Source organism: Lampetra fluviatilis, chromosome 76, assembly GCF_964198595.1.
Source record: "Lampetra fluviatilis chromosome 76, kcLamFluv1.1, whole genome shotgun sequence".
Lineage (NCBI taxonomy): Eukaryota > Metazoa > Chordata > Hyperoartia > Petromyzontiformes > Petromyzontidae > Lampetra > Lampetra fluviatilis.
This window is the reverse complement of record NC_136350.1, coordinates 3,437,517-3,581,695: the sequence shown is the minus strand read 5'-3', so window position 1 is coordinate 3,581,695 and position 144,179 is coordinate 3,437,517. Positions and strand designations below refer to the sequence as shown.

Genomic DNA, 144,179 nt, shown 5'->3' with positions numbered 1-144,179 from the left:
GACCCACAGACTCACCACGCAGAGACCCACAGACTCACCACACAGAGACCCACAGACTCGCCACACAGGACCCACAGACTCACCACACAGAGACCCACAGACTCGCCACACAGAGACCCACAGACTCACCACACAGAGACCCACAGACTCACCACGCAGAGACCCACAGACTCACCACACAGAGACCCACAGACTCACCATACAGAGACCCACAGACTCACCCACACAGAGACCCACAGACTCACCACACAGAGACCCACAGACTCACTCATAGAGACCCACAGACTCACCACGCAGAGACCCACAGACTCACCACGCAGAGACCCACAGACTCACCATACAGAGACCCACAGACTCACTCATAGAGACCCACAGACTCACCACACAGAGACCCACAGACTCACCACACAGAGACCCACAGACTCACCACGCAGAGACCCACAGACTCACCACGCAGAGACCCACAGACTCACCACGCAGAGACCCACAGACTCACCACACAGAGACCCACAGACTCACCACACAGAGACCCACAGACTCACCACACAGAGACCCACAGACTCACCACACAGAGACCCACAGACTCGCCACACAGAGACCCACAGACTCACCACACAGAGACCCACAGACTCACCACACAGAGACCCACAGACTCACCACACAGAGACCCACAGACTCACCACGCAGAGACCCACAGACTCACCACACAGAGACCCACAGACTCACCACACAGAGACCCACAGACTCACCACACAGAGACCCACAGACTCACCACACAGAGACCCACAGACTCACCACACAGAGACCCACAGACTCGCCACACAGAGACCCACAGACTCGCCACACAGAGACCCAGAGACTCACCACACAGAGACCCACAGACTCACCACGCAGAGACCCACAGACTCACCACGCAGAGACCCACAGACTCACCACGCAGAGACCCACAGACTCACCACACAGAGACCCACAGACTCACCACACAGAGACCCACAGACTCACCACACAGAGACCCACAGACTCACCACGCAGAGACCCACAGACTCACCACGCAGAGACCCACAGACTCACCACGCAGAGACCCACAGACTCACCACACAGAGACCCACAGACTCACCACACAGAGACCCACAGACTCGCCACACAGAGACCCACAGACTCACCACACAGAGACCCACAGACTCACCACGCAAAGACCCACAGACTCACCACACAGAGACCCACAGACTCACCATACAGAGACCCACAGACTCACCACACAGAGACCCACAGACTCACCACACAGAGACCCACAGACTCACCACGCAGAGACCCACAGACTCACCACGCAGAGACCCACAGACTCACCATACAGAGACCCACAGACTCACAGAGACCCACAGACTCACCACACAGAGACCCACAGACTCACCACACAGAGACCCACAGACTCACCACGCAGAGACCCACAGACTCACCACACAGAGACCCACAGACTCGCCACACAGAGACCCACAGACTCGCCACACAGAGACCCAGAGACTCACCACACAGAGACCCACAGACTCACCACGCAGAGACCCACAGACTCACCACGCAGAGACCCACAGACTCACCACGCAGAGACCCACAGACTCACCATACAGAGACCCACAGACTCACCACACAGAGACCCACAGACTCACCACACAGAGACCCACAGACTCACCACACAGAGACCCACAGACTCACCACGCAGAGACCCACAGACTCACCACGCAGAGACCCACAGACTCACCACACAGAGACCCACAGACTCACCACACAGAGACCCACAGACTCGCCACACAGAGACCCACAGACTCACCACACAGAGACCCACAGACTCACCACGCAAAGACCCACAGACTCACCACACAGAGACCCACAGACTCACCATACAGAGACCCACAGACTCACCACACAGAGACCCACAGACTCACCACACAGAGACCCACAGACTCACTCATAGAGACCCACAGACTCACCACGCAGAGACCCACAGACTCACCACGCAGAGACCCACAGACTCACCACGCAGAGACCCACAGACTCACCATACAGAGACCCACAGACTCACTCATAGAGACCCACAGACTCACCACACAGAGACCCACAGACTCACCACACAGAGACCCACAGACTCACCACGCAGAGACCCACAGACTCACCACACAGAGACCCACAGACTCGCCACACAGAGACCCACAGACTCGCCACACAGAGACCCAGAGACTCACCACACAGAGACCCACAGACTCACCACGCAGAGACCCACAGACTCACCACGCAGAGACCCACAGACTCACCACGCAGAGACCCACAGACTCACCATACAGAGACCCACAGACTCACTCATAGAGACCCACAGACTCACCACACAGAGACCCACAGACTCACCACACAGAGACCCACAGACTCACCACGCAGAGACCCACAGACTCACCACACAGAGACCCACAGACTCGCCACACAGAGACCCACAGACTCGCCACACAGAGACCCAGAGACTCACCACACAGAGACCCACAGACTCACCACGCAGAGACCCACAGACTCACCACGCAGAGACCCACAGACTCACCACGCAGAGACCCACAGACTCACCATACAGAGACCCACAGACTCACCACACAGAGACCCACAGACTCACCACGCAGAGACCCACAGACTCACCATACAGAGACCCACAGACTCACCACACAGAGACCCACAGACTCACCACACAGAGACCCACAGACTCACCACACAGAGACCCACAGACTCACCACGCAGAGACCCACAGACTCACCACGCAGAGACCCACAGACTCACCACGCAGAGACCCACAGACTCACCACACAGAGACCCACAGACTCACCACACAGAGACCCACAGACTCGCCACACAGAGACCCACAGACTCACCACACAGAGACCCACAGACTCACCACGCAAAGACCCACAGACTCACCACACAGAGACCCACAGACTCACCATACAGAGACCCACAGACTCACCACACAGAGACCCACAGACTCACCACACAGAGACCCACAGACTCACTCATAGAGACCCACAGACTCACCACGCAGAGACCCACAGACTCACCACGCAGAGACCCACAGACTCACCATACAGAGACCCACAGACTCACTCATAGAGACCCACAGACTCACCACACAGAGACCCACAGACTCACCACACAGAGACCCACAGACTCACCACGCAGAGACCCACAGACTCACCACACAGAGACCCACAGACTCGCCACACAGAGACCCACAGACTCGCCACACAGAGACCCAGAGACTCACCACACAGAGACCCACAGACTCACCACGCAGAGACCCACAGACTCACCACGCAGAGACCCACAGACTCACCATACAGAGACCCACAGACTCACCACACAGAGACCCACAGACTCACCACACAGAGACCCACAGACTCACCACACAGAGACCCACAGACTCACCACGCAGAGACCCACAGACTCACCACGCAGAGACCCACAGACTCACCCTGTGAGATGTTGACTACCTCGCCGGGTCTACAGGAGGTCGTGGGTTCGATCCCAGACCCTGATCGGTTCGCTGCTGCTGTGCATTTGAAGCGGGGGTGGGCGGCTCAAAGCTTCGCGTTCTCAAAACGCCCCGGGGGCAACCCTCCCATAGTCACCCGCCGCGGTCACCAACGCAACCGGCGCCCCCGGGGCGTTTGGCGAATCCGAATCTGTCCCCGTATAAAAGGCGGCTCTCGCCCGCTCGCCCGGCTCAGTCGGTCGGGGCAAGGTCAGAGGCGGCTGGCGACTCCGCCGTCTTCCATTACTCGCGAATATTTATACATCTTTATATATAAACACGCGCGCGCGCGTTGTGTGTGCGTGCGTGTGTGTATGTATATGTATACATAACAAGGCAACGAGACGTTTCAATTTTAATGTTTATTTTTAAGATGTTTTTGATTTTTTTTGTTGACGGGTGAACGGACTTCGATGGAGATCGGTAACGGGCGCGATCGTGACGCGTCGTGAGGTAAAAAAATTGTTTAAAAATATTAAAATTTTATATTTTTAAAATAAATTCACGAAGTGGACGCTCACGTCCCTCTCGCCTGCGGTCGGATCGGGCCGCGAAACGTCGAAATTCATTAAGATTCCGCGTTTACTGCGCGAAATCTACGCGGTTCGATTGCGATAAAAATATATAATAATGATGTTTATTATAGTTTATAAGCTATGAGCTCGGTGTGGGGGAGCCTGGTGAGGTGACATAATCAATAATACTTCTCGGTGTTTGTATTTAAAGTGATTCGGCTGACCTCTAGCGCGCAGCTGATTGGCTGCTCAGCCAGCAGTGGATAGACCATGTGGGGGGGGGGGGGGGGGGTGCCTATCCAGACTACGAATTGTGAACGCGACTTTAATTGGAAATCGCACAATGGATAAGCGCCGATTCCTGGAGATTGTGGGTTCGATCTCGACCCCTGTGAGATGTTGACTACCTCGCCTGGTCTACAGGAGGTCGTGGGTTCGATCCCGGACCCTGTGAGATGTTGACTACCTCGCCTGGTCTACAGGAGGTCGTGGGTTCGATCCCAGACCCTGTGAGATGTTGACCACCTCGCCTGGTCTACAGGAGGTCGTGGGTTCGATCCCAGACCCTGTGAGATGTTGACTACCTCGCCTGGTCTACAGGAGGTCGTGGGTTCGATCCCGGACCCTGTGAGATGTTGACTACCTCGCCTGGTCTACAGGAGGTCGTGGGTTCGATCCCGGACCCTGTGAGATGTTGACCACCTCGCCTGGTCTACAGGAGGTCGTGGGTTCGATCCCAGACCCTGTGAGATGTTGACCACCTCGCCTGGTCTACAGGAGGTCGTGGGTTCGATCCCAGACCCTGTGAGATGTTGACTACCTCGCCTGGTCTACAGGAGGTCGTGGGTTCGATCCCGGACCCTGTGAGATGTTGACTACCTCGCCTGGTCTACAGGAGGTCGTGGGTTCGATCCCGGACCCTGTGAGATGTTGACTACCTCGCCTGGTCTACAGGAGGTCGTGGGTTCGATCCCGGACCCTGTGAGATGTTGACTACCTCGCCTGGTCTACAGGAGGTCGTGGGTTCGATCCCAGACCCTGTGAGATGTTGACTACCTCGCCTGGTCTACAGGAGGTCGTGGGTTCGATCCGGACCCTGTGAGATGTTGACTACCTCGCCTGGTCTACAGGAGGTCGTGGGTTCGATCCCAGACCCTGTGAGATGTTGACTACCTCGCCTGGTCTACAGGAGGTCGTGGGTTCGATCCCAGACCCTGTGAGATGTTGACTACCTCGCCTGGTCTACAGGAGGTCGTGGGTTCGATCCCAGACCCTGAGTGTACTGGCAGTCTATAATGCAGACTGTAGCTTGGTTATTAAGCTGAGTGAGTGTACTACACTATACACTGCACACTACACTATCCACTACACTATACACTACACTATACACTACTACACTATACACTACTACACTACACTACTACACTATACACTACACACTACACTATCCACTACACACTACACTATACACTACACTATACACTACTACACTAAACACTACTACACTATACACTACACACTACACTTCTCCCCGCGGGTGTCTCTGTGGGTCTGAAGCTGACCCGCTTGTTGTGCTGCCCCCTCCCGCCCTCCGGCCCTCGAGGGGCGATGTTTGCGAGGAGGAGGCAAGTCCTGCAGATCACGGCGGAGGAGCCGTGCTTCCCCGTGGCCTACCTGGGCAGCGCGCCCACCCACGCCGGCAAGGGCAGCCCGGCTACGGCACACGCAGTGGCACGCGTGTGGGCACGCAGTCAGCACGGTGCGTGGTGGTAGTGGTGGTGTAGGTGGTGGTGGTGTGTGGTGGTGGTGGTGCTGGTGGTGGTGGTGGTGGTGCTGGTGGTGGTGGTGTGGTAGTGGTGGTGGTGAGTGGTAGTGGTGGTGTAGGTGGTGTAGGTGGTGGTGGTGGTGCTGGTGGTGGCGGTGGCGGTGGTGCTGGTGGTGGTGGTGTGGTAGTGGTGGTGGTGGTAGTGAGTGGTAGTGGTGGTGTAGGTGGTGGTGGTGGTGGTGGTGTGTGGTGGTGGTGGTGCTGGTGGTGGTGATGGTGATGGTGGTGGTGTGTGGTGGTGGTGGTGGTGGTGATGGTGGTGGTGATGGTGGTGGTGATGGTGATGGTGGTGCTGGTGCTGGTGGTGGCGGTGGTGCTGGTGGTGGTGGTGTGGTAGTGGTGGTGGTGGTAGTGAGTGGTAGTGGTAGTGAGTGGTAGTGGTGGTGTAGGTGGTGGTGGTGGTGGTGTGTGATGGTGGTGGTGGTGGTGGTGGTGCTAGTGGGCACGCAGCCAGCACGGTGCGTGGTGGTAGTGAGTCGTGGTGGTGGTGGTGTGTGATTGTGGTGGTGGTAATGGTGGTGAGTGGTGGTGGTAGTGGTGGTAGAGTGGGGATTGGCAGAACTTTTGTGCACCACCATCACCACCACCACTCACCACCATTACCACCATTACCACCACCACCACCATCATCATCACCACCACCATCACCACCATTACCATCACCACCATCACAGCCACTACTCACCACCATTACCACCACCATCACCACCACAGCCACCACTCACCACCATTACCACCATCACCATCATCACCACCACCATCACCACCACCATTACCACCACCATCACCACCATCACCACCATCACCATCATCACCACCACCACCATCACCACCATCACCACCACCATCATCACCACCATCATCACCATCACCACCACCATCATCACCACCACCATCACCAACATCACCACCATCACCACCACCACCATCACCACCATCATCACCACCATCACCACCACCATCATCATCACCATCATCACCACCACCACCATCACCACCATCATCACCACCATCACCACCACCACCATCACCACCACAGCCACCACTCACCACCATTACCACCACCACCATCATCACCACCACCATTACCACCATTATCACCATCACCATTACCATCACCACCATCACCATCATCACCACCATCTCCACCATTACCACCATCACCATCATCACCACCACCATCACCACCACCATTACCACCACCATCACCACCACCATCACCACCATCACCACCATCACCATCATCACCACCACCACCATCACCACCATCACCACCACCATCATCACCACCATCATCACCATCACCACCACCATCATCACCACCACCATCACCAACATCACCACCATCACCACCACCACCATCACCACCACCACCATCACCACCATCATCACCACCATCACCACCACCATCATCATCACCATCATCACCACCACCACCATCACCACCATCATCACCACCATCACCACCACCACCATCACCACCACAGCCACCACTCACCACCATTACCACCACCACCATCATCACCACCACCATTACCACCATTATCACCATCACCATTACCATCACCACCATCACCATCATCACCACCATCTCCACCATTACCACCATCACCACCATCACCACCATCATCACCACCACCATCACCACCACCATCACCACCATCATCACCATCACCACCACCATCACCACCATCATCACCATCACCACCATCACCACCATCACCACCATCACCACCATCACCACCATCATCACCATCACCACCATCACCATCACCACCATCATCACCACCATCACCACCATCATCACCATCACCACCATCACCACCATCACCACCATCATCACCATCACCACCATCATCACCATCACCACCACCATCACCACCATCACCACCATCACCACCATCATCACCATCACCACCATCATCACCATCACCACCATCACCACCATCATCACCACCATCATCACCATCACCACCACCATCACCACCATCATCACCATCACCACCATCACCACCATCACCACCATCACCACCATCATCACCATCACCACCATCACCATCACCACCATCATCACCATCACCACCATCACCACCATCATCACCATCACCACCATCACCACCATCACCACCATCACCACCATCATCACCATCACCACCATCATCACCATCACCACCACCATCACCACCATCACCACCATCACCACCATCATCACCATCACCACCACAATAACCCTCCCGCTCTCCACTCCGTCTCCTCCTCGGCGGTGCACACACAGGCACCATCGGCACGCGGATGATCCTCACCGTGAGCGCCCAAGGTCTCCGCTTGTGCCCGGTGACCACCACCACCACCGCCACCACCGCCTCAACCACCACCACCGGCACCACCCAACAACAACCGCCCTCCCACCTCTACCAGGTAACTCACGCGATTGGCTCTGATGATGATGATGCTGCTGCTGCTGCTACATTCCTGGTCCCCGACTCTGGGATGCTGATGGGAACTTGTTGAGATACGAACAAACCTGTTCCGTATGTCCAGTGACAGCTGTCCGGACCGAGCGTCATAAGTTCAATAGATGGCGGTCTGTGGTGATGGTAGTGGTGGTGGTGGTGTCTGTGGTGGTGGCTGTTGTAGTGGGTAGTGGTGGTGGTGTCTGTGGTGATGGTAGTGGTGGTGGTGGTGTCTGTGGTGGTGGCTGTTGTAGTGGGTAGTGGTGGTGGTGTCTGTGGTGATGGTAGTGGTGGTGGTGGTGTCTGTGGTGGTGGCTGTTGTAGTGGGTAGTGGTGGTGGTGTCTGTGGTGATGGTAGTGGTGGTGGTGGTGTCTGTGGTGGTGGCTGTTGTAGTGGGTAGTGGTGGTGGTGTCTGTGGTGGTGGTGGTGTCTGTGGTGGTGGTGGTGATGGCGGTGGTGGTGGTGACGGTGGTGGTAACGGTGGTGGTGACGGTGGTGGTGGTGACGGTGGTGGTGGTGGTGGTGGTGGTGACGGTGGTGGTGACGGTGGTGGTGGTGGTGGTGGTGGTGACGGTGGTGACGGTGACGGTGGTGGTGACGGTAGTGGGTGGTGGTGACGGTGGTGGTGACGGTGGTGGTGACGGTGGGTGGTGGTAACGGTAGTGGGTGACGGTGACGGTGGTGGTGACGGTGACGGTGGTGGTGACACGGCTGGTGCCCGGCAGGTGTCGCGGGGTGACGTGGTGCGCCGCCCCGGACCCGGCGTGCCCGCGCCTGCTGCTGTGGGTGTACCGGCACGAGGGGCGCCACAAGGCGGTGGCGCTGCGCTGCCACGCGGCTCTGGCCAGCGCCCCGGCACAGGCGCGCCGGGCCGCGGCGCTGGCGCGGCAGGCGGCGCAGGACGGACTCGCCGAGTTCCGCCGGATTAAGAGGCTCAGCGACGCTCGCAGCGGGAGGCAGGTGAGGGGGGGGAGAGCACACAGCACACAGAGACACACACAGAGAGACACACAGAGAGACACACAGACACAGACAGAGAGACTCACACAGACACACAGAGAGACACACAGAGAGAGACACACACTCACACACATACACAGACACACAGACTCACAGACTCACACAGACTCACACACACACACAGAGACACACACAGACTCACACACTCACACACACAGACTCACACACACACAGACTCACTCACACACACAGACTCACACACACTCACCACACACACACACACACAGACTCACACACACTCACCACACACACACACACACAGACTCACACACACTCACCACACACACACACTCACCACACACACACACAGCCTCACGCGTTGTGTCTGTGCGTCTGCAAGCTGCGGCTGCAGCAGCTGCTGCTGCCGCACACACACAGACTCACTACACACACAGACACACTCGCCACACACAGACTCACACACCACACACACTCACCACACACAGACTCACACACCACACACACACACAGCCTCACGCGTTGTGTCTGTGCGTCTGCAAGCTGCGGCTGCAGCAGCTGCTGCTGCCGCACACACACAGACTCACCACACACACAGACACACTCGCCACACACAGACTCACACACCACACACACTCACCACACACAGACTCACACACCACACACACACACAGCCTCACGCGTTGTGTCTGTGCGTCTGCAAGCTGCGGCTGCAGCAGCTGCTGCTGCAGCACACTCACAGACTCACCACACACACAGACACACTCGCCACACACAGACTCACACACCACACACACTCACCACACACAGACTCACACACCACACACACACACAGACTCACCACACACACAGACACACTCGCCACACACAGACTCACACACCACACACACTCACCACACACAGACTCACACACCACACACACACAGACTCACCACACACACAGACACACTCGCCACACACAGACTCACACACCACACACACTCACCACACACAGACTCACACACCACACACACACACAGACTCACCACACACACTCACCACACCACACACACACAGACACACACACACCACACACACTCACCACACACAAACACACACACACCACACACACACACACCACACACACACACCACACACACACTCACACACACACTCACACACTCACCACACACAGACTCACCACACACACACAGACTCACACACACACTCACACACACACTCACACACACCACACTCACCATACACACACCACACACACCACACACACACACAGACTCACACACTCACCGCACACACACACACTCACACACACACTCACACACACCACACTCACCACACACACACCACACACACCACACACACACTCACCACACACACTCACACACACACACTCACACACACACCACACACGCACAGACTCACGCGCTGTGTCTGTGCGTCTGCAAGCTGCGGCTGCAGCAGCTGCTGCTGCTGAGCTGGAGACCTCTGCAGCAGCAGCAGCAGCAGGGGGGGGGCGCTGCTGGTGGTGGTGGTGGTGAGGGTGGTGAGCACGAGGGTGAGGAGGGGGGTGGTGGTGGTGAGGAGCGTGGTGAGGAGGAGGAGAGGCTGGGGGTGTCCGTGCTGCTGCCCGCCCCACCGCTGCGGAGGGTGATGAAGCGATGCAGCGTCTACCACCAGCCCCGCGGTGGGCTACTACAGGCCCTCGTGGAGGTGAGTGGTGAGGGGGGTGGTGAGGGTGGTGGTGAGGGTGGTGAGGGTGGTGGTGAGGGTGGTGGTGAGGGTGGTGAGGGTGGTGAGGCAGCGTCTACCACCAGCCCCGCGGTGGGCTACTACAGGCCCTCGTGGAGGTGAGTGGTGAGGGGGGTGGTGAGGGTGGTGGTGAGGGTGGTGAGGGTGGTGGTGAGGGTGGTGGTGAGGGTGGTGGTGAGGGTGGTGAGGGTGGTGAGGCAGCGTCTACCACCAGCCCCGCGGTGGGCTACTACAGGCCCTCGTGGAGGTGAGTGGTGAGGGGGGTGGTGAGGGGGGTGGTGAGGGTGGTGAGGGGGGTGGTGAGGGTGGTGAGGGTGGTGGTGAGGATGAGGGTGAGGAGGGTGGTGGTGAGGGTGGTGAGGGGGGTGGTGAGGGTGGTGAGGGGGGTGGTGGTGGTGAGGGTGGTGAGGGCGGTGAGGGTGGAGGTGAGTGGTGGTGAGGGTGGTGGTGAGGGTGGTGAGGGTGGTGGTGAGGGTGGTGGTGAGGCAGCGTCTACCACCAGCCCCGCCGTGGGCTACTACAGGCCCTCGTGGAGGTGAGTGGTGGTGAGGGTGAGGGTGGTGAGGGTGATGGTGAGGGTGATGGTGAGGGTGGTGAGGGTAGTGAGGGTGGTGGTGAGGGTGGTGAGGGTGGTGGTGAGGGTGGTGAGGGTGGTGGTGAGGGTGGTGAGGGTGGTGGTGAGGGTGGTGAGGGTGGTGAGGGTGGTGGTGAGGGTGGTGAGGGTGGTGGTGAGGGTGGTGAGGGTGGTGAGGGTGGTGAGGGTGGTGAGGGTGGTGGTGAGGGTGGTGAGGGTGGTGGTGAGGGTGGTGAGGGTGGTGAGGGTGGTGGTGAGGGTGGTGAGGGTAGTGAGGGTGGTGGTGAGGGTGGTGAGGGTGGTGGTGAGGGTGGTGAGGGTGGTGAAGGTGGTGAGGGTGGTGAGGGTGGTGAGGGTGGTGGTGAGGGTGGTGAGGGTGGTGGTGGAGGTGGTGAGGGTGGTGAGGGTGGTGAGGGTGGTGAGGGTGGTGAGGGTGGTGAGGGTGGTGGTGGAGGTGGTGAGGGTGGTGAGGGTGGTGATGAGTGTGGTGGTGAGGGTGGAGGTGAGGGGGGTGGTGAGGGTGGTGGTGGGGGTGGTGAAGGGGGGTGGTGAGGGTGGTGGTGAGGGTGGTGGTGAGGGTGGTGAGGGTGGTGGTGAAGGTGGTGAGGATGGTGGTGAGGGTGGTGAGGGTGGTGGTGAGGAGGGTGGTAGTGGTGGTGAGGAGGGTGGTAGTGGTGGGTGGTAGTGGTGGTGGGTGGGGGTGGTGGTGATGATGATGGTGATGATGATGGTGGTGATGATGATGATGGTGGCAATGATGATGATGGTGATGATGATGGTGATGATGATGATGATGGTGGCAATGATGATGATGATGGTGGTGATGATGATGGTGATGATGATGATGATGGTGATGATGATGGTGATGATGATGATGGTGATGATGATGATGGTGGCAATGATGATGATGATGGTGGTGATGATAATGGTGATGATGATGATGGTGATGATGATGGTGATGATGATGATGGTGATGATGATGGTGATGATGATGATGATGGTGGTGATGATGATGATGGTGATGATTATGATGATGGTGATGATTATGATGATGGTGATGATGATGGTGGTGATGATGATGGTGATGATGATGGTGATGATGATGGTGATGATGATGGTGATGATTATGATGATGGTGACACTGAGATGCAGCGTATAGACCACGTCTCTCATGGCTCATGCTTCTCACGACGCGTCTTGTTGTTGTTATTGTTGTAGTTGTTGTTGTTATTGTTGTAGTTGTAGTTGTTGTTGTTGTTGTGCTGTACCTCTATGTGCCTGCAGGACTGGGTCGCTGAAAGGCAGGAGGAGCGCCTCTTAAAGGATCGCCGTGATGGTGGTGATGGCGGTGATGGCGTTGATGGCGTTGATGGTGGTGATGGTGGTGATGGCGTTGATGGCGTTGATGGTGGTGATGGTGGTGATGGTGGTGATGGTGGTGATGGTGGTGATGGTGGTGATGGTGGTGATGGTGGTGATGGTGGTGGTGTTGGTGGTGGTGGTGGTGATGGCGTTGATGGTGGTGATGGTGATGGTGGTGATGGTGGTGATGGCGTTGATGGTGGTGATGGTGGTGATGGTGATGGTGGTGATGGTGGTGATGGTGGTGATGATGGTGTTGGTGGTGGTGGTGGTGATGGCGTTGATGGTGGTGATGGTGATGGTGGTGATGGTGGTGTTGGTGGTGATGTTGGTGGTGCATTGGCTGCTGATGTGTCCCGTATGAGTCTGTGTGAAAGGCCAGCCACACGGTTACCACAATCATCATCATCATCAGCAGCAGCAGCATCAGCAGCAGCATCATCATCAGCAGCACGGTTATCACAATCATCATCAGCAGCAGCATCATCAGCAGCAGCGGCAAGATCAACAGCACGTTGTCCAGTACGAACAACATCATCAGCAGCATCATCATCATCATCAGCAGCACGGTTACCACTATCATCATCACTATCAGCACCATCATCACTATCAGCAGCAGCAGCAGCATCAGCAGCGCTCTCTCCGGTACGGTTACCAGCGCTATCATCATCAGCACCGTCACTGCCATCATCATCATCATCAGCAGCAGCAGTGCGGGTGACTTCATCAGCACTATCATCATCATCATCATCAGCACTATCATCATCATCATCAGCACTGTCATCATCATCAGCACTGTCATCAGGATCATCATCACCGTCATCAGTAATTTCATCGACACTATCATCATCATCAGCAGCAGCAGCAGCAGCACAATCAGCATCATCATCAGCATCATCACTAGCAAGACCGTCACTATCATCAGCACCATCACCATCATTACCACTATCCTCAGCAGCATCATCATCAGCACTCCCACCATCATCGCTGTTCACACCGCATCACTCCAGACAATACTGCACATTGTGAACCCACTCTGTGGTGAGTCTGTGGGTCTCTGTGTGGTGAGTCTGTGGGTCTCTGTGGTGAGTCTATGGGTCTCTGTGTGGTGAGTCTGTGGGTCTCTGTGTGGTGAGTCTGTGGGTCTCTGCGTGGTGAGTCTGTGGGTCTCTGTGTGGTGAGTCTGTGGGTCTCTGCGTGGTGAGTCTGTGGGTCTCTGCGTGGTGAGTCTGTGGGTCTCTGTGTGGTGAGTCTGTGGGTCTCTGTGTGGTGAGTCTGTGGGTCTCTGCGTGGTGAGTCTATGGGTCTCTGTGTGGTGAGTCTGTGGGTCTCTGTGTGGTGAGTCTGTGGGTCTCTGTGTGGTGAGTCTGTGGGTCTCTGTGTGGTGAGTCTGTGGGTCTCTGTGTGGTGAGTCTGTGGGTCTCTGTGTGGTGAGTCTGTGGGTCTCTGTGTGGTGAGTCTGTGGGTCTCTGTGTGGTGAGTCTGTGGGTCTCTGTGTGGTGAGTCTGTGGGTCTCTGTGTGGTGAGTGTGTGGGTCTCTGTGTGGTGAGTGTGTGGGTCTCTGTGTGGTGAGTGTGTGGGTCTCTGTGTGATGAGTCTGTGGGTCTCTGTGTGGTGAGTCTGTGGGTCTCTGTGTGGTGAGTCTGTGGGTCTCTGTGTGGTGAGTGTGTGGGTCTCTGTGTGGTGAGTGTGTGGGTCTCTGTGTGGTGAGTGTGTGGGTCTCTGTGTGGTGAGTCTGTGGGTCTCTGTGTGGTGAGTGTGTGGGTCTCTGTGTGATGAGTCTGTGGGTCTCTGTGTGGTGAGTGTGTGGGTCTCTGTGTGGTGAGTCTGTGGGTCTCTGTGTGGTGAGTCTGTGGGTCTCTGTGTGATGAGTCTGTGGGTCTCTGTGATGAGTCTGTGGGTCTCTGTGTGGTGAGTCTGTGGGTCTCTGTGTGATGAGTCTGTGGGTCTCTGTGTGGTGAGTCTGTGGGTCTCTGTGTGATGAGTCTGTGGGTCTCTGTGTGGTGAGTCTGTGGGTCTCTGTGATGAGTCTGTGGGTCTCTGTGTGGTGAGTCTGTGGGTCTCTGTGTGGTGAGTCTGTGGGTCTCTGTGTGGTGAGTCTGTGGGTCTCTGTGTGGTGAGTCTATAGGTCTCTGTGTGGTGAGTCTGTGGGTCTCTGTGTGGTGAGTCTGTGGGTCTCTGTGTGGTGAGTCTGTGGGTCTCTGTGTGGTGAGTCTGTGGGTCTCTGTGATGAGTCTGTGGGTCTCTGTGTGGTGAGTGTGTGGGTCTCTGTGTGGTGAGTCTGTGGGTCTGTGTGTGGTGAGTGTGTGGGTCTCTGTGTGATGAGTCTGTGGGTCTCTGTGTGGTGAGTGTGTGGGTCTCTGTGTGGTGAGTCTGTGGGTCTCTGTGTGGTGAGTCTGTGGGTCTCTGTGTGATGAGTCTGTGGGTCTCTGTGATGAGTCTGTGGGTCTCTGTGTGGTGAGTCTGTGGGTCTCTGTGTGGTGAGTCTGTGGGTCTCTGTGTGGTGAGTCTGTGGGTCTCTGTGTGATGAGTCTGTGGGTCTCTGTGTGGTGAGTCTGTGGGTCTCTGTGTGATGAGTCTGTGGGTCTCTGTGTGGTGAGTCTGTTGGTCTCTGTGTGGTGAGTCTGTGGGTCTCTGTGTGGTGAGTCTGTTGGTCTCTGTGTGGTGAGTCTGTGGGTCTCTGTGTGATGAGTCTATGGGTCTCTGTGTGGTGAGTCTGTGGGTCTCTGTGTGATGAGTCTATGGGTCTCTGTGTGGTGAGTCTGTTGGTCTCTGTGTGGTGAGTCTGTGGGTCTCTGTATGGTGAGTCTGTGGGTCTCTGTGTGGTGAGTCTGTGGATCTCTGTGTGGTGAGTCTGTGGGTCTCTGTGTGGTGAGTCTGTGGGTCTCTGTGTGGTGAGTCTGTGAGTCTCTGTGTGGTGAGTCTGTGGGTCTCTGTGTGGTGAGTCTGTGGGTCTCTGTGTGATGAGTCTGTGGGTCTCTGTGTGGTGAGTCTGTGGGTCTCTGTGTGGTGAGTCTGTGGGTCTCTGTGTGGTGAGTCTGTGGGTCTCTGTGTGGTGAGTCTGTGGGTCTCTGTGTGGTGAGTCTGTGGGTCTCTGTGTGGTGAGTCTGTGGGTCTGTGTGGTGAGTCTGTGGGTCTCTGTGTGGTGAGTCTGTGAGTCTCTGTATGGTGAGTCTGTGGGTCTCTGTGTGGTGAGTCTGTGGGTCTCTGTGATGAGTCTGTGGGTCTCTGCGTGGTGAGTCTGTGGGTCTCTGTGTGGTGAGTCTGTGGGTCTCTGTGTGGTGAGTGTGGGTCTCTGTGTTGTGAGTCTGTGGGTCTCTGTGTGGTGAGTCTGTGGGTCTCTGTGTGGTGAGTCTGTGGGTCTCTGTGTGGTGAGTCTGTGGGTCTCTGTGGTGAGTCTGTGGGTCTCTGTGTGGTGAGTCTGTGGTGAGTCTGTAGTGAGTCTGTGGGTCTCTGTGTGGTGAGTCTGTGGGTCTCTGTGGTGAGTCTGTGGATCTCTGTGTGGTGAGTCTGTGGGTCTCTGTGATGAGTCTGTGGGTCTCTGTGTGGTGAGTCTGTGGGTCTCTGTGGTGAGTCTGTGGGTCTCTGTGTGGTGAGTCTGTGGGTCTCTGTGTGGTGAGTCTGTGGTGAGTCTGTGGGTCTCTGTGTGGTGAGTCTGTGGGTCTCTGTGTGGTGAGTCTGTGGGTCTCTGTGTGGTGAGTCTGTGGGTCTCTGTGTGATGAGTCTGTGGGTCTCTGTGTGATGAGTCTGTGGGTCTCTGTGTGGTGAGTCTGTGGGTCTCTGTGTGGTGAGTCTGTGGGTCTCTGTGTGGTGAGTCTGTGGGTCTCTGTGTGGTGAGTCTGTGGGTCTCTGTGTGGTGAGTCTGTGGGTCTCTGTGTGGTGAGTCTGTGGGTCTCTGTGTGGTGAGTCTGTGGCTCTCTGTGTGGTGAGTCTGTGGCTCTATGTGTGGTGAGTATGTGGCTCTCTGTGTGGTGAGTCTGTGGCTCTCTGTGTGGTGAGTCTATGGCTCTCTGTGTGGTGAGTCTGTGGGTCTCTGTGTGGTGAGTCTGTGGCTCTCTGTGTGATGAGTCTGTGGGTCTCTGTGTGGTGAGTCTGTGGCTCTCTGTGTGGTGAGTCTGTGGGTCTCTGTGTGATGAGTCTATGGCTCTCTGTGTGATGAGTCTGTGGCTCTCTGTGTGATGAGTCTATGGCTCTCTGTGTGGTGAGTCTGTGGGTCTCTGTGTGATGAGTCTATGGCTCTCTGTGTGGTGAGTCTATGGCTCTCTGTGTGGTGAGTCTATGGCTCTCTGTGTGGTGAGTCTGTGGCTCTCTGTGTAATGAGTCTATGGCTCTCTGTGTGGTGAGTCTATGGCTCTCTGTGTGATGAGTCTATGGCTCTCTGTGTGGTGAGTCTATGGCTCTCTGTGTGGTGAGTCTATGGCTCTCTGTGTGGTGAGTCTGTGGCTCTCTGTGTGATGAGTCTATGGCTCTCTGTGTGGTGAGTCTATGGCTCTCTGTGTGATGAGTCTATGGCTCTCTGTGTGGTGAGTCTATGGCTCTCTGTGTGATGAGTCTATGGCTCTCTGTGTGATGAGTCTGTGGCTCTCTGTGTGATGAGTCTGTGGCTCTCTGTGTGGTGAGTCTGTGGCTCTCTGTGTATATACTGGCCGTGTGTTCGCGTTCCCGCTCACTGTTGTGGCTGTCGATCAAACGGGGTCCTGGCTGTTAATAAAACTATAAACCGGTAAGCAGTTGTGTGTTTTACACTCACCCACTCAGCCACCCACTCACTCACCCACTCAGCCACCCACTCACTCACCCACTCAGCCACCCACTCAGCCAGCCACTCAGCCACCCACTCACCCACTCAGCCACCCACTCACTCACCCACTCAGCCACCCACTTAGCCACCTACTCACCCACTCACTCACCCACCCACCCACTCACCCACCCACTCACTCACCAACTCAGCCACCCAACACCCACTCAGCCACCCACTCAGCCAGCCACTCACCCACTCAGCTACTCACTCAGCAACCAACTCAGCCACTCACTCAGCCACCCACTCAGCCACTCACTCAGCCACTCCCTCACCCACCCACTTAGCCACCTACTCACCCACCCACTCACCCACCCACTCACTTACCAACTCAGCCACCCACCCACTCAGCCACCCACTCAGCTACTCACTCAGCCACCCACTCAGCTACTCAGCAACCAACTCACCCACCCACTCAGCTACCCACTCAGCCTCTCACCCACCCATTCACCCACCCACTCAGCCACCCACTCACCTACTCAGCTACTGGATTGTGTGAGGAGCTCACAACTCCTTGAAAGATCTGGACAAAGTCCCATCGGTGAGCTCCTCCGGCAGGCAAGGCTGCGTTGGCTGGGTCATGTAGCCCGCATGCCCAGCCACCGCATGCCCAAACAGCTTTTGTTCGGCCGGATCGAGGGGGCTAAACGGGCGCGGCACGGGCTAGAGAAGAGATGGAGTGATGTGGTACAGGAGGACGTGGAGCTGAGTGGACTTGCCGATGACTGGTACCAGCGGTGTCAAGATCGGCCTCTGTGGAGGAGGCTCACCTGCTGGGTCTGTCCCGTGACCTCCTGTCAGCGAGCCTTTGACACTTCACGTGGCCTCAAGGTGCACCTAGCCTGGCACGGGCGCTGTGGTGACGTCACTGCCACCTAGTGGCGAATGGCGGTTGTTGTTGCGAGTGTGGGGAGCGGTGGTGCAGCGGTTAGCGCCACGCTGCGCTACGAACCTGGCGACATAGGCGTAGCTAAGGGGGGGCAGGGGGTACACGTGTCCCCGGGCGCCAAGGTAAAGGGGCGCCAAAATGAGGCTTACAACGTCACATTATAACGTATTGCGGTGGGCGCGGGAGCCTGAAACTACTGCACAAATCTACACCTCAACCTAAAAGTTTATATATCCCGCCACGCACAGCCTACATGTCATGTAATTACATTTTGGTACGCGCGCCTATTAGGAACTTACATGGAAGAACGTCACAAACAACAGACAGGCGCAGTCTTTCAGCCTTAGTCACTGGCCTGTTTTTTGGTGGCGGAAACTACGACGGCCTATTTTGAGTTCTTATTAGTGACACCACCACGCTCCAGGCGGCTGCAGCAGCCGGAGCAGCCCACGCACATTAACATAACGTGGCCTTCATTTAGCAGCATTGACTACAAGGCTCACTTATACTGGTAGGAACGAAGTGGACCAGACCACCAATAGATTATATCGTCCGTCCGTCCGTCCGTGTATCAACATCGCCCCCTACTGCAAACACTTGGCAGGACCCTACAAAAACCTTTACACTCAGTGGGGCTTTCCTGGCTAAACAAGTGTAATAATACATGATGTTTATATTATTTGGTTATTCGTTCCTACCAGCCCACCCCGCAGGGTCCTGTTACGTGTTCGTCGCTCGTACCTCATATTTGAACTGACCTAAGAGCTGAACCATGCTGGCTGGCGGACACTAAGTGAGAGTGTTACTGTGTCAGCTAGACCACCGTGCCACGACTACAAGCCACCGGACGAGCGTCAACCTCGACGGGTAAGTCTATGTCGTTACATGGCCGCGTACGACCGACAGTATAAGCTTATAGGCGGTGGCGTCCAAAGCGGCCACCTATTTTGGTTACTTGAACAACAAGAGGTATGTTTTAATCATTTTTTGTTAAATATAGAATACAATTATATCGATATTTTTAAATATCTGCAGCATAATCTGCCTTTAAGCGTATAAATTATGTACTTTTAATCTGCATGTATAGCCTAATTAGTATAATTATTAATTATTGTAGTAGCGCTATGCCAGTGCCACTATGCTATTGTCTAGGCCTACACGTATTTTTTTTCACTTCAGTGTACCCAGTAATATAATAATATATTTATAAATTTTGTCAGCCATGTCAGGAAGAAAATGAAGTGGAGCTCAATGTCGTAAAAGAAGAAAAGAAGCTGAAATGGCATCAAAAAAGTCAAGTTCATTACTGGCTAGCTTTTTAAAGAAAGCCAAGAAGAAAGAAGCTAAAGATGCAAACTCCAACTCTTCACAATTAGAAGATGACGGCTATCAACCACCTATTTCAGAGAAGGTTGGAGACATTGAGGACTCGGAGAAAAACATGGTTCAGACAGATGTTACTGTCTATGCTGAGGAAGACTCCGAAAACACTGAAGACCAGGGCGTCGTCGTTGAACAGGTTCAACATGATGGTGAACTTGTTGACAGTAACGGGGAAGATGAGATAGAAGAATCTTCTGATAGAGAAGCTGAAAATACTCATTATGATGCTGTTCCTGCTGTACTAAGGTTTCACGATGTTGGCTACTTAGAATTTGATAAAACGACAAAGCTATCGAAAATATCACAGCCTCTTCGCAATGAAATGATTACTCTCGGATCCTTGCCTTTTCAGCACAGAGGCAATCTATCATCAGTATCCAGAGAACGTGCAATTACATCGGCATGGTTTAAACGCCGACTAGCGAACGGAGAGGAAGTGAATCGTTCGTGGCTATTATATTCACCAATCAATAAAGCTGCTTACTGTTTCTGTTGTCTATTATTTACATAATCGAGTTCAAACTCACGAGCTTCGTTTGAATTAACAAACGGTTTCAACAAGTGGAGGAAGCCAGAAAAACGAAATTCTCATGAAAACAATCCTAGCCACCGCACCACAGCTTTTACTACATGGAAGGAAGCCGGACGAAGGATAATTGATGGAACTGGAATTGACGCAGTGGTTCAAGCTCAGATTCATTTGGAAAAACAACGTTGGCGAGATATACTGCAAAGGATACTCACCTGTATTAAGTTTCTGCTTTCACAAAATGTGGCACTACGTGGCCATGAGGAAAATTTGAATGCGGATGAGGATAAAAATGTTGGAAACTTTCTCGCGCTGATCAAACTCGTTGCTCAGTATGACCCATTGTTAGCAAAACACGCACAGCACGCAGGAGAAAATCCGGGATCAGTTTCTTATTTGTCACCGGAAATCCGGAATGAATGTATCCACATACTTGCGTCGACTGTAAAGAACCAATTGTTGAGTGATGTCAGGAAAAACAAGTACTACGGTATCTTACTTGACTCAACTCCTGATCTAGGACATCGGGAACAGCTTTCTCAGGTCATAAGATTTGTGGATGTGGATTTTCAAACTAAAAAAGTAACTATCAAAGAATCAGTTTTAGGTTATATCGAGATACATGCAAAAGATGCATCAAGCCTAGAAAGAGTCATCGTCGAGAGACTGAAATCTGACAAACATACCTCTAGCCGACTGTCGGGCACAATGTTATGACAATGCTGCTGTGATGACTGGGCATATATCCGGCCTTCAACAACGAGCATGTGACAAAAATCACAGAGCATTGTTTGTCAACTGTGACAACCACAGCTTAAACTTAGCAGGAATACACTCAGCTAAACACGATCCACTTGTCGCCACATTTTTTGGAACAGTTGAAAGTATATATTTGTTTTTCTCTCGTTCAACAATTCGTAGGGAAGAGTTAAAAAAGCTGTGCCCATCACAGTAAAGCGGGAGTCTGAAACACGCTGGAGTGCACGATCAGAAGCTGTTAAAGCTATCTATGAAGGACTGGATGAACTAGTAGGGCTGCTAGACAAATTATCGGAGGACGTAACTATGACACCTGAAACCAGAAGTGATGCAGAACAGTTACAGGCATGCGTATTACATTTTAACTTCATAGTTTTATTACATTTCTGGAATGTCATTCTTGGAAAAATTGATCGTGTTCAGAAGCACTTACAGGATCCTACTATGAATTTCAAGGAATCAGCAACTGATCTTGAATCTTTGGAGCATGAATTTGTCAAGCTTCGTGATGATTTGAGCCACGTTGCTGTAGAAAACGCCTAAACAAGATGCACAGCCTGGGGGACCGATGTGGACAGAAGAATTAGGCGACGTCGGAAGATGCCAGGAGAACTGGCAAGAGATGCAGGACTTTCAGCAGAAGAAATTGTGCGCGCTATGAAGAACGTATTTTATCGACTTCAACAGATGTCAACACGGTTTTTACGACTAAAAGACCTGAACACAAATTTTGGATTTCTGCTGGAAATTGCACAGATTTTGGAAATTTCTATGACACCGACATCAATGGCCACGAACTTTTCACAGAAATTGGAGATTGCAAAATGCTGCTCAGTAACCAGAATGAAGTTCTACCAGAAGCTCCTTTGGATCTTCTTGGTTTTATTGTGTTTTATGGAGACGACATTTCCGAATTTGCGAATTTCACTGCAAATGTTATTAACAATAGCAGTTTCAATTGCAAGCTGTGAGCGGTCGTTAAGCAAATTGAAACTTATTTTGTCGTATTTGCGGCTTCAATAGGACAAGATCGTCTCGGCAATCTTGCTCTTCTTAGCGTTGAAAGAAAAACATTGGAAAAACTGATTTTGATTATGTGATTGACCAGTTTGCGACAGTGAAATCAAGAAAAATGTATCTTTCGTAGACTATGTCAACCAGTCTACGACAGTGACTGAGTGAGCCGTGTAATATAGTTTCTATAAATTTGCTTCTTTAAATACAATGTTTCATTAAATTTTAAATTGTTATTCCTTATTCGATGTAATAGGAAAATGTGATTAAACGGGAGGGGCGCCAATTTTATAGTTCGTCCCCGGGCGCAAAATATGCTAGCTACGCCTCTGCCTGGCGACCCGGGTTCGATTCCCGCTCACGGCCAACACCAACAGTGACGATTATCTAAACCGGTCCAGGGCCTCCCCTAGGTGGACTCAGCCTGAAATGAGTACCTGGTGCGGTGTGGAAATATCGCCACTGGGGAGACAAAGGCGGCCGGGCGTGGTGCTGGCCACTCATCCCCTCGTGTGCCACAGTGCCGGTAGCCTTCACAGGTGCTACTCGCTAACAGCACTTGCCCCTACAGTCTGTTAAGGCTACACGGGGGATCTTTGTGTGTTAGTGCACTGTACCGTATCTACATTACAGTAGACGCTATAGAACATGACGTCACCCGCCTTTGGTGACGTCACGGCATTAGTCATCGTCACCACTGAAGACAAAAATACCCACGACGCGATGACGTCGCGGCGCGTGCACGCGCCCCTACGTCACGGCGTGCGTAGGACAGGGTTAAACATCAGTGACGTCATGTATACCCCACGTGATGCTCAGCAATGAATTACACAGTTTAGTGGTCATTTATAGCCGCAGCTAAACACGCACAGAGACACACAGACACCCACAGAGACCCATAGACACCCATAGACACCCATAGAGACGCATAGAGACACATAGACACCCATAGAGACCCATAGAGACACACAGACACCCACAGAGACCCATAGACACCCATAGAGACCCACAGAGACACACAGAGACCCACAGAGATTCATAGAGACCCACAGAGACCCATAGACACCCACAGAGACGCATAGAGACACACAGAGACCCACAGAGATTCATAGAGACCCACAGAGACCCATAGAGACGCATAGAGACCCATAGACACCCATAGACACCCATAGACATCCACAGAGACGCATAGAGACACACAGAGACCCACAGAGATTCATAGAGACCCACAGAGACCCATAGACACCCATAGACACCCACAGAGACCCATAGACACCCATAGACACCCATAGACATCCACAGAGACGCATAGAGACACACAGAGACCCACAGAGATTCATAGAGACCCACAGAGACCCATAGACACCCATAGAGACGCATAGAGACCCATAGACACCCATAGACACCCATAGACATCCACAGAGACGCATAGAGACACACAGAGACCCACAGAGATTCATAGAGACCCACAGAGACCCATAGACTCCGAGACCCACAGAGACCCATAGACACCCACAGAGACCCATAGACACCCACAGAGACCCATAGACACCCATAGACACCCATAGACACCCATAGACACCCATAGAGACACACAGAGACCCACAGAGATTCATAGAGACCCACAGAGACCCATAGACACCCATAGACACCCAAAGAGATTCATAGAGACCCACATAGACCCATAGACTCCGAGACCCACAGAGACCCATAGACTCCGAGACCCACAGAGACCCATAGACACCCACAGAGACCCATAGACACCCACAGAGACCCATAGACACCCATAGACACCCATAGAGACCCACAGACACCCATATACACCCATAGACACCCGCAGAGACCCACAGAGACCCATAGACTCCGAGACCCACAGAGACCCATAGACACCCACAGAGACCCATAGACACCCACAGAGACCCATAGACACCCATAGACACCCATAGACACCCATAGAGACACACAGAGACCCACAGAGATTCATAGAGACCCACAGAGACCCATAGACACCCATAGACACCCACAGAGATTCATAGAGACCCACATAGACCCATAGACTCCGAGACCCACAGAGACCCATAGACTCCGAGACCCACAGAGGCCCATAGACACCCACAGAGACCCATAGACACCCACAGAGACCCATAGACACCCATAGACACCCATAGAGACCCACAGACACCCATATACACCCATAGACACCCGCAGAGACCCACAGAGACCCATAGACTCCGAGACCCACAGAGACCCATAGACACCCACAGAGACCCATAGACACCCACAGAGACCCATAGACACCCACAGAGACGCATAGACACCCACAGAGACGCATAGAGACACAGAGACCCACAGAGATGCATAGAGACCCACAGAGACCCATAGACTCCGAGACCCACAGAGACCCATAGACACCCACAGAGACCCATAGACACCCATAGACACCCATAGACACCCACAGAGACGCATAGAGACACACAGAGACCCACAGAGATGCATAGAGACCCACAGAGACCCATAGACTCCGAGACCCACAGAGACCCATAGACACCCACAGAGACCCATAGACACCCATAGACACCCATAGACATCCACAGAGACGCATAGAGACACACAGAGACCCACAGAGATTCATAGAGACCCACAGAGACCCATAGACTCCGAGACCCACAGAGACCCATAGACACCCACAGAGACCCATAGACACCCACAGAGACCCATAGACACCCATAGACACCCATAGACACCCACAGAGACGCATAGAGACACACAGAGACCCACAGAGATTCATAGAGACCCACAGAGACCCATAGACTCCGAGACCCACAGAGACCCATAGACACCCATAGACACCCATAGACACCCACAGAGACCCATAGAGACCCATAGACACCCATAGGCACCCATAGACACCCATAGACACCCATAGAGACACACAGAGACCCACAGAGATTCATAGAGACCCACAGAGACCCATAGACACCCATAGACACCCACAGAGATTCATAGAGACCCACATAGACCCATAGACTCCGAGACCCACAGAGACCCATAGACTCCGAGACCCACAGAGACCCATAGACACCCACAGAGACCCATAGACACCCACAGAGACCCATAGACACCCATAGACACCCATAGAGACCCACAGACACCCATATACACCCATAGACACCCGCAGAGACCCACAGAGACCCATAGACTCCAAGACCCACAGAGACCCATAGACACCCACAGAGACCCATAGACACCCACAGAGACCCATAGACACCCACAGAGACCCATAGACACCCACAGAGACCCATAGACACCCACATAGACCCATAGACACCCATAGACACCCATACACATCCACAGAGACGCATAGAGACACACAGAGACCCACAGAGATTCATAGAGACCCACAGAGACCCATAGACTCCGAGACCCACAGAGACCCATAGACACCCACAGAGACCCATAGACACCCACAGAGACCCATAGACACCCATAGACACCCATAGACACCCACAGAGACGCATAGAGACACACAGAGACCCACAGAGATTCATAGAGACCCACAGAGACCCATAGACTCCGAGACCCACAGAGACCCATAGACACCCATAGACACCCATAGACACCCACAGAGACCCATAGACACCCATAGACACCCATAGACACCCATAGAGACACACAGAGACCCACAGAGATTCATAGAGACCCACAGAGACCCATAGACACCCATAGACACCCACAGAGATTCATAGAGACCCACATAGACCCATAGACTCCGAGACCCACAGAGACCCATAGACTCCGAGACCCACAGAGACCCATAGACACCCACAGAGACCCATAGACACCCACAGAGACCCATAGACACCCATAGACACCCATAGAGACCCACAGACACCCATATACACCCATAGACACCCGCAGAGACCCACAGAGACCCATAGACTCCGAGACCCACAGAGACCCATAGACACCCACAGAGACCCATAGACACCCACAGAGACCCATAGACACCCATAGACACCCATAGACACCCACAGAGACGCATAGAGACACAGAGACCCACAGAGATGCATAGAGACCCACAGAGACCCATAGACTCCGAGACCCACAGAGACCCATAGACACCCACAGAGACCCATAGACACCCACAGAGACCCATAGACACCCATAGACACCCATAGACATCCACAGAGACGCATAGAGACACACAGAGACCCACAGAGATTCATAGAGACCCACAGAGACCCATAGACTCCGAGACCCACAGAGACCCATAGACACCCACAGAGACCCATAGACACCCACAGAGACCCATAGACACCCATAGACACCCATAGACACCCACAGAGACGCATAGAGACACACAGAGACCCACAGAGATTCATAGAGACCCACAGAGACCCATAGACTCCGAGACCCACAGAGACCCATAAACACCCATAGAGACCCATAGACACCCATAGACACCCACAGAGACCCATAGAGACCCATAGACACCCATAGACACCCACAGAGACCCATAGACACCCACAGACACCCGCAGAGATTCATAGAGACCCATAGACTCCGAGACCCACAGAGACCCATAAACACCCATAGACACCCATAGACACCCATAGACACCCATAGACACCCACAGACACCCACAGAGATTCATAGAGACCCGCAGAGACCCATAGACTCCGAGACCCACAGAGACCCATAGACACCCATAGAGACCCATAGACACCCATAGAGACCCATAGACTCCGAGACCCACAGAGACTCATAGACACCCACAGAGACCCATAGACACCGAGACCCACAGAGACCCATAGACACCCATAGAGACCCATAGACACCCATAGACACCCATAGACACCCACAGAGAAGCATAGAGACACACAGAGACCCACAGAGATTCATAGAGACCCACAGAGACCCATAGACTCCGAGACCCACAGAGACCCATAGAGACCCATAGACACCCATAGAGACCCATAGACACCCATAGAGACCCACAGAGACCCATAGACACCCATAGACACCCATAGAGACCCATAGAGACCCATAGACTCCGAGACCCACAGAGACCCATAGACACCCATAGACTCCGAGACCCACAGAGACCCATAGACACCCACAGAGACCCATAGAGACCCATAGACACCCACAGAGACCCACAGAGACCCATAGACACCCATAGAGACCCATAGAGACCCATAGACACCCACAGAGACCCACAGAGACCCATAGACACCCATAGAGACCCATAGACACCCACAGAGACCCATAGACACCCATAGACACCCATAGAGACCCATAGACACCCATAGAGACCCATAGACTCCGAGACCCACAGAGACTCATAGACACCCACAGAGACCCATAGACACCCATAGACACCCACAGAGACCCACAGAGACCCATAGACACCCATAGAGACCCATAGAGACCCATAGACACCCACAGAGACCCATAGACACCCATAGACACCCATAGACATCCACAGAGACGCATAGAGACACACAGAGACCCACAGAGATTCATAGAGACCCACAGAGACCCATAGACTCCGAGACCCACAGAGACCCATAGACACCCACAGAGACCCATAGACACCCACAGAGACCCATAGACACCCATAGACACCCATAGACACCCACAGAGACGCATAGAGACACACAGAGACCCACAGAGATTCATAGAGACCCACAGAGACCCATAGACTCCGAGACCCACAGAGACCCATAAACACCCATAGAGACCCATAGACACCCATAGACACCCACAGAGACCCATAGAGACCCATAGACACCCATAGACACCCACAGAGACCCATAGACACCCACAGACACCCGCAGAGATTCATAGAGACCCATAGACTCCGAGACCCACAGAGACCCATAAACACCCATAGACACCCATAGACACCCATAGACACCCATAGACACCCACAGACACCCACAGAGATTCATAGAGACCCGCAGAGACCCATAGACTCCGAGACCCACAGAGACCCATAGACACCCATAGAGACCCATAGACACCCATAGAGACCCATAGACTCCGAGACCCACAGAGACTCATAGACACCCACAGAGACCCATAGACACCGAGACCCACAGAGACCCATAGACACCCATAGAGACCCATAGACACCCATAGACACCCATAGACACCCACAGAGAAGCATAGAGACACACAGAGACCCACAGAGATTCATAGAGACCCACAGAGACCCATAGACTCCGAGACCCACAGAGACCCATAGAGACCCATAGACACCCATAGAGACCCATAGACACCCATAGAGACCCACAGAGACCCATAGACACCCATAGACACCCATAGAGACCCATAGAGACCCATAGACTCCGAGACCCACAGAGACCCATAGACACCCATAGACTCCGAGACCCACAGAGACCCATAGACACCCACAGAGACCCATAGAGACCCATAGACACCCACAGAGACCCACAGAGACCCATAGACACCCATAGAGACCCATAGAGACCCATAGACACCCACAGAGACCCACAGAGACCCATAGACACCCATAGAGACCCATAGACACCCACAGAGACCCATAGACACCCATAGACACCCATAGAGACCCATAGACACCCATAGAGACCCATAGACTCCGAGACCCACAGAGACTCATAGACACCCACAGAGACCCATAGACACCCATAGACACCCACAGAGACCCATAGACACCCATAGACACCCATAGACACCGACAGAGACGCATAGAGACACACAGAGACCCACCGAGATTCCTAGAGACCCACAGAGACCCATAGACTCCGAGACCCACAGAGACCCATAGACACCCACAGAGACCCATAGACACCCATAGACACCCATAGACACCCACAGAGACGCATAGAGACACACAGAGACCCACAGAGATTCATAGAGACCCACAGAGACCCATAGACTCCGAGACCCACAGAGACCCATAGACACCCATAGAGACCCATAGACACCCATAGAGACCCATAGACACCCATAGACACCCACAGAGACCCACAGAGACACACACACAGAGCCGATGACGTCACCCATCGCCCCGTGACGTGTACGTTCCGTGACGTCACGGCGCAAAGATGGTGGCGTTGTGGAGTTTCGCCATCGCCGCTGCGCTGTGAGGAGAGGTGGTGGAGTGAGGAGGTGGTGGCGAGGTGGTGTTGTTGTGGTGGTGGTGGTGTTGTTGTTGTGGTGGTGTTGTTGTTGTGGTGGCGAGGTGGTGTTGTTGACGCTCTCCTCACGATGTCAGCCCCCGCCCTGTTGGTGAGTGCTGAACGCGGTGCACTGTACACTACTGTACACCACTGTACACTACTGTACCATACTACACTACTGTACACTACTGTACCGTGCGTAGCCAAATAACCTGTGTATGTGTGTGTCTGTGTATATCTGTGTCTCTGTGTGTCACTGTGTGTCTCTATGTCTGTGTGTCTCTGTGTATGTGTGTGTGTCTCTGTGTGTGTGTCTCTGTGTCTGTGTGTGTCTGTGTCTGTGTCTGTGTGTGTGTGTGTCTGTGTGTGTCTGTGTGTGTCTGTGTGTGTGTCTGTGTGTGTGTCTGTGTGTGTGTGTGTGTCTGTGTGTGTGTGTCTGTGTGTGTGTGTCTCTGTGCGTGTGTGTCTGTGTGTGTGTGTCTGTGTGTGTGTCTGTGTGTGTCTGTGTGTGTGTGTGTCTGTGTGTGTCTGTGTGTGTCTGTGTGTGTGTCTCTGTGTGTGTGTCTCTGTGTCTGTGTGTGTCTGTGTCTGTGTGTGTGTGTGTCTGTGTGTGTCTGTGTGTGTCTGTGTGTGTGTCTGTGTGTGTGTCTGTGTGTGTGTGTGTGTCTGTGTGTGTGTGTCTGTGTGTGTGTGTCTCTGTGCGTGTGTGTCTGTGTGTGTGTGTCTGTGTGTGTGTCTGTGTGTGTCTGTGTGTGTGTGTGTCTGTGTGTGTCTGTGTGTGTCTGTGTGTGTGTGTCTGTGTGTGTGTCTCTGTGTGTGTGTCTCTGTGTCTGTGTGTGTGTGTCTGTGTGTGTGTGACTGTGTGTGTGTGTGTCTGTGTGTGTGTGTGTCTGTGTGTGTGTGTGTGTCTGTGTGTGTCTGTGTGTGTGTGTGTGTCTGTGTGTGTCTGTGTGTGTGTGTGTGTGTCTGTGTGTGTCTGTGTGTGTGTGTGTGTCTGTGTGTGTCTGTGTGTGTGTCTGTGTGTGTGTGTGTCTGTGTGTGTGTGTCTGTGTGTGTGTGTCTGTGTGTGTGTGTCTCTGTGTGTGTGTCTCTGTGTCTGTGTGTGTGTCTGTGTGTGTGTCTCTGTGTGTGTGTCTCTGTGTCTGTGTGTGTGTGTCTGTGTGTGTGTGACTGTGTGTGTGTGTGTCTGTGTGTGTGTGTGTCTGTGTGTGTGTGTGTGTCTGTGTGTGTCTGTGTGTGTGTGTGTGTCTGTGTGTGTCTGTGTGTGTGTGTGTGTGTCTGTGTGTGTCTGTGTGTGTGTGTGTGTCTGTGTGTGTCTGTGTGTGTGTCTGTGTGTGTGTGTGTCTGTGTGTGTGTGTCTGTGTGTGTGTGTCTGTGTGTGTGTGTCTCTGTGTGTGTGTCTCTGTGTCTGTGTGTGTGTCTGTGTGTGTGTGACTGTGTGTGTGTGTGTCTGTGTGTGACTGTGTGTGTATGTGACTGTGTGTGTGTCACTGTGTGTGTGTGTGTGTCTGTGTGTCACTGTGTATGTGACTGTGTGTGTGGTGCAGGTGGTGCTGGTTGCTATTGTCTCCGTGGTCGGGGCTCAGAGCTGCAAACCAACAGAGTTCATCAGCGGGCAGCACTGCTGCAACAAGTGTCATGCCGGTAGCCACAACAACAACCACAACCACCACAACCACAACCACCACAACAACCACCACAACAACAACCACCACTACCACCATAACAACAACAACAACCACCACAACCACCACTACCACCACTACCACCATCACAACAACGGAGTTCATCAGCGGGCAGCACTGCTGCAACAAGTGTCATGCCGGTAGCCACAACAACAACCACCACAACAACAACCACAACAACCACCACAACAACAACCACAACCACCACAACCACCACAACAACAACTACCTTAACAAGTGTCATGTGGTTAGACACAACAACAACCACGACAACAAACACCACAACAACCATAACACAACCACTCTAACTTCAACTACATCCACACACTGAGTGATTGGTGAGCAATTGGTGAGTGTGTGAGTGGTGGGTGAGCGGGTGAGTGAGCGAGTGAGCGAGTCAGTGAATGGGTGAGTGAGTGGGTGAATGGTTGACTGGGTGAGTGGTTGGGTGAGTGATTGTGTGAGTGATTGGGTGAGTGAGTGAATGATTGGGTGGGTGAGTGTGTGGGTGGGTGAGTGAGTGAGTGAATGGGTGAGTGGGTGAGTGAGTGAATGGGTGAGTGGGTGAGTGAGTGAATGGGTGAGTGAGTGAGTGAGGGGGTGAGTGGGTGAGTGAGTGAGTGAGGGGGTGAGTGAGTGAGTGGGTGAGTGAGTGAGTGAGTGAGGGGGTGAGTGAGTGAGTGGGTGAGTATGTGAGTGAGGGGGTGAGTGAGTGAGTGAGTGGGTGACTGGGTGAGTGAGTGAGTGTGTGGATGGGTGTGTGAGTGCGTGTGTCCGTGTGTGTGTGTGTCCGTGCGTGTGTGTATGTGTCGGTGTGTGTGTGTGTACGTGTGTGTGCACTGCAGGTGAGTTCATGGTCTCGGCGTGCACGGACAACGCCACTCGCACCGCCTGCGCCGCCTGTCCCCCCGGCACCTTCACGGCGATCTCCAACTTCGGCAAGAGCTGCCGGCCCTGCAGCCGCTGCTCCGCAGGTGACGCTGCACTTGCCCCGCAGGCGGCTGGGGCTACACGGGAGACCTTTGTCTGTGCCTTTCAGAGGCGCTGCACTTGCCCCGGTAGTCTGGTGGGGCTACACGGGGGAGCTTTGTCTGTGCCTTTCAGAGGCGCTGCACTTGCCCCGCAGGCTGGTGGGGCTACACGGGGCACCTTTGTCTGTGCCTTTCAGAGGCGCTGCACTTGACTCGGTAGTCTGGTGGGGCTACACGGGGGACCTTTGTCTGTGCCTTTCAGAGGCGCTGCACTTGACTTGGGAGTCTACTGGGGCTACACGGGGGAGGTTTGTTTGTGCCTTTCAGAGGCGCTGCACTTGACTTGGGAGTCTACTGGGGCTACACGGGGGAGGTTTGTCTGTGCCTTTCAGAGGCGCTGCACTTGACTCGGTAGTCTGGTGGGGCTACACGGGGGACCTTTGTCTGTGCCTTTCAGAGGCGCTGCACTTGACTTGGGAGTCTACTGGGGCTACACGGGGGAGGTTTGTCTGTGCCTTTCAGAGGCGCTGCACTTGACTCGGTAGTCTGGTGGGGCTACACGGGGCACCTTTGTCTGTGCCTTTCAGAGGCGCTGCACTTGCCCCGGCAGTCTGCTGGGGCTACACGGGGGAGCTTTGTCTGTGGCTTTCAGAGGCGCTGCACTTGACTCGGTAGTCTGGTGGGGCTACACGGGGCACCTTTGTCTGTGCCTTTCAGAGGCGCTGCACTTGCCCCGGCAGTCTGCTGGGGCTACACGGGTGACCTTTGTCTGTGGCTTTCAGAGGCGCTGCACTTGACTCTGCAGGCTGCTGGGGCTACACGGGGGAGCTTTGTCTGTGCCTTTCAGAGGCGCTGCACTTGACTCAGTAGTGTCTGTGTGTGTGTGTGTCTGTGTGTGTGTGTGACTGTGTGTCTGTCTGTGTGTGTGTGTGTCTGTGTGTGTGTCTGTGTGTGTTTGTGTGTGACTGTGTGTGTGTCTGTGTGTGTGTGTGTCCGTGTGTGTGTCTGTGTGTGTCTGTGTGTGTGTGACTGTGTGTGTGTGTGTCTGTGTGTGACTGTGTGTGTGTGTGACTGTGTGTGTGTGACTGTGTGTGTGTCACACAGGTATGGGTCAGGTGACGCTTCAGGTGTGCACAGCGACCCAGGACACTGTGTGTGTGTGTGACTGTGTGTGTGTGTGTGTGACTCTGTGTGTCTGTGTGTGTGCCTGTGTGTGTGTGTGTCTGTGACTGTGTGTGTGTGTGTCTGTGTGTGACTGTGTGTGTGTGACTGTGTGTGTGTGACTGTGTGTGTGTGACTGTGTGTGTGTCTGTGTGTGACTGTGTGTGTGTGACTGTGTGTGTGTGACTGTGTGTGTGTGTGTGTGTCTGTGACTGTGTGTGACTGTGTGTGTGTCTGTGTGTGTGTGACTGTGTGTGTGTGTCTGTGTGTGTGTGACTGTGTGTGTGACTGTGTGTGTGTCACACAGGTATGCGTCAGGTGACGCTTCAGGTGTGCACAGCTACCCAGGACACGGTGTGTGGGTGTCCCGAGGGCTCCTACCGCCACTGCCTGCTGCTGTCCGACTGCTCCACCTTCACCTGTGATGCCTGCAGCTCCTGCCCAGCCGCATGGGAGGAGAAAACGCCTTGTGAGTGAGACACGGGGAGACGCGGGGAGACACGGGAGATACGGGGAGACGCGGGGAGACACGGGGAGACGCGGGGAGACGCGGGGAGATGCGGGGAGACGCGGGGAGACACTGGGAGACACGGGGAGACGCGGGGAGACGCGGGGAGACGCGGGGAGACGCGGGGAGACGCGGGGAGACTCGGGGAGACTCGGGGAGACACGGGGAGACGCGGGGAGACACGGGGAGAAGCGGGGAGACGCGGGGAGATGCGGGGAGACGCGGGGAGACACTGGGAGACACGGGGAGACGCGGGGAGACGCGGGGAGATGCGGGGAGACGCGGGGAGACGCGGGGAGACTCGGGGAGACACGGGGAGACGCGGGGAGACGCGGGGAGACGCGGGGAGACACTGGGAGACATGGGGAGACACGGGGAGACACGGGAGACGCAGGGAGACGCGGGGAGACGCGGGGAGACGCTGGGAGACGCGGGGAGACGCGGGGAGACGCGGGGAGACGCTGGGAGACGCGGGGAGACACTGGGAGACTCGGGGAGACGGAGGGAGACGGGGGGAGACGCGGGGAGACGCGGGAGACGGGGGGAGACGGGGGGAGACGCTGGGAGATGGGGGGAGACGCTGGGAGACGGGGGGAGACGCTGGGAGACGCGGGGAGACGCTGGGAGACGCGGGGAGACGCGGGGAGACGCTGGGAGACGCGGGGAGATGTGGGGAGACGCGGGGAGACGCGGGGAGACGCTGGGAAACGCGGGGAGACACTGGGAGACACGGGGAGATGCTGGGAGACACTGAGAGACACGGGGAGACACTGGGAGACGCGGGGAGACGCGGGGAGACGCGGGGAGACTCGGGGAGACGCGTGGGGACACAAGAGATGCGGGGAGACACTGGGAGACACGGGGAGACGCTGGGAGACGCGGGGAGACGCGGGGAGACACTGGGAGACACGGGGAGACGCTGGGAGACACGGAGAGACACGGGGAGACGCTGGGAGACACGGGGAGACGCTGGGAGACGCGGGGAGACACGGGGAGACACTGGGAGACACGGGGAGACGCGGGGAGACGCGGGGAGACGCGGGGAGACGCGGGGAGACGCGGGGAGACACTGGGAGACGCGGGGAGACGCTGGGAGACGCTGGGAGACGCTGGGAGACGCGGGAGACGCTGGGAGACACGGAGAGACACTGGGAGACGTTGGGAGACGCTGGGAGACGCGGGGAGACGCGGGGAGACACGGGGAGACGCTGGGAGACGCGGGGAGACGCTGGGAGACGCTGGGAGACGCTGGGAGACGCGGGGAGACGCGGGGAGACACGGGGAGACACTGGGAGACGCGGGGAGACGCTGGGAGACGCTGGGAGACGCTGGGAGACGCGGGGAGACGCTGGGAGACACGGAGAGACACTGGGAGACGCTGGGAGACGCTGGGAGACGCGGGGAGACGCGGGGAGACACGGAGAGACGCTGGGAGACGCGGGGAGACGCTGGGAGACGCGGGGAGACGCTGGGAGACACGGAGAGACACTGGGAGACGCTGGGAGACGCTGGGAGACGCGGGGAGACGCGGGGAGACACGGGGAGACGCTGGGAGACGCGGGGAGACGCTGGGAGACGCTGGGAGACGCTGGGAGACGCGGGGAGACGCTGGGAGACGCTGGGAGACGCTGGGAGACGCTGGGAGACGCGGGGAGACGCGGGGAGACACGGGGAGACACTGGGAGACGCTGGGAGACGCTGGGAGACGCTGGGAGACGCGGGGAGACGCTGGGAGACACGGAGAGACACTGGGAGACGCTGGGAGACGCGGGGAGACACGGAGAGACGCTGGGAGACGCGGGGAGACGCTGGGAGACGCGGGGAGACGCTGGGAGACACGGAGAGACACTGGGAGACGCTGGGAGACGCTGGGAGACGCGGGGAGACGCGGGGAGACGCTGGGAGACGCGGGGAGACGCTGGGAGACGCTGGGAGACGCTGGGAGACGCGGGGAGACGCTGGGAGACGCGGGGAGACACTGGGAGACACGGAGAGACACGGGGAGACGCGGGGAGACACGTGGAGACACGGGGAGACGCTGGGAGACACGGAGAGACACGGGGAGACGCGGGGAGACGCGGGGAGACGCGGGGAGACGCGGGGAGACGCGGAGAGACGCGGGGAGACACTGGGAGACACGGAGAGACGCGGGGAGACGCGGAGAGACGCGGGGAGACGCGGGAAGACGCGGGGAGATGCGGGGAGCGAGAGTATCGGTGTTAATGTGGTTGTGGTGGTTGTGGTGGTGGTTGTGGTGGTGGTTGTGGTTGTTGTTGTTGTCTAGGTGGTGACAAGATAGACACTATCTGCACTCTCTGCCCCGAAGGTTTCTACAACAACGGCTCCAGCCCTCGCTGCCGCCCCTGTACCAGGTGTGTCACGTGACCCTGTCACGTGACCCTGCCCCTGTCACGTGTCTCCCTCCCCGTGTCTCTCCCCCCCCGTGTCTCCCTTCCCCCGTATCTCTCTCCCCCCGTGTCTCCCTCCCCCCGTGTCTCCCACCCCCGTGTCTCCCTCCGCTCACCTCCCCGTGTCTCCCTCCCCGTGTCTCTCTCTCCCCGTGTCTCCCTCCCCCCGTGTCTCCCTCCCCCCGTGTCTCCCTCCCCCCGTGTCTCCCACCCCCGTGTCTCCCTCCGCTCACCTCCCCGTGTCTCCCTCCCCCCGTGTCTCCCTCCCCCCGTGTCTCCCTCCGCTCACCTCCCCGTGTCTCCCTCCCCCCGTGTCTCTCTCCCCCCGTGTGTCCCTCCCCCCGTGTCTCCCTCCCCCCGTGTCTCCCTCCCCCCGTGTCTCTCTCCCCCCGTGTCTCTCCCCGTGTCTCCCTCTCCCCGTGTCTCTCCCCCCGTGTCTCCCTCTCCCCGTGTCTCTCTCCGCTCACCTCCCCGTGTCTCTCTCCCCCCGTGTCTCCCACCCCCCGTGTCTCCCCCCGTGTCTCCCACCCCCCGTGTCTCCCCCCGTGTCTCCCTCTCCCCGTGTCTCTTCCCCCGTGTCTCCCACCCCCCGTGTCTCCCTCCGCTCACCTCCCCTGTGTCTCCCACCCCCGTGTCTCTCTGACCCACCCAGGTGCGCTGCTGGTGGGGAGTTGTTTGGCTGTACGCGAGTCTCTGACGCCATCTGTGGCACCGTGGAGATATCACAACCAAGCCCCTCCACCACCGTCACCTCCACCAAAGGTTTGGTTGTGTGTGTGTGTGTGGTGGTTGTGTGTGTGTGGTGTGTGTGTGGTGGTTGTGTGTGTGTGGTGTGTGTGTGTGTGGTGTGTGTGTGTGTGGTGTGTGTGTGTGGTGGTTGTGTGTGTGTGTGTGTGGTGTGTGTGTGTGTGGTGTGTGTGTGTGGTGGTTGTGTGTGTGTGTGTGGTTGTTGTGTGTGTGTGTGTGAGTGAGTCCCTCTGCTACAGCAGAGGTGTAGGGAATTCCAACAAGACCTACATCTCTGCTTTATTGACCTGGTCAAGGCCTATGATACCATCAGTAGGACTGGGCTCTGGGTTGTTCTTCGTGCTTTCGGAGTCCCTGACCCTCTGCTCACGATCATGAAGGGCCTTCATGATGGTGAGCGGGCCCGGGTAAAACTACATGGCCGGGAGTCGGAGCCTTTCCCTGTACACCTTGGGGTGCGACAGGGATGTCCTCTGGCTCCCACATTATTTAACATCTATTTCGACTGCGTAGTTCGTGAAGCCTTCAATAGCTGTACCGGAGGAATTTCCATCTGGTACAGATACAACGGGAGGCTGATCGACGCCCGGGTGCGGTCAAGGGATGGCTCCCTATTGGTCAACCACGTTATGTATGCCGATGATTTGGTAATAGCTGCTCATTCAGAAGAGGAGTTGGAGACGCTGCTGCTGAGACTGGAGCGTGCCACTAAGAGGTGGGGCCTTACCATCAGCCCCACCAAAACTAAGCACCTGCCTGGGTATTTTGTACCATTGGACACTCCACCCCCACAACTCCCAATCAGTGATGGGGCAGTTGTGGAGAGAGTGGAGAGTTTCCCATACCTGGAACATCTTCGTCGGTTGGAAACATTTAGGCCGGCCTGCCTATGATCCATCCTGGGTTTAACCTACAGGCTGGATTGTGTGAGGAGCTCACAAATCCTCGAAATATCTGGACAAAGTCCCATCGGTGAGCTCCTCCGGCAGGCAAGGCTGCGTTGGCTGGGTCATGTAGCCCGCATGCCCAGCCACCGCATGCCTAAACAGCTTTTGTTCGGCCGGATCGAGGGGGCTAAACGGGCGCGGCACGGGCTGGAGAAGAGATGGAGTGATGTGGTTCGGGAGGACTTGGAGCTGAGTGGACTTGCCGATGACTGGTACCAGCGGTGTCAAGATCGGCCTCTGTGGAGGAGGCTCGTGAAGGACGCTACTGGGCAGTTGGAGGCAGTCGCCCTCCAACAACAACGGAGGGCGGAGGAGCGACGCTCACAACAACGAGCGGAGCGCCGGGATCTTCTCGGCCTCACGGTCTCATGGCCTCCCCCTCCTCCCCCAGGCTCCGGTGACGGCACTCCCTGGTGGTTCTGGCTGATGGTGGCGCTGGTGGTGGCGGTGGTGGTGGTGGCGGTGGTGGCGCTGGTCGTCAGGAAGTCCGTGCCCGGCAAGAGGCTGTGGTGCCGGCCCTGCCGAGAGAAGGTGCTGACGCTGTTAACCGGCTGTGACGGTGAGACCCCCTGAGACCCCCTGAGACCCCCACTCAGACCCCCACTCACACCCCCACTCAGACCCCCTGAGACCCCCTGAGACCCCCACTCAGACCCCCACTCAGACCCCCACTCAGACACACACTCAGACCCCCACTCACACCCCCTGAGACCCCCTGAGACCCCCACTCACACCCCCCTGAGACCCCCACTCAGACACACACTCAGAACCCCACTCAGACCCCCCTGAGACCCCCACTCAGACACACACACAGAACCCCACTCAGACACACACTCAGAACCCCACTCAGACACACACTCAGACCCCCACTCAGACACACACTCAGACCCCCACTCACACCCCCTGAGACCCCCTGAGACCCCCACTCACACCCCCCTGAGACCCCCACTCAGACACACACTCAGAACCCCACTCAGACCCCCCTGAGACCCCCACTCAGACACACACTCAGAACCCCACTCAGACCCCCCTGAGACCCCCACTCAGACACACACACAGAACCCCACTCAGACACACACTCAGAACCCCACTCAGACACACACTCAGACCCCCACTCAGACACACACTCAGACCCCCACTCACACCCCCTGAGACCCCCTGAGACCCCCACTCACACCCCCCTGAGACCCCCACTCAGACACACACTCAGAACCCCACTCAGACCCCCCTGAGACCCCCACTCAGACACACACTCAGAACCCCACTCAGACACACACTCAGACCCCCACTCAGACACACACTCAGACCCCCACTGTGTCTGTGTGCAGGTCGCCGTGTGGACAACATCGATCAAGGACTCTTGGATACACGTAAGGAGCACACACACACACAGACACACACACACACAGACACACACACACACAGACACACACAGACACACACAGAGACACACACACAGACACACACAGACACACACACAGACACACACACACACAGACACACACACACACAGACACACACACAGACACACACAGACACACACAGACACACAGACACACACAGAGACACACACACAGACACACACAGACACACACACAGACACACACACAGAGACACACACACACAGACACACACACACAGACACACAGACACACACAGAGACACACACACACAGACACACACACACAGACACACAGACACACACACAGACACACACACACACAGAGACACACACAGAGACACACACACACAGACACACATACACAGACACACACAGACACACACAGAGACACACACAGAGACACACACACACAGACACACACACACAGAGACACACACAGAGACACACACACACAGACACACACACACACAGACACACACACAGACACACACACAGACACACACAGAGACACACACACACAGACACACACACACACAGACACACACACAGACACACACACATGCATGCGTATCTCTCACCGTGCCCACCCCCATCTCCTTTCCTCCCAACAGCGTCAACCACCCCCACCGTGAACCCCACCGTGACCCCCACCGTGACCCCCACCGTCACCTCGCCGCCACCACCACAACAACCACCAACCCCACCACCACCACCACAACAACAACAACCACAACAACCACAGCAGCGACACCCGCCGCCGCTGCTGAACCGCGTCGCCCTGTTCCACGCGCTGCTGGAGGTGGTGCCCGACGGCCGCTTTGACGAGCTTCTGCGTCGCCGCGGCCTCTCCGAGGCGGCGGCCGCGACGGTGCGGGCCGACCACCCGGGGCGGCGCCACGACGCCAAGTTCGCGGCGCTGAGCGCCCTGGCGCAGGCCCGAGGGGGCCGCTGGGCCGCGCCGCAGGGCCGGCCCGGGGCCCTGCCGGGACGCGTCCTCGCCGAGATGAGCGACACCCTCGCGGGGCCCATGGGGGCGCCCGGCGTGGCCGCTGAGCTGTGGGCCAATGTGGAGGCCGTGACGTGGCGGGACGAGGAGGAGGAGTGGGAGGGGGAGGAGGTGTGTTAGGATGTGAAGGTCGCTGTGTGTGTCTCTGTGTGTGTGTGTCTCTGTGTGTGTGTGTGTGTCTGTGTGTGTGTCTCTGTGTGTGTGTGTGTCTGGGTCTCTGTGTGTGTGTCTCTGTGTGTGTGTGTGTCTGTGTGTGTGTGTATCTCTGTGTCTCTGTGTGTGTCTGTGTGTCTCTGTGTGTGTCTGTGTGTCTCTGTGTGTGTGTGTCTGTGTGTGTGTGTCTGTGTGTCCGTGTGTCTGTGTGTCCGTGTGTCTGTGTGTGTGTGTGTGTCTGTGTGTGTGTGTCTGTGTGTGTGTCTGTGCGTGTGTGTCTGTGTGTGTGTGTGTGTCTTTGTGTGTGTGTGTCTATCTGTGTGTGTGTCTCTGTGTGTGTCTGTGCGTGTGTGTCTGTGTGTGTGTGTCTGTGTGTGTGTGTGTGTGTCTATGTGTGTGTCCGTGTGTCTGTGTGTGTGTGTGTGTCTGTGTGTGTGTGTCTCTGTGTGTGTGTGTCTGTGTGTGTGTGTGTGTGTCTGTGTGTGTGTGTGTCTGTGTGTGTGTGTCTGTGTGTGTGTCTGTGTGTGTGTGTGTGTCTGTGTGTGTGTCTGTGTGTGTGTGTGTGTGTCTATGTGTGTGTCCGTGTGTCTGTGTGTGTGTGTGTGTCTGTGTGTGTGTGTCTCTGTGTGTGTGTGTCTGTGTGTGTGTGTGTGTGTCTGTGTGTGTGTGTGTCTGTGTGTGTGTGTCTGTGTGTGTGTCTGTGCGTGTGTCTCTGTGTGTGTGTGTGTGTGTCTGTCTATGTGTCTCTGTGGCTGTGTGTGTCGGTCTATGTGTGTCTCTCTCCACTAAGTGGCGGTGACGTCACCACGACGCTTGTGCCAGGCTATGTGCACCTTGAGGCCACGTGAAGTGTCGAACGCCCGCTGGCAGGAGGTCACGGGGCAGACCCAGCAGGTACCACGGGTCGACTGACCGAGATGACCGAGATGACTGGCTGATGCACCACCTGTGCCCCCTACTGTACCAACTTGCTGTGCTTTAGCCACCCGGCGCTCCGCTCGTTGTTGTGAGCGTCGCTCCTCCGCCCTCCGTTGTTGTTGGAGGGCGACTGCCTCCAACTGCCCAGTAGCAGCGTCCTTCACGAGCCTCCTCCACAGAGGCCGATCTTGACGCCGCTGGTACCAGTCATCGGCAAGTCCACTCAGCTCCACGTCCTCCTGTACCACATCACTCCAACTACGGGGGCATTTCCCTGGGGAGATGCCCCAACGCAGCCAATGCAGCTGCATGAGCCATAGTCCTAAACCTCGCCCAGTTAACCCAGCCGCAAGCGATGATGAAATTCTCGCTTGCAACTCCAATCAGCTAGCTGAGACCAGGCCACTTTAGGTTTGAATGGGGTCCTGGGTGTACACCCACCACCGGAGTGGAAGAATGGCAGGCGCATCTTACAGATCTGCTTAACACGCGCGCACACACAGACACGTGTACATACATCACACTCGCAGCTAATTTGTGGCATTAACACTACTAGCACGGTTCTAACTTTCTACAAATAATGTGTAATTACGGCAATGATGGCGATTGGTGTTCAGGTTTGTGTATGTTGTGTATATATGGAATATGATTCGTGTAAAGCATTTTCTTTAGCACTTTGTGCATGTCTGTTAATTTGAGTGGGGTGGGTGGGCGAGTGAGTGGGTGGGTGAGTGGGTGGGTGGGTGAGTGGGTTGGTGGGTGGGTGGGTTAGTGGGTGGGTGGTTGGGTTAGTGGGTGGGTGGTTGGGTTAGTGGGTGGGTGGTTGGGTGAGTGGGTGGGTGAGTGGGGGGGTGAGTGGGTGGGTGAGTGGGTGGATGGGTGGGTGAGTGAGTGGGTGGGTGAGTGGGTGGGTGGGTGAGTGAGTGGGTGGGTGGGCGGGCGAGTGGGTGGGTGGGCGGGTGGGCGAGTGGGTGGGCGGGTGAGTGGGTTGGTGGGTGGGTGAGTGGGTTAGTGAGTGGGTGGGTTGGTTAGTGGGTGAGTGAGTGTGGGGAGGGTGAGTGGATGAGTGAGAATCAACATCGCGTGCTCAGAGTCTTTTGGGCTGCTGTACACCTGTACACATGCACAGAGGACAAGGCAACATTAGTGGCGGCCAGGTCGCTTCTGGACCAGAGCAACGTAGGAGAGCGATAGGAGAGGATCTGCAGGGTGGAGCGTTGATGCAGGAGATGGAGCGCTGTGGGTGAAGGAGAGAGCTGTGGGTGAAGGAGGGAGCTGTGGGTGAAGGAGGGAGCTGTGGGTGAAGGAGGGAGCTGTGGATGAAGGAGAGAGCTGTGGGTGACGGAAGGAGCTGTGGGTGAAGGAGGGAGCTGTGGGTGACGGAAGGAGCTGTGGGTGAAGGAGAGAGCTGTGGGTGACGGAAGGAGCTGTGGGTGAAGGAGGGAGCTGTGGGTGAAGGAGGGATCTGTGGATGAAGGAGAGAGCTGTGGGTGAAGGAGAGAGCTGTGGGTGAAGGAGAGAGCTGTGGGTGACGGAAGGAGCTGTGGGTGAAGGAGAGAGCTGTGGGTGACGGAAGGAGCTGTGGGTGAAGGAGAGAGCTGTGGGTGAAGGAGGGAGCTGTGGGTGACGGAGGGAGCTGTGGGTGACGGAGAGAGCTGTGGGTGAAGGAGGGAGCTGTGGGTGAAGGAGAGAGCTGTGGATGAAGGAGAGAGCTGTGGGTGAAGGAGAGAGCTGTGGATGAAGGAGGGAGCTGTGGGTGAAGGAGAGAGCTGTGGGTGAAGGAGAGAGCTGTGGGTGAAGGAGAGAGCTGTGGGTGAAGGAGAGAGCTGTGGGTGAAGGAGAGAGCTGTGGATGAAGGAGAGAGCTGTGGATGAAGGAGAGAGCTGTGGGTGAAGGAGAGAGCTGTGGGTGAAGGAGGGAGCTGTGGGTGAAGGAGAGAGCTGTGGGTGAAGGAGAGAGCTGTGGGTGAAGGAGGGAGCTGTGGGTGAAGGAGAGAGCTGTGGATGAAGGAGAGAGCTGTGGGTGAAGGAGAGAGCTGTGGGTGAAGGAGGGAGCTGTGGGTGAAGGAGAGAGCTGTGGGTGAAGGAGAGAGCTGTGGGTGAAGGAGAGAGCTGTGGATGAAGGAGGGAGCTGTGGGTGAAGGAGAGAGCTGTGGGTGAAGGAGGGAGCTGTGGGTGAAGGAGGGAGCTGTGGGTGACGGAGGGAGCTGTGGGTGACGGAGAGAGCTGTGGGTGAAGGAGGGAGCTGTGGGTGAAGGAGGGAGCTGTGGGTGAAGGAGGGAGCTGTGGGTGAAGGAGGGAGCTGTGGGTGAAGGAGGGAGCTGTGGGTGAAGGAGGGAGCTGTGGGTGAAGGAGGGAGCTGTGGGTGAAGGAGGGAGCTGTGGGTGAAGGAGGGAGCTGTGGGTGAAGGAGGGAGCTGTGGGTGAAGCAGCCGTCCTCAGGTGGAGAACAGGTCTGTCGACAGACCTGTTCTCCACCTGAGGACAGCTGCTTGCGTTGTGGACGAAACGTCGTGAGAATTATTTTATGATGTTTTATTTTTATTATTTTATTATTTCAATTCTACGTGACTTTACCGAAAGAACCAAGAAGATGAATCCCTGCAGTCACGAAAGCTTTAAATCGAAATTTAACCGCTTTAAACTGTTGTCATTGTAGTGCGTAGTTAATGTGGCGCTGCACTCTGATGTTGTAGGATAAAACATTTATTACAAAGTCTACTGAACTAAGTAGAACGTGTTGCCTATATTTAGTTAAAGTTGCACATTTTGACGTGACGTCACATTTCTCCCCCCCCCCCCTCGTCACACATCGTCACAAATGTCTGACCCCCCCCCCCCCCCGCCTAGGTGCGTGACGTCATTTAGGGACGGCCCCAAACAGCTGAGCGTGGTCTTGCAGGAGGAGGAGGGCTCGTGAAGGACGCCGCTACTGGGCCGTGCCAGGCTAGGTGCACCTTGAGGCTACTGGGCCGTGCCAGGCTAGGTGCACCTTGAGGCTACTGGGCAGTGCCAGGCTAGGTGCACCTTGAGGCTACTGGGCCGTGCCAGGCTAGGTGCACCTTGAGGCTACTGGGCCGTGCCAGGCTAGGTGCACCTTGAGGCTACTGGGCAGTTGGAGGCAGTCGCCCTCCAACGACAACGGAGGGCGGAGGAGCGACGCTCACAACAACGAGCGGAGCGCCGGGTGGCTAAAGCACAGCAAGTTGGCACAGTAGGGGGCACAGGTGGTGCATCAGCCACTCATCTCGGTCATCTCGGTCAGTCGACCCGTGGCACCTGCTGGGTCTGTCACGTGACCTCCTCCTCCTCATGCACCTAGCCTGGCACAGCAGTCAACCCATGGCACCTGCAGGGTCTGTCACGTGACCTCCTCCTCATGCACCTAGCCTGGCACAGCAGCACAACCCATGGCACCTGCTGGGTCTGTCACGTGACCTCCTCCTCCTCATGCACCTAGCCTGGCACAGCAGTCAACCCATGGCACCTGCTGGGTCTGTCACGTGACCTCCTCCTCCTCATGCACCTAGCCTGGTACAGCAGTACAACCCATGGCACCTGCAGGGTCTGTCACGTGGCCTCCTCATGCACCTAGCCTGGCACAGCAGTACAACCCATGGCACCTGCTGGGTCTGTCACGTGACCCCCTCCTCATGCACATAGCCTGGCACGAGCGCCGTGGTGACGTCACCGGCACGTGACTGTACTGTGACATTGAACTTTTTTCGCACCGTACGGAGCCACCCGGGCTAATACTTGGGTCTCTGCGTAGTAGGCGTGGCTTGTGGCAAAGTGGGCGGGGCATGCAAATTAGTTGGATGCGGGGCATGCAAATGAGGTAGGCGTGGCCTGTTGTGAGTGGGCGGGGGCATGCAAATGAGGTAGGCGTGGCCTGTGGCGAGTGGGCGGGGGGCATGCAAATGACCTGGGTGTGGTCGGAACGAGTGGAGATATGCTAATGACCTGGGCGTGGCCTGTGCGCGAGTGGGCGGAGATATGCTAATGAGGTGGGCGTGGTCAGTGTTGGGTATTTAAGGCGGCGGTTGGACTGGATTCTTACACTCGTCGCGAAGGCAGCGAAGCCGCCTCCTGCAGGTGAGTAGGTGCGTCTTATACTCCGGCACTTGAGTAGGTGCGTCTTATACTCCGGCACTTGAGTAGGTGCGTCTTATACTCCGGCACTTGAGTAGGTGCGTCTTATACTCCGGCACTTGAGTAGGTGCGTCTTATACTCCGGCACTTGAGTAGGTGCGTCTTATAATCCGGCTCGTGAGTAGGTGCGTCTTATACTCCGGCACATGAGTAGGTGCGTCTTATAATCCGGCTCGTGAGTAGGTGCGTCTTATACTCCGGCACGCGAGTAGCTGCGTCTTATACTCCGGCACTTGAGTAGGTGCGTCTTATAATCCGGCTCGTGAGTAGGTGCGTCTTATACTCCGGCACATGAGTAGGTGCGTCTTATACTCCGGCGTGTGAGTGGTTACTGTGACATCGTGTATAAGATCTATAAGCATCTTGGGGTCATTCTTGATTCAAAACTGAATTTTGAAGATCACATTGATTATATTGGTAAAAAGGCAAAATAAAAATTGGTTTCCCCCCCCCCTATGTTCCATTTGGAATTGATAAAAATTAACCCGTAAAAACAAAGTTTTTCACTCTAAATCCTTTACATGCGTGGCGGCTAGAGTCCTCTCGTCCTCTGGCTTGAGATGGCTGCCACCTATGGGTCAGATGATTGCCTGCCACCATTAAGCAATTGGTAATTAAATATAATTTATTTTTTCCTAAAAAGTGTAAAGTTATGGGGAAAATTTTTCACGAAAATCAATTGTCACGCACAACGAGTCTGTGTGCAAAATGTCAGCTCGATTGGATCACGGGAAGTGGGTTAAAAAACGACCGAAAGATTTGCACGGTCGTAAGCGCGCAAGCAAGCAAGCAAGTGAACTTAATATGAAGGATTTAAAAAGCTACCATACTGCCTCTACTTGATCACTGTGACATCGTGTGTACATCAGCCCCAAGTATTGTACTGAAGAAGATTGACTCAATGTATCACTCGGCCTTAAGATTTGCATTGAACTGCTGCGATCTCTACATTGGGTCAAACTCAACATTTCGATTTAAAGCTTCTTTCGTGACTGCAGGGATTCATCTTCTTGGTTCTTTCGGTAAAGTCATCACGTAGAAGGGAAATAATAAAATAATATAATAAAACATAATATAATACAATTCTCACGACGTTTCGGCCACAACGCAAGCAGCCGTCCTCAGGTGAAGACCAGGTCTGTCGAGGCGACAGCGTCTGAATGAAACACCACCACGCTTTCATTCAGACGCTGTCTCCCCGACAGACCTGTTCTCCACCTGAAGACGGCTGCTTGCGTTGTGGCCGAAACGTCGCGAGAATTATTGTATAATGTTTTATTTTATTATTTTATTATTTCCATTCTACGTGACTTTACCGAAAGAACCAAGAAGATGCTCTAGATGAGTTGTACAGCCCTAGCTGCCACTGCTATTCAGTGGCCTGAAATAAAATGCTTCGCTCCGGATGATCGCTGCAAATTATGATCTGTGTCTTGATTTAGTGCGCTGATCTTAAAGGGGCATTGACACATGTTGACACTCCGACTGATGCTCCTGCTGCTGTTGTGGAGTGACTCATGCAGCCAGCTAGGGCTGCAGGGTTTGGTGGTACATGTTGTTATTGTCGTTTATTGTGAAAATTCGGTCACAGTTCCTATGGTCACTGTTTCATTGCTTTCATGGCTTTATTTTGGTGATTCCGACAACGTTTTTTGGTTTGGCCATGTTTGTGTTGTTGTAGTACAGAGTTAGACTGATGGCCTTAATCTAAGTTGTCTTGTGGTTGTTGTTGTTTGACTTGCATCCCACTGGGATTTTGCACACAGCGTTGGTGTACGGTGCTTTGTCTGCAATATTTTGCTGTCTTTTCTTGGATTTTCTGTTTGCGCTCAGTCACTTAGTCACTTTAAGATGTTCTCTTGTTCATGTGTTTTTGTTTGTTGCGGTTGCACCCGATTCAAGAGCCGAATGGCTCACAGGGCTACACCAAATACATGAACTTGAACTCTACTCCGGTAGGTGAGTGACTGTGTGCGTCTTATACTCCGGTATTTTGACTCGGCGATTATTGATAACGTCGCTCTGATTATTCACCCACTCACTCACCCAACCACTCACTCACCCACCCACCCACTCACTCACCCACCCACCCACTCACCTACCCACCCACTCACTCAACCACCCACTCACCCACCCACCCACTCACCCACCCACCCACTCACTCACCCACCCACCCACTCACCTACCCACCCACTCACTCACCCACCCACTCACCCACCCACCCACTCACCTACCCACCCACTCACTCAACCACCCACTCACTCAACCACCCACTCACCCACCCACTCACCTACCCACCCACTCACCTACCCACCCACTCAACCACCCACTGACTCACCCACCTACTCGCCTACCCATTAAACTACCCACTCACTCATACACCCACCCACTCATCCATCTACCCACACCCTTCCGCACTCAACAACTCACGCGTTCACTCACCCACAAACCCATTCACTCTTCCACCCATCCACTCACCTATCCACTCACCTACTCACTCACCCACCCACCCACTCATCCACTCATCCACTCGCTGACCCATTCACTCAGCCATCCACCCATTCACTCAGCCATCCATCCACCCGTCAACTCACCCACCCACCAACTCACCCACCCACCCACCGCCTCATCCACCCACCAACTCACCCACCCACCCACCCACCACCAACTCACTCACCCACCCACCCACCCACCACCTCATCCACCGACCCACTCACCCACCCACTCACCCACCCACCCACTCACCCACCCACCCACCAACTCACCCACCCACCAACTCACCCACCCACCAACTCACCCACCCACCGACTCACCCACCCACCCATCAACTCACCCACCCACCCATCAACTCACCCACCCGTCAACTCACCCACCCACCGTCTCACCCACCCACCCACCAACTCACCCACCACCAACCCACCCCACCCACCAACCCACCCACCAACTCACCCACCACCCACCCACCCACTCACCCACCCACTCACCCACCCACTCACCACCCACTCACCCACCCACTCACCCACCCACCCACTCACCCCTCACCACCCACCACCCACTCACCCACCCACCACCAACTCACCCACCAACCTACCCACCCACCCACCCACCAACTCACCCACCAACCCACCCACCACCCCACCCACCCACCCCCCAGCATGTCCCACACGGGCGGCCTGCAGCTGCTGGGCTTTGCGCTGGCGCTGTGCGGCTGGGCGGCGGCGGTGGCCACGACGGCGCTGCCCCAGTGGCGCTACAGCTCCTACGCCGGCGACGCCATCATCACGGCGGTGGCGCTCTACGACGGACTGTGGATGTCGTGCGCTGCCCAGAGCACGGGGCACGTGCAGTGCCGCCTCTACGAGTCGCTGTTCTCCATCGACGGTGGGAGGGGCTAGCGGGTAGGGGGAGGAGCTAGTGGAAAGGGGGAGGAGCTAGGGAGTGGAGGGAGGGGCTAGGGAGTGGAGGGAGGGGCTGGAGGGGCACGTGCAGTGCCTCCTCTACGAGTCGCTGTTCTCCATCGACGGTGGGAGGGGCTAGTGGGATAGGGGGAGGGGCTAGGGGGAGGGGCTAGGGGGCGGGGCTATCAGGATAGTGGGAGGAGCTAGCGGGATAGGGGGAGGAGTTAGTGGGATAGGGGAGGAGCTAGGGGGATAGGGGGAGGGGCTATCGGGATAGGGGGAGGCGCTAGCGGGATAGGGGGAGGGGATAGGGGGAGGAGCTAGCGGGATAGGGGGAGGGGCTAGAGGGCTAGGGGAGGGGCTATGGGTGGGGGAGGGGGATAGGGGGAGGAGCTAGCGGGATAGGGGGAGGGGGGAGGGGCTAGGGAGTGGAGAGAAAAATGTAACTAATAAGTTTGTATCGGAGGCCCCGGGGGGACAGGCGTCTATGATGTCTCCTGGCCAAACCCCATTTGGCGGAGCCAGGAGACTAAATCTTTACTCTCGGGGCTCCAGAAGCAACAAAAAGCCACTACATGTGGCCACGTGGAATGTTCGAACACTCACTGCGGTGGAGAGGCTGCCACTCCTCTGTCGGGAGCTGGACCGGTACCGCCTGGATCTCTGCGGTATTCAGGAGGTCCGGTGGACCGGTTCTGGCTCCTGCCACCATGAGGGGTGGACAGTCCTCTACTCGGGGCAGGAGACTGCCAAACAACAGGGAGTGGCTCTCTGAACAAAAGAATGAAGGGGGCGTGGGAGCGTGGCGGTGAGGTGTGGGAAGCTGTAAGCCCCAGGCTACTTTGGGCTCACCTTCCCATCAACCGGAGGCGAGGAGTGGTGGTCGTGGTTACTTATGCCCCCACCGAAGACGAACATCCTTGGAGGGATTCAGGCAAGGCCTGTGAGTCAGATGCCTTCTATGACCTCCTGTCACAGGTGCTGGCTAAAGTGGCCACTCGAGACAGAGTCATCTTGTTGGGTGACTTCAATGCCTGAGTTGGTCATGATGCTGGCACCTGGTCTGGAGTGATTGGAAGGCATGGGCCAGATCAGCTCAATAACAACGGTAGGAGGCTGCTAGACTTTTGTGCAGCCCATGGGCTTGTAATTACCAACACGCTCTTCCGGCATCGGCGCATCCACACAACATCATGGATGCATGCCGGGTCCAAGCAAGAACATCTGCTGGACTACATAGTGACGGAACAGCGGATGCGGGCCCATGTCCTTGACACCAGGACCTACGGTGGAGCTGATCTGCCCACTGACCATCAACTTGTCATCTGTAAGATGCGCCTGCCATTCTTCCACTCCGGTGGTGGGTGTACACCCAGGACCCCATTCAAACCCTTATTGGCATGGTCTCAGCTAGTTGATGAAAGTTGCGAGAATTTCATCATCGCTTGCGGCTGGGGTTGGCATCGTCCCCCACTCCTCCTGATGTCGAGGGTAATTGGGCAAGGTTTAGGACTGTGGCTCATGCAGCTGCAATGGCTGCTTTGGGTACACGGTGAAGACCTCCACAGAGACCTTGGCTGACAGAGGAAGTGTTCACACTGGCTGAGAAAAAGCGACAGGCCCACTCTCATCGGCTACAGCATCCCACTTCGGAGAATGAGGAGGCTTATCGCAGCCTTCGCTCGGAGGTTCGGAGAGCCGTGAGGCGCTGCAAGGATGGGTGGTGGTCGTGGGTTGCTAAGGAGATGGAGTCTGCCTCAGTGGCCCGCGATCACAAATCGCTATTTAATTCCATCAAAAAAGTAACCTGCAGCGCCACACCTATTACCATCATGAGGGGAAAGAACGGGGATCCAATTTCCGACCCCCAGGAACAGGTTTGCAGGTTTGCTGAGCATTTCTGTGAGGTCCTGGAGGATGGGAAATTTCTCAGCCAGGAAAACATCGTGGCACAAAGTGGGGATAACCCTGCTGAGGCTGCAATGCCTCAAATATTGGAGGAAGAAGTCACCCCCTGTGAGTGGCTGGCTGAGGTGCCATCTATTGAGGAAGTACTGAAGGCGATCCAGAGTCTGAGACCAGGCAAGGCACCGGGCAGAGATGATCTCCCAAGCGAAATGCTGAGGGAGGGTGGCGTTTGTGCACAGACTGCCCTACATGACATCATAACAACAGTCTGGACCACTGGACGGGTTCCGCAGGACTGGAAGGATGCCCTGGTGGTCCCCCTCTTTAAGAAGGGGGACCACACAGACTGTAACAACTACAGGGGCATCTCACTCCTCAGTGTGCCTTGAAAGGTCCTGGCAAGCATTATTCAACATTGCCTTGCTAGGCCCGCTGAGGAGAGGCTTGCGGAACCCCAATGCAGTTTCAGGAAAGGGCGGTCCTGCACAGATGCCATATTTTCTGTCCGTCTGCTACAGCAGAGGTGTAGGGAATTCCAACAAGACCTACATCTCTGCTTTATTAACCTGGTCAAGGCCTATGATACCATCAGTAGGCCTGGGCTGTGGGTTGTTCTTCGTGCTTTCGGAGTCCCTGACCCTCTGCTCACGATCATTAAGGACCTTTTTGATGGTGAGCGGGCCCAGGTAAAACTATGTGGCCGGGTGTCAGAGCCTTTCCCTGTACACTTTGGGGTGCGACAGGGATGTCCTCTGGCTCCCACATTATTTTACATTTTTCGACCGCGTAGTTCGTGAAACCTTCAATAGCTGTACCGGAGGAATTTCCATTTGGTACAGATACAATGGAGGCTGATCAATGCCCTGGTGCGGTCAAGGGATGGCTCCCTATTGCTCACGTTATGTATGTCGATGATCTGGTAATTGCCGCTCACTCAGAGGAGGAGTTGGAGACGCTGCTGCTGAGACTGGAGCGTGCCACTAAGAGGTGGGGCTTTACCATCAGCCCCACCAAAACTAAGCACCTGCCTGGGTATTTTGTACCATCGGACACTCCACCCACACAACTCCCAATCGGTGATGGGGCAGTTGTGGAGAGAGTGGAGAGTTTCCCATACCTGGGCAGTGTGCTCATGACCGGCTTCGGTTTGACAGCAGAGGTCTCACTCAGAATCAGTTGAGCGGCAATATCTTGTCATCGGCTGCGTAACGCTGTGTGGAAGCTACCTGGTCTGTCGCTCCGCACGAAGCTTCAGGTCTTCTCGGCCACGGTCATTCCCTCCCTTCTCTACGCTTGCGAAACGTGGACCCCCCTAATGGAGCATCTTCGCCGATTGGAAACATTCAGGCTGGCCTGCCTACGATCCATCCTGGGTTTAACCAGGCTGGATTGTGTGAGGAGCTCACAAATTCTTGACAGATCTGGGTAAAGTCCCATTGGTGAGCTCCTCCGGCAGGCAAGGTTGCGTTGGCTGGGTCATGTAGCCCGCATGCCCAGCCACCGCATTGCTAAACAGCTTTTGTTCGGCCGGATCGAGGGGGCTAAACGGGCGCGGCACGGGCTAGAGAAGAGATGGAGTGATGTGGTACAGGAGGATGTGGAGCTGAGTGGACTTGCCGATGACTGGTACCAGCGGTGTCAAGATCGGCCTCAGTGGAGGAGGCTCGTGAAGGACGCTACTGGGCAGTTGGAGGCAGTCGCCCTCCAACAACAACGGAGGGCGGAGGAGCGACGCTCACAACAACGAGCGGAGCGCCGGGTGGCTAAAGCACAGCAAGTTGGCACAGTAGGGGGCACAGGTGGTGCATCAGCCAGTCATCTCGGTCATCTCGGTCAGTCGACCCGTGGCACCTGCTGGGTCTGCCCCGTGACCTCCTGCCAGCGGACGTTCGACACTTCACGTGGCCTCAAGGTGCACTTGGCCTGGCACAAGCGTCGTGGTGACGTCACCGCCACTTAGTGGCGAATGGCGGTTGTTGGTGTGTGTGTGACTGTGTGTGTATGTCTGTGTGTGTGTGTCTGCGTGTATGTTACTATGTGTCTGTGAGTGTCTGTGTGTGTGTCTGTGTGTGTGTGTGTGACTGTGTGTGTGTGTGTCTGTGTGTGTGTATGTGTGTGTGTAGGCACCCTGCAGGCTGCACGTGCCCTCATGGTGTGCTCGCTGCTGCTGGGCGCTGGCGGGGCTCTGCTCTGTGTGTGTGTGTGTCTGTGTGTCTGTGTGACTGTGTGTCTGTGTGTGTGTGTGTGTGACTGTGTGTGTCTGTGTGTGTGTCTGTGTGTGTGTGTCTGTGTGTGTGACTGTGTGTGTGACTGTGTGTGTGTGTGTGTGTTTGTGTGTCTGTGTGTGTGTGTGTGACTGTGTGTGTGTGTGTGACTGTGTGTGTGTGTAGGCACCCTGCAGGCTGCACGTGCCCTCATGGTGTGTTCGCTGCTGCTGGGCGCTGGCGCGGCGCTGCTCTGTGTGTGTGTGTGACTGTGTGTGTGTGACTGTGTGTCTGTGTGTGTGACTGTGTCTGTGTGTGTGTGTGTCTGTGTGTGTGTCTGGAGGTTGTTGTTGTTGTGTCTGTGTGTGTGTGTGTGACTGTGTGACTGTGTGTGTGTGTGACTGTGTGTGTGTGTGTAGGCACCCTGCAGGCTGCACGTGCCCTCATGGTGTGCTCGCTGCTGCTGGGCGCTGGCGGGGCTCTGCTCTGCGTGTTGGGCACCAGCTGCACGCGGCTGGGCGACAGCCGCCCGGCCAGCAAGCTCAGAGCCGCCGGGGCGGGGGGGGTCCTCTTCCTACTCGCAGGTAGCCCCCCCCTGGTAGCTCCTCCCCCACCCACAGGTAGCCCCCCCCCTCACCCTCCCCCTGGTAGCCCCTCCCCCTGGTAGCCCCTCTTACTGGTAGCTCCTCCCCCTCCCCCTGGTAGCCCCTCCCCCTGGTAACTAACTCGGTCAACCACTCACTCAGCTACTCATTCACTCAACCCCTCACTAACTCGGTCACCCATTCACACACTCACTCAACCACTCACCCACTCACCCACTCACCCACTCATTCACTCATTCACTCATTCACTCACTCACTCAACCACTCACCCACTCATTCACTCACTCGGTAACCCACTCACTCAACCACTCACCCACTCACTCACTCGGTAACCCACTCACTCAACCACTCAACCACTCAACCACTCACCAACTCATTCACTCACTCGGTAACCCACTCACACATTCACTCACTCAACCACTCACTCATTCACTAACTCGGTCAACCACTCACTCAGCCACTCATTCACTCAACCACTCACTAACTCTGTCACCCATTCACACACTCACTCAACCACTCACCCACTCACTCATTCGGTAACCCACTCACTCATTCACTCACTGGTAGCCCCTCCCCCTGGTAGCCCCTCCCCCACTCACTGGTAGCCCCTCCCCCACTCACAGGTAGCCCCTCCCCCTGGTAGCCCCTCCCCCTGGTAGCCCCTCCCCCTGGTAGCCCCTCCCCCACTCACTGGTAGCCCCTCCCCCACTCACTGGTAGCCCCTCCCCCTGGTAGCCCCCCCCCCACTCACAGGTAGCCCCTCCCCTCCCCCTGGTAGCCCCTCCCCTCCCCCTGGTAGGGGGGGGGTGATGTAGTGACTGTACTTGTCACTGGTTGGTTGGTGCCGGGACTTGCGACGTCACGGCCGGTGACGTCATTGCGGGCAGCCCGAGATGCGGGCTGCAGTACCAGCACTAGCGGTGGCTGGGTGGTGAGTGTGGTGAGGGTGGTGAGGGTGGTGAGGGTGGTGAGGGTGGTGAGCGCTTGTGAGTGCTGGTGAGTGAGTGAGTGTGGTGAGTGAGTGGGTGGGTGAATGAGTGGGTGGGTGGATGAGTGAGTGGGTGGGTGAGTGGGTGAGTGAATGAGTGGGTGGGTGGATGAGTGAGTGGGTGGGTGGGTGAGTGGGTGAGTGAGTGGGTGGGTGAGTGAATGAGTGAGTGAGTGAGTGGGTGAGTGAGTGGGTGGGTGGGTGAGTGGGTGGATGAGTGAGTGGGTGAGTGAATGAGTGGGTGGGTGGATGAGTGAGTGGGTGGGTGGGTGAGTGGGTGAGTGAGTGAGTGGGTGGGTGAGTGAATGAGTGAGTGAGTGGGTGAGTGAGTGGGTGGGTGGGTGAGTGGGTGGATGAGTGAGTGAGTGGGTGGGTGAGTGGGTGGGTGAATGAGTGGGTGGGTGAGTGAGTGGGTGGGTGGGTGAGTGAGTGAGTGGGTGGGTGAGTGGGTGGGTGAGTGGGTGGGTGAATGAGTGAGTGGGTGGGTGAGTGAGTGAGTGAGTGGGTGGGTGAGTGAGTGAGTGAGTGGGTGGGTGAGTGGGTGGGTGAATGAGTGGGTGGGTGAGTGAGTGGGTGGGTGGATGAGTGAGTGGGTGGGTGAGTGAGTGAGTGAGTGGGTGGGTGAGTGAATGAGTGAGTGAGTGGGTGAGTGAGTGGGTGGGTGGGTGAGTGGGTGGATGAGTGAGTGAGTGGGTGGGTGGGTGAGTGGGTGGGTGAGTGGGTGGGTGAATGAGTGGGTGGGTGAGTGAGTGAGTGGGTGGGTGAGTGAGTGGGTGGGTGAGTGAGTGGGTGGGTGAGTCAGTGAATGAGTGAGTGGGTGGTGGGTGGGTGAGTGAGTGAATGAGTGAGTGAGTGGGTGGGTGAGTGGGTGGGTGAGTGGGTGAGTGGGTGGGTGAGTGAATGCTGTTGTTCGCTGCTAACGGCACTTGCCCCAGCAGCCCGCGCGAGGCTATCCAGGGCACCTTTGTCTGTGCCTGGCAGGCGCGTGCACCCTCGTGGCTGTCTCGTGGTACGCGAGTCGAGTGTCACGTGACTTCCACAACCCCGCGACCTCGGCCAACGCCAGGTGATGTCACCATCAACAACAATCAACAACAACATCAACAACAATCAACAACATCAACAACAACATCATTATCATTATCAACATCACCATCATCAACAACATCAACAACATCACCAACATCATCATCATCACCATCATCATCACCAACAACATCATCATCATCACCAACAACATCATCATCATCAATTCACCAAGGTTCCAGTGCCTGACACCACAACAATAATTGACGACTTAGTCCAACATGAACTGAACCCTGATGTACCTGCGCTGGTTAGGCATTGCCTTACCAACACGTACTTCACCTGGAATGGCACCTTCTACAAACAGAATGAGGGTACCCCAATGGGTTCCACCTTGTCACCAGTGATAGCCGATGTTTTCACGGAGACATTTGAAACAGACGCTATCCAGACATCCACCCTGCGTCCTTCCACGTGGAAGAGAAACGTGGATGACACTTTCGTCATTTGGCCACGTGGCCTCCTGGCATTGAACCAATTCCTCGACCACATCAACTCCATTCACCCATCCATCAGATTCACCAGGGAAGCGGAGAAGGATGGTGAGCTGCCATTCCTGGATGTTCTGTTTGAGAGAAGGCCCAATGGCTCTTTGGGACACTCTGTCTACAGGAAAGCCACCCACACAGATTCCTACCTGAAGCCTGTATCCCACCATCATCCGGCACAAAACAATTCCCTCATCAACACACTATACCACAGGGCTCACTGCATCTCTGACCAACACCACCTGGCCAGTGAATTGAAACATGTACAACTGGCCCTGAAGATGAATGGATACTCGGACCGCACTATCCACAAAGCTGTTTCTCCCACCATGGAGAAACAACCCCCTGAGGCTCCGATCAAAACCATCACGTTGCCATACATAGCAGGCGTTACCAAAAATATTTCCAAAATTCTAAACAAACACAAGATCCAGGTCCGTTTCAGTACAGTACACACAATCCGTGATCTGATCCCATCCGTAAAGGATGTCATTCCTGACTCACAGTACCCCGGTGTCTACAAACTGAGTTGCATCTGTGGTGACTGTTATATCGGGGAAACGAAACGACACATTTCTGACCGAATTCGCGAGCACAAGGCAGATTTGAAACACGGTAGGACCAATTCTTCTGCCGTAGCTGATCATTGTTACAACACGGCAGGTTCTCATGATATTGTGTTCTCCGATACCAAAGTACTCTGCAAGCCGTCTGGATACTACCAAAGATTTCTCCACGAAGCCATCCACATACACAAACATAGACACAACTTCAACCGAGAGGATGGATTCAAATTGAGCAATCATTGGAAGGATGCAATTAACCACGTTAAACTTTAGCTGCTTTATAGTTTACATTTAATACACTGGTCAAAAAAAAAAACATTTTCTGGCCTGGACGTTTGCAGCTGTTCTAGACTAATTTCAGGGTGCCGATTCCAAATCTGATCTCAGATTTGCTCTGTCACATCTCATTTTTATGCTATCGGCATTCCCCATTTTCAATGATTTTACCCGAAATTAACTCCGTCACTTATGATTGCAAGTTGTTGCGAGTCAGTGACTGCTTTAGTGTTAAAATATGGTGCTGTATTTTTAGGATAGTGCGTTTATAACATCATTTTATGTAGATATCCACATTTATTTAATATCTTTCTTCCGCAGTTTTTATTGAAAATGCAATATTTGATATCTCAGAAACCTGATGTGATAGACAAAAACTGATGCCAGATTTGGAGTCAGCACCCCAAAAATTACCTTAAAACCGTTGGAATACCTTAGTGTGTTGACCAGTGTTATCCATATTTCCAGTCTTTTACTCCCAGCTTTAGACACTACCATCACTTAGACATTTGACGTACAGTGTTTCAATAGTGCCCCAATACCCCTCCCCCTCATAGCATGATGCCCAGGAACCCATGAGCCTCCCTAACATCGGCACCCCAATGTCTGCCCGCCCTGGCTGCCTCACACTTCTCTTACACTCACCCTGATCTTGACTATTGATCAGCTAATCCCCGCCCCCCCCCCCCACTTCTTTATAATCGCGTGTCTCTGAACGGCTCTTCACTCACGACTAATTTTGCTGTGGCGGGTTCCACCTGAAGACGGAGGCTTGTGTTGCTTCCGAAACGTCGTGATTTAATTTGGTTGTTTTCATTTTTTTTATATTTAATTTGTGATTTCATGTATTTGTTTTCATTTATTTAATTAATTTGTGATTTAATTTCGTTGTTTTCATTTTTTATTTTTTTCCTACGCGACTAAACCGAAAAAACTAAAGAGTATAAACATCACCATCATCGTGATCACCATCATCACCATCAACATCACCCTCATCATCACCATCATCATCACCCTCATCATCACCATCATCATCACCATCATCATCACCATCATCATCACCAACAACATCACCATCAACATCACCCTCATCATCACCATCAACATCACCCTCATCATCACCATCATCATCACCCTCATCATCACCATCATCATCACCCTCATCATCACCAACAACATCACCCTCATCATCACCATCATCATCACCAACAACATCACCAACAACATCACCAACAACATCACCAACAACATCACCAACAACATCACCCTCATCATCACCATCATCATCACCCTCATCATCACCATCATCATCACCATCATCATCACCAACAACATCACCAACAACATCACCCTCATCATCACCCTCATCATCACCCTCATCATCACCCTCATCATCACCCTCATCATCACCATCATCGTGATCACCATCATCACCATCATCATCACCATCATCATCACCCTCATCATCACCCTCATCATCACCCTCATCATCACCATCAACATCACCCTCATCATCACCCTCATCATCACCATCATCGTGATCACCATCATCACCATCATCATCACCATCATCATCACCATCAACATCACCCTCATCATCACCCTCATCATCACCATCATCGTGATCACCATCATCACCATCATCATCACCATCATCATCACCCTCATCATCACCATCAACATCACCCTCATCATCACCATCATCATCACCATCATCATCACCACCATCATCACCATCAACATCACCATCAACATCACCATCATCATCACCCTCATCATCACCATCATCATCACCATCATCATCACCATCAACATCACCCTCATCATCACCCTCATCATCACCCTCATCATCACCACCATCATCACCAACAACATCACCATCATCACCATCATCATCATCACCCTCATCATCACCACCAACATCACCATCAACATCACCATCAACATCACCATCATCATCACCATCATCACCACCATCATCGTGATCACCATCATCACCATCAACATCACCCTCATCATCACCCTCATCATCACCACCATCATCACCAACAACATCACCATCATCACCATCATCATCATCACCCTCATCATCACCATCATCATCACCATCATCATCACCATCATCATCATCATCATCAACATCACCCTCATCATCACCATCATCACCCTCATCATCACCATCATCATCACCACCATCATCACCAACAACATCACCATCATCATCACCAACAACATCACCATCATCACCATCATCATCACCATCATCATCATCATCATCATCACCCTCATCATCACCATCATCACCCTCATCATCACCATCATCATCACCACCATCATCACCAACAACATCACCATCATCATCACCAACAACATCACCATCATCACCACCACCATCACCGTGTAAAACGACCACGTCACGGCTCGTTGTTGTTGTTGTTGTTGTCCTAACTAATGGACGTGTTTTGGGGTGCAGGTTTGAATTCGACTCGTTGTCTTGTCGTTGTTGTTGTTGTTGTCCTAACTAATGGACGTGTTTTTGGGGTGCAGGTTTGAATTCGACTCGTTGTCTTGTCGTTGTTGTTGTTGTTGTCCTAACTAATGGACGTGTTTTTGGGGTGCAGGTTTGAATTCGACTCGTTGTCTTGTCGTTGTTGTTGTTGTCCTAACTAATGGACGTGTTTTTGGGGTGCAGGTTTGAATTCGGCTCGTTGTTTTGTTGTTGTTGTTGTTGTCGTCCTAACTAATGGACGTGTTTTGGGGTGCAGGTTTGAATTCGGCTCGTTGTTTTGTTGTTGTTGTTGTTGTCGTCCTAACTAATGGACGTGTTTTGGGGTGCAGGTTTGAATTCGGCTCGGCTCTCTTCGTGGGCTGGGCAGCAGCCGGCCTCACGATGTTGGGGGGCTCCTTCCTGTGCTGCTCGTGCGAGAGGAGTGGGGGGCCCGGGTACGGTCGAAGGGGCCCCCCCTCCCCCTCCTGCCGCCCCCCCTACCCCTTCAAGGCCAGCCAGCCCCCCAGCAACAAGGAATACGTGTGACGCGGCGCTGTGATTGGTCCATCGTTATTTTTGGGGTGCACTCTGTAAAACGGCCTCGCGCTGTGGAATTACGTATGGCGCTGTGATTGGTTCAAATTTATTGGTTCAATATTATTTGGGTGCACTCTGTAAAACGACTTAGCACTGTGGAATTATGCGAGATGCTGTGATGTGATTGGTCCATTGTTATTTTTGGGGTGCACTCTGTAAATCGACCTATCACTAAGGAATTACTCGTGATGCTGTGATGTTAATTGGCTTATTATTATTTTTGGGGTGCACTCTGCAAAAACAACCTCGCACTGTGGAATTACGCGTGACGCTGTGATGTGATTGGTCCATTGTTATTTTTGGGGTGCACTCTGTGAAACGGCTTAATGACTAATTTCCTGAGCAAGTGCTTTAGTGTTGTTGTTGTTGTTGTCTTTAGTGTTGTTGTCTTTAGTGTTGTTGTTGTTGTTGTCTTTAGTGTTGTTGTCTTAAGTGTTGTTGCCCTTGCCCCGCATCTCTGATTAGCCACGGCTGCCTACGTACGGTGCCAAAGAAGTTCAACACACAACCACAGACACACAGACACACAACCACAGAGACACAACCACAGAGACACCCACACACAGCCACAGAGACACACAGACACCCACACACAACCACAGACACACAGACACCCACACACACAGCCACACACACAAACACACAGACACACAGACACCCATACAGACACCTATACAGACACACACACAGACACACACACAGACACACACAACCACAGACACACAGAGACACACAGACACCCACACACACAGAGACACAGACACCCATACACACACACAACCACACAGACACACAGATACAACCACAGAGACACACAGACACACAACCACAGAGACACACAGCCACAGAGACACCCACACACAACCACAGAGACACCCACACACACAGACACCCACACACACAGACACCCATACACACACACACAGACACACAGAGACCCACACACACAACTACACAGACACACAGACACACAGACACCCACACACACAACCACAGAATTCCACAGACACTCACACACACATCCACATAGACACCCACACACACACAACCACAGAGACACCCACACACACACACACAAACACACACAGACACACAGACACACAACCACAGAGACACACAGACACCCACACACACGTACATACAAAGACAAAGATCCCCCATGTAGCCTTAACAGACTGTGGGGGCAAGTGCTGTTAGCGAGCAGCGCCTATGAAGGCCGGCACTGTGGCACACGAGGGGGTGGGTGGCCAGCACCACGCCCGGCCGCCTTTGTCTCCCTAGAGGCGATGTTAAGTACACACCGCGCCAGGTACTCATTTGAGGCTGAGTCGACCTAGGGGAGGCCCAGGACCGGTTCAGATAATCGTCATTGGCGGTGTTGGCCGTGAGCGGGAATCGAACTCTGGTCGCCAGGTTCGTAGCGCAGTATGGGTCTCTGGGTCTCTGTGGGTCTATGAGTGTGGGTCTCTGGGTCTCTGTGGGTCTCTATGAGTGTGGGTCTCTGTGGGTCTCTATGAGTGTGGGTCTCTGTGGGTCTCTATGAGTCTGGTCTCTGAGTCTCTGTGAGTGTGGGTCTCTGAGTGTGGGTCTCTGTGGGTCTCTATGAGTGTGGGTCTCTGTGGGTCTCTGTGGGTCTGGATCTCTGTGGGTCTCTGTGAGTCTGGATCTTTATGAGTGTGGGTCTCTGTGAGTCTGGGTCTCTATGAGTGTGGGTCTCTGTGGGTCTCTGAGTCTCGGTCTCTGTGGGTCTCTATGAGTGTGGGTCTCTGTGGGTCTCTGTGGGTCTGGATCTCTGTGGGTCTCTGTGAGTCTGGATCTTTATGAGTGTGGGTTTCTGTGAGTCTGGGTCTCTATGAGTGTGGGTCTCTGTGGGTCTCTATGAGTATGGGTCTCTGTGGGTCTCTGAGTCTCGGTCTCTGTGGGTTTCTTTGAGTCTGGGTCTCTGTGGGTCTCTGAGTGTGGGTCTCTGTGGATCTCTGAGTATGGGTCTCTGTGGGTCTCTATGAGTGTGGGTCTCTGTGGGTCTCTGAATCTGGGCTCTGTGGGTCTCTATGGGTCTCTGTGGGTCTCTGTGCGTCTGTCTAAACACGCGAGTCTGTGTCTGCTGCCCTCAATGTCCACGTGGTGCTGTCACGTGGTTGTGATGACGACGAGGCCGCTTCTGACACAAAGAGCGACACGTCAGCAAAATGGCGGCGCCCACGTGGCTAATCAACACGACCTCGTCCAGTTCGATTCGGCGTCTCTCTCTCTCTCCCGTGGCCGCGTGGATCTGTCCCCGAGTTTTTATTTAAAATAAAATCACCCTCCACTGACGTGTCTAGAGTGCAGTGTCAGTGCTCGCTGCTGCTGCTGTACAGTTCCACGTGATGGGGGTGATGGTGGTGTGTGGTGGTGATGGTGGTGGTGGTGATGGTGGTTGTGGTGGTGATGGGGGTGATGGTGGTGGTGTGTGATGGTGGTGATGGTGTGTGATGGTGATGGTGGGGTGTGATGGTGGTGTGTGATGGTGGTGGTGGTGGTGATGGTGGTGATGATGGTGGTGTGTGGTGCTGATGGTGGTGATGGTGGTGGTGTGTGATGGTGGTGATGGTGGTGTGTGATGGTGATGGTGGTGATGGTGGTGATGGTGGTGTGTGATGGTGATGGTGGTGATGGTGGTGTGTGATGGTGGTGTGTGATGGTGGTGGTCGACCTTCATGACGGTGAGTGGGCCCGGGTAAAACTATGGGGCTGGGAGTCAGAGCCGTTCCCTGTTCACCTTGGGGTGCGACAGGGATGTCCTCTGGCTCCCACATTATTTAACATCTATTTTGACCACGTAGTTCGTGAAGCCTTCAATAGCTGTACCGGGGGAATTACCATTTGGTACAGATACAATGGGAGGCTGATCGACGCCCGGGTGCGATCAAGGGATGGCTCCCTATTGGTCAACCACGTTATGTATGCCGATGATTTGGTAATAGCTGCTCATTCAGAAGAGGAGTTGGAGACGCTGCTGCTGAGACTGGAGCGTGCCACTAAGAGGTGGGGCCTTACCATCAGCTCCACCAAAACTAAGCACCTGCCTGGGTATTTTGTACCATCGGGCACTCCGCCCCCACAACTCCCAATCGGTGATGGGGCAGTTGTGGAGAGAGTAGAGAGTTTCCCATACCTGGGCAGTGTGCTCATGACCGGCTCCAGTTTATCAGCAGAGGTCTCACTCCGAATCAGTCGAGCGGCAATATCTTTTCATCGGTTGCGTAACGCTGTGTGGAAGCTACCTGGTCTGTCGCTCCGCACGAAGCTTCAGGTCTTCTCGGCCACGGTCATTCCCTCCCTTCTCTATGCTTGCGAAACGTGGACCCCCCTAGTGGAGCATCTTCGCCGGTTGGAAACATTTAGGCTGGCCTGCCTACGATCCATCCTGGGTTTAACCAGGCTGGATTGTGTGAGGAGCTCACAAGTCCTTGAAAGATCTGGGCAAAGTCCCATCAGTGAGCTCCTCCGGCAGGCAAGGCTGCGTTGGCTGGGTCATGTAGCCCGCATGCCCAGCCACCGCATGCCTAAACAGCTTTTGTTCGGCCGGATCGAGGGGGCTAAACGGGCGCGGCACGGGCTAGAGAAGAGATGGAGTGATGTGGTACAGGAGGACGTGGAGCTGAGTGGACTTGCCGATGACTGGTACCAGCGGTGTCAAGATCGGCCTCAGTGGAGGAGGCTCGTGAAGGACGCTACTGGGCAGTTGGAGGCAGTCGCCCTCCAGCAACAACGGAGGGCGGAGGAGCGACGCTCACAACAACGAGCGGAGCGCCGGGTGGCTAAAGCACAGCAAGTTGGCACAGTAGGGGGCACAGGTGGTGCATTAGCCAGTCATCTCGGTCATCTCGGTCAGTCGACCCTTGGCACCTGCTGGGTCTGCCCCGTGACCTCCTGCCAGCGGGCGTTCGACACTTCACGTGGCCTCAGGGTGCACATGGCCTGGCACAAGCGTCGTGGTGACGTCACCGCCACTTAGTGGCGAATGGCGGTTGTTGGTTGTTGGTGACTGTGTGTGTGACTGTGTGTGACTGTGTGTGATTGTGTGTGTGTGAGTGTGTGATTGTGTGTGTGTGTGAGTGTGTGATTGTGTGTGTGTGAGTGTGACTGTGTGTGACTGTGTGTGTGTGAGTGTGTAATTGTGTGTGTGAGTGTGTGTGTGATTGTGTGTGTGACTGTGTGTGTGTGACTGCGTGTGACTGTGTGTGATTGTGTGTGTGTGAGTGTGTGATTGTGTGTGTGTGTGAGTGTGTGATTGTGTGTGTGTGAGTGTGTGTGTGATTGTGTGTGTGACTGTGTGTGTGTGACTGTGTGTGACTGTGTGTGATTGTGTGTGTGTGAGTGTGTGATTGTGTGTGTGTGTGATTGTGTGTGTGACTGTGTGTGTGTGACTGTGTGTGACTGTGTGTGTGTGTGTGTGAGTGTGTGATTGTGTGTGTGACTGTGTGTGTGTGATTGTGTGTGTGACTGTGTGTGTGTGACTGTGTGTGTGTGTGACTGTGTGTGACTGTGTGTGTGTGACTGTGTGTGACTGTGTGTGATTGTGTGTGTGTGTGGGATTGTGTGTGACTGTGTGTGTGACTGTGTGTGATTGTGTGTGTGTGTGGGATTGTGTGTGACTGTGTGTGACTGTGTGTGTGTGACTGTGTGTGACTGTGTGTGATTGTGTGTGTGTGTGGGATTGTGTGTGACTGTGTGTGTGACTGTGTGTGATTGTGTGTGTGTGTGATTGTGTGTGTGACTGTGTGTGTGTGACTGTGTGTGACTGTGTGTGTGTGTGTGTGTGATTGTGTGTGTGACTGTGTGTGTGTGATTGTGTGTGTGACTGTGTGTGTGTGACTGTGTGTGTGTGTGACTGTGTGTGACTGTGTGTGTGTGACTGTGTGTGACTGTGTGTGATTGTGTGTGTGTGTGGGATTGTGTGTGACTGTGTGTGTGACTGTGTGTGATTGTGTGTGTGTGTGTGGGATTGTGTGTGATTGTGTGTGAGTGTGACTGTGTGTGTGTGATTGTGTGTGTGAGTGTGTGTGTGATTGTGTGTGTGACTGTGTGTGTGTGACTGTGTGTGACTGTGTGTGATTGTGTGTGTGAGTGTGTGATTGTGTGTGTGTGAGTGTGTGTGTGATTGTGTGTGTGTGACGGTGTGTGATTGTGTGTGTGTTTGTGTGTGTGTGATTGTGTGTGTGTGATTGTGTGTGTGTGTGTGACTGTGTGTGTGTGAGTGTGTGATTGTGTGTGTGAGTGTGTGTGTGATTGTGTGTGTGTGACTGTGTGTGTGTGACTGTGTGTGACTGTGTGTGATTGTGTGTGTGTGAGTGTGTGATTGTGTGTGTGTGACTGTGTGTGTGTGTGTGTGAGTGTGACTGTGTGTGTGTGTGACTGTGTGTGAGTGTGACTGTGTGTGTGTGTGATTGTGTGACTGTGTGTGTGTGTGACTGTGTGTGTGTGTGTGTGATTGTGTGTGTGTGTGGGATTGTGTGTGACTGTGTGTGTGTGTGACTGTGTGTGTGTGTGATTGTGTGTGTGTGTGTGATTGTGTGTGTGTGTGGGATTGTGTGTGACTGTGTGTGTGACTGTGTGTGATTGTGTGTGTGTGTGGGATTGTGTGTGACTGTGTGTGTGTGTGACTGTGTGTGACGCCGCTACGAATCCACGACGAAGCGCACACATTGGAGACCACTCCCAGCACTCACGAGACCCGGAGCTACGGGGAGCGATGCCATTTCATCACCATCGCCACTAACATCACCATGACCACTAACATCACCATCACCACTAACATCACCATGACCACTAACATCACCATGACCACTAACATCACCATCACCACTAACATCACCATGACCACTAACATCACCATCGCCACTAACATCACCATCGCCACTAACATCGCCATCATCATCTCTACCATTATCACCACCACAACTATCAACGCCACAACCATCACCACCACCAGCCAGGGTCCATCCACTGCTGGGTAAATACGTGGGTAAGTGGGTAAGTGAGTGGGTGGGTGAGTGGGTGGAGTGAGTGGTTGAGTGATTGAGTGGCTGAGTGAGTGAATGTGTGAGTGGGTTACCAAGTGAGTGGGTGAGTGGTTGAGTGAGTGTGTGAATGGGTGACCGAGTTAGTGAGTGGTTGCGTGAGTGAGTAGTTGCGTGAATGAGTGGGTGACCGAGTTACTGAATGAGTGAGTGATTGAGTGGTTGAGTGATTGAGTGGTTGAGTGGCTGAGTGAGTGAATGTGTGAGTGGGTTACCGAGTGAGTGAGTTACCGAGTGAGTGAATGAGTGGGTGAGTGGTTGAGTGAGTGGGTTACCGAGTGAGTGAATGAGTGGGTTAGTGGGTGAGTGGTTGAGTGAGTGTGTGAATGGGTGACCGAGTTAGTGAGTTGTTGAGTGAATGAGTGGCTGAGTCAGTGGTTGACCGAGTTACTGAATGAGTGAGTGGTTGAGTGAGTGAATGTGTGAGTGGGTTACCGAGTGAGTGAATGAGTGGGTGAGTGGTTGAGTGAGTGTGTGAATGGGTTACCGAGTTAGTGAGTGGTTGAGTGAATGAGTAGCTGAGTGAGTGGTTAACCGAGTTAGTGAATGAGTGAGTGGTTGAGTGAATGCCTGTCTGAGTTAGTGAATGAGTGGTTGAGTGAATGAGTGTCTGAGTGAATGAGTGGCTGAGTGAATGACTGAGTGAGTGGCTGAGTGAATGAGTGGCTGAGTGAATGACTGTCTGAGTGAATGACTGAGTGAGTGGCTGAGTGAATGAGTGGCTGAGTGAATGACTGTCTGAGTGAATGAGTGGCTGAGTGAATGACTGAGTGAGTGGCTGAGTGAATGAGTGGCTGAGTGAATGACTGAGTGAGTGGCTGAGTGAATGAGTGGCTGAGTGAATGACTGAGTGAATGACTGAGTGAATGACTGTCTGAGTGAATGACTGAGTGAGTGGCTGAGTCGACGAACGAACTCATGGGCGAGTGAACGAGTCAGCGGGCTAATTCCTCAATCTTTGAATGACTTCATAACTTATGAATGAACTCGGCGAGTCGATCACCGATTGGCCAATCCTCGCTGAACCGCCTCGACCAATGAGAACGCTGCGAGCGAGCGAGTTCGGAAATACTTCGGCAATTTCCGGAGGAGCTCGGCTCCGAGAGGCGAGCGAGGGGAGGGGGCGGGGCGAAGCTCGTTAAAAGCGAACCCCGAGCGAGGGAGCGAAGTGGACTGCGATGGCTTTTTAAAAAATTGATTTTTAAATCTTAAATAATTTTTTTCGTTAATTATCTCAACGGTGAAGTGAATCAATTTGCATTTAAATCACGGTGAGGTCGATGAGGTATTTTTTATTTGTTTACTTATCAAATAAATAAAAAAAATGTAGATGAGCGTTTTCTAAATTAGCGGTGCGCGTGCCCGCGCGACTTCCGTTTTGTGTTTTTTTGCGCGGGAAAATCGCGGTCGCATTCGACCAAGAGATAATTATTAACAAATTGATAAATCTGTCAAAGTTACTGCCTTGTAAGTCTCCTCGAGGTGTAGCAACGTCGATGTAAGGCGCCGTTAATAAGTCCTCTGTTGGCAAACCTCATAGACACATTTTTTTTTAATTTCTGAGGTAAATTTAACCGCAGGGAGAGAAATAATTTAAAAAGTTGAACGACAAAAGTTGCTGTAGTTGGTGTTGTTTTGAGGTTCTTCTTCTTAACCGATTGGAGACATCTGAGGGATTTCCTCCGCTGTCTTAGATTCAACTTGTTAGAACGTCACCTCGAGCCGAGTCAACAACAACCACCACCAACAACCACAACACAAATAAACAACAACCACCACCACAAACCACAACAACAACCACCAGCCACAACAACATAAATAAACAACCACCAACAACAACACCCACCACCAATAACCACAACAACAACAATCACCAACCACAACACCAATAAACAACCAACAACAAACAACAACACCCACCACCAATAACCACAACAACAATCACCAATAAACAACCACCAAGAACCAATCACTCGCAACAACCACCTCTACTACCAACAACAATCACAAACCACAACACCAATAAACATCACCCACCAACCAATCACAACAACAACCACTAACAACCACATCTGACTACAACAACAACCACCACCACTAACCCCAACAACAACAACCACCACCACCTGTTACTACACTCACTGTAACAATATTGCAACCACTGCTGTAACCACCACCACAACCACCACAACAACCACCACAACTACAACCCTCGTCATCACTGACAACCACCACTACCACCACTACCACCACCACAGCGACTATCAAGACAATCACGACCACCACAACATTGTCCACAGCAACAACAATCGGCACAACCGCCACTGCTACCAAAGCCACCACCAACAGCTCGCAACAACAACAACAGCACCACAACAACAACAACCACTGCCAACAACACTCAAGACCTCCACCACCTAAACCACGAACGCCACAACACCGAGACAACACCACCACCACAACCACCACCTCACAACAACCACCACAACTTACACAAACACATCAACAACAAACACCACCACTGTCAACACCACCTACACCACAACCACCACCACCTCATCCACACACCACCACCACACACTCCACTAATACCACCACCACACTACCACAACCACCACCACTCCACCACCACACCACTAATACCACCACCACACAACCACCACACTCTACCCTAGCCACCACACCACCACCACTCCACCACCACACCACTAATACAACCACCACCACCACACCACCACCACCCCACCACCACACCACCACCACACCACCACCACGACACCACCACACCACCACCACCCTACCCTAGGCACCACCACCACCCACCCCACCACCACTCCACCACACCACCACCACTACTACCACCACACCACCACCCTACTACCACCACACCACCACTACACCACTCCACCACCAGCACCATCAGCAGCTCCGCCACCACCACACTACCACCACCACTACACCACCACCACTACCACCACCACCCCACCTCCACCACACCACCACCACTCCACCACTACTACCACCACCACCACTACACCACCACCACCCCACCACTACCACCACCACACCACCTCCACCACACCACCACTCCACCACCACACCACCACCACTACACCACTACTACCACCACCACCACTACACCACCACCACCCCACCACCACAACCACACCCCACCACCACCACTCCACCACCACACCACCACCACTACACCACCACCACCCCACCAGCACCACCACACAACCACACCCCACCACCACCACTCCACCACAACACCACCACTACACCACTACTACCACCACCACCACTACACCTCCACCACTGCACCCCACCACCACCACTGCACCACCCCACCACCACCCCCCCACCACCACCCCCCCACCATCACCACTCCACCACCACCACCACACCACCACCCTACCCTAGGCACCACCACCACTCCACCACCACCACCACACCACCCCACCACCACCACTACTACCACCACCACTCCACCACCACCACACCACCACTCCACCACCACACCACCACCACTCCACCACTCCACTACCACTACCCCACCACACCACCACTCCACCACCACACCACCACCACTCCACCACCACTACCCCACCACATCACCACCACCACCTCCGCCATGATCGGCGCGCTGCAGCTGTTGGCATTCTTCTTCGCGCTCGTCTCGGCCTCATTCCTCGTCGTGGCCACGTGGACCGACTGCTGGATGGTGAACGCCGACGACAGCCTCGAGGTGAGTTGCTGCAACTCGCTCCGTGGTGGTGGTGGTGTGGTGGTGGTGGTGTGGTGGTGGTGGTGTGGTGGTGGTGGTGGTGGGGTAGTGGTGGTGGTGGTGTGGTGGTGGTGGTGGTGTAGTGGTGGTGGTGGTGTAGTGGTGGTGGTGTAGTGGTGGTGGTGTGGTGTGGTGGTGGTGTGGTGGTGGTGGTGGTGTGGTGGTGGTGGTGTGGTGGTGGTGTGGTGGTGGTGGTGTGGTGGTGGTGGTGGTGGTGGTGTGGTGGTGGTGTGGTGGTGGTGGTGTGGTGGTGGTGGTGTGGTGGTGGTGGTGTGGTGGTGGTGTGGTGGTGGTGGTGGTGTGGTGGTGGTGGTGGTGGTGTAGTGGTGGTGGTGGTGTAGTGGTGGTGGTGTAGTGGTGGTGGTGTGGTGTGGTGGTGGTGTGGTGGTGGTGTGGTGGTGGTGGTGGTGTGGTGGTGGTGGTGTGGTGGTGGTGGTGTGGTGGTGGTGGTGTGGTGGTGGTGGTGGTGGTGTGGTGGTGGTGTAGTGGTGGTGGTGTAGTGGTGGTGGTGTAGTGGTGGTGGTGTAGTGGTGGTGGTGTAGTGGTGGTGGTGGTGGTGTAGTGGTGGTGGTGGTGGTGTAGTGGTGGTGGTGGTGTAGTGGTGGTGTAGTGGTGGTGGTGTAGTGGTGGTGGTGTAGTGATGGTGGTGTAGTGGTGGTGGTGGTGTAGTGGTGGTGTGGTGGTGGTGGTGTGGTGGTGTGGTGGTGGTGGTGTGGTGGTGGTGGTGGTGTGGTGGTGGTGGTGTGGTGGTGGTGGTGTGGTGGTGGTGGTGTGGTGGTGGTGTAGTGGTGGTGGTGGTGGTGGTGTAGTGGTGGTGGTGGTGTGGTGGTGGTGGTGTAGTGGTGGTGGTGTAGTGGTGGTGGTGTAGTGGTGGTGGTGTAGTGGTGGTGGTGTAGTGGTGGTGGTGTAGTGGTGGTGGTGGTGTAGTGGTGGTGGTGGTGTAGTGGTGGTGTAGGTGCTGGATGGTGAACGCCGACGACAACCTCGAGGTGAGTTGCCTGCAACTCGCTCGGTGGTGGTGGTGTAGTGGTGGTGGTGTAGTAGTGGTGGTGTAGTGGTGGTGGTGTAGTAGTGGTGGTGTAGTGGTGGTGGTGTAGTAGTGGTGGTGTAGTGGTGGTGGTGTAGTAGTGGTGGTGGTGCGTTGCCTGCAACTCGCTCGGTGGTGGTGAATTGCCGCAACTCGCTCGGTGGTGGTGTAGGTGGTGTGGTGGTGTAGTGGTGGTGGTGGTGTAGGTGGTGGTATTAGTGGTGTGGTGGTGGTGGTGTAGGTGGTGGTAGTATTAGTGGTGTAGTGGTGGTGGTGAGTTGCCTACAACTCGCTCTGTGGTGGCTGTGAGTTGCCTGCAACTCGCTCTGTGGTGAGTTGTTGTGGTGATGGTGGTGATTGTGGTGATGATGGTGGTGGTGGTGATGGTGGTGATGATGGTGGTGATTGTGGTGATGATGGTGGTGGTGGTGATGGTGGTGATGATGGTGGTGATTGTGGTGATGATGGTGGTGGTGATGATGGTGGTGATTGTGGTGGTGGTTGTAGCAAGTGTTGAGGGTGGTGGTGTGGTCAATATCACAGCAGCTCGGCCGCCTTTGTCTCCCCAAGTGCCGATTGTTTTACACACACTGCCACCAGGTGCCATTTTTCGGCGGAGTCTACCTAGGGGAGGCCCAGGACCGGCTCGTCTAATCGTTACCAGTGTTGGAAAGTGAACGGGAATCTAACTCGAGTCTCTTGCCGGGTTGTTAGCGCGCTGCGGAGTGGATTGGAGGGTCTCTGAGAACAGCAGCAGAGACGGTGGTGCTGGTGGTGCTGGTGGTGCTGGTGGTGCTGGTGGTGCTGGTGGTGGTGCTGGTGGTGCTGGTGGTGGTGCTGGTGGTGGTGCTGGTGGTGGTGGTGGTGCTGGTGGTGGTGGTGGTGCTGGTGGTGGTGGTGGTGGAGGACTGGTAACTGGTAGGAACCACCTGGTTCCACCAGCCCACAGGGGATTATTGTGTCCGTCCGTCCGTCGTGCATCCAAAAATGGGAGGGGTGGGGCTGGGTGGAGAGGGGAGGGTGGGGAGGGTGGGGAGGGGCTGGGTGGGGATGGGCTGGGTGGGGAGGGTGGGGAGGGGGAGGGTGGTGAGGGGGAGGGTGGGGAGGGGAGGGTGGGGAGGGGCTGGGTGGGGAGGGGCTGGGTGAGGCTGGGTGGGGAGGGGCTGGGTGGGGAGGGTGGAGAGGGGCTGGGTGGGGAGGGTGGGGAGGGGCTGGGTGGGGAGGGTGGGGAGGGGCTGGGTGGGGAGAGTGGGGCTGGGTGGGGAGGGGCTGGGTGGGGGGGTGGGAGGGGTGGGACTGGGTGGGGAGGGGCTGGTCACCCCGTGGTGCCCGTATAAAACTCAACGTTTCACCTACTCACGCCGGCTTGTGCCCGCCCTCACAGTCGGCCATATTTGCGGAATACACCACGCCGCCGTTGACCCTGCAGGCCATTGACCGAGCAACCCGACGTTCCTACCAGCTCCCTCCGCAGCAGGAATGTGTTTAATGTCAAGCTGAGAATGATCACTGCTCTTGTTCACGAACCGCTGGTGGTTTTCGCAAAATGCACAGATGCTGTGCGTGTGTGCATGCTTGGACTGCCTGCGATCCATCCTGCATTCAATCGGGCCAGATGTGTGTAAGGAGCTCACACATCAGTTAGCAGGTAGGCTTGAGGCTACTGGGCAGATGGAGGCGGTCGCCCTCCTCCAGCACAACATTGTGAATGTTGTGGCTTGGCTCTCCAACACACCGGTGTGCTGTACTAGTGACGAATGTGCATGTTCTGTGTTTACGGGACAACCCTTACTCGTTGGCTGTGTCCGGGTTGTGGCGGGTTTTAACGACACATTCACAAATCTTTGAAAGGTCTGGACACGGTCCCATCGGTGAGCTCCTCTGGCAGGCGAGGAAGCTTTGGCTGGGTCATTTCGCCCGCATGCCCAGCCACCGCATGGCCAAGCAGCTTCTGTTTGGCCAGAAAGAGGGGGCTAAACGGGCGCGGCACGGGTTGGATAAGAGATGGAGTTGATGGGTGGGTGGGTGAGTGGGTAGTGGGTGAGTGGCATGGGCTGGAGAGGAGATGGAGTTGATGGGTGGGTGAGTGTGTGAGTGGGTGAGTGGCACGGACTATGGGTGAGTGGGTGGGTGAGTGGGTGGGTGAGTAGGTGAGTGAGTGGCATGGGCTGGATAAGAGATGGAGTTGATGGGTGGGTGGGTGAGTGGGTAGTGGGTGAGTGGCATGGGCTGGAGAGGAGATGGAGTTGATGGGTGGGTGAGTGTGTGAGTGGGTGAGTGGCACGGACTATGGGTGAGTGGGTGGGCGAGTGGGTGGGTGAGTAGGTGAGTGAGTGGCACGGGCTGGATAAGAGATGGAGTTGATGGGTGGGTGAGTGGGTAGTGGGTGAGTGGGTGAGTGGCATGGGCTGGAGAGGATATAGACTAGTGGGTGAGTGGGTGAGTGGTACGGGCTATGGGTGAGTGGGTGGGTGAGTGTGTGGGTTGGTGAGTGGCACAGGCTATGGGTGAGTGGGTGGGTGAGTAGGTGAGTGGGTGGCACGGGCTAGAGAAGAGATGGAGTTGGTGGGTGGGTGAGTGGGTAGTGGGTGAGTGGCATGGGCTAGAGAAGAGATGGACTGATGGGTGAGTGGGTGGGTGAGTGTGTGGGTTGGTGAGTGGCACAGGCTATGGGTGAGTGGGTGGGTGAGTAGGTGAGTGGGTGGCACGGGCTAGAGAAGAGATGCAGTTGGTGGGTGGGTGAGTGGGTAGTGGGTGAGTGGCATGGGCTAGAGAAGAGATGGACTGATGGGTGAGTGTGTGGGTTGGTGAGTGGCACAGGCTATGGGTGAGTGGGTGGGTGAGTAGGTGAGTGGGTGGCACGGGCTAGAGAAGAGATGGAGTTGGTGGGTGGGTGAGTGGGTAGTGGGTGAGTGGCATGGGCTAGAGAAGAGATGGACTGATGGGTGAGTGGGTGGGTTGGTGAGTGGCACAGGCTATGGGTGAGTGGGTGGGTGAGTAGGTGAGTGGCATGGGCTGGAGAAGAGATGGACTGATGGGTGAGTGGGTGGGTTGGTGAGTGGCACAGGCTATGGGTGAGTGGGTGGGTGAGTAGGTGAGTGGGTGGCACGGGCTAGAGAAGAGATGGACTGATGGGTGAGTGGGTGGGTTGGTGAGTGGCACAGGCTATGGGTGAGTGGGTGGGTGAGTAGGTGAGTGGCATGGGCTGGAGAAGAGATGGACTGATGGGTGAGTGGGTGGGTTGGTGAGTGGCACAGGCTATGGGTGAGTGGGTGGGTGAGTAGGTGAGTGGGTGGCACGGGCTAGAGAAGAGATGGACTGATGGGTGAGTGGGTGGGTTGGTGAGTGGCACAGGCTATGGGTGAGTGGGTGGGTGAGTAGGTGAGTGGGTGGCACGGGCTAGAGAAGAGATGGAGTTGGTGGGTGGGTGAGTGGGTAGTGGGTGAGTGGCATGGGCTAGAGAAGAGATGGACTGATGGGTGAGTGGGTGGGTTGGTGAGTGGCACAGGCTATGGGTGAGTGGGTGGGTGAGTAGGTGAGTGGCATGGGCTGGAGAAGAGATGGACTGATGGGTGAGTGGGTGGGTTGGTGAGTGGCACAGGCTATGGGTGAGTGGGTGGGTGAGTAGGTGAGTGGGTGGCACGGGCTAGAGAAGAGATGGAGTTGGTGGGTGGGTGAGTGGGTAGTGGGTGAGTGGCATGGGCTAGAGAAGAGATGGACTGATGGGTGAGTGGGTGGGTTGGTGAGTGGTACAGGCTATGGGTGAGTGGGTGGGTGAGTAGGTGAGTGGCATGGGCTGGAGAAGAGATGGACTGATGGGTGAGTGGGTGGGTTGGTGAGTGGCACAGGCTATGGGTGAGTGGGTGGGTGAGTAGGTGAGTGGGTGGCACGGGCTAGAGAAGAGATGGAGTTGGTGGGTGGGTGAGTGGGTAGTGGGTGAGTGGCATGGGCTAGAGAAGAGATGGACTGATGGGTGAGTGGGTGGGTTGGTGAGTGGCACAGGCTATGGGTGAGTGGGTGGGTGAGTAGGTGAGTGGCATGGGCTGGAGAAGAGATGGACTGATGCGGTATAGAACGATGTGGAGCTGAGTGGACTTGCCGATGATTGATACCAGCGGTATCAAGATCTGCCTCTGTGGAGGAGGCTCGTGAAGGACGCTGCTACTGGGCAGTGCCAGGCTCGGTGCACCTTGAGGCTACTGGGCAAATGGAGGCAGTCGCCCTCCAGCAACAACGGAGGGCAGAGGAGCGACGCTCACAACAACGAGCGGAGTGCCGGGTGGCTAAAATGCAGAAAGTTGGCACAGTAGGGGGCACAGGTGGTGGTGCATCAGCCACTCGTCTCGGTCAGCCGACCCGTGGCACCTTCGGGGTCTGTCCCGTGACCTCCTGCCAGCAGAGCCAAGGCCACTTCGCGTGGCCTTGTAGTCCACCTAGCCTGGCACAAGCGCCGTATTGACATCTCCGCCACTTAGTGACGAATGGTGGTTGGTGTTGTTGTTGTTGTGTGCACGTCTGTGTAGAGAGATTTCTTTAGCAATGGTGGTGGTGGATTTTCTGATTCAAATACAGGTAGTCCCCGAGTTACGATGGTCCGACTTACGATATTTCGATCTTACGATGGCGATTCGACAAAATTTGCCATCAGCAACCTAACATCATTCAAGTACAGTACAATATGATACGTTACGTTCAATGCGTGTATGATACGTAGCTTTAGCGATTTAATTTTAAGGTTACCACGATAAATTGCTCTGTTTTGCAAAATTATCACCATTCTTTAAGACTCCTGGGTAGGCTAGACCATCTTCGACTTACGATATTTTCAACTTACGATGGGGTTGTCGTAACGCATCTCCATCGTAAGTAGAGGACCACCTGTATTTCTAAAACTAAACTATTTATTTATTTATTTTAGCAGGTAGGGGCCCATTGAGCTGCGTCGCTCCTTGTCAGAAGCGTCGTGGCTCGTCATCGCGTGGAAATTGACAGCGGCAGCCAAATACTCCTAAACGCATTGTGACGTTGATTCTAAATGTGGAAGGAAAGAGGGGAGAAAAATCCAAACATACAGCAGGCATCGTCAGGGTCGGGATCGAACCCACGACCTCCTGTATACCAGGCCAGGTAGTTAACATTTCATCAGGGTCAGGATCAAATCCACGACCTCCTGTAGACCAGGCGAGGTAGTTAACATCCCATCAGGGTCACGATCGAACCCACGATCTCCTGTATACAAGGCGAGGTAGTCAACATCTCACAGGGTCCGAGATCGAACCCACGACCTCCTGCATACCAGGCGAGGTAGTTAACATCTCATCCGGGTCAGGATCGAACCCACGACCTCCTGCATACCAGGCGAGGTAGTTAACATTTTATCAGGGTCAGGATCAAATCCACGACCTCCTGTAGACCAGGCGAGGTAGTTAACATCCCATCAGGGTCACGATCGAACCCACGACCTCCTGTAGACCAGGCGAGGTAGTTAACATCTCACAGGGTCCGAGATCGAACCCACGACCTCCTGCCAAGCCTGGTGGTGCCCATTCAGATGCTGTCTTCTCGACAGACCTGGTCTTCACCTGAGGACGGCTGCTTGCGTTGTGGCCGAAACGTCGTGAGAATTATTTTATTATGTTTTATTTTTATTATTTTATTATTTCCCTTCTACGTGATGACTTTACCGAAAGAACCAAGAAGATGAATCCCTGCAGTCACGAAAGCTTTAAATCGAAATATAATAGTATATTATATTCATATTTTATTAGTATATAATTTTAGTAAAATTATATTAAATTATTATATTATATAAGAAAGTTGTATTTTTATTATTTTATTATTTCCCTTCTACGTGATGACTTTACCGAAAGAACCAAGAAGACGAATCTCTGCAGTCACGAAAGCTTTAAAGCAGCCATCCGCTTGTACTGCTCAGCTCCCCTCTGCGCTCTCCCACCCACCACCCCCCCCGGGGTGGGAGGGTAACCTGGGGCCACATTTACAAATCAGCCACGGCTACAAACGCACAACAAAGTGACTTTAATGAACTCCGCTAAGCAGAGGTAATCAAATTAATGGCGTCTTAACGGCGCGCGGCTCATTAAGGCGCCGCGGGTAGTTCGGTCACGCTCACTCACCTCCGCCAACCATCGTGGTGGTGGTGGCGGGGGTGGAGGTGGTGGTGGCGGGGGTGGTGGTGGTGGTGGCGGCGGCGGTGGTGGAGGTGGTGGTGGGGGTGGTGCTGGCGGCGGCGGTGGCGGTGGGGGTGGAGGTGGTGGTGGTGGTGGGGGTGGTGGTGGTGGGGGTGGTGGAGGTGGTGGTGGTCGTCTTGGTGGTGGTGGTCGTCTTGGTGGTGGTGGTGGAGGATGGTTGTGGTGGTGGTGGAGGTCGTTGTGGTGGTGGTCGTCTTGGTGGTGGTAGAGGAGGTGGTTGTGGTGGTGGCGAAGGTGGTGGTGGTCACGGTGGTGGTGGTGATTGTGGTGATTGTGGTGATGGCTGAACAGGCCAGCACCGCGCCCGGCCGCCTTTGTCTCCCCGGTGCTGGCGACGTTTGTACTCCACAACGACTGCACCGGCGCCTGTTGGTTCTCAATGTGGAGGGAGAGAAACTGCCCTCCACGCTCGGAGTGAACATCCCTCGTTTAGATTATTTGTCCGCTGCTGTAAATTTTCACACGACGACGACGATGATGATGATGACCCATTTTGTTGAGCTCTCATTTGTGTGATAGCCAGATGGTGGCTTCTGAACAATATCCAAGCAGCTCTTCCGTGGGCCGGCTTGACCTGGTCAAATACAAATGGTGCTTTAGTCTGTGCGAGTCTGCATGTCTCTGAACGAGTCTGTATCTTGGCCACTTCTTCTCCCTTAGCCTCGATGTATCGTTGGTTAAATTTCGATTTAAAGCTTCTTTCGTGACTGCAGGGATTCATCTTCTTGGTTCTTTCGGTAAAGTCATCACGTAGAAGGGAAGTAATAAAATAATAAAAATAAAACATAATAAAATACAATTCTCACGACGTTTCGGCCACAACGCAAGCAGCCGTCCTCAGGTGAAGACCAGGTCTGTCGAGGCGACTTCCCTTCTACGTGACTTTACCGAAAGAACCAAGAAGATGAATCGTTGCTTGTCGCTGTGTCACGGGCTGTGTGTGTGTCACTCTTGCGGTGGTTCTCTGGGGGATCTTTGTCTGTGCGTAGGTGCCACTGACAGCACTTGCCCCTACAGCCTGCTAGAGGCTACACGGGGGATCTTTGACTGTGTGTAGGTGCTACTGACAGCACTTGCCCCTACAGCCTGCTAGAGGCTACACGGGGTGTCTTTGTCTGTGTGTAGGTGCTACTGACAGCACTTGCCCCTACAGTCTGCTAGAGGCTACACGGGGGATCTTTGTCTGTGTGTAGGTGCCACTGACAGCACTTGCCCCTACAGCCTGCTAGAGGCTACACGGGGGATCTTTGTCTGTGTGTAGGTGCCACTGACAGCACTTGCCCCTACAGCCTGCTAGAGGCTACACGGGGGATCTTTGTCTGTGTGTAGGTGCTACTGACAGCACTTGCCCCTACAGCCTGCTAGAGGCTACCTGGGGGAGCTTTGTCTGTGTGTAGGTGCTACTGACAGCACTTGCCCCTACAGCCTGCTAGAGGCTACACGGGGGATCTTTGTCTGTGTGTAGGTGCCACTAACAGCACTTGCCCCTACAGCCTGCTAGAGGCTACCTAGGGGAGCTTTGTCTGTGTGTAGGTGCTACTGACAGCACTTGCCCCTGCAGCCTGCTAGAGGCTACCTGGGGGAGCTTTGTCTGTGTGTAGGTGCTACTGGCAGCACTTGCCCCTACAGCCTGCTAGAGGCTACACGGGGGATCTTTGTCTGTGTGTAGGTGCCACTGACAGCACTTGCCCCTACAGCCTGCTAGAGGCTACACGGGGGATCTTTGTCTGTGTGTAGGTGCTACTGACAGCACTTGCCCCTACAGCCTGCTAGAGGCTACCTGGGGGAGCTTTGTCTGTGTGTAGGTGCTACTGACAGCACTTGCCCCTACAGCCTGCTAGAGGCTACACGGGGGATCTTTGTCTGTGTGTAGGTGCTACTGACAGCACTTGCCTCTACAGCCTGTTAGAGGCTACACGGGGTGTCTTTGTCTGTGTGTAGGTGCTACTGATAGCACTTGCCCCTACAGCCTGCTAGAGGCTACACGGGGGATCTTTGTCTGTGTGTAGGTGCTACTGACAGCACTTGCCCCTACAGCCTGCTAGAGGCTACCTGGGGGATCTTTGTCTGTGTGTAGGTGCCACTGACAGCACTTGCCCCTACAGCCTGCTAGAGGCTACACGGGGGATCTTTGTGTGTAGGTGCTACTGACAGCACTTGCCCCTACAGCCTGCTAGAGGCTACCTGGGGGAGCTTTGTCTGTGTGTAGGTGCTACTGACAGCACTTGCCCCTACAGCCTGCTAGAGGCTACCTGGGGGAGCTTTGTGTGTGTGTAGGTGCTACTGACAGCACTTGCCCCTACAGCCTGCTAGAGGCTACCTGGGGGAGCTTTGTCTGTGTGTAGGTGCTACTGACAGCACTTGCCCCTACAGCCTGCTAGAGGCTACACGGGGGATCTTTGTGTGTAGGTGCCACTAACAGCACTTGCCCCTACAGCCTGCTAGAGGCTACCTGGGGGAGCTTTGTCTGTGTGTAGGTGCCACTGACAGCACTTGCCCCTGCAGCCTGCTAGAGGCTACCTGGGGGAGCTTTGTCTGTGTGTAGGTGCTACTGACAGCACTTGCCCCTACAGCCTGCTCGAGGCTACCTGGGGGAGCTTTGTCTGTGTGTAGAGGTGTGTGATGTGAATATTTATTTGTCTCGACGTCTGTCTCCGCGCTAAACATTTACCCCGTTGTGGGGGGGGGGTCACCCTGGGAGGGGGTCACCCTGGGGGGGGGTCACCCTGGGGGGGGTCACGCTGGGGGGGGTCACCCTGGGGGGGGGGGGGTCACGCTGGGGGGGGGGGGTCGGGGGGGGTCGGGGGGGGTCACCCTGCCACGGGTGGTGTTGACACGGGCACGAGGAGGTGCCCTGGGGGGGTGGTGGTGGCGGGGGATGGGGGGGGGGGTGAGTGGTGGTGTGAGTGGTGGTGGTGGTGTGAGTGGAGGTGGTGGTGTGAGTGGTGGTGTGAGTGGTGGTGGTGGTGTGAGTGGTGATGGTGGTGTGAGTGGTGGTGGTGGTGGTGGTGTGAGTGGTGGTGGTGTGAGTGGTGGTGTGAGTGGTGGTGGTGGTGTGAGTGGTGGTGGTGTGAGTGGTGATGATGGTGTTGGTGGTGGTGTGAGTGGTGATGATGGTGGTGGTGTCCACCCCCCTCACCACGGTGGCTAGGAGATGCTCACTCCCTCTGCCGGTGTGCGAGTAGCCCGTGTGTTCGACCCCCGACCCTGACGCCTGCTGCTGCTGCTGCCGCTGCTGGTGTATTGTGAGTTTGCGTGTCTCTCTCTCTCCCCGTGGTCGCGTGGATTCTCCCTCCGGGACCTGCGCTCGTTCCCCTCCACATTTAGAAACGGCGACGGGCGTTTTGGAGCGTTTGGCTGCCGCTGTGGATGTCCACGCGATGGTGATGAGGATGATGGTGATGATGATTTCGATTTAAAGCTTTCGTGACTGCAGGGATTCATCTTCTTGGTTCTTTCGGTAAAGTCACGTAGAAGGGAAGTAATAAAATAATAAAAAATAATAAAAAATGAAACATAATAAAATAAAATAATAATATGATATTTTATTTTATTATGTTTTATTTTTCATTATTTTATTACTTCCCTTCTACGTGACTTTACCGAAAGAACCAAGAAGAAGATGATGATGATGATATCAGCTGATCAGTCATGTGGCAGTCGGCTCTGGGAAGTGCCGTGTAGCTGAGTGGGCCCCTTGCCCGTTCAACAAGCGAGTTTAGTGCCGCTGCTGCTGCTGCTACTCGCGACTAACGGCACTTGACCCAACAGGCTGTGTGGGCTACACGGGGCGGGGAGCGAGGGGGCCTTTGTCTTTATCTTTGTGGGTGCGTGTGTGTGGGGAGCGGTGGGTGTAGTGGTTAGCGCCACGCTGCGCTATGAACCCGGCGACCCGGGTTCGATTCCCGCTCACGGCCAACACCAACAGTGACGATTATCTGAACCGGTCCAGGGCCTCCCCTAGGTCGACTCAGCCTTAACTGAGTACCTGGTGTAGCGGTGTGTAAACATCGCCACTGGGGAGACAAAGGCGGCCGGGCGTGGTGCTGGCCACCCACCCCCTCGTGTGCCACAGTGCCGGCCTTCATAGGTGCTACTCGCTAACAGCACTTGCCCCCACAGTCTGTTAAGGCTACACGGGGGATCTTTGTCTTTGTAGGTCGACATTAACGCTGGGGAGACAAAGGCGGCCGGGCAGGCTGCGCTACTCCCACGGCGCTAACGGCACTTGCCCTGCAGTTTCTTGATGGGGTGGGGGGGGGGCTGTGTAATTTGCATGAGGGGTTAGTTGTTAATTAACCAGCGTTCTTTCTTAACGACTTCAACTCACACTCCGTGTCCTTGTGGGCACGCCGGCAGGCGAATGCCTCGTTTGACAACATCCCAATCGGCCTCCTGGGGCAGGGCGCTGGGTCAACGTGAGCACGGCCCAAGGCCGGTTTCCAAGTCCGACGTTTCATCGTCGGCAGTAGGGGCCATGTCCAGGCGCTGCTTGAACCGCCGCGGGTGACCTGCCCAGGCGTCTGTGGAGGCGAGGAGTGGATTGCACATTCGGTGCGTGAACTAAACTATGAAACCATTGTTCTTCTTGGTTCATCTTAAAGTGAATATGTGACTGAGCGCAAACAGAAAATCCAAGAAAAGACAGCAAAATATTGCAGACAAAGCACCGTACACCAACGCTCTGTGCAAAATCCCAGTGGGATGCAAGTCAAACAACAACAACCACAAGACAACTTAGATTAAGGCCATCAGTCTAACTCTGTACTACAACAACACAAACATGGCCAAACCAAAAAACGTTGTCGGAATCACCAAAATAAAGCCATGAAAGCAATGAAACAGTGACCATAGGAACTGTGACCGAATTTTCACAATAAACGACAATAACAACATGTACCACCAAACTCATGCAGCCATAGCTGGCTGCATGAGTCACTCCACAACAGCAGTAGGAGCATCAGTCGGAGTGTCAACATGTGTCAATGCCCCTTTAAGATCAGCGCACTAAATCAAAACACAGATCATAATTTGCAGCGATCATCCGGAGCGAAGCATTTTATTTCAGGCCACTGAATAGCAGTGGCAGCTAGGGCTGTACAACTCATCTAGAGCATCTTCTTGGTTCTTTCGGTAAAGTCACGTAGAATGGAAATAATAAAATAATAAAAATTAAAGATAATAAAATTATTCTCACGACGTTTCGGCCACAACCCAAGCAGCCGTCTTCAGGTGGAGAACAGGTCTGTCGGGGAGACAGCGTCTGAATGAAAGCGTGGTGGTGTTTCATTCAGACGCTGTCGCCTCGACAGACCTGGTCTTCACCTGAGGACGGCTGCTTGCGTTGTGGCCGAAACGTCGTGAGAATTGTATTTTATTATGTTTTATTTTTATTATTTTATTATTTCCCTTCTACGTGATGACTTTACCGAAAGAACCAAGAAGATGAATCCCTGCAGTCACGAAAGCTTTAAATCGAAATATGAAACCATTGATTTAGTGTTTTACTCGCTGAGCTACGGAGTAGCCCGATTGGAAGTTTTCGTGGCTGCAGGGTTCCATACTCTTTAGTTCTTTCGGTAAAGTCACGTGGGTAGGAAATAAAATGAATAACATCGCAACGCAGTTGCTTCTTGCTGTGGTTGTCCCACCTGATGATGGATGCTTGTGTAGCGCCTGAAACGTCTGATTTAGTTTAGTTTCTATCTACGTGACTTTACCGAAAGAACCAGAGAGTGTAGTAGTAGTAGTTCTTCTTATCTTCCCAGAAGCGACCTGCCCATCACACACAGTGACAGCAGCTCAAGCCTGTGGCTCATATCATCGTCGTCGTCATCATCGTTGTCATCATCGTCGTCATCGTCGTCATCGTCGTCATCATCATCGTCATCGTCGTCATCATCATCGTCGTCATCATCATCGTCGTCGTCATCGTCGTCATCATCGTCATTGTCGTCGTCATCGTCGTCATCATCATCGTCATCATTGTCGTCCTCATCATCGTCATCATCGTCGTCCTCATCATCGTCGTCGTCATTGTCGTCATCGTTGTCGTCATCGTCGTCATCATCGTCATCATTGTCGTCATCGTCGTCATCGTCATCATCATCGTCATCATCGTCGTCATCATCGTCGTCATCGTCGTCATCGTCGTCTTCGTCGTTGTCGTCGTTGTCGTCATCGTCGTCATCGTCGTCATCATCGTCATCGTCGTCATCGTCGTCATCGTCGTCATCATCGTCGTCATCATCGTCGTCATCATCGTCATCATCGTTGTCGTCATCGTCATCATCGTTGTCGTCATCGTCGTCATCGTCGTCATCGTCATCGTCGTCATCATCGTTGTCGTCATCGTCATCATCGTCGTCGTCGTCGTCATCATCGTTGTCGTCATCGTCATCATCGTTGTCGTCATCGTCATCATCGTTGTCGTCATCGTCGTCATCGTCATCGTCGTCATCGTTGTCGTCGTCGTCATTGTCGTCATTGTCGTCATTGTCGTCACCATCACCATCATCGTCGTCGTCGTCGTCATCATCGCAATTTATATCAGCAGCCAAATGCTCTAATCGCGTGGTGATGTTAATTCTAAATGTGGAGGGAAACGACGGAGAAAAATCCACGTCGTGATCACGGGGAGAGAGACACACAAACTCCAGGCGAGGTAGTCAACATCTCTCAGGGTCCGGGATCGAACCCACGACATCCTGTAGACCAGGCGAGGTAGTCAACATCTCAGGGGGTCCGGGATCGAACCCACGACCTCCTGCAGACCAGGCGAGGTAGTCAACACCTCCTAGCCACTGTTGCTGCACCCCTCATCAGCAGTGAAGTCAGCCTCTGCTTGAACCATCGCTGGTGCACTGCCAGATGTTTAAAGTCAAGGACTGGTTTCAACATTCAGTGTCTCATCAGCAGCAGAGGCTCATCAAGGCGGTGGTGGTGGTGGTGATGGTGGTGGTGGTGATGGCGGTGGTGGTGGTAGTGATGATGGTGGTGGTGGTGATGGTGGTGATGGCGGTGGTGGTGATGACGGTGGTGGTGGTGGTAGTGATGATGGTGGTGGTGGTGATGGTGGTGATGGCGGTGGTGGCGATGGCGGTGGTGGTGATGGTGGCGGTGATGGCGGTGGTGACGGAAAGTGGCAGTAGGGGCGGTAGTGGTCATGGCGGTGGTGATAGTGGTGGTGATAGTGGTGGTGATGGTGGCGGTGGTAGTGTGGTGGTGGTGGTGATGGCGGCGGTGGTGAGCGGTGGGCGTCGTGTGGGTCTTGCAAATTAATAAAAACGGGAGAAGTTAAGGAGCCGTGACGGCGGCTCGCCCCACCGCCTCGTTAGCGCCTGTGACCGCTGGCGCCCGGGGGGGGGGGGGGGGGGGTCCACGTGGGGGGGTCCACGTGGGGGGGGGGGGGGTCCACGTGGGGGGGGGGGGGGTCCACGTGGGGGGGGGGGGTCCACGTGGGGGGGTCCACGTGGGGGGGGGGGGGGGTCCACGTGGGGGGGGGGGGTCCACGTGGGGGGGGGGGGTCCACGTGGGGGGGTTGGGGTCCACGTGGGGGGGGGGGGGTCCACGTGGGCTGGTCACGCGCCAGCGCTCGCCCCGCGGGCAGCGGAGGCAGCGGTGGAGATTACGCGTCTAGAGCAGCAGCAGCAGCTATTAGCCACGGAGAAATTGGCCACCCGCCCCTCTCTCCTTTCACGGCCGCGTTGGTGTGATTTTAAGGGTGGGTGGGTGATTGAGTGACCGGGTGGGTGAGTAAGTGACCGAGTGGGAGATTGGGTGAGTTGGTGGGTGGTAGAGTGCGTGAGTCGGTGAGTAGGTGGGTGAGTGGGAGAGTGTGTCAGTGGGTGAGTTGGTGAGTCGGTGGGTGGTTGAGTCGGTGGGTGGTTGAGTGAGTGGGTGAGTAAGTGACCGGGTGGGTGGGTGGGAGATTGGGTGAGTTGGTGGGTAGGTAGGTGATTAAGTGAGTGACTGGGTGAGTAAGTGACTGGGTGGCTGAGTGGGTGAGTGAGTGAGTGGGTGGGTGGTTGAGTGGGTGGTTGGGTGGGAGGCTGAGTGGGTGGCTGAGTGGGTGGCTGAGTGGGTGGCTGAGTGGGTGGCTGGGTGGGTGGTTGGGTGGGAGGCTGAGTGGGTGAGTGAGTGGCTGGGAGAGTGAGTGGGTGGTTGGGTGGGTGGCTGAGTGGGTGGCTGAGTGGGTGGCTGAGTGGGTGGCTGAGTGGGTGGCTGAGTGGGTGGCTGAGTGGGTGAGTGAGTGGGTGGCTGAGTGAGTGGGTGGCTGAGTGGTTGAGTGAGTGGTTGAGTGGCTGAGTGGGTGAGTGTCTCTGCTGTCTCCCTGCTGTCTCCAGGTGAGCCAGAAGTGCCGTGGGCTGTGGTGGGAGTGCGTGACCAACGCCTTCGATGGCATCCGCACTTGTGACCAGTTCGACTCTATCCTGGCGGAGCATCCACGTGAGTACACAACCACCACAACCACCACCACAACCACCACCACCACAACCACCACCACCACAACCACCACCACAACAACCACCACCATAATCACAACAACCACCACAACCACCACCATAATCACAACCACCACCACAACCACCACAACGACCACCACCACAACCACCACCACAACAATCACCACAACCACTATAACCACCACTACAACCACCACCACAATCACAACCACCACAACCACCACCACAAAAACCACCACCACAATCACAACCACCACCACAACTACCACAACCACCACCACCACAACCACCACCACAACCACCACAACAACCACCACCACCACAACCACCACCACCATAATCACAACAACCACCACCACAATCACAACAACCACCACCACAATCACAACAACCACCACAACAACCACCACCACAACCACCACCACAACAATCACCACAACCACTATAACCACCACAAAAACCACCACCACAAAAACCACCACCACAATCACAACCACCACTACAACCACCACAACCACCACCACAACTACCACAACCACCACCATCGCCACCATGGATGTCTCCCCGTGTCTCACACAGTGAAGATCTTGCTGTCTCCCCGTGTCTCTCTCACACACAGTGAAGATCTTGCTGTCTCCCCGTGTCTCTCTCACACACAGTGAAGATCTTGCTGTCTCCCCGTGTCTCTCTCACACACAGTGAAGATCTTTCTGTCTCCCCGTGTCTCTCACTCGCACAGTGAAGATCTTGCTGTCTCCCCGTGTCTCCCACTCACACAGTGAAGATCTTGCTGTCTCCCCGTGTCTCTCACTCACAGTGAAGATCTTGCTGTCTCCCCGTGTCTCACACACACAGTGAAGATCTTGCTGTCTCCCCGTGTCTCTCTCACACAGTGAAGATCTTGCTGTCTCCCCGTGTCTCCCACTCACACAGTGAAGATCTTGCTGTCTCCCCGTGTCTCTCACACACAGTGAAGATCTTGCTGTCTCCCCGTGTCTCTCTCACACAGTGAAGATCTTGCTGTCTCCCCGTGTCTCTCACTCACAGTGAAGATCTTGCTGTCTCCCCGTGTCTCTCTCACACAGTGAAGATCTTGCTGTCTCCCCGTGTCTCACACAGTGAAGATCTTGCTGTCTCCCCGTGTCTCACACAGTGAAGATCTTGCTGTCTCCCCGTGTCTCACACAGTGAAGATCTTGCTGTCTCCCCGTGTCTCACACAGTGAAGATCTTGCTGTCTCCCCGTGTCTCTCCCACACAGTGAAGATCTTGCTGTCTCCCCGTGTCTCACACAGTGAAGATCTTGCTGTCTCCCCGTGTCTCTCACACACACAGTGAAGATCTTGCTGTCTCCCCGTGTCTCTCACTCACACAGTGAAGATCTTGCTGTCTCCCCGTGTCTCTCACTCACACAGTGAAGATCTTGCTGTCTCCCCGTGTCTCTCACTCGCACAGTGAAGATCTTGCTGTCTCCCCGTGTCTCTCACTCACACAGTGAAGATCTTGCTGTCTCCCCGTGTCTCTCACTCACACAGTGAAGATCTTGCTGTCTCCCCGTGTCTCACACACACAGTGAAGATCTTGCTGTCTCCCCGTGTCTCTCACACACAGTGAAGATCTTGCTGTCTCCCCGTGTCTCTCACACACAGTGAAGATCTTGCTGTCTCCCCGTGTCGCACTCACACAGTGAAGATCTTGCTGTCTCCCCGTGTCTCTCACACACACAGTGAAGATCTTGCTGTCTCCCCGTGTCTCTCACTCACAGTGAAGATCTTGCTGTCTCCCCGTGTCTCTCACACACACAGTGAAGATCTTGCTGTCTCCCCGTGTCTCTCACACACACAGTGAAGATCTTGCTGTCTCCCCGTGTCTCTCACACACACAGTGAAGATCTTGCTGTCTCCCCGTGTCTCCCACTCACACAGTGAAGATCTTGCTGTCTCCCCGTGTCTCTCACACTCACAGTGAAGATCTTGCTGTCTCCCCGTGTCTCTCACTCACACAGTGAAGATCTTGCTGTCTCACCGTGTCTCTCACACACACAGTGAAGATCTTGCTGTCTCCCCGTGTCTCCCACTCACACAGTGAAGATCTTGCTGTCTCCCCGTGTCTCACACACACAGTGAAGATCTTGCTGTCTCCCCGTGTCTCTCACACACAGTGAAGATCTTGCTGTTTCCCCGTGTCTCCCACTCACACAGTGAAGATCTTGCTGTCTCCCCGTGTCTCACTCACACAGTGAAGATCTTGCTGTCTCCCCGTGTCTCTCACACTCACAGTGAAGATCTTGCTGTCTCCCCGTGTCTCTCACACTCACAGTGAAGATCTTGCTGTCTCCCCGTGTCTCCCACTCACACAGTGAAGATCTTGCTGTCTCCCCGTGTCTCCCACTCACACAGTGAAGATCTTTCTGTCTCCCCGTGTCTCTCTCACACAGTGAAGATCTTGCTGTCTCCCCGTGTCTCTCACTCGCACAGTGAAGATCTTGCTGTCTCCCCCTGTCTCACACAGTGAAGATCTTGCTGTCTCCCCGTGTCTCTCACTCGCACAGTGAAGATCTTGCTGTCTCCCCGTGTCTCTCACACACACAGTGAAGATCCTGCTGTCTCCCCGTGTCTCTCACTCGCACAGTGAAGATCTTGCTGTCTCCCCGTGTCTCTCACTCACAGTGAAGATCTTGCTGTCTCCCCGTGTCTCTCACTCACACAGTGAAGATCTTGCTGTCTCCCCGTGTCTCTCACTCACACAGTGAAGATCTTGCTGTCTCCCCGTGTCTCTCACTCACACAGTGAAGATCTTGCTGTCTCCCCGTGTCTCTCTCACACAGTGAAGATCTTGCTGTCTCCCCGTGTCTCCCACTCACACAGTGAAGATCTTGCTGTCTCCCCGTGTCTCTCTCACACAGTGAAGATCTTGTTGTCTCCCCGTGTCTCTCACACACAGTGAAGATCTTGCTGTCTCCCCGTGTCTCCTCGTGTCTCCTTGCTGTCTCCCCATGTCTCTCACTCACAGTGAAGATCTTGCTGTCTCCCCGTGTCTCTCACTCGCACAGTGAAGATCTTGCTGTCTCCCCGTGTCTCTCACACACAGTGAAGATCTTGCTGTCTCCCCGTGTCTCTCACACACAGTGAAGATCTTGCTGTCTCCCCGTGTCTCCCCGTGTCTCCTTGCTGTCTCCCCGTGTCTCTCACTCACACAGTGAAGATCTTGCTGTCTCCCCGTGTCTCTCACACACAGTGAAGATCTTGCTGTCTCCCCGTGTCTCCCCGTGTCTCCTTGCTGTCTCCCTGTGTCTCTCACACACAGTGAAGATCTTGCTGTCTCCCCGTGTCTCTCACTCACACAGTGAAGATCTTGCTGTCTCCCCGTGTCTCTCACACACAGTGAAGATCTTGCTGTCTCCCCATGTCTCCCTGCTGTCTCCCTGCTGTCTCCCACAGTGAAGATTGTGCTCTCCCGCTCCCTCATCCTCACCGCCGACATCCTGGCCTGCTTTGCCTGCATCATCCTCATCCTGGGCCTGGACTGCGTGCGCGTGCTCAGCAACGAGCCCCACATCAAGATGCGCATCTGCTACACGGCCGGCTTCATCTACCTGTTCGCCGGTGCGCCCCCAGCACCCACGCCTGCCTTAGACGCCTCTAGCTAGTCAGCTCTAGTTGGTTGGTGTACTAGTTAGTGTGCTAGTTAGTGTGCTAGTTAGTGTGCTAGTTAGTGTACTAGTTAACTAGTTAGTGTACTAGTTAGTGTGCTAGTTAGTGTGCTAGTTGGTGTGCTAGTTGGTGTGCTAGTTAGTGTGCTAGTTAGTGTGCTAGTTGGTGTGCTAGCTAGTGTGCTAGTTAGTGTGCTAGTTGGTGTGCTAGTTGGTGTGCTAGCTGGTGTGCTGGCTGGTGTGCTGGCTGGTGTGCTGGCTGGTGTGCTGGTTGGTGTGCTGGTTAGTGTGCTGGTTAGTGTGCTGGTTAACTAGTTAGTGTGCTAGTTAGTGTGCTAGTTAGTGTGCTAGTTAACTAGTTAGTGTGCTAGTTAACTAGTTAGTGTGCTAGTTAACTAGTTAGTGTGCTAGTTAGTTGGTGTGCTAGTTAGTGTGCTAGTTAGTGTGCTAGTTAGTGTGCTAGTTAACTAGTTAGTGCGCTAGTTAACTAGTTAGTGTGCTAGTTAGTTGGTGTGCTAGTTAGTGTGCTAGTTAGTGTGCTAGTTAGTGTGCTAGTTAACTAGTTAGTGTGCTAGTTAACTAGTTAGTGTGCTAGTTAACTAGTTAGTGTGCTAGTTAGTTGATGTGCTAGTTAGTGCGCTAGTTAGTGTGCTAGTTAGTGTGCTAGTTAACTAGTTAGTGCGCTAGTTTGTTGGTGTGCTAGTTAGTGTGCTAGTTAACTAGTTAGTGTACTAGTTAGTGACCTAGTTAACTAGTTAGTGTACTAGTTAGTGAACTAGTTAAATAGTTAGTGTGCTAGTTAGTGAACTAGTTAAATAGTTAGTGTGCTGATTAGTGTGCTAGTTAGTGTGCTAGTTAGTTGGTGTACTAGTTAGTGAGCTAGTTAACTAGTTAGTGTGCTAGTTAGTGTGCTAGTTAACTAGTTAGTGTACTAGTTAGTTCGTGTACTAGTTAGTGTACTAGTTAGTGGGCTAGTTAAATAGTTAGTGTGCTAGTTAGTGTGCTAGTTAGTTAGTGTACTAGTTAGTGAGCTAGTTAACTAGTTAGTGTGCTAGTTAGTGTGCTAGTTAACTAGTTAGTGTACTAGTTAGTGAACTAGTTAACTAGTTAGTGCGCTAGTTAGTGTGCTAGTTAGTTCGTGTACTAGTTAGTGTGCTAGTTAGTGAACTAGTTAACTAGTTAGTGCGCTGGTTAGTGTACTAGTTAGTGTACTAGTTAGTGTACTAGTTAGTGTGCTAGTTAGTGTGCTAGTTAGTGTACTAGTTAGTGTGCTAGTTAGTGTGCTAGTTAGTATGCTAGTTAGTATGCTAGTTAGTGTGCTAGTTAACTAGTCAGTGAACTAGTTAAATAGTTAGTGTGCTAGTTAGTGCGCTAGTTAGTGAGCTAGTTAGTGCGCTAGTTAGTGCGCTAGTTAATGCGCTAGTTAGTGCGCTAGTTAGTGCGCTAGTTAGTGCGCTAGTTAGTGTGCTAGTTAGTGTACTAGTTAGTGTGCTAGTTAGTGTACTAGTTAGTTAATTAGTTAGTGTCCTAGTTAGTGAACTAGTTAACTAGTTAGTGTACTAGTTGGTGCGCTAGTTAGTGTGCTAGTTAGTGTGCTAGTTGGTGCGCTAGTTAGTGCGCTAGTTAGTGTACTAGTTAGTGTGCTAGTTAGTGCGCTAGTTAGTGTGCTAGTTAGTGTGCTAGTTAGTGTACTAGTTAGTGTACTAGTTAGTTAATTAGTTAGTGTGCTAGTTAGTGTGCTAGTTAGTGTACTAGTTAGTGTGCTAGTTAGTGTACTAGTTAGTTAATTAGTTAGTGTCCTAGTTAGTGTGCTAGTTGGTGTACTAGTTGGTGAACTAGTTGGTGAGCTAGTTAACTAGTTAGTGCGCTGGTTAGTGCGCTGGTTCACCTACCACTAGGCCTCTTCTCTCTCCACAGTTGTCCACCCCTCATGGTTGTCCACCTCCCTGTGATTGTCCACCCCCCCTCGTGGTTGGTCCACCCTGCAGGCATCCCCGGCATGGTGGGCTCTGTGTGGTACGCGGTGGACGTGTATGTGGAGCGCTCCACGCTGGTGCAGCAGAACGTGTTCCTGGGCGTCCAGTACGAGTTTGGCTGGTCCTGCTGGCTGGGCATGGCCGGCTCCATGGCCTGCATCCTCGCCGGCATCGTCCTCACCTGCTGCGTCTACCTCTTCAGGGGTGCCGTCACACACCCACCATCCCTACCCCACCCTACCACCCTACCCCTACCATACCTCACATCACCATACCACACCTCACCACACCACACCCTAACCCAACCTAACCCACCCTACCCCACCCCACCCTACCCCACCCCACCCTACCACACCCTATCCCACCCCACCCTACTCCACCCCACCACACCCTACCCCTACACCTACCCTACCTCACATCACCATACCACACCCCACCACACCACACCCTAACCCACCCTAACCCACCCTACCCCACCCCACCCCACCCCACCACACCCCACCACACCCCACCCCACCCCACCACACCACACCACACCCTAACCCACCCTCCCCCACCCCACCCCACCGCATTTCTCTCCCTTCTCTCTCCAGACGCGAACGCTGCCCGTCTGCACAGATCCCCGTACGTCGCTCCGCGCACCTCCCTGGGCAAGATGTACGCCATGGCCTCCCACGTGTGACGTCACTTCCTGTGAGGGGTGACGTCACTTCCTGTGAGGGGTGACGTCACTTCCTGTCTACCATTGCTGCTGCCACTCCCCCATCTCCGCGCGAGGGGAAAATGGCCGCCGTGTGCTCCTCCACCAACACAACCAACACAACCACCAACACAACCACCACCACTCCTGCACCACAACCACCACCACCAACACAACCACCACTCCTCCACCAACACAACCACCGCTCCTCCACCAACACAACCACCACCACTCAACCACCACCAACACAACCACCAACAACAACAACCGCCATTCGCCACAAAGTGGCGGTGACGTCACCACGACGCTTGTGCCAGGCCATTGCACCTTGAGGCCACACACAGACACACACAGTCACACACAGACACACAGACACACACAGACACATACACACACAGACACACACAGTCACACACAGACACACACACAGACACACACAGACACACACAGTCACACACAGAGACACACACAGTCACAGACACACACAGAGACACACACACACACAGTCACACACAGACACAGACACACACAGTCACACACAGACACACAGACACACACACACACAGTCACACACACAACAACCGCCATTCGTCACTAAGTGGCGGTGACGTCACCACGACGCTTGTGCCAAGCCAAGTGCACCTTGAGGCCTCGTGAAGTGTCGAACGCCCGCTGGCAGGAGGTCACGGGGCAGATCCAGGTGCCACGGGTCGACTGACCGAGATGACCGAGATGACTGGCTGATGCACCACCTGTGCCCCCTACTGTGCCAACTTGCTGTGCTTTAGCCACCCGGCGCTCCGCTCGTTGTTGTGAGCGTCGCTCCTCCGCCCTCCATTGTTGTTGGAGGGCGACTGCCTCCAACTGCCCAGTAGCGTCCTTCACGAGCCTCCTCTACAGAGGCCCATCTTGACACCGCTGATACCAGTCATCGGCAAGTCCACTCAGCTCCACGTCCTCCTGTACCACATCACTCCATCTCTTCTCTAGCCCGTGCCGCGCCCGCTTAGGCCTCCTCGATCCGGCCGAACAAAAGCTGTTTAGGCATGCGGTGGCTGGGCATGTGGGCTACATGACCCAGCCAACACAGCCTTGCCTGCCGGAGGAGCTCACCGATGGGATTGTGTCCAGATCTTACAAGGATTTGTGAGCTCACATGATCCAGCCTGGTTAAACTCAGGATGGATTGTAGGCAGGCCAGCCTGAATGTTTATAGCCGGCGAAGATGTTCCATTAGAGGGGTCCACGGGAATGACCGTGGCCGAGAAAACCTGAAGCTTCGTGCGGAGCGATAGACCAGGTAGCTTCCACACAGTGTTACGCAACCGATGAAAAGATATTGCCGCTCGACTGATTCTGAGTGAGACCTCTGCTGTCAAACCGGAGCTGGTCATGAGCACACTGCCCAGGTATGGGAAACTCTCCATTCTCTCCACAACTCTCCCATCACCAATTTGGAGTTGTGGGGGTGGAGTTTTTGATGGTACAAAATACCCAGGCAGGTGCTTAGTTTTGGTGGGGCTGATGGTAAGGCCCCACCTCTTAGTGGCACGCTCCAGGTTCAGCAGCCGCGCCTCCAACTCATCCTCTGAGTGAGCGGCAATTACCAGATCATCGGCATACATAACGTGGTTGACCAATAGGGAGCCATCCCTTGACCGCACCCGGGCATCGATCGGCCTCCCATTGTATCTGTACCAGATGGAAATTCCCCCGGTACAGCCATCGAAGGCTTCACGAATTACGTGGTCAAAATAGATGTTAAATAATGTGGGAGCCAGAGGACATCCCTGTCGCACCTCAAGGTGTACAGGGAAAGGCTCTGACTCCCGGCCACGTAGTCTTATCCGGGCCCGCTCACCATCATGAAGGTCCTTAATGATCGTGAGCAGAGGGTCAGGGACTCCGAAAGCACGAAGAACAACCCAGAGGCCAGGCCTATTGATGGAATCATAGGCCTTGACCAGGTCAATAAAGCAGAGATGTAGGTCTTGTTGGAATTCCCTACACCTCTGCTGTAGCAGAAGGACAGAAAATATGGCATCTGTGCAGGACCGCCCTTTCCTGAAACCGCATTGGGGTTCCGCAAGCCTCTCCTCAGCGTGCCTAGCAAGGCGATGTTGAATAATCCTTGCCAGGACCTTTCCCGGCACACTGAGGAGTGAGATGCCCCTGTAGTTGTTACAGTCTGTGCGGTCCCCCTTCTTAAAGATGTGGACCACCAGGGCATCCTTTCAATCCTGCTGAACCCGTCCAGTGGTCCAGACTGTTGTTATGATGTCATATAGGGCAGTCTGTGGGGGATTTCCCCTCCCCCAATACCTCAGAAATGCTCAGCAAATCTGCAAACCTGTTCCTGGGGGTCGGAGATTGGATCACCGCTCTTTCCCCTCATGATGGTAGTAGGTGTGGCGCTGCAGGTTACTTTTTCGATGGAGTTAAATAGGGATTTGTGATCGCGGGCCATTGAGGCAGACTCCATCTCCTCAGCAACCCGCGACCACCACCCATCCTTGCAGCGCCTCACGGCTCTCCGAACCTCCGAGCGAAGGCTGCGGTAAACCTCCTCATTCTCTGACGTGGGATGCTGTAGCCGATGAGAGTGGGCCTGTCACTTTTTCTCAACTAACCTGAACACCTCCTCTGTCAGCCAGGGTCTCTGGGGAGGTCTGGACCGCGTACCCAAAGCAGCCATTGCAGCTGCATGAGCCACAGTCCTAAAGATCGCCCATTTACCCTCGAAATCAGGAGGAGTGGGGGATGATGCCAACCCCAGCTGCAAGCGATGATGAAATTCTCGCTTGCAACTTTCATCAGCTAGTTGAGACCATGCCAATAAGGGTTTGAATGGGGTCCTGGGTGTACACTCACCATCGGAGTGGAAGAATGGCAGGCGCATCTTACAGATAAGTAGATGGTGAGTGGGCAGATCAGCTCCACGGTAGGTCCTGGTGTCAAGGACATGGGCCCGCATCCACTGATCCGTCACTTTATAGTCCAGCAGATGTTCTTGCTTGGACCCGGCATGCATCCATGATGTTGTGTGGATGCGCCAATGCCGGAACAGCGTGTTGGTAATTACAAGCCCATGGGTTGCACACAAATCTAGCAGCCTCCTACCGTTGTTATTGTGTTGATCTGGCCCATGCCTTCCAATCACTCCAGACCAGGTGCCAGAATCATGACCAACTCGGGCATTGAAGTCACCCAACAAGATGACTCTATCCCGAGTGGCCACTTCAGCCAGCACCTGTGACAGGAGGTCATAGAAGGCATTTGACTCATCGTCCTTGCCTGCATCCCTCGACGGATGTTCGTCTTCGGTGGGGGTATAAGTAACCACGACCACCACTCCTCGCCTCCGGTTGATGGGAAGGCGAGCCCACACCTCGCCGCCACGCTCCCACGCCCCCTTCATTCTTTTGTTCAGCCATGAGGGGAAAGGCCAATCTACATTGGCCCTCCCCCCACGGCACTGCCCACCACAGCGTTGCCGTCCGGCACCACGAGGAGGTAGGGGGTTGTTTTTGCCGGACTCACCACACAGAGACCCATAGACTCACCACACAGAGACCCATAGACTCACCACACAGAGACCCACAGACTCACCACACAGAGACCCACAGACTCACCACACAGAGACCCACAGACTCACCACACAGAGACCCACAGACTCACCACACAGAGACCCACAGACTCACCACACAGAGACCCACAGACTCACCACAGAGACCCACAGACTCACCACAGAGACCCACAGACTCACCACACAGAGACCCACAGACTCACCACACAGAGACCCAGAGACTCACCACACACAGACCCACAGACTCGCCACAGAGACCCACAGGCTCACCACACAGAGACCCACAGACTCACCACACAGAGACCCACAGACTCACCACACAGAGACCCATAGACTCACCACACAGAGACCCACAGACTCACCACACAGAGACCCACAGACTCGCCACAGAGACCCACAGACTCACCACAGAGACCCATAGACTCACCACACAGAGACCCACAGACTCACCACACAGAGACCCACAGACTCACCACACAGAGACCCACAGACTCACCACACAGAGACCCACAGACTCACCACACAGAGACCCATAGACTCACCACACAGAGACCCACAGACTCACCACACAGAGACCCACAGACTCACCACACACAGACCCACAGACTCACCACAGAGACCCACAGACTCACCACACAGAGACCCAGAGACTCATCACACAGAGACCCACAGACTCACCACACAGAGACCCACAGACTCGCCACAGAGACCCACAGACTCACCACACAGAGACCCACAGACTCGCCACAGAGACCCACAGACTCACCACACAGAGACCCACAGACTCACCACACAGAGCCACTACCCGACATAGCCAGTTAGTAAGGGGTCTATCACGTAAACAGAACGTGCCAATTCGTTACTAGTACAGCACTAGTGTGTAGTGTACAGTGAGGGAAAAAAGTATTTGATCCCCTGCTGATTTTGTACGTTTGCCCACTGACAAAGAAATGATCAGTCTATAATTTTAATGGTAGGTTTATTTGAACAGTGAGAGACAGAATAACAACAAAAAAAATCCAGAAAAACGCATGTCAAAATTTGTATAAATTGATTTGCATTTTAATGAGGGAAATATGTATTTGACTCCTCTGCAAAACATGACTTAGTACTTGGTGGCAAAACCCTTGTTGGCAATCACAGAGGTCAGACGTTTCTTGTAGTTGGCCACCAGGTTTGCACACATCTCAGGAGGGATTTTGTCCCACTCCTCTTTGCAGATCTTCTCCAAGTCATTAAGGTTTCGAGGCTGACGTTTGGCAACTCGAACCTTCAGCTCCCTCCACAGATTTTCTATGGGATTAAGGTCTGGAGACTGGCTAGGCCACTCCAGGACCTTAATGTGCTTCTTCTTGAGCCACTCCTTTGTTGCCTTGGCCGTGTGTTTTGGGTCATTGTCATGCTGGAATACCCATCCACGACCCATTTTCAATGCCCTGGCTGAGGGAAGGAGGTTCTCACCCAAGATTTGACGGTACATGGCCCCGTCCATCGTCCCTTTGATGCGGTGAAGTTGTCCTGTCCCCTTAGCAGAAAACACCCCCAAAGCATAATGTGTCCACCTCCATGTTTGACGGTGGGGATGGTGTTCTTGGGGTCATAGGCAGCATTCCTCTTCCTCCAAACACGGCGAGTTGAGTTGATGCCAAAGAGCTCCATTTAGGTCTCATCTGACCACAACACTTTCACCCAGTTGTCCTCTGAATCATTCAGATGTTCATTGGCAAACTTCAGACGGGCATGTATATGTGCTTTCTTGAGCAGGGGGACCTTGCGGGTGCTGCAGGATTTCAGTCCTTCACGGCGTAGTGTGTTACCAACTGTTTTCTTGGTGACTGGTCCCAGCTGCCTTGAGATCATTGACAAGATCCTCCCGTGTAGTTCTGGGCTGATTCCTCACCGTTCTCATGATCATTGCAACTCCACGGGGTAAGATCTTGCATGGAGCCCCAGTCCGAGGGAGATTTACAGTTCTTTTGTGTTTCTTCCACATGCGAATAATCGCACCAACTGTTGTCACCTTCTCACCACGCTGCTTGGCGATGGTCTTGTAGCCCATTCCAGCCTTGTGTAGGTCTACAATCTTGTCCCTGACATCCTTGGAGAGCTCTTTTGTCTTGGCCATGGTGGAGAGTTTGGAATATGATTGATTGCTTCTGTGAACAGGTGTCTTTTATACAGGTAACAAGCTGAGATTAGGAGCACTCCCTTTAAGAGTGTGCTCCTAATCTCAGCTCGTTACCTGTATAAAAGACACCTTGGAGCCAGAAATCTTTCTGATTGAGAGGGGGTCAAATACTTATTTCCCTCATTAAAATGCAAATCAATTTATAACATTTTTGATATGCGTTTTTCTGGATTTTGTTATTGTTATTCTGTATCTCACTTCAAATAAACCTACCATTAAAATTATAGACTGATCATTTCTTTGTCAGTGGGCAAACGTACAAAATCAGCAGGGGATCAAATACTTTTTTCCCTCACTGTAGGTGCTGCTACTCGCTACTAACAGCACTTGCCCCTAGAGCCTGCTAGAGGCTATACGGATCTTTGGGTTGTGGTTGTAGTGGTTGTAGTGGTGATGATTAGTAGTGGTTGGGGTTGTAGTGGTGGTGATTAGTGGTGGTTATGATTGGAGTGGTTATTGGGGTGGTGGTGGTTGTGGTTGTGCTGGGTGTAGTGGTGGTTGTTATAGTGGTGGCTGTAGTTGAAGTGGTTGTAGTGGTTATGGTTGTAGTGGTGGTTGTGGTTATGGTGGTTGTGGTTATGGTTGTAGTGATTGAGGTTATAGTGGTTATGGTTGCGATGGTTATAGTGGTATTCGTTGTGGTGGTTGTAGTGATGGTTGTGGTGGTCATAGTGGTGGTCATAGTGGTTGTTGTGGTGGTTCTGGTTGTTGTGGTGGTCGTGATGGTTGTGATGGTCATAGTGGTGGTCATAGTGGTGGTTGTAGTGGTGATGATTAGTAGTGGTTGGGGTTGTAGTGGTGGTGATTAGTGGTGGTTATGATTGGGGTGGTTGTGGTTGTGCTGGGTGTAGTGGTGGTGATTATAGTCGTGGTTGTAGTTGAAGTGATTGTAGTGGTTATGGTTGTAGTGGTGGTTGTGGTTATGGTGGTTGTGGTTATGGTTGTAGTGATTGAGGTTATAGTGGTTATGGTTGTGATGGTTATAGTGGTATTCGTTGTGGTGGTCATAGTGGTGGTTGTAGTGGTGGTCATAGTGGTTGTTGTGGTGGTTGTGGTTGTTGTAGTGATGGTTGTGGTGGTCGTAGTGGTTGGATGGTCATAGTGGTGGTCATAGTGGTTGTTGTAGTGGTGGTTGTGGTGGTCATAGTTGTGGTCGTAGTGGTGGTGGTGGTGGTGGTTGTGGTGGTGTCTGCATGGCGGTGTGGCGAGATCGTGGTGCACAGCGCCAGGCGCACCAGGCAGGCGCCCAGCCACAGCCCACGAGCAGCAGCAGCAGCAGCGCTGACAGCGCCAGCAGCGACACCCCCAGCACTGGGCGACAGGGAGAGAGAGAGAGAGGGGGAGGTGGTGATGGTGGCGGTGAGGTGTGGGAAGCCGTGAGCCCCAGGCTACTGTGGGCTCGCCTTCCCGTCAACCGGAGGCGGATGGCCACGTAGAATGTTTGAATGCTCACTGCGGAGGAGAGGCTGCCACTCCTCTGTCGGGAGCTGGACCGGTACCGCCTGGATCTCTGTGGCATTCAGGAGGTCCGGTGGACCGGCTCTGGCTCCTGCCACCATGAGGGGTGGACAGTCCTCTACTCGGGGCAGGAGACTGCCAAACAACAGGGTGTGGCTCTTCTTCTGAACAAAATAATGAAGGGGGCGTGGGAGCGTGACGGTGAGGTGTGGGAAGCTGTAAGCCCCAGGCTACTGTGGGCTCGCCTTCCCATCGACCGGAGGCGAGGAGTGGTGGTCGTGGTTACTTATGCCCCCACCGAAGACGAACATCCGTGGAGGGATGCAGGTAAGGACGATGAGTCAAATGCCTTCTATGACCTCCTGTCACAGGTGCTGGCTAAAGTGGCCACTCGGGACAGAGTCATCTTGTTGGGTGACTTCAATGCCCGAGTTGGTAATGCTCACAACAACGAGCAGAGCACCGGGCGGCTAAAATACAGCAAGTTGGCACAGTAGGGGGCACAGGTGGGGGTGCATCGGCCACTCATCTCAGTTGGTCAACCCGTGGCACCTGCTGGGTCTGTCCCGCGACCTCCTGCCAGCGGGCGTTTGACACTTCACGTGGCTTCAAAGTGCACCTAGCCTGGCACAAGCGTCGTGGTGACGTCACCAGCACTTAGTGGCGAAGTGGTGGTTGTGGTATTGGTGGTGATAGTGGTGGTGCCGGTGATAGTGGTGGTGGTATTTGAAGGAGTGGTGGTGATGGTTATAGTGGTGGTAGAATTGGAAGGAGTGATGGTGGTGGTGATGGTGCTGGTGGTGGTGATGGTGCTGGTGGTAGTGGTGATGGTGATGGTGGTGATGGTGCTGGTAGTGTAATGGTGATGGTAGTGGTGATGGTGCTGGTAGTGGTGATGGTAGTGGTGATGGTGGTGGTAGTGGTAGTAGTGGTGATGGTGGTGGTGATGGTGCTGGTAGTGTAATGGTGGTGGTGATGGTAGTGGTGATGGTGCTGGTAGTGGTGATGGTAGTGGTGATGGTGGTGATGGTGCTGGTAGTGTAATGGTGGTGGTGATGGTAGTGGTGATGGTGCTGGTAGTGGTGATGGTGATAGTGGTAGTGGTGGTGATGGTAGTGGTGGTGATGATGGTACTGGTGATGGTGCTGGTAGTGGTGATGGTAGTGGTAATGGTGGCTCAGCTGGTATTGTTGAAACCCTCTCAAGGGGGTGCATAACGAGGTTCTGGGTTCAATCCCTGACAGGCACCCAGACCCAGGGCGTGAGCCCAGGATCTTAGCGTCTCTGACACGACCCTTATACAATGGACACGGCATGATGAACCCATCGATACGGCCATGACGAAGCCCCTGAAGATGAGAGTCGGAGTGAGAGACACCCAGACCCAGGGCTCGAACTCGGCCCCGTCGAGTCAGAGGCCACCGCCACCACCACCGCACGGCCACCCTCACCCCAGGGCTGCAGCGCCGTCCTCGGGAAATCCACTTCGGGCGTCGGCTGGAGCCCGGCTCCTCTCTGTACAAACTCCAGGCCTGCACGCAGCACGTGACACGTGACACAGCACGTGACACGCAGCACGTGACACGTGACACGCAGCACGTGACACGCAGCACGTGACACAGCACACCCACAGACCCATAGAGACACCCACAGAGACACCCACAGAGACACCCACAGAGACACCCACAGAGACACCCATAGACCCATGGAAACACCCATAGAAACTCACAGATTAGCCGCTCTGCCACCATTGGCTGGGAGACCCAACGGTGGGGACCACGTGGTGCTCTGTAGTGTCACGTGGTGCCACGTGGTGCCACCCACCTGGACAATGGGCCTCGTCTGATTGGTCGCCGCAGTTGTCCAATCGCAGCGCGTCGCACACGAGGGCCCAGGGCACGCAGAGGCGGCTGGCGCAGCGGAAGTAGCGACCACAGTCGCTTGCTGCCATCAACAACATCAACAACAACATCAACAACATCAACAACATCATCAACAACAACATCAACAACATTATCAACAACAACATCAACAACAACATCAACAACATCAACAACAACATCATCAACAACAACATCAACAACAACATCAACAACAACATCATCAACAACAACATCAACAACAACATCATCAACAACAACATCAACAACAACATCACCATCAACAGCATCAACAACAGCATCAACAACACCATCAATGACCCATAGACTCACCACACAGCCTCCCATTGTATCTGTACCAGATGGAAATTCCTCCGGTACAGCTATTGAAGGCTTCACGAACTACGTGGTCGAAATAGATGTTAAATAATGTGGGAGCCAGAGGACATCCCTGTCGCACCTCAAGGTGTACAGGGAAAGGCTCCGCTACTAATGGTATCATAGGCCTTGACCAGGTCAATAAAGCAGAGACGTAGGTCTTGTTGGAATTCCCTACACCTCTGCTGTAGCAGACGGACAGAAAATATGGCATCTGTGCAGGACCGCCCTTTCCTGAAACCGCATTGGGGCTCTGCAAGCCTCTCCTCAGAGTGCCTAGCAAGGCGATGTTGAATAATCCTTACCAGGACCTTTCCCGGCACACTGAGGAGTGAGATGCCCCTGTAGTTGTTACAGTCTGTGCGGTCCACCTTCTTCTTAAAGAGTGCTAGTGCCGGTCCCGTGGACCTCCTGAATACCACAGAGATCCAGGCGGTAATGGTCCAGCTCCTGACAGAGGAGTGGCAGCCTCTCCTCCGCGGTGAGCGCTCGAACATTCCATGTGGCCACCCGCAGTGGTTTCTTGTTGTTTCTGGAGGAGCCCCGAGGGAAAATGTCAATCTCCTGGCTCCGCCAAATTGAAGGTGGAGGGGTTACCAGCCCCTCACACCCGTCCAGAGCCCCCATTTGGCCGCTGTGGTGGTCACAGACGCCATGAGGGGAGAGGCCAATCTCAGTTGGCCCTCACCCCCACGGCACTGCCCACCACAGCGTTGCCCGTCCGGCACCACGAGGAGGTAGGGGGTTGTTTTTGCCGGACTCACCACACAGAGACCCATAGACTCACCACACAGAGACTCAGACTCACCACACAGAGACTCACAGACTCACCACACAGAGACTCATAGACTCACCACCACACAGACCCGCAGACTCGCCACCACACAGAGACACCCACGGGGTCCGCACCTGGCCGGAAGGAAGTGACGTCGGCAAGGAATGTGAGGCGCGTGGTCACGTGGTGGCGATGGCGGCGGTGGGCGGAGCCAGTTCCTCGCAGCACGAGGGACAGAGTGAGCGCCGGGCCCGTCGACTCCCGCCGCAGGTCACCACCACCGCCACCACCGTGGCCACCACCGTGGCCACCACCGCCGCCACCACCGTGGCCGTCGCCCCCGTGGCCGCCAGCGGGGCACAGCGCCCCTCCGGGAAGGGGCGGCGAGGCGTCTCCCGCCCCGTCCAACAGCAGCAAGAAGACGCGCCCCTCACAGCCCGCGCCTGGCCACGCGGCGGTGGCGGTGATGGTGGTGGTGGTGGTGGTCGTGGTGGTGGTCGTCGTGGTGGTGGTGGCGGCGGTGGTGGTGGTCGTGGTGGTGGCGGCGGTGGTGGCGGTGGTGGCGGCTGTGACGGTGGTGGCGGTGGCAGAGTTGGGATTGAAATCGTCAGCGGTCACGCTTGTGTTGGCAATGGGAGTGGTGGTGGTGGCGGTGTATTTGGGATTGTTGTTGGTGGTGGTGTATTTGGGAGTGGTGGTGGTGGTGGTAGCGGCCACGTGCCCGGAACGAGTCGTGGGCTCCTCCGTGCTGCGAAAGTCATCAACCCTCGTGAGTCCATCTCCGGCTTCCACCTCCTCCACCACCACCTCCTCCTCCACCACCTCCTCCACCACCTCCACCTCCTCGTCGTCCGTGCCCAGGAGGCGCAGGCGGAAGGCGAGGCGGTCGCGGGGCGACGCGGCAAGCAGCGTCACCGTGCAGCGGGACGTGGCACCACCACCACCAACACCACCACCGTCGTCGTCGTCACCACCACCACTACCCCCACGGTGCCACACGGCGCGGGCGCTCGCCAGCACGGCACCGTCGGCCCGGACGAAGCCGCCGCAATGCTCCAGCACGCTCACTGGGCGGGGACAGGGGGGGGGAGGACATTGGTGGAATGCTGAGGTCACCAGCTCAGTGGTGGTGGCGGTGGTGGCGGTCACGGTGGTGGTGGTCACGGTGGTGGTGGTGGTCACGGTGGTGGTGGTGGTGGTCACGGTGGTGGCGGTGGTGGAGGTGGTCACGGTGGTGGTGGTGGTGGCGGGTGGTGGTGGTGATGGAGGATGTGGTAGTGGTGACGGACTGTAACAACTACAGGGGCATCTCACTCCTCAGTATGTGAGGCCGGGAAAGGTCCCGGCAAGGATGATTCAACATCGCCGCCTTGCCAGGCACGCTGAGGAGAGGCTTGCGGAGCCCCAATGCGGCTTCAGGAAAGGGCGGTCCTGCACAGACCCCACGTAGTTCGTGAGGCCTTCAATAGCTGTACCAGAGGAATTTCCATTTGGTACAGATACAATGGGAGGTTGATCGATGCCCGGGTGCCGTCAAGGGATGGCTCCCTTATTGGTCAACCACGTTATGTATGCCGATGATCTGGTAATTGCTGCTCACTCAGAGGAGGAGTTGGAGACGCTGCTGCTGAACCTGGAGCTTGCCACTAAGAGGTGGGGCCTCGGCAAGGTAAGGTAATTTACCCTTTTTACCGGGTAAAGAACCGAGGTATAACTGTACTCGTAATGGCAGAACTCCACGACTCCAGGAAGTGGCCCCGAAGCTTGCCATGATGTAAGGGACCGTGGCCAATTACAGCCAACGTCAGTTGAGCGTGGACAATTAGACCCAAGCCGAAACATAAAAAATAATGTTTTAAAGTACATGTTTTCTTACTCTTAGGTTTTTCGGTAAAGTCGCGTAGGTAATAAATAAATAATAAAAATTTAATTGAAATAATGATAGAAATAAAAAAAATTAATCACGACGTTTCGGAGGCAACACAAGTCTCCGTCATCAGGTGGGACCGTCACAGCTAAAATTACTGCATCAAGTGAGGCAAAAATCCAAGAGACAAGATCTTAAATACAAGTTTAAGGGGGGGGGGAGGGAAGGGGGAGGGGCTTATCTGAATGGTAGCCAATGAGTGGAACGTGTTGGGGGGGGTGGGCGGGGCTAAAAGAGACCAGTTGGTGCATCTTGTTGATGTTTGACCCGGTGTTGGTTGACAATCCAAATACAACAGAGGAGAGGAGAGTTGTTGTTAAACGCTGGGGATGTCAACACTCGGTAACGTAGAATAGTACCTGTGAGACATCTCCTTTACCAGTGGCAAAATATAGTGATAGGTTTTTACCCTTTCAACTGGTACAAAAACTGACACCTTTATACAAGGCATCATGTTTGCAATAACCACAACACAAGCAGTCAAAATGCAAACAAAAATAAACATTTGACTGCTTGTGTTGTGGTTATTGCAAACATGGTGCCTTGTATAAAGGTGTCAGTTTTTGTAACAGTTGAAAGGGTAAAAACCTATCACTATAGAATAGTACCTGTCAAATAAGATGGTCCAAATATGTGCAGTTAAATCTTTTTTGTATAGTTAATAACATCTTTCCAATGATTACTCAGTTTGTACCCATCATCACGGTTGAAGTGATGTCTGTGTTTGTATATCTGGATGGCTTCGTGTACAAACCTCTGATGGTAGCCAGAAGGTTTGCAGAGCACCTTGGTCTCAGAAAAGACAATATCATGGGAATCCACATCGTTGTAGCAATGATTGGCAGAGGTCGCAAACGGGTTTTGATTCCGTACCCGTACCCGGCCGCACCAGGGTCGCAAACGGGTACCCTACCCGATACCTGGCTACCCATACCCGGCCGGGTATCGGGTAGGGTACGGGTACCCGATTGCGACCTCTGGGATGAAGCCATGTTGCAGGCGCGGGTGGGTTGATTCTAGGAACTTGAATTGTGAGAAGAGACGAGACGTTGGGAAATGAGTGACAAACGGTGACTCACCAGTGACTCACGGCCTACCCGTACCCGGCCGCACCAGGGCTGGGTACGGGTAGCCGGGTATCGGGTAGGGTACGGGTATCGGGTACCCGGTTGCGACCTCTGATGATCGGCAACGGCTGAAGGCTCAATTTTGCCGTGTTTCAGATCTGACTTGTGCTCGCGGACACGATCAGAGACATGACGTTTCGTTTCCCCAATGTAACAATCACCACAGATGCAACTCGGTTTATGATTCACCACAGATGCAACTCAGTTCATGGAAACGTCGTGATTTTTTATTGTATTTCTATTATTTCAATTAGATTTTTATTATTTATTTTCTACCTACGTGACTTTACCGAAAAACCCAAGCGTATGAATCATTGCAGTCACGAAAGCTTCACATCTAGAATTTATGTTTTCTATTTTTTTATGACAGAATATCGTGTTGTCATCAGTATGACACAAGTATACCAAGTTTTTGCAGTCGATACCACATTGGGAAGTGGGTTAAAATTGAGTTGCAGGATTTGAGGACGACAACAACAACAACAGACAGAGTGAGTTAAAAGAAAGCGTGTAACATTGGAATCATCGAGAGTATTGTATATGATTAAAGCGCTCTACCTTATAGTATTTACCGTTATAAACCTTGTTCATGTGTAGTAGTTCCCTAGTAATTACCCTGTAATCGGGTAATTTGTATGCGGAAAGGGTAAAGGTAGGGTAAAGGTAGGCTCTTTGTTTTTTACCGTTTAACTTGTACCTTACCTGCTAAAGGGTAAAAGGTAGGGTAGAGTGATTGTATCGTGGTAAGGTAAAAGGTAGGGTAAAGGTAGGCTCGTTGTTTTTACCGTTTAACTTTTACCTTACCTTGCCGAGGCCTAGGTGCCACTAAGAGGTGGGGCCTTACCATCAGCCCCACCAAAACTAAGCACCTGCCTAGGTATTTTGTACCATCGGACACTCCACCCCCACAACTCCCAATCGGTGATGGGGCAGTAGTGGAGAGAGTGGAGAGTTTCCCATACCTGGGCAGTGTGCTCATGACCGGCTCCAGTTTAACAGCAGTGGTCTCACTCCGAATCAGTCGAGCGGCAATGTCTTTTCATCGGTTGCGTAACGCTGTGTGGAAGCTACCTGGTCTGTCGCTCCGCACGAAGCTTCAGGTCTTCTCGGCCACGGTCATTCCCTCCCTTCTCTACGCGTGCGAAACGTGGACCCCCCTAATGGAGCATCTTCACCAGTTATAAACATTCAGGCTGGCCTGCCTACTATCCATCCTGGGTGTAACCTGCAGGCTGGATTGTGTGAGGAGCTCACAAATCCTTGAAAGATCTGGGCAAAGTCCCAACGGTGAGCTCCTCCGGCAGGCAAGGCTGCGTTGGCTGGGTCATGTAGCCCGCATGGCTAGTCACGTGACGTGGTGGTGAACACGTGACGTGGTGGTGAACACGTGACGTGGTGGTGAACACGTGACGTGGTGGTGAACACGTGACGTGGTGGTGAACACGTGACGTGGTGGTGAACACGTGACGTGGTGGTGAACACGTGACGTGGTGGTGAACACGTGACGTGGTGGTGAACACGTGACGTGGTGGTGAACACGTGACGTGGTGGTGAACACGTGACGTGGTGGTGAACACGTGACGTGGTGGTGAACACGTGACGAGGTGGAGGTCACCTGACTTGAGGCTGCTCGTGGCTCTCGGAGTGAAGTCAAAACTCAGGACGAGAAGCAGCAGAGAGACCCTCGCCATGACACCCTGTGACTGTGTGTGTCACTGTGTGTGTCACTGTGAGTGTGTGTGTGTCACTGTGTGTGTCACTGTGAGTGTGTGTCACTGTGAGTGTGTGTGTGTCACTGTGTGTCACTGTGAGTGTGTGTCACTGTGTGTGAGTGTGTGTCACTGTGTGTGTGTGTCACTGTGAGTGTGTCACTGTGTGTGAGTGTGTGTCACTGTGTGTCACTGTGAGTGTGTGTCACTGTGTGTGTGTCACTGTGTGTGTCACTGTGAGTGTGTGTCACTGTGTGCGTCACTGTGTGTCACTGTGTGTGTGTCACTGTGTGTGAGTGTGTGTCACTGTGTGTGTGTCACTGTGTGTGTGTCTTTATATGTGTGTGTCTGTGTCTCTGTGTGTGTCTGTGTGTGTTTGTCTCTGTTGTCTGAGTGGTTGTGACGATGATAGTGCTGGTGGTGGTGATAGTGGTGGTAATGGTGGTGGTAGTGGTGTTGATAGTGGTGGCGATAGTGGTGGTAATAGTGGTGGCGATGGTAGTGGTAGTGATAGTAGTGGTGGTAGTGGTGGTGACAGTGATAGTGCTGGTGGTGATGGTAGTGGTGGCGACAGTGGTGGTGGTAGTGGTGGTGACAGTGGTGGTAGTGGTAGTGATAGTGGTGGTGGTAGTGGTGGTGACAGTGGTGGTAGTGGTAGTGATAGTGGTGGCGACAGTGGTGGTGGTAGTGGTGGTAGTGGTGGTGACAGTGGTGACAGTGGTGGTGGTGACAGTGGTGGTGGTGATAGTGGTGGTGATGGTAGTGGTGGTGATGATAGTAGTGGTGGTAGTGGTGGTGACAGTGGAGGCGACAGTGGTGGTGGTGGTGACAGTGGTAGTGGTGGTGGTGATAGTGGTGGTGATGGTAGTGGTGGTGATGATAGTAGTGGTGGTAGTGGTGGTGACAGTGGAGGCGACAGTGGTGGTGGTGGTGGTGACGATGCTGCCTCTGCTTGATGATAATGAGGCCCTGGCTTCTTGAGACGAATTCCGTCAGCCCCCACAACCCCCCCCCACCTCCCACCCCCCCATCCCCCCCACACCCCCCCACAACCCCCCCCCCCACAACCCCCCCCCCAACAACCCCGTAACCCCCATCATCCTCCATGCCAACGCTGGTGCAGGGCACAGCAATGCTGACGCACACGCCAGAGACAAAGACGCAGATCGCCCACCCACCCACCAACATCCACCACCCACAACACCCACCCACCAACATCCACCACCCACAACACCCACCCACCACCACCACCCACCCACCAACATCCACCACCCACAACACCTACCCACCAACATCCACCACCCACCACCCACAACACCCACCCACCACCACCACCCACCCACCACCTACCACCCACCACCCACAACACCCACCCACCACCACCCACCACCACCGACCATCACCACCGACCACCACCCACCACCTACCACCCACCACCACCCACCACCTACCACCCACCACCACCCACAACACCCACCACCCACCCACCACCACCACCCACCCACCAACATCCACCACCCACAACACCCACCCCACCCACCCCACCTACCACCCCACCCACCACCACCCACCACCACCCACCCCCACCCACCACCTACCACCCACCACCACCCACAACACCCACCCACCACCCACCCCACCCACCACCACCCACCCACCACCACCATCCTTGCCCTAATAGCCTGTTAAGGCTATACGGGGGAGCTTTGTCTTTGTATTGTATGTGTGTGAGGCCGTTAAGGGTTATATAATTGCTTGTATTCTATAGGAGACGTTTCGGACAATGGGCCGTCTTTATAGCACGCGCACGCACCCACACATTCACTCATACACCCACCCACTCACCCACATTCACTCATTCACTCACACACCCACCCACTCACCCACTCACTCACTCACCCACCCACTCACCCACTCACTCATTCACTCGCACACCCACTCACCCACCCACACACATTCACTCACTCACACACCCACCCACCCACCCACTCACCCACCCACACACCCACTCACTCACCCACCCACCAATTCACCCACCCACTCACTCACCCACTCACTCACCCACTCACCCACCCACCCACCCACTCACTCACCCATTCACCCACCCACCAATTCACCCACTCACTCACCCACCCACCCACTCACTCACCCACCCACTCACCCACCCATCCACCAATTCACCCACCCACTCACCCACTCTCTCACCCCCACACCCACCCACCCATTCACCCACCCACCCACTCACCCACCCATCCACCAATTCACCCACTCACTCACCCACTCACTCACCCACCCACTCACCCACTCACCCACCCACCCGCTCACTCACCCACCCACTCACCCACTCACTAACTCACTCACCCATCCACTCACTCACCCACTCACTCACCCACCCACTCACCCATTCACTCACTCACCCACCCACTCACTCACCCCCACACCCACCCACCCATTCACCCACCCACCCACTCATCCACCCACCAATTCACCCACTCACCCACCCACTCACCCACCCACTGACCCACCCACTCACCCATCACTCCATCACTTTTCCAGCCCGTGCCGTGTCTGTTTAGCCCCCTCTATGCGGCCAAACAGAAGCTGCAGGGGCATGCCGTGGCTGCGTGGCCCAGCCAAGGCAATCACCGATGGGACTGTGTCCAGATCTTTCAAGGAAGGATCCGTGAGCCCCTCACACTGTAATGCGGTCTGTGTGTGTCTCTCTGTGTGTGAGTGTGTCACACAGACACACTCGCACACAGAGAGACACTCACACACAGACACTCATACACAGACACACACACAGACACTCACACACAGACACACTCACACACAGACTCAACACACACACAGACACACACACAGACACACTCACACACAGACACACTCACACACAGACACACTCACACACACACTCACACACAGACACACACAGACACTCACACACAGACACACTCACACACACACTCACACACAGACACACTCACACACAGACACACTCACACACAGACACTCAAACACAACAACAAAAACCGCCATTCGCCAGGAGAGGCTTGCGGAGCCCCAATGTGGTTTCAGGAAAGGGCGGTCCTGCATAGATGCCATATTTTCTGTCCGTCTGCTACAGCAGAGATGTAGGGAATTCCAACAAGACCTACATCTCTGCTTTATTGACCTGGTCAAGGCCTATGATACCATTAGTAGGCCTGGGCTCTGGGTTGTTCTTCGTGCTTTTGGAGTCCCTGACCCTCTGCTCACGATCATTAAGGACCTTCATGATGGTGAGCGGGCCCGGGTAAAACTACGTGGCCGGGAGTCGGAGCCATTCCCTGTTCACCTTGGGGTGCGACAGGGATGTCCTCTGGCTCCCACATTGTTTAACATCTATTTCGACTACGTAGTTAGTGGAGTCTTCAGTACCGGAGGAATTTCTATCTGGTACAGGTACAATGGGAGGCTGATTCATGCCCGGGTGCGGTCAAGGGATGGCTCCCTATTGCTCAACCATGTTGGAGGCGCTGCTGCTGAACCTGGAGCTTGCCACTAGGAGGTGGGGCCTTACCATCAGCCCCACCAAAACTAAGCACCTGCCTGGGTATTTTGTACCATCGGACACTCCACCCCCACAACTCCAAATTGGTGATGGGGCAGTTGTGGAGAGAGTGGAGAGTTTCCCATACCTGGGCAGTGTGCTCATGACCGGCTCCGGTTTATCAGCAGAGGTCTCACTCCGAATCAGTCGAGCGGCAATATCTTTTCATCGGTTGCGTAACGCTGTGTGGAAGCTACCTGGTCTTGTGCTTGTTGGTGTTTGACTTGCATCCCACTGGGATGTTTGCACACAGCGTTGGTGTGCGGTGCTTTGTCTGCAATATTTTCCTGTCTTTTCTTGGATTTTCTGTTTGCACTTAGTCACATAGTCACCTTTAGACGTTTTCTTGTTCATGTTTTTGTTTTTTGTTTGTTGCGGTTGCACCCGATTCAAGAGCCGAATGGCTCACAGGGCTACACCAAATAAATGAACCTGAAAACTGAAAAAAAAACTCATGAATGTGATCACGAGAACGCCTCTCGCCCCCTTCATTCTCAGCATCTCTCCGTTACTATCAGAGACCGCTAGAGGCCGCTAGTGGCCACGAGAGGCCGCTAGAGGCCTCTGGAGACGAGGAATGTTGGGGAGAGAGAGGGGAGAGGGGAGGGGAGGAATCTCGAGTTTGAGAGAATCTCCATAACGAGAAGAGCGAGTCTCGGAGCGGGCGGAGTTAGCGAAGACGTCACCACAGACAGCCCCCTTTGTCTCTCCCTGGGCACTCACACAGAGAGAGGGAGGGAGACAGGCGGAGACAGAGAGACGGGGAGAGAGACAGAGACACGGGGAGAGAGAGACACGGGGAGAGAGACACGGGGAGAGACAGACACGGGGAGAGGGAGACACGGGGAGAGGGAGACACGGGGAGAGACACGGGGAGAGAGACACGGGGAGAGGAAGACACGGGGAGAGAGACACACGGGGAGAGAGATACACGGGGAGAGAGAGACACGGGGAGAGGCCTTGCACTCAGCAAAAGACGCCGTGCTTCAGAAACCGGTAAATGCCTCGCTGTGGTGGTGATGGTGCTGATGGTGGTGGTGGTGCTGGTAGTGGTGCTGGTAGTGGTGATGGTGGTGGTGATGGTGCTGGTAGTGGTGATGGTGCTGGTGCTGATGGTGGTAGTGCTGGTAGTGATGGTGGTAGTGATGGTGGTGCTGGTAGTGGTGCTGGTAGTGGTAGTGGTGCTGGTAGTGGTAGTGGTGCTGGTAGTGGTGGTGGTGCTGGTAGTGATGGTGGTGGTGATGGTAATGATGGTGGTGGTGATGGTAATGATGGTGGTAGTGATGGTGGTGCTGGTAGTGGTAGTGGTGCTGGTAGTGGTGGTGGTGCTGATGGTAATAATGGTGATGGTAGTGATAGTGGTGGTGTTGGTGGTGACGGTAGTGGTAGTGATGGTGAGTATTTACTGTGTGCTGATGGTGATGTGAGTGGGGAGCGGTGGTGCAGCGGTTAGCGCTACGCTGCGCTACGAACCCGGCGACCCGAGTTCGATTCCCGCTCACGGCCAACACCGCCAGTGACGATTATCTGAACCGGTCCTGGGCCTCCCCTAGGTCGACTCAGTAGCAAACGAGTACCTGGTGCAACGGTGGTGGTGTAGTAAACATCGCTAGCACTGGGGAGACAAAGGCGGCCGGGCGTGGTGCTGGCCACCCACCCCCTCTGTGTGTGCCACAGTGCCGGTAGCCTCCATAGGTGCTGCTACTCGCTACTGACAGCACTTGCCCCTACAGCCTGCTAGAGGCTACCTGGGGGAGCTTTGTCTGTGTGTAATTGCTACTGACAGCACTTGCCCCTATAGCCTGCTAGAGGCTATACTGGGGAGCTTTGTCTGTGGTGCTAGTGTTGGATGGTGAGTGGTGAGTACTGTACTGAACATGGTGATGGTGGTGGTGATGGTGGTGGTGATTGTGATGATGATGGTGATGATGATGGTGGTGATGATGATGGTGGTGCTGATGGTGGTGGTGATGGTGATGATAAATGATGGTGATGGTGGTGATTATGGTGGTGATTATGGTGATTATGGTGATTGTGATGGTGGTGATTATTATGGTGATGGTGGTGATGGTGATGATGGTGGTGGTGATGATGGTGATGTTTATGATGTCATTTGTATTACTCTCACATAGCATACACTCGATAAGTATACAAGCCGTCAAGGTTGTACAAATGATACAATGAATAAGCATACAATCAATGCATTGTATTTTTCTATATAATGATCTACTGTATCTGTTAAATGGACACTCTCACATATCATACACTAGTTAAGTATGGATGCCGTCCGTTGCTTAATATGATACTATTGATAAGAATATAGGCGCATTCTATAGGGATGAGTCTGGGTCTCTGTGTGATGAGTCTATGCGTCTCTGTGTGGTGAGTCTGTGGGTCTCTGTGTGGTGAGTCTGTGGGTCTCTGTGTGGTGAGTCTGTGGGTCTCTGTGTGGTGAGTCTGTGGGTCTCTGTGTGCTGAGTCTGTGGGTCTCTGTGTGGTGAGTCTGTGGGTCTCTGTGTGGTGAGTCTGTGGGTCTCTGTGTGGTGAGTCTGTGGGTCTCTGTGTGGTGAGTCTTTGGGTCTCTGTGTGGTGAGTCTGTGGGTCTCTGTGTGGTGAGTGTGTGGGTCTCTGTGTGGTGAGTCTGTGGGTCTCTGTGATTGTCCACCTTTGACCTCACGGTGTAACTGGTGGACGTGCGACCTCGTCCATGCAGAGCGTGGGGAGGAGGAGGCAGAGAACCAGCAGAGGGAAGGGAGCGAGGACATCCGGGAACCCCACAGGAGGGAAAAAAAAGCCCGGAGCGGAGATCGGGAATCAACAGGAGCCGATGGTGAGCATCGGATAGAGCACCCACTCGCTCACCCACCCACTCGCTCACCCACTCGTTCACCCACTCGCTCACCCACTCGCCCACCCACTCGCCCACCCACTCGCTCACCCACTCGCTCACCCACTCGCTCACCCACTCGCCCACCCACTCGCCCACCCACTCGCCCACCCACTCGCTCACCCACTCGCTCACCCACTCGCTCACCCACTCGCTCACCCACTCGCCCACCCACTCGCTCACCCACTCGCTCACCCACTCGCCCACCCACTCGCTCACCCACTCGCTCACCCACTCGCCCACCCACTCGCCCACCCACTCGCTCACCCACTCGCTCACCCACTCGCTCACCCACTCGCTCACCCACTCGCCCACCCACTCGCCCACCCACTCGCTCACCCACTCGCTCACCCACTCGCCCACCCACTCGCTCACCCACTCGCTCACCCACTCACCCACTCGCCCACCCGCCCACCCGCTCACCCACTCACCCACTCACAAACACACTCACTCCTTCTCCCCGTGGCTGACACTCAAACGCGCGTGAGTGTGTGAGTGAGTACATTTGTCTTTGTGTCTGTGCGTGTGTCTGTGTGTCTGTGTGTGTGTGTCTCTGTGTGTGTGTCTCTGTGTGTGCATGTGTCTGCTCGTGTGTCTGTGTGTGTGTCTCTGTGTGTGTCTGTGTGTGTGTCTCTGTGTGTGCGTGTGTCTGTGCGTGTGTCTGTGTGTGCGTGTGTCTGTGTGTGCGCGTGTCTGTGTGTGCGTGTCTGTGTGTGTCTCTGTGTGTTTGTCTCTATGTGTGTGTCTGTGTGTGTGTCTATGTGTGTGTGTCTCTGTGTGTTTGTCTCTGTGTGTGTGTCTGTGTGTTTGTCTCTGTGTGTGTGTCTGTGTGTGTGTCTGTGTGTTTGTCTCTATGCGTGTGTCTGTGTGTGTGTCTGTGTGTTTGTCTCTGTGTGTGTGTCTGTGTGTGTGTGTCTGTGTGTGTCTCTGTGTGTGTGTCTGTGTGTGTGTCTGTGTGTGTCTGTGTGTGTGTGTCTGTGTGTGTGTCTGTGTGTGTGTCTGTGTGTGTGTCTGTGTGTGTCTCTGTGTGTGTGTCTGTGTGTGTGTCTGTGTGTGTTTGTCTCTGTGTGTGTCTCTGTGTGTGTGTCTGTGTGTGTGTGTCGGTAGTGTAGCTCGTAGCACTACGCTGCGCTACGAACCCGGCCACCCGAGTTCGATTCCTGCCCATGGCCACCAACACCACCAGCGACGATTATCTGATCCAGTTCTGGGCCTCCCATAGGTCGCCTCGGCCTCAGATGAGTAGCTGGTGCAGTGGTGGTGGTTGTGTAGTGAACATCGCTAGCACTGGGGAGACAAAGGCGGCCGGGCGTGGTGGTGGTGGGCACCCACCCCCTCTGTGTGTAGCCACAGTGCCGGTAGCCTCCATAGGTGCTGCTACTCGCTACTGACAGCACTTGCCCCTACAGCCTGCTAGAGGCTACACGGGGCATCTTTGTCTGTGTGCAGTTGCTACTGACAGCACTTGTCCCTGCAGCCTGCTAGAGGCTACACGGGGCATCTTTGTCTGTGTGCAGTTGCTACTGACCGCACTTGCCCCTACAGCCAGTCGGAGGCTACACGGGGGATCTTTGTCTGTGTGCAGTTGCTACTGACCGCACTTGCCCCTACAGCCAGTCGGAGGCTACACGGGGGATCTTTGTCTGTGTGCAGTTGCTACTGACCGCACTTGCCCCTGCAGCCAGTCGGAGGCTACACGGGGGATCTTTGTCTGTGTGCAGTTGCTACTGACCGCACTTGCCCCTGCAGCCTGCTAGAGGCTACACGGGGGATCTTCACTATTTTTACCGCTCCGCTCTAAATCTGGAAGCTGTTTGTTCGGCCGCTCAAGATGTTGACCCCTTCGCCGCTACGCAGGAGGTCGCGTTTGGTCCAGAGCCTCACGTCTCTCTCGTGAAAATTCCGTCACAGTTCCTATGATCACCACTGTTTCATTGCTTTCGTGGCTTTATTTTGGTGATTTCGAAAAGTGTTTTGGTTTGGCCATGTTTGTGTTGTTGTAGTACAGAGTTAGTCATCTGGTCCAACCCATGTGAGACTAAGGAAAGCTGTCTCGGGTGTGGACCAATCAACTTCAAGGACAGTGCATACATTATCAGAGTTATGTTTTTGTTTGCATTACGACTGCAGGTATTGTGGTCTATGCAAACATGACTCCTCGTAAAAAAGGTGTCAGTTTTGTTGCCAAATAGAATGGTAAAAAAACAATTATCATATTTTTTACTGGCAAATGAGGTTCCAAAGTTGTCTTGTGGTTGTTGTTGTTGTTGTTTGACTTGCATCCCACTGGGATGTTGCGTTGGTGTGCGGTGTTTTTTTTGCAATATTTTTCTGTCTTTTCTTGGATTTTTTGTTTGCACTCAGTCACTTATTCACTTTAAGATGTTTTCTGGTTCATGTTTTTGTTTTTTCATAATCAACGTTTTTGGGTTTAGATCGCGTTATTTATAAACCCTCCACCACCCGACACGACCAATCAGTAAAAAAGTGTCACGTTGACAAAAGACAAATAGTTCACTGCTTTAGCCCACCGGTGTGTTGAAGCGTGAAACCACAACATTTACAATTTGAGTAGCACGACGTTTCGCTGGTAGTTGCATCCAGCATCATCGGGCAATTCGCCAGAATGGTGAGGCTCTGCTGTGTCTCCCGTTCTTATATAGAGCAGCAGCAGCAGCAGGGTGACGTCATCATTAACTCATCAGGTGCGGTTGCACCCGATTCAAGAGCCGAATGGCTCACAGGGCTACACCTAGTACATCAACTTGGACTCTCCGCCGGCCCGGCCAGCCGGGGTGCTCCCCACGTGGTTTTCCCACCAGCGCACCTTGAATCGAGGTCACCGCCGCGCGTTTTGGGTGTCTGGATGATTTACATTTCCTGAGGATGATGACGATGTCGACTACTTCGTAGAGCCGTCACTTGTTTCCAGGTCGCTCCTGCAAACAAGAGCGACGTAGCTGAGTGGGCCTCGAATGGTACATTAGAAAACATAGGAACAGATTTAAACAAAACGCAGCGCTGGTTTCACACTTCACTTGAGCCCTGTGTGTGTGTCGTGGTCAAATCGTCAAATCGTGTCGTCGGAATCTCGTCCGCTCCTTGTCGTCCAATCGATTCCACGTTTAGCACACGTGCTCAGATGCAGTGACGATGCATGCCCGGATCAATTAATCAATTAATTGGCTCTTTGAAAGCAATTCACGTTTTGTATGGACGGCTGATTAATTATATCTTTTTTAGTTGTGGTGGTCAAAAACTCTGCGGTCCCTGAACTCACCCACTCATGCACTCATCCACTGATCTACTCACCCATTCACTCACTCATCCATTCACTCACCGACTGATCTACTCACCCATTCACTCACTCATCCATTCACTCACCCACTCATGAATTCACTCACTCATCCATTCACTCACCCACTCATGCACTCATCCACTGATCTTCTCATTCACTCACCCACTCATCCATTCACTCACCCACTGATCTACTCACCCATTCACTCACTCATCCATTCACTCACCCACTCATGAATTCACTCACTCATCCATTCACTCACCCACTCATGCACTCATCCACTGATCTTCTCATTCACTCACCCACTCATCCATTCACTCACCCACTGATCTACTCACCCATTCACTCACTCATCCATTCACTCACCCACTCATGAATTCACTCACTTCATCCATTCACTCACCCACTCATGCACTCATCCACTGATCTTCTCATTCACTCACCCACTCATCCATTCACTCACCCACTGATCTACTCACCCATTCACTCACTCATCCATTCACTCACCCACTCATGAATTCACTCACTCATCCATTCACTCACCCACTCATGCACTCATCCACTGATCTTCTCATTCACTCACCCACTCATCCATTCACTCACCCACTGATCTACTCACCCATTCACTCACTCATCCATTCACTCACCCACTCATGAATTCACTCACTTCATCCATTCACTCACCCACTCATGCACTCATCCACTGATCTTCTCATTCACTCACCCACTCATCCATTCACTCACCCACTGATCTACTCACCCATTCACTCACTCATCCATTCACTCACCCACTCATGAATTCACTCACTTCATCCATTCACTCACCCACTCATGCACTCATCCACTGATCTTCTCATTCACTCACCCACTCATCCATTCACTCACCCACTGATCTACTCACCCATTCACTCACTCATCCATTCACTCACCCACTCATGAATTCACTCACTTCATCCATTCACTCACCCACTCATGCACTCATCCACTGATCTTCTCATTCACTCACCCACTCATCCATTCACTCACCCACTGATCTACTCACCCATTCACTCACTCATCCATTCACTCACCCACTCATGAATTCACTCACTTCATCCATTCACTCACCCACTCATGCACTCATCCACTGATCTTCTCATTCACTCACCCACTCATCCATTCACTCACCCACTGATCTACTCACCCATTCACTCACTCATCCATTCACTCACCCACTCATGAATTCACTCACTTCATCCATTCACTCACCCACTCATGCACTCATCCACTGATCTTCTCATTCACTCACCCACTCATCCATTCACTCACCCACTGATCTACTCACCCATTCACTCACTCATCCATTCACTCACCCACTCATGAATTCACTCACTCATCCATTCACTCACCCACTCATGCACTCATCCACTGCTCTTCTCATTCACTCACCCACTCATCCATTCACTCACCCACTGATCTACTCACCCATTCACTCACTCATCCATTCACTCACCCACTCATGAATTCACTCACTTCATCCATTCACTCACCCACTCATGCACTCATCCACTGATCTTCTCATTCACTCACCCACTCATCCATTCACTCACCCACTGATCTACTCACCCATTCACTCACTCATCCATTCACTCACCCACTCATGAATTCACTCACTCATCCATTCACTCACCCACTCATGCACTCATCCACTGATCTTCTCATTCACTCACCCACTCATCCATTCACTCACCCACTGATCTACTCACCCATTCACTCACTCATCCATTCACTCACCCACTCATGAATTCACTCACTCATCCATTCACTCACCCACTCATGCACTCATCCACTGATCTTCTCATTCACTCACCCACTCATCCATTCACTCACCCACTGATCTACTCACCCATTCACTCACTCATCCATTCACTCACCCACTCATGAATTCACTCACTTCATCCATTCACTCACCCACTCATGCACTCATCCACTGATCTTCTCATTCACTCACCCACTCATCCATTCACTCACCCACTGATCTACTCACCCATTCACTCACTCATCCATTCACTCACCCACTCATGAATTCACTCACTTCATCCATTCACTCACCCACTCATGCACTCATCCACTGATCTTCTCATTCACTCACCCACTCATCCATTCACTCACCCACTGATCTACTCACCCATTCACTCACTCATCCATTCACTCACCCACTCATGAATTCACTCACTTCATCCATTCACTCACCCACTCATGCACTCATCCACTGATCTTCTCATTCACTCACCCACTCATCCATTCACTCACCCACTGATCTACTCACCCATTCACTCACTCATCCATTCACTCACCCACTCATGAATTCACTCACTCATCCATTCACTCACCCACTCATGCACTCATCCACTGCTCTTCTCATTCACTCACCCACTCATCCATTCACTCACCCACTGATCTACTCACCCATTCACTCACTCATCCATTCACTCACCCACTCATGAATTCACTCACTTCATCCATTCACTCACCCACTCATGCACTCATCCACTGATCTTCTCATTCACTCACCCACTCATCCATTCACTCACCCACTGATCTACTCACCCATTCACTCACTCATCCATTCACTCACCCACTCATGAATTCACTCACTTCATCCATTCACTCACCCACTCATGCACTCATCCACTGATCTTCTCATTCACTCACCCACTCATCCATTCACTCACCCACTGATCTACTCACCCATTCACTCACTCATCCATTCACTCACCCACTCATGAATTCACTCACTTCATCCATTCACTCACCCACTCATGCACTCATCCACTGATCTTCTCATTCACTCACCCACTCATCCATTCACTCACCCACTGATCTACTCACCCATTCACTCACTCATCCATTCACTCACCCACTCATGAATTCACTCACTCATCCATTCACTCACCCACTCATGCACTCATCCACTGCTCTTCTCATTCACTCACCCACTCATCCATTCACTCACCCACTGATCTACTCACCCATTCACTCACTCATCCATTCACTCACCCACTCATGAATTCACTCACTTCATCCATTCACTCACCCACTCATGCACTCATCCACTGATCTTCTCATTCACTCACCCACTCATCCATTCACTCACCCACTGATCTACTCACCCATTCACTCACTCATCCATTCACTCACCCACTCATGAATTCACTCACTCATCCATTCACTCACCCACTCATGCACTCATCCACTGCTCTTCTCATTCACTCACCCACTCATCCATTCACTCACCCACTGATCTACTCACCCATTCACTCACTCATCCATTCACTCACCCACTCATGAATTCACTCACTTCATCCATTCACTCACCCACTCATGCACTCATCCACTGATCTTCTCATTCACTCACCCACTCATCCATTCACTCACCCACTGATCTACTCACCCATTCACTCACTCATCCATTCACTCACCCACTCATGAATTCACTCACTTCATCCATTCACTCACCCACTCATGCACTCATCCACTGATCTTCTCATTCACTCACCCACTCATCCATTCACTCACCCACTGATCTACTCACCCATTCACTCACTCATCCATTCACTCACCCACTCATGAATTCACTCACTCATCCATTCACTCACCCACTGGGGGTGGGTGACCAGTACCGCGCCCTTCCCGGCCACCTTTGTCTCCTCTAGTGGCGATGTTGACTACACACCACGGCACCAGGTACCGTACTCATTTGAGGCTGAGTCGACCTAGGGGAGGAGACCCGCCCCTGGACCGGTTGTCGAGATGGGTGCTGGTGTCACCCTCGTGGTCGTGGACCTGAGCGGGAATCGAACTCGGGTCTCTCCCGGGTTTGCAGCGCAGCGCGCTAACCACTGTGCCACCGCTCCCCACACAGACACTCACACTGACAGCCATCTTGGTACGGGAGAGCTGCTACTAATTCCACGACGGTGTTTGCGTTTTCCCGCCATCTTTTGCAGGGAACGACGTTGCTCGTACAGTGCCAAGTACAGTGTCGCAGACGGCAAGCAGCCATCTTACCTCGGGAAGACGCCAGACTACTGCTATCAGCCATCTTGGTAGGGGGAAGACTTCCACCAACAGACTACTGTACCTCTCAGCCATCTTGGTAGAGGGAAGACTTCCACCAACAGACTACTGTAACTCTCAGCCATCTTGGTAGGGGGAAGACTTCCACCAACAGACTACTGTACCTCTCAGCCATCTTGGTAGGGGGAAGACTTCAACCAACAGACTACTGTACCTCTCAGCCATCTTGGTAGGGGTGAAGACTTCCACTAACAGACTACTGTACTGCAATCAGCCATCTTGATAGGGTCTTTTGCTTAGCGGTTGGCCATCTTACGTAGGGCCAGCCATTAACTCCTCTGCACACGTCCACACGCGGACGTGGAGGCGAGGCGGCGTCCCGGCTCCGTTGGCGACACAATGAACGTCCTGCGGAGCCACGATGGCGGTTGCAGCCCGGACCCGACTTGGACTCCCGGCGCGGGCGGCCTTGGCTCCCGCACGCCCCCCCCCGGCTCTCTGGCGGCGGCGGCGCTGACCTCGCCGCACCGCGGGAACCACCTCGTCCGCTGCCCCACGACGCCGCAGCCGTCACCGCCGCAGTCGCCGTACTCCAGCGGCAGCAGCGGCAGCAGCAGCAGAGCCGCGCTGATGCAGGCCTACAGACCGCCCAGCCCGGGCCGGGCCGGATTGGGGCCTCCTCTCAGCCCCTTCTCCCCCTCCTCGTTCCCCTCCTCCTCCTCCCCCTCCTTCTCCTCCTCCACCACCTCCTCCTACTCCTCCTCCATGTCCGGCCTTGGGAGTTCGCTTCCCCTGGGCAGGGCGGGGGCGGCCGCTCCCGACAGAGAGACGCCGGGCAGCCCGTACGGCGGCGGCCATCGCCTCGCCCGCTGCTACGGGGAGAGAGACGGAGGAGGAGGTGGAGGAGGAGGCTTGGGGCAGCTTGGGAACTTGAGTCCGGGCCTAGTGGAGCAGGCTCCGGGTCTCAGTCCCGTTCCAGGGTCGTTCCTGAGACCCCGACCCAGTCCCGGACTCAGACCCAGTCCCGGACTGTTCAGAACCAGTCCAGTACCCAGTCCCGGACTCAGATCGAGTCCTGTACCAAGTCCTGCGCTGTTCAGCACCAGTCCTGTGCCCAGTCCTGGACTGTTCAGCACCAGCCCCGTGCCGAGTCCTGGACTCAGATCGAGTCCCGTACCCAGTCCCGGTCTATTCAGCACCAGTCCCGTACCCAGTCCCGCGCTGTTCAGAACCAGCCCGGTGCCGAGTCCCGCGCTGTTCAGAACCAGCCCAATATCGAGTCCTGGACCTGTGAGGGCGAGTCCCGGCCTGGGCTCCGCGAGCCCCGGGCTGGACCTGAGCGCCGGCCCCAGGTCGAGTCCGGGGGCGACTTGCGGAGGAGCGGCGGCGGCGGCGTCGACCACGAGCCCGGGACGCGCCAGATCCAACGCCGTGGCGGCCGCCGTGGCCGCCAGGCTGGGCAGCCTCTACGGCGGCGGCGGCGGATTTGCCGGCGGTAGATTTGGCGGCGGAGGAGGCGCCGTCGTCATCGGCGGAGGGGGAGGAGGGGGCGGTGGACGCGCGGGGCCCGGCATGGTGTTCGGGCGCGAGCTCAGCACGGACCTCCACCACATGAAGGTGCTCAACATCCGCTTCCGATGCTTCCTGGTGAAGGTGCACGAGCTGGAGCGCCGCAACCGGGCGCTGGAGACGCAGCTGCGGGTCCTGCGGGAGGCGACCTGCTCGCGCTGCGGGGCCGCTGGAGGGGGAGGGGGAGGCTGGGTGGTCGGCAGGGAAGGATACGAAGGGTCGGAGGAAGACGGAGGAGGAGGTGGAGGAGACTGGGCAGCGATGGAGGGATTTGAAGATGGGTGCGGATATCTCGGGCATCCCGGTGAGTGGTGGTCGTGGTGGTCGTCGTGGCTGCGGTGGTGGTGATGGTCATAGGATGATGGTGATGATGGTGGTGATGGTCATAGGGATGATGGTGATGGTGCTGGTGATGGTCATAGGGATGATGGTGATGGTGCTGGTGATGGTCATAGGGATGATGGTGATGATGTTGGTGATGGTCATAGCGATGATGGTGATGGTGCTGGTGATGGTCATAGGGATGATGGTGATGGTGGTGATGGTCATAGGGATTATGATGGTGATGATGGTGGTGATGGTCATAGGGATGATGGTGATGGTGCTGGTGATGGTCATAGCGATGATGGTGATGATGGTGGTGATGGTCATAGCGATGATGGTGATGATGGTGGTGATGGTCATAGCGATGATGGTGATGGTGCTGGTGATGGTCATAGGGATGATGGTGATGGTGCTGGTGATGGTCATAGCGATGATGGTGATGATGGTGGTGATGGTCATAGCGATGATGGTGATGATGGTGGTGATGGTCATAGCGATGATGGTGATGATGTTAGTGATGGTCATAGGGACGATGATGATGGTAGTTGATAGTTATTGGTGGTGATGGTGGTGATGGTGGTAATGTTTAACACGTAGCAGGCTTTCGCGACCAATATCATTCACAATAGAGGTTTTTTCTTTCGGGTTAAATCGCGTAAATGTTTAAGTGTTGTGTCGTTTAAGCCCGACAAGTACATCACACCGGTTGGGTGTTGGGGAGCCAAATGTTGTGGCTTGGCTCTCCAACACACAACCGGTTCGTGCTGTGCTCGTGACGAGATGCCACGTTCTGTTTACGTGACAACCCTTACTAGTTGGCTGTGTCGGGTGTTGGCGGGTTTGAATGACACATTATTATATTTGCGCGATCTAATCCAAAAAAACCTAGGGATGATGGTGGTGGTGGTGATAGTCATAGGGATAATGATGATGGTGGTGGTGATAGTCATAGTGATGATGGTGGTGGTGATAGTCATAGTGATGATGGTGGTGATGGTGATAGTCATAGTGATGATGGTGGTGGTGATGGTCATAGTGATGATGGTGATGGTCATAGTGATGATGGTGGTGGTGGTGATGGTGATAGTCATAGTGATGATGGTGGTGGTGGTGATAGAGGGATGGTGATGGTAGTGATGATGGTGGTGGTGATAGTCATAGTGATGATGATGGTGGTAGTGATGGTGGTGATAGTCGGAGTGATGATGATGATGGTGGTGGTGATGGCAGTGATAGAGGGATAACGATGATGACGGTGGTGGTGGTTCAGTTTATTTTGAGTACCCTGCGAGCTAAGAATCTCTCGAGTCCGCTGTCATCATCATCAACAACATCAACGCTTCCGTGACAGACGCAGCACGTCAAAGAAAAATCAAAATATAATACAAATGAATAACTAAAACACTTTTTGCCAAATAAGGAATCAAAAGATTTGGCAAACAAAATGGCGGTGGTGAAACGCACCATTTGTAGAGCATGGCTCCAATTTTTAAAGATCACGTCTAAATAAAAGCGCAATCCGGTTGCGCCATCGCCAACGAGGACATTGCCCCGAGCAAAACAGCAGCAACATCTAGTAACAGGTTTTTACCCTTTCAACTGGTACAAAAACTGACACCTTTATACAAGGCATCATGTTTGCAATAACCACAACACAAGCAGTCAAAATGCAAACAAAAAGAAAACAAACAACTGAAACAACTTTTGTTTGCATTTTGACTGCTTGTGTTGTGTTTATTGTAAACATGATGCCTTGTGTAAAGGTGTCAGTTTTTGTACCAGTTGAAAGGGTAAAAACCTATCACTATATTTTGCCACTGGTAAAGGAGATGTCTCATAGTGTAAATGCTTCACCCCGAGCTCTCAATACTCTGATGGTGCGCTGTCTTTGAGTTGTGCGCCTTTTGGTGTCATCTGGTCCAACACCAATGGAGACTAGGCTCTAAGGAAAGCTGTCTCGGGTGTGGACCAATCAACTTCAAGGACAGTGCATATCATTATCATCATCAGAGTTCTTTCTTTTTGTTTGCATTTTGACTGCTTGTGTTGTGGTTATTGCAAACATGATGCCTTGTATAAAGGTGTCAGTTTTGTACCAGTTGAAAGGTTAGAAACCTACCACTATATTTTGCCACTGGTAAAGGAGATGTCTCATAGTGGCAGCAGCATCGTTAGACGGGGCGAGAGAGAAAGAGAGGCGAGAGAGGTGAGTGGAGGCACGCTGGGAGGCAAGCCGCGTCCACGCCGCTTCGTGTAGGCAGCGCCAGCGGAGATCGCGTCTCGTCGCGACTTCATTCCAAACGCGAGGGACGCCACCCGCTGGAAGAGCCGTTCGCCCAAACTCGTTCGCTCTGCGAGAACTTTCACCGGAGAGACCGAGAGACAGAGAGGGAGTCAAGAACTCCCCGGCCGTGACCTGTCTCCCCCGTGTTGTCAACATTCCCGGCAACAATCCTGCCGCTCGTCAATGTGGTGAATGGACGCGGCCTGCCTGGAGGGATGTCTGGGTGAGCTTGGCTTGCTTGCAATGAGGCCGTAACCCACGGGAATTCATGTTATTATGAATGCAAGAATTCATCTTCTTTGGGTCTTTTGGCAAAGTCGCGTAGATAGGTTCAAAATTAATGAAAACAAACTAAAAACCCACGACGTTTCGATCGCAACGCAAGCAACCCTCTTCAGGTGGGGAAAAGAAAACAAGAAGTCGTTCTAGATTTGAAGCTTTCGTGACTGCAAGGATTCATATTCTTAGGTTTTTTTCTGTAAAGTCACGTAGGTAAAAAATTAAAATTAATAAAAGTAAAAGAAAAATAAAAAATTAAAAATAAAATCACGGTGTTTCAGAGGCATTATTTTTATTTTACTTTTATTAATTTTAATTTTTTACCTACGTGACTTTACCGAAAAAACCTAAGAATAAAAAAGAAGTCGTGTTTTTTTTTGTTTATTTTAATCCATTTTGAACCTATCTCCGCGACTTTCGCGAAAGATCCAGAGAACGCCATGGGGTCTCTTACGGGGGCGTCCAGAGCAAACGTGAGAGCGGAACTGCTTTTCAGGGTGACGATTGTTGAGGCGGCGAGGTGATTCATCGCCGCGGTCGCAGCAATCCGACCACGGCGGCGTGGTAGCCCTCGGCAACTCTCCACGAAGCGTCGCTTTTTCGAGCGTCTGTGAAAAGAATGTCGGCGTATAGTGACAGGTTTTTACCCTTTCAACTGGTACAAAAAACTGACACCTTTATACAAGGCATCATGTTTGCAATAACCACAACACAAGCAGTCAAAATGCAAACTACACTATACACTGCACTACACACTACTACACTATACACTACACTATACTACACTACACTATACTACACTACACTATACACTACACTATACACTACACTATACACTACACTATACACTATACACTACACTATACACTACACTATACACTACACACTACACTATACACAACACTACACTCTACACTACACTATACACTACACTATACACACTACACTACACACTAGTGCTGTACTAGTAACGAATTGGCACGTTCTGTTTACGCGACAGACCCCTTACCAGTTGGCTGCGTCGGGTGGTGGCGGGTTTAACGACACAGCATTTAGTTATCTAACCCCCCCCCCCCCCCCAAAACAACCTGGACAGCACAACTTGCAGCTCCTACACCCGAGTAGCGTCGTCTACACCAGCAAACTCTGCAGCTCACGGCAAAGAGGCCGCGCCGTGCCAGGCCAGCGATGTGCCGCACGTCGCGCTGTGGGCGGCGACCAAACGCGTCGATTTTGGAGCGGCACAGAGACGGGCGAGGTGAGGCGGGGGGGGCAGAGACGGTGCCCGGGCGAGGGGGGGGAGGGGGGGGGTCCCATCCGGAACGATTTCGCAACCCGAGTTTCCCGCATGTCAGAAGCCGAACAAAAAATGTTTCACCTCCCGCAAAAACCGCGGTGAATTCCATCCACCTTGATGCCAAAGTGAGGCTCGACCCGGGCAGGCGTGAGGCCGCCCCACGTCCCACGCCCCACGCCCCACGCCCCACGCCCCACGCCCCACGACCTCCCCACGCCTCATCGCTCCGCGTTATTCAACCGCAACCGCCGCTCCGCTCGCGTTGACGCCCGCGAGCGCCTGCCGCGTGTCCCAGTTCGTCGGGCACGACTCACGGGAGCAACTCCGTGACGTCGGCTCTACCCCAACCCCCCGCCCCCCCCCCCCCCGGGGACTGTTCGTGCGTCGCGAACAAAACATCTTTGTAAAACCGAAGATTGGTTTTTACGAAGATCCTCAAGAGCCCGGCAGCCCTCGCAATGAACGGGGAGGCGAGCGAAGGGCCGAGAGAAGTGGGATTCTTTAGGTCGGGGGGGTCCCCAACCCCTGGACTGCTACCGCTCCTGATAAGAACGGGCCTCACGGCAGGAGATGAGAGCTGAGTCTGCCGCGTGGCCTGCCGCCATTGTTTTATTGTTGACCACTTCCGTCCGCGCCTCTTTCCCGCCCTCTGTTGGTCAGCCCACAAGCTGCTAACTAACCCCGAGTAGCCAGAATGAGTCAAAAGCAAACGTCGCTGGATGGATTCTTTGAAAAGAGGGAAACCGCCCAATGATGAACCCCCACCCACCCCCCGGTCCATGAAAGAAATTGTCTTCCACGAAAGCGCTCCCTGGTGCCTCCCTGGTGCCAACCAGGGACTGGTGTCCGCTGCTCTAGGCCGTGTAGCTCCCTGCGGTGGCCTTGGCTTTGAGTCCGTCTGGAGCCGCTCGCCATCCCCTGCGGGTGGGTAGCCGACGGTTCGCGTTGTGATTTGGTGGGGCCCGGCGGAGAGGGTTTACGAACGCGATCAGCTTTGGAGAAGCGAAGGTTTGAACCGTTTAGAAGATCTCGGCTATTGGCGAGATGGTGAGCATCACGAATGAGATCAGCCGGTGGATGACCAGAGCCCAGCCTTTTGTCCACGGTTCTTTGCGGATGTCCCAGAGGGCAGACGTGAGTTGCACGACATCCTCTGAAGAAACCCTCTTCCTTCTGAACCACCACGCGGCATCTCTCGACTTGGTTACTTCCTCAAGACGTTGGTGGTGGTGGTGATGGTGATCGTCATGAGGATGATGGTGGTGGTCATGATGCTAGTGATAGTTATGAGGATGATGATGATGATGATGATGGTCATAGTCATGAGGATGATGGTGGTGGTGGTAATGATTATGCTAATGGTAGTGATGGTGGTTGTAATGATGGTGATAAGCTAATCGTGATGATGGTGATGATCGTCATAGGTGTGATGGTGGTGGTTGGGATATTTGAGGTGGGGGTGGAAGTATTGATGGATAATTATGGCGGTGAGCAGGTGAGTGAGTGGATTGAGTGAGCAAGTGAGTGGGTGGTTGAGTGAGTCAGTGGATGGGTGAGTGAGCGAGTGGATGGGTGAGCGATCGAGTGAGTCGGTGAGCGAGCGAGTGAATGGGTGGGCAAGCGAGTGAGTCGGGGAGTGGGCGATCGAGTGAGTCGGTGAGCGAGCGAGTGAGTCGGTGAGCGAGCGAGCGAGTTGATGGGTGAGTGAGCAAGACGGACAAGGCTCCAGACTGACCACCACGACACCCCCCCCCCCCCCCCCACAGGCTCTCCGGGCAGCAATGCATCATGGGAGGGCGGCTGCCCCCCCCCAGGCTCAGGATTCCCCTTCGGGCTGCCCTCCAGCGCCCCGCACCCCGGGCCCCGGGTTCGCCCCACCACCCAGGCCATGGCGACCCAGGCCGACACGATCACCCCCGAGCTGCGCGCCCTCTACAACGTGCTGGCCATGACGCGGCGCGAGAGGGAGGAATACCGCAGGAGGTGGGTCAGGGTGGTGGGTGGGTGAGTGGGTGGGTGGGTGGTTGAGTGGGTGGGTGGTTGAGTGGGTGGGTGGGTGAGTGGGTGAGTGGGTGAGTGGGTGGGTGGGTGGGTGAGTGGGTGGGTGGGTGAGTGGGTGAGTGGGTGGGTGGGTGAGTGGGTGGGTGGGTGAGTGGGTGGGTGGGTGAGTGGGTGGGTGAGTGGGTGAGTGGGTGGGTGGTTGAGTGGGTGGGTGGTTGAGTGGGTGGGTGAGTGAGTGGGTGGGTGGTTGAGTGGGTGGGTGGGTGGGTGAGTGGGTGGGTGGGTGGGTAAACTGTTAGTGGTGAGGGTGGTGCTGGTGATGTCAGTATTGGCCATGCTGGTGGTGGTGGTGATGATGGTAGCTACTCGCACACAGACAAAGGTCTCCCATGTAGCCCACGCAGTCTGTTCGGGTAAGTGCTGTTGGTGAGTAGCAGCAGCAGCAGCAGGGCCTATGAATGGTGGTGGTGTGGCCAGAACCCCGCCCACACGGCCGTCTTTGTCTCCCCAGTGCCGATGTCTATTGCACTCCGTTTCGGGTCTTTAAATGTTCAGGCTAAGTCGACCTAGGGGAGGGCCAGGATTCGGTTCGGATGATCGCTGCTGTCACACTCTGGGGGGCCGTGGTGGTGGCGGGTGGCGGTGGTGGTGGCCGTGGCGGTGGTGGCGGTGGTGGTGGTGGTGGTGGCGGTGGTGGTGGTGGTGGTGGCGGTGGTGGCGGTGGTGGTGGTGGCCGTGGTGGTGGCGGTGGCCATGGTGGTGGTGGCGGTGGTGGTGGCGGTGGTGGTGGTGGCGGTGGTGGCGGTGGTGGTGGCGGTGGTGGTGGTGGCGGTGGTGGCGGTGGTGGTGGTGGCCGTGGTGGCGGTGGTGGCGGCGGCGGCGGCGGTGGTGGTGGCGGTGGTGGTGGCGGTGGCCATGGTGGTGGTGGCGGTGAGTGGGAATCGAACTCGGGGTCTGTGCCGGGTTCGTAGTGCTGACTGTTGCGTCACCGCTCCACACTCCCACAACAACAACAACAACCGCCATTTGCCACTAAGTGGCGGATGACATCACCACGACGCTTGTGCCAGGCCATGTGCACCTTGAGGCCACGTGAAGTGTCGAACGCCCGCTGGCAGGAGGTCACGGGGCAGACCCAGCAGGTGCCACGGGTCGACTGACCGAGATGACCGAGATGACTGGCTGATGCACCACCTGTGCCCCCTACTGTGCCAACTTGCTGTGCTTTAGCCACCCGGCGCTCCGCTCGTTGTTGTGAGCATCGCTCCTCCTCCCTCCGTTGTTGTTGGAGGGCGACTGCCTCCAACTGCCCAGTAGCAGCGTCCTTCACGAGCCTCCTCCACAGAGGCCGATCTTGACACCGCTGGTACCAGTCATCGGCAAGTCCACTCAGCTCCACGTCCTCCTGTACCACATCACTCCATCTCTTCTCTAGCCCGTGCCGCGCCCGTTTAGCCCCCTCGATGTGGCCGAACAAAAGCTGTTTAGGCATGCGGTGGCTGGGCATGCGGGCTACATGACCCAGCCAACGCAGCCTTGCCTGCCGGAGGAGCTCACCGATGGGATTTGCCCAGATCTTTCAAGGATTTGTGAGCTCCTCACACAAATCCAGCCTGCAGGTTAAACCCACAAGGCAAAGATCCCCCGCATTGCCTTGACAGGCTGTAGGGGCAAGTGCTGTCGGTGGCACCTACACAGAAAAAGATCCCCCGTGTAGCCTCTAGCAGGCTGTAGGGGCAAGTGCTGTTAGCAGCACTTATAAACAGACAAAGCTCCCCCGTGTAGCCTCTAGCAGGCTGTAGGGGCAAGTGCTGTCAGTAGCGAGTAGCAGCACCTATGGAGGCTACCGGCACTGTGGCACACACAGAGGGGGTGGGTGGCCAGCACCACGCCCGGCCGCCTTTGTCTCCCCAGTGGCGATGTTGACTACTAGGGGAGGCCCAGGGCCCGTTCAGATAATCATCACTGGTGTTGGTCGTGAGCGGGAATCAAACTTGGTTCTATCCCAAGTTTGTAGTGCAGTGTAGCGCTACCCGCTACCCTACCACTCCCCACACCTTCACTCTCACACACACACTCACTCACACTCACACACTCACACACTCACACACACACACTCACTCACACACTCACACACACTCACACACACTCACACTCTCACACACACACTCACACACACTCTCACACACACTCACACACACACTCACACACACTCACACACTCTCACACACACTCACACACACACTCACACACACACTCTCACACTCTCACACACACTCTCACACACACACTCTCACACACACACTCTCACACACACACTCTCACACACACACTCTCACACACACACTCTCACACACACTCACACACACTCACACACACTCACACACACTCACACACACACTCACACACACTCACACACACACTCACTCACACTCTCACACACTCTCACACACACTCTCACACACACTCTCACACACACTCTCACACTCTCACACACACTCACACACACTCACACACACTCACCTCACACACTCACACACATCACACACACACACACTCACACACACACACACTCACACACACTCACACAACACACACCACACTCCACACTCTCACACACTCACACACACTCCACACACACTCACACACACCACACACACTCACACACACACTCACACACACACTCACACTCTCACACACACACTCACACACACACTAACACACACACTCACACACACACTCACACACACTCACTCACACTCTCACACACACTCACCCACACTCACACACACTCACACACACACTCACACACACACTCACACACACACTCACACACACTCACACACACACTCACTCACACTCTCACACACTCTCACACACACTCTCACACTCTCACACACACTCTCACACACACACTCTCACACTCTCACACACACTCACACACACACTCTCTCACACTCTCACACACACTCACACACACTCACACACACTCACACACACACTCACACACACACTCACACCACACTCACACACACACTCACACACACACTCACCACAACTCTCACACACTCTCCACACACACCTCACACACACTCTCACACACACTCTCACACCACACTCACTCACACACTCACCACACACTCTCACACACACTCACACACCCACACACTCACACACACCACACTCACACACACTCACACACACACTCCACACTCACACACACTCACACACCACACCACACACACACACACCTCACACACACACCACTCACACACCACACACACTCACACACACACCTCACACACACTCTCACACACACTCACACACACCTCACACTCCACACACACACTCACACACCACCACACACACCACACACTCTCACACACCCACACACACCACACACCTCCACCACACTCTCACACTCTCACACACACTCTCACACACACACCCACACTCTCACACACACTCACACACACTCACACACACTCACACACACTCACACACACACTCACACACACTCACACACACACTCACACACACACTCACACACACTCACACACACACTCACTCACACCTCACACACTCTCACACACACTCTCACACACACTCTCACACTCACACACACTCTCACACTCCACACACACCACACACACTCACACACTCCACACACTCACACACACTCCACACCACTCACACACACCACACCCACACACACACCACACACACTCTCACACTCACACACACTCACACACACTCACACACTCTCACACACCCACACACTCACACACACACCACACACACTCACACCTCACACACACTCACACACACTCACACACTCACACACACTCACACACACACTCCACACACACTCTCACACACACTCTCACACACTCACACACACACTCACACACACACTCTCACACACTCTCACACACTCACACACACTCACACACACTCACACACACTCTCCACACACACTCACAAACACTCTCACACACACCTCCACACACCACACACACTCACACACACTCACACACACTCACCCACCACTCTCACGCACTCACACCACCTCACACACTCTCACACACACTCACACTCTCACACACACTCACACACACACTCACACACACTCTCACACACTCTCACACACACTCTCACACACACTCTCACACACACTCTCACACTCTCACACACACTCACACACACTCACACACACTCACACACTCTCACACACTCACACACACTCACACACACACTCACACACACTCACACACACACTCTCACACTCCACACACTCACACCCTCACACACACTCACACACACTCACACACACACTCACTCACACACTCACACACACTCACACTCTCACACACACACTCACACACACTCTCACACACACTCACACACACACTCACACACACTCACACACTCTCACACACACTCACACACACACTCACACACACTCACACACACACTCACACACACACTCACACACACTCACACACACACTCACTCACACTCTCACACACTCTCACACACACTCTCACACTCTCACACACACTCTCACACACACACTCTCACACTCTCACACACACTCACACACACTCACACACACTCACACACACTCACACACACTCACACACACACTCACACACCCACTCACACACACACTCACACACACACTCACACACACTCACACACACACTCACTCACACTCTCACACACCTCACACACACTCTCACACACACTCTCACACACACTCTCACACTCTCACTCACACACACTCACACACACTCACACACTCTCACACACTCACACACACTCACACACACACTCACACACACACACTCACACACACTCACACACACACTCTCACACTCTCACACACTCACACACACACTCACACACACTCACACACACTCACACACACACTCACTCACACACTCACACACACTCACACACACACTCTCACACACACTCTCACACACACTCACACACACTCTCACACTCTCACACACACTCACACACACTCACACACACTCTCACACTCTAACACACACTCACACACACACTCACACACACTCACACACACACTCTCACACTCTCACACACACTCTCACACACACACTCTCACACTCTCACACACACTCACACACACTCACACACACTCACACACACTCACACACACTCACACACACTCACACACACACTCACACACACTCACACACACACACTCACATACACTCACACACACACTCACTCACACTCTCACACACTCTCACACACACTCTCACACACACTCTCACACTCTCACACACACTCTCACACTCTCACACACACTCACACACTCACACACTCTCACACACACACTCACACACACTCACACTCTCACACACACACTCACACACACTCTCACACTCTCACACACACTCACACACACTCACACACTCTCACACACTCACACACACTCACACACACACTCACACACACTCTCACACTCTCACACACACTCACACACACTCACACACACTCACACACACTCACACACTCACACACACTCTCACACACACTCTCACACACTCACACACACACTCACACACACACTCTCACACACTCTCACACACTCACACACACTCACACACACTCACACACACACTCACACACACTCACACACACTCTCACACACACTCTCACACACACTCACACACACTCACACACACTCACACACACTCACACACACACTCTCACGCACTCTCACGCACTCTCACACACTCTCACACACACTCACACTCTCACACACACTCACACACACACTCACACACACTCTCACACACTCTCACACACACTCACACACACTCACACACTCTCACACACTCACACACACACTCACACACACACTCATACGCACTCACACACGCACTCACACGCACTCTCACACTCACACACACTCACACACACTCACACACACACTCACACACACTCTCACACTCTCACACACATACAAACACAATTACACACTCTCACCCACTCATGCACTCATACTCATGCTCAGACACACTCACACACACTCACACACTCACACACACTCTCACACACTCACACACACTCTCACACACTCTCACACACACTCTCACACACACTCACACACACTCACACACACACTCACACACACTCTCACACTCTCACACACACTCACACACACTCACACACTCACACACACTCACACACACTCACACACACACTCTCACGCACTCTCACGCACTCTCACACACTCTCACACACACTCACACTCTCACACACACTCACACACACACTCACACACACTCTCACACACTCTCACACACACTCACACACACTCACACACTCACACACACACTCACACACACACTCATACACACTCACACACGCACTCACACACACACTCACACACACTCACACACACTCACACACACTCTCACACACACTCTCACACACTCTCACACACACTCACACACACTCACACACACACTCTCACGCACTCTCACGCACTCTCACACACTCTCACACACACTCACACTCTCACACACACTCACACACACACTCACACACACTCTCACACACTCTCACACACACTCACACACTCTCACACACTCTCACACACTCACACACACTCACACACACACTCACACACACTCTCACACTCTCACACACATACAAACACAATTACACACTCTCACCCACTCATGCACTCATACTCATGCTCAGACACACTCACACACACTCACACACTCACACACACTCTCACACACTCACACACACTCTCACACACTCACACACACTCTCACACACTCACACACTCGCACACACACTCACACACACACTCATACACACTCACACACGCACTCACACGCACTCTCACACTCACACACACTCACACACACTCACACACACACTCACACACACTCTCACACTCTCACACACATACAAACACAATTACACACTCTCACCCACTCATGCACTCATACTCATGCTCAGACACACTCACACACACTCACACACTCACACACACTCTCACACACTCACACACACTCTCACACACTCACACACACTCTCACACACTCACACACACTCACACACACACACACACTCGCACACTCTCACACCCTGAGCCCTAGGCACAGTGTTTTGCTGAAATGTAATTTATGGCTTTGAAGGTTTTAATTATTAGTGGTGCTGAGTCTATGGGCAGTGCTGAGTCTATGGGTAGTGCTGAGTCTATGGGCAGTGTTGAGTCTATGGGCAGTGCTGAGTCTATGGGTAGTGCTGAGTCTATGGGGAGTGTTGAGTCTATGGGTAGTGCTGAGTCTATGGGCAGTGCTGAGTCTATGGGTAGTGCTGAGTCTATGGGTAGTGCTGAGTCTATGGGTAGTGCTGAGTCTATGGGCAGTGTTGAGTCTATGGGCAGTGCTGAGTCTATGGGTAGTGCTGAGTCTATGGGTAGTGCTGAGTCTATGGGTAGTGCTGAGTCTATGGGTAGTGCTGAGTCTATGGGTAGTGCTGAGTCTATGGGTAGTGCTGAGTCTATGGGTAGTGCTGAGTCTATGGGCAGTGTTGAGTCTATGGGCAGTGCTGAGTCTATGGGTAGTGCTGAGTCTATGGGGAGTGTTGAGTCTATGGGTAGTGCTGAGTCTATGGGCAGTGCTGAGTCTATGGGTAGTGCTGAGTCTATGGGCAGTGCTGAGTCTATGGGTAGTGCTGAGTCTATGAGTAGTGCTGAGTCTATGGGCAGTGCTGAGTCTATGGGTAGTGCTGAGTCTATGGGCAGTGCTGAGTCTATGGGGAGTGTTGAGTCTATGAGTAGTGCTGAGTCTATGGGCAGTGCTGAGTCTATGGGGAGTGTTGAGTCTATGAGTAGTGTTGAGTCTATGGGCAGTGCTGAGTCTATGGGCAGTGTTGAGTCTATGGGCAGTGCTGAGTCTATGGGGAGTGTTGAGTCTATGAGTAGTGCTGAGTCTATGGGCAGTGCTGAGTCTATGGGTAGTGCTGAGTCTATGGGCAGTGCTGAGTCTATGGGCAGTGTTGAGTCTATGGGCAGTGCTGAGTCTATGGGCAGTGTTGAGTCTATGGGTAGTGCTGAGTCTATGGGCAGTGTTGAGTCTATGGGCAGTGCTGAGTCTATGGGTAGTGCTGAGTCTATGGGTAGTGCTGAGTCTATGGGCAGTGTTGAGTCTATGGGCAGTGCTGAGTCTATGGGTAGTGCTGAGTCTATGGGGAGTGTTGAGTCTATGGGTAGTGCTGAGTCTATGGGCAGTGCTGAGTCTATGGGTAGTGCTGAGTCTATGGGCAGTGTTGAGTCTATGGGCAGTGCTGAGTCTATGGGGAGTGTTGAGTCTATGAGTAGTGCTGAGTCTATGGGCAGTGCTGAGTCTATGGGTAGTGCTGAGTCTATGGGCAGTGCTGAGTCTATGGGCAGTGTTGAGTCTATGGGCAGTGCTGAGTCTATGGGCAGTGTTGAGTCTATGGGCAGTGCTGAGTCTATGGGGAGTGTTGAGTCTATGAGTAGTGCTGAGTCTATGGGCAGTGCTGAGTCTATGGGTAGTGCTGAGTCTATGGGCAGTGCTGAGTCTATGGGCAGTGTTGAGTCTATGGGCAGTGCTGAGTCTATGGGGAGTGTTGAGTCTATGGGTAGTGCTGAGTCTATGGGGAGTGTTGAGTCTATGGGTAGTGCTGAGTCTATGGGGAGTGTTGAGTCTATGGGTAGTGCTGAGTCTATGGGCAGTGCTGAGTCTATGGGTAGTGCTGAGTCTATGGGCAGTGCTGAGTCTATGGGCAGTGTTGAGTCTATGGGCAGTGCTGAGTCTATGGGGAGTGTTGAGTCTATGGGTAGTGCTGAGTCTATGGGCAGTGCTGAGTCTATGGGTAGTGCTGAGTCTATGGGCAGTGCTGAGTCTATGGGCAGTGTTGAGTCTATGGGCAGTGCTGAGTCTATGGGCAGTGCTGAGTCTATGGGCAGTGCTGAGTCTATGGGTAGTGCTGAGTCTATGGGCAGTGCTGAGTCTATGGGCAGTGCTGAGTCTATGGGTAGTGCTGAGTCTATGGGCAGTGCTGAGTCTATGGGCAGTGCTGAGTCTATGGGCAGTGCTGAGTCTATGGGTAGTGCTGAGTCTATGGGCAGTGCTGAGTCTATGGGCAGTGCTGAGTCTATGGGCAGTGCTGAGTCTATGGGCAGTGCTGAGTCTATGGGCAGTGTTGAGTCTATGAGTAGTGCTGAGTCTATGGTCAGTGCTGAGTCTATGAGTAGTGCTGAGTCTATGGTCAGTGCTGAGTCTATGAGTAGTGCTGAGTCTATGGGCAGTGCTGAGTCTATGGGCAGTGCTGAGTCTATGGGCAGTGCTGAGTCTATGAGTAGTGCTGAGTCTATGGGCAGTGCTGAGTCTATGGGCAGTGCTGAGTCTATGGGCAGTGCTGAGTCGATGGGCAGTGTTGAGTCTATGGGCAGTGTAGTACTAGTAACGAATTGGCACGTTTTGTTTACGTGACATTAACCTTGCTATTTGGCCGTGTCGGGTGGTGGCGGGTTTCACGACACAAAGTTTGGATATTGCTGCGATCTGACCCAACAAGACAAACCTGTATGATGGAAAATGATCGGCGATGAGATGAAAACCAGCACATTTTAATCGCCACACCCCGTCGGCTGTCCAATTCGATCCGTCTTAGCCTCGTTATTGACGGTCGGAGCGTCTGTCAAGGACGCGAGGTCAACACACGATCGTGGTGTCCCTCTCGACCAAACCTCCTCCCGCCTCTCCGTTGCGCCTTGAGTCGCGGCTTCTCCGTCCGTCTCGCGACCTTCACGCGGCAGACACGGGTGGAGGCCGTTCCGCAGCTTTGGCTTCCTCCCGCATCGACGGACGGCGTTGCCCTGCTGTTTGGAACCCCCCGAGCGAGCCGCTGAGCCGGCCCCGCCGGGTTCACTGCGGGGCCCAGGCCGTGCCGGGGCCTGCAGCGTACGCTGCTCAGGGGCCCTAAATAACACAAACACGTAAACATTGAACACACTAATTTGAAACTTGCACAGTAAAGTAATCGTAGGTTGATGATAGGTTTGTTACCCTTCTATCTGGCAACAAAACTGACACCTTTTTTACGAGGAGTCATGTTTGCATAGACCACAATACCTGCAGTCGTAATGCAAACAAAAAACATAACTCTGATAATGACATGCACTGTCCTTGAAGTTGATTGGTCCACACCCGAGACAGCTTTCCTTAGAGCCTAGTCTCAAATGGTGTTGGACCAGATGACGCCAAAAGGCGCACAACTCAAAGACAGCGCACCATCAGAGTATGAGAGCTCGGGGTGAAGCATTTACACCATTAGAACCTCATTTGCCAGCAGCAAAATATGATCATTTGTTTTTTTGCCCTTTTATCTGGCAACAAAACTGACCTTTTTTACGAGGAGTCATGTTTGCACGGCGTCATCTGGTCCAACACCATATGAGACTAGGCTCTAAAGAAAGCTGTCTCTGGTGTGGACCAATCAGTTTCAAGGACAATGCATAAATTATCAGAGTGTTGTTTTTTGTTTGCATTTGACTGCAAGTATTGTGGTTACTGTAAGCATGATTCCTCGCAAAAGGTGTCAGTTTTGTTGCCAGAAAAAAAGGGGGGAAACCCTATTAGAGGATAAATCCGTCGCTGCGCCTGACTGGCTCCACAGCGGATGGCTGCCTCTCCCTGGCTCCCTGTCCGTAACCAGCCCGCGTATTGATTTTAAGATCCTCTTGCCGGGCACTCGAAGCCTTGAATGGATTCGCTCCTCCCGACATCCGTGACCTCCTTCGGCCACGGAATGTTCCATGGAGGTCGTCAAGAACTTCGGATTGTGCTCCGCTCTCTCGCTGCCCCGCGCGTGGTTTCTGCAGGCTTTGCAAAGTCTCTGTCACCACCCCTGTGGGCAGTGCTGAGTCTATGGGCAGTGTTGAGTCTATGGGCCGTGCTGAGTCTATGGGCAGTGCTGAGTCTATGGGCAGTGCTGAGTCTATGGGCAGTGCTGAGTCTATGGGTAGTGCTGAGTCTATGGGCAGTGCTGAGTCTATGGCCAGTGTGGGTCTATGGGCAGTGCTGAGTCTATGGGCAGTGCTGAGTCTATGGGCAGTGTTGAGTCTATGGGCAGTGTTGAGTCTATGGGCAGTGCTGAGTCTATGGGCAGTGCTGAGTCTATGGGCAGTGCTGAGTCTATGGGCAATGTTGAGTCTATGGGCAATGTTGAGTCTATGGGCAGTGTTGAGTCTATGGGCAGTGTTGAGTCTATGGGCAGTGTTGAGTCTATGGGCAGTGTTGAGTCTATGGGCAGTGTTGAGTCTATGGGCAGTGTTGAGTCTATGGGCAGTGCTGAGTCTATGGGCAGTGTTGAGTCTATGGGCAGTGTTGAGTCTATGGGCAGTGGTGAGTCTATGGGCAGTGTTGAGTCTATGGGCAGTGTTGAGTCTATGGGCAGTGTTGAGTCTATGGGCAGTGCTGAGTCTATGGGCAGTGTTGAGTCTATGGGCGGTGTTGAGTCTATGGGCGGTGTTGAGTCTATGGACAGTGTTGAGTCTATGGGCAGTGTTGAGTCTATGGGCAGTGTTGAGTCTATGGGCAGTGTTGAGTCTATGGGCAGTGCTGAGTCTATGGGCAGTGTTGAGTCTATGGGCAGTGCTGAGTCTATGGGCGGTGTTGAGTCTATGGGCAGTGTTGAGTCTATGGGCAGTGTTGAGTCTATGGGCAGTGCTGAGTCTATGGGCAGTGTTGAGTCTATGGGCAGTGCCGAGTCTATGGGCGGTGTTGAGTCTATGGACAGTGTTGAGTCTATGGGCAGTGTTGAGTCTATGGGCAGTGCCGAGTCTATGGGCAGTGCCGAGTCTATGGGCAGTGTTGAGTCTATGGGCAGTGTTGAGTCTATGGGCAGTGCCGAGTCTATGGGCAGTGCCGAGTCTATGGGCAGTGCCGAGTCTATGGGCAGTGCCGAGTCTATGGGCAGTGTTGAGTCTATGGGCAGTGTTGAGTCTATGGACAGTGCTGAGTCTATGGGCAGTGCCGAGTCTATGGGCAGTGTTGAGTCTATGGGCAGTGCCGAGTCTATGGGCAGTGGTGAGTCTATGGGCAGTGCCGAGTCTATGGGCAGTGGTGAGTCTATGGGCAGTGCTGAGTCTATGGGCAGTGGTGAGTCTATGGGCAGTGTTGAGTCTATGGGCAGTGCCGAGTCTATGGGCAGTGTTGAGTCTATGGGCAGTGCTGAGTCTATGGGCAGTGTTGAGTCTATGGGCAGTGCTGAGTCTGTGGGCAGTGCCGAGTCTGTGGGCAGTGCCGAGTCTATGGGCAGTGTTGAGTCTATGGGCAGTGTTGAGTCTATGGACAGTGCTGAGTCTATGGGCAGTGCCGAGTCTATGGGCAGTGTTGAGTCTATGGGCAGTGGTGAGTCTATGGGTAGTGTTGAGTCTATGGGCAGTATTGAGTCTATGGGCAGTGTTGAGTCTATGGGCAGTGCCGAGTCTATGGGCAGTGGTGAGTCTATGGGCAGTGTTGAGTCTATGGGCAGTGCCGAGTCTATGGGCAGTGGTGAGTCTATGGGCAGTGTTGAGTCTATGGGCAGTGCCGAGTCTATGGGCAGTGTTGAGTCTATGGGCAGTGCTGAGTCTATGGGCAGTGCCGAGTCTATGGGCAGTGGTGAGTCTATGGGCAGTGTTGAGTCTATGGGCAGTGCCGAGTCTATGGGCAGTGCCGAGTCTATGGGCAGTGTTGAGTCTATGGGCAGTGCTGAGTCTATGGGCAGTGTTGAGTCTATGGGCAGTGCCGAGTCTATGGGCAGTGGTGAGTCTATGGGCAGTGTTGAGTCTATGGGCAGTGCTGAGTCTATGGGCAGTGTTGAGTCTATGGGCAGTGCCGAGTCTATGGGCAGTGCCGAGTCTATGGGCAGTGTTGAGTCTATGGGCAGTGCTGAGTCTATGGGCAGTGTTGAGTCTATGGGCAGTGCCGAGTCTATGGGCAGTGGTGAGTCTATGGGCAGTGTTGAGTCTATGGGCAGTGCTGAGTCTATGGGCAGTGTTGAGTCTATGGGCAGTGGTGAGTCTATGGGCAGTGGTGAGTCTATGGGCAGTGGTGAGTCTATGGGCAGTGTTGAGTCTATGGGCAGTGGTGAGTCTATGGGCAGTGGTGAGTCTATGGGCAGTGTTGAGTCTATGGGCAGTGCCGAGTCTATGGGCAGTGCCGAGTCTATGGGCAGTGTTGAGTCTATGGGCAGTGGTGAGTCTATGGGCAGTGGTGAGTCTATGGGCAGTGCTGAGTCTATGGGTAGTGTTGAGTCTATGGGCAGTGCTGAGTCTATGGCCAGTGTGGGTCTATGGGCAGTGCCGAGTCTATGGGCAGTGCCGAGTCTATGGGCAGTGTTGAGTCTATGGGCAGTGTTGAGTCTATGGGCAGTGTTGAGTCTATGGGCAGTGCTGAGTCTATGGACAGTGTTGAGTCTATGGGTAGTGCCGAGTCTATGGGCAGTGCCGAGTCTATGGGCAGTGCCGAGTCTATGGGCAGTGTTGAGTCTATGGGCAGTGTTGAGTCTATGGGCAGTGTTGAGTCTATGGGCAGTGTTGAGTCTATGGGCAGTGCCGAGTCTATGGGCAGTGCCGAGTCTATGGGCAGTGTTGAGTCTATGGGCAGTGCTGAGTCTATGGGCAGTGTTGAGTCTATGGGCAGTGCCGAGTCTATGGGCAGTGGTGAGTCTATGGGCAGTGTTGAGTCTATGGGCAGTGCTGAGTCTATGGGCAGTGTTGAGTCTATGGGCAGTGCCGAGTCTATGGGCAGTGCCGAGTCTATGGGCAGTGTTGAGTCTATGGGCAGTGCTGAGTCTATGGGCAGTGTTGAGTCTATGGGCAGTGCCGAGTCTATGGGCAGTGGTGAGTCTATGGGCAGTGTTGAGTCTATGGGCAGTGCTGAGTCTATGGGCAGTGTTGAGTCTATGGGCAGTGGTGAGTCTATGGGCAGTGGTGAGTCTATGGGCAGTGGTGAGTCTATGGGCAGTGTTGAGTCTATGGGCAGTGGTGAGTCTATGGGCAGTGGTGAGTCTATGGGCAGTGTTGAGTCTATGGGCAGTGCCGAGTCTATGGGCAGTGGTGAGTCTATGGGCAGTGCCGAGTCTATGGGCAGTGTTGAGTCTATGGGCAGTGGTGAGTCTATGGGCAGTGCCGAGTCTATGGGCAGTGTTGAGTCTATGGGCAGTGGTGAGTCTATGGGCAGTGGTGAGTCTATGGGCAGTGCTGAGTCTATGGGTAGTGTTGAGTCTATGGGCAGTGCTGAGTCTATGGCCAGTGTGGGTCTATGGGCAGTGCCGAGTCTATGGGCAGTGCCGAGTCTATGGGCAGTGTTGAGTCTATGGGCAGTGTTGAGTCTATGGGCAGTGTTGAGTCTATGGGCAGTGCTGAGTCTATGGACAGTGTTGAGTCTATGGGTAGTGCCGAGTCTATGGGCAGTGCCGAGTCTATGGGCAGTGCCGAGTCTATGGGCAGTGTTGAGTCTATGGGCAGTGTTGAGTCTATGGGCAGTGTTGAGTCTATGGGCAGTGTTGAGTCTATGGGCAGTGCCGAGTCTATGGGCAGTGCCGAGTCTATGGGCAGTGCCGAGTCTATGGGCAGTGTTGAGTCTATGGGCAGTGTTGAGTCTATGGGCAGTGCTGAGTCTATGGACAGTGTTGAGTCTATGGGCAGTGTTGAGTCTATGGTGCAGTGTTGAGTCTATGGGCAGTGTTGAGTCTATGGGCAGTGTTGAGTCTATGGGCAGTGTTGAGTCTATGGACAGTGCTGAGTCTATGGACAGTGCCGAGTCTATGGGCAGTGCCGAGTCTATGGACAGTGCTGAGTCTATGGGCAGTGTTGAGTCTATGGGCAGTGCTGAGTCTATGGACAGTGCCGAGTCTATGGGCAGTGTTGAGTCTATGGGCAGTGCTGAGTCTATGAGTTTATGGGCAATTGCAGCACCTGAAACTGTGGGACTCATTTTTGCCCTTTGGGGGTCAGGGCACTTCCCAGATAATTACAAATCTTGAAATCTCGACTGAATTTAGATTCTCTCTCTCTCTAGGTATTGTCAACGTCTTTCTCACTTCTTCTTTCACTCGGTTGTTGTTAACCAGATTCCGCCGTTCATAGCACAACGCCCTGAGAACGATTGTTTAAGGGCACTTTATACGTTTAAATTAGTATTACGATTGAGTCTATGGGCAGTGTTGAGTCTATGGGCAGTGCTGAGTCTATGGGCAGTGCTGAGTCTATGGGCAGTGTTGAGTCTATGGTGCAGTGTGGGTCTATAGACAGCACACGTACACACACATACGAACAAACACACGTACACACACGTACCACACGTACACACACACACGTACACACACGTACACACACACGTACACACACATGTTCCGCACGTACCACACGTACCACACGTACCACAC

At 54.1% G+C, this 144,179-nt stretch overlaps 6 protein-coding genes across 6 annotated transcripts in view; 5 read left to right on the top strand and 1 right to left on the bottom strand.

Moving 5' to 3' along the window:
- Positions 1 to 3,764: 3,764 nt before the first annotated feature.
- LOC144953425 (protein FAM43A-like) lies at positions 3,765 to 10,982 on the top strand. Its single transcript, XM_078884002.1, has 6 exons — positions 3,765 to 3,982; positions 5,678 to 5,833; positions 8,175 to 8,317; positions 9,017 to 9,313; positions 10,790 to 10,886; positions 10,978 to 10,982. The coding sequence occupies exons 1-6, from the start codon at positions 3,973 to 3,975 to the stop codon at positions 10,980 to 10,982; spliced, it is 708 nt and encodes a 235-aa protein (XP_078740128.1). The 5' UTR covers positions 3,765 to 3,972.
- Positions 10,983 to 29,471: 18,489 nt separating this feature from the next.
- On the top strand, positions 29,472 to 40,964 carry LOC144953398 (uncharacterized). Its single transcript, XM_078883974.1, has 9 exons — positions 29,472 to 29,666; positions 31,105 to 31,201; positions 32,088 to 32,216; positions 33,682 to 33,843; positions 36,167 to 36,254; positions 36,943 to 37,052; positions 38,376 to 38,543; positions 39,313 to 39,354; positions 39,998 to 40,964. The coding sequence occupies exons 1-9, from the start codon at positions 29,646 to 29,648 to the stop codon at positions 40,510 to 40,512; spliced, it is 1,332 nt and encodes a 443-aa protein (XP_078740100.1). The 5' UTR covers positions 29,472 to 29,645; the 3' UTR covers positions 40,513 to 40,964.
- A 7,804-nt stretch (positions 40,965 to 48,768) lies between these two features.
- On the top strand, positions 48,769 to 61,654 carry LOC144953441 (claudin-19-like). The gene is made up of 4 exons (XM_078884016.1): positions 48,769 to 48,994; positions 53,543 to 53,707; positions 55,698 to 55,782; positions 59,971 to 61,654. Exons 1-4 carry the CDS (start codon positions 48,769 to 48,771, stop codon positions 60,164 to 60,166), a joined length of 672 nt encoding a protein of 223 aa, XP_078740142.1. The 3' UTR covers positions 60,167 to 61,654.
- An 8,178-nt stretch (positions 61,655 to 69,832) lies between these two features.
- CLDN16 (claudin 16) lies at positions 69,833 to 92,081 on the top strand. Its single transcript, XM_078883973.1, has 5 exons — positions 69,833 to 70,030; positions 85,654 to 85,756; positions 89,212 to 89,376; positions 91,412 to 91,603; positions 91,993 to 92,081. Exons 1-5 carry the CDS (start codon positions 69,917 to 69,919, stop codon positions 92,079 to 92,081), a joined length of 663 nt encoding a protein of 220 aa, XP_078740099.1. The 5' UTR covers positions 69,833 to 69,916.
- Positions 92,082 to 98,110: 6,029 nt separating this feature from the next.
- LOC144953411 (uncharacterized) lies at positions 98,111 to 107,152 on the bottom strand. The gene is made up of 6 exons (XM_078883990.1): positions 107,034 to 107,152; positions 103,093 to 103,431; positions 102,499 to 102,807; positions 101,156 to 101,275; positions 100,783 to 100,863; positions 98,111 to 99,184 (listed from the first exon to the last, which is right to left on the bottom strand). The coding sequence occupies exons 1-6, from the start codon at positions 107,107 to 107,109 to the stop codon at positions 99,015 to 99,017; spliced, it is 1,095 nt and encodes a 364-aa protein (XP_078740116.1). The 5' UTR covers positions 107,110 to 107,152; the 3' UTR covers positions 98,111 to 99,014.
- A 4,402-nt stretch (positions 107,153 to 111,554) lies between these two features.
- LOC144953410 (uncharacterized) overlaps positions 111,555 to 144,179 on the top strand; it is a 50,428-nt gene continuing 17,803 nt past the window's right edge. The window contains exons 1-4 of the mRNA XM_078883988.1: positions 111,555 to 111,715; positions 113,433 to 113,549; positions 120,894 to 122,836; positions 128,483 to 128,699. Of these exons, the coding sequence (XP_078740114.1) occupies positions 121,363 to 122,836; positions 128,483 to 128,699 (1,691 nt within the window). The 5' untranslated portion in view covers positions 111,555 to 111,715; positions 113,433 to 113,549; positions 120,894 to 121,362. The remainder of the gene's footprint in view (positions 111,716 to 113,432; positions 113,550 to 120,893; positions 122,837 to 128,482; positions 128,700 to 144,179) is intronic.

What these genes read in the sequence shown, in the direction of transcription:
- LOC144953398 (XM_078883974.1), top strand. Translation starts at nt 29,646, where the DNA reads ATGTCAGCCCCCGCCCTGTTG. An exon ending in CTGCAACAAGTGTCATGCCG is followed by an intron (nt 31,202 to 32,087) that starts GTAGCCACAACA and finishes TGTGCACTGCAG; the next exon opens with GTGAGTTCATGGTCTCGGCG. An exon ending in CGCTGCCGCCCCTGTACCAG is followed by an intron (nt 36,255 to 36,942) that starts GTGTGTCACGTG and finishes TGACCCACCCAG; the next exon opens with GTGCGCTGCTGGTGGGGAGT.
- LOC144953411 (XM_078883990.1), bottom strand. Translation starts at nt 107,109, where the DNA reads ATGGCGAGGGTCTCTCTGCTGCTTCTCGTCCTGAGTTTTGACTTCACT. An exon ending in CACGAGCAGCCTCAAGTCAG is followed by an intron (nt 103,432 to 107,033) that starts GTGACCTCCACC and finishes GTCCCCGCCCAG; the next exon opens with TGAGCGTGCTGGAGCATTGC. An exon ending in CACGGAGGAGCCCACGACTC is followed by an intron (nt 102,808 to 103,092) that starts GTTCCGGGCACG and finishes CCGCGTGGCCAG; the next exon opens with GCGCGGGCTGTGAGGGGCGC.
- LOC144953441 (XM_078884016.1), top strand. Translation starts at nt 48,769, where the DNA reads ATGTCCCACACGGGCGGCCTGCAGCTGCTGGGCTTTGCGCTGGCGCTG. An exon ending in GTCGCTGTTCTCCATCGACG is followed by an intron (nt 48,995 to 53,542) that starts GTGGGAGGGGCT and finishes GTGTGTGTGTAG; the next exon opens with GCACCCTGCAGGCTGCACGT. An exon ending in GCGACCTCGGCCAACGCCAG is followed by an intron (nt 55,783 to 59,970) that starts GTGATGTCACCA and finishes TTTGGGGTGCAG; the next exon opens with GTTTGAATTCGGCTCGGCTC.
- LOC144953425 (XM_078884002.1), top strand. An exon ending in GTGGGCACGCAGTCAGCACG is followed by an intron (nt 5,834 to 8,174) that starts GTGCGTGGTGGT and finishes GTGCACACACAG; the next exon opens with GCACCATCGGCACGCGGATG. An exon ending in CGCCCTCCCACCTCTACCAG is followed by an intron (nt 8,318 to 9,016) that starts GTAACTCACGCG and finishes TGGTAACGGTAG; the next exon opens with TGGGTGACGGTGACGGTGGT.
- CLDN16 (XM_078883973.1), top strand. Translation starts at nt 69,917, where the DNA reads ATGATCGGCGCGCTGCAGCTGTTGGCATTCTTCTTCGCGCTCGTCTCG. An exon ending in ACGCCGACGACAGCCTCGAG is followed by an intron (nt 70,031 to 85,653) that starts GTGAGTTGCTGC and finishes TGCTGTCTCCAG; the next exon opens with GTGAGCCAGAAGTGCCGTGG. An exon ending in CTGCGTCTACCTCTTCAGGG is followed by an intron (nt 91,604 to 91,992) that starts GTGCCGTCACAC and finishes TTCTCTCTCCAG; the next exon opens with ACGCGAACGCTGCCCGTCTG.